This window comes from Zingiber officinale, chromosome 9A (genome assembly GCF_018446385.1).
Source record: "Zingiber officinale cultivar Zhangliang chromosome 9A, Zo_v1.1, whole genome shotgun sequence".
In the NCBI taxonomy this organism is placed as follows: domain Eukaryota; kingdom Viridiplantae; phylum Streptophyta; class Magnoliopsida; order Zingiberales; family Zingiberaceae; genus Zingiber; species Zingiber officinale.
Window position 1 is genome coordinate 132,726,179 of NC_056002.1, and position 144,179 is coordinate 132,870,357.

The window sequence follows — 144,179 nt, forward strand, 5'->3', positions numbered from 1 at the left end:
ATTCTACATTTGGTTTATTAGAAGGACCTTTATTATAATTCTTGAGTCCTTAGTGCCTTCATCTAACTCAATGAGTTTGTCTCACAATTCCTTGATACTCTTGAATTGACCAATTTTGTTTAGTTACTCTGAACTCAGTCCACATTAAATGGTTACGATAGTCTTAGCATTTGCTTGTGACTCTTACTTTTGTGAAGCATACCATTGAGAGGATTCTCGAATTTTTTTCCATCTTTCAAAGTTGGCACAATGAAGCCCTCGGTCACATAGAACTAGTTATCGATTCCAATCATAAGATAATTCTCCATGCAACTCTTCCAATATGCAAAGTTGTTTCTTTCATAGTAGGATGGTCAAGTAATACTATGGGCTCTTTCAAAGACATCTTTGTAGCTCTAGACTTTTGCTCCTTTCGATGTAAGTCCTCCAAAATAATTTTGCTCTAATAGTGTTTATTAGGACCAAAAAAAATTTAAGTATTTCTAATAATATGATATGATTCATATTAGATTTAAAGTCTCGTAGGTTTATTTTTAAGTTCTATAGAAAAAGATTTACTAGTAGGGGTATCTTTCGCTTTTAAATTCATAATTTTTTTAAATGAATTTCTGATATTAAATTTTGATTGTATTCCTACCCATACAATCTACTTTTATATAATATCGTCAAGAAAGTAAATAAATAAATAAAAATATATGAAATTATAAAATAATATTAAAGAGATGAAGTACGATAATAAGCTACGTGATGAGGACGTCGTTCGTTGGAGCCCAACGACGTTGTTAAGCTGTTTTAGTCGTATTTAAACCTATTCAAACATTAACTGCACAAATGATTATTAAATCGTATCGCTTAATTAATAGCCAAAATATTTGGAGAAAATCACTATAAAATCTGTACCATACAATACCATGCCCGTCTATATTTACACTGCAAAGTTCAAGAACCAAATCGAATCGGACCGATCCTTGGAGGAACTGTTGGTAGCCGAGGCCCGAGTTAGCCCGGCCGAGCAATCGAGGGAGAGCTCCTTCTGTTTGTCGATCTCTGCCCTCGGTCTCACCTTCTTTGAGAGAACCACCTCACCCTTGTTCTTGCGTAGCTTCTCTAGCTCCCCGATCAACATGTCGGTAAAGTTTGACATAATGGCTAGGCGAATAAGGAAGGAGGGAGATGAGAAAGGTAGGATGGGGGTGGTGTTTATATAGGAAAGGGGAGGAAGGAGGTGGACGATTCTAATGGCTCATGTGAAGTTGAAGTCAATGATTTTTTATAAGGGGTGTTAAAAATCCTAAATTTTAAATCCTAAATTTTAATTCATCCGATTTAAGTTTGGTCTAGTATAGATCGATTGAAGTTCAAGTCAATGCTAGGCACGAGGGCGAATCAAATCAGGTCGCGAATGATCTTAAGTAGAAAACGATCCTATCCAATTGTCACCTCTTAGTTGAAAGATTTTAAAAAGTTTTTTCGGGACAGTCTAGTACGCATATGAAATATCGTCATTATAAAATCGAAGATTCGAATTTTAATAAAACCGAGATAAATATTTTCTTTATGTGCTAATTAGATTAATAGTTATTCGTGATTTATTTTTTCTGTGTTAGTTGACCATTAATATTGAAGGTGAACATATTCATCTTTTGTCACGATGAAAGATTCCAAAAAATTTTAATATTTTTGACCTCCCTTAATTGGTGTTGACTAATAAAAATTCGTTATAGTACACGGTCAGCTAATCAAAGGAACGTGCCATTGTGGGAATTAGACGGTCAATTTCTAATTAAAGGTCTTAAGTTGAAGCTGTTGTTTGTTGAATTGTGTTAAATTTTGTTTGTCTTTCTGACAATTTCATGACAAAGTCAAAGTAAAAGCTTGACAATCGATCGAACACAAATAGTTAGTTTATGAAAGGAATTTCATGTAAAATCACATGAACTCAGCGTAGGTCGGGGTTCAAATCCACTCCAATTGAGTAAGCTCTAGGCACATGCTCGTCGGAGCCATGCATACTTAGTACGAATTAGCGATTGAAATTTTGATCATCTAGGGACGATTAGAAAGATGGTAAAGAAATTTTAGGATGAATATAATCATTGTTTTTACTATAATAATATTCATCTTGTCTGAAAGTCGAGGAGGTGGATGCTGGAGAAGTGGCGCTCTTACTGACCTCTGAGGGACTTTGCTCCCGCTTACAACACAAGCAGCGTCAGTGTCGAGTCAGGGAAAGGATCCCGGCGATAACCCTTTGACGCTCAAGTCAATCTCCGGCGAACCGAGAAGCAAGGGAAACTGTAGTGCAACTATAGAAATCGCGAGAAAAGTATACCTTCGTCGATGCCTGGACCCCCCTTTATATAGGACTCCTGTAACATGTGTGCACACTTCTTAAAGCGGGCACACAATCTCAAGCTTTCCCTGAAGAGACATGTCATTAAAGCATCCCTGCCAGAATAACTTAACGAGCCGAGCATATCTCTGAAATGACAGTGGAAGCTTCCGTTGTATGATCTTCTATCTGACCATGTCGCTCGTCGGTGACACTAACTCCCAAAAAGATGTCGAAGGATATACTTTTGTTTGTTTGCTTAGCCGAACGGAGTGGCCGCTCAGCTGAAAGTTCCCTGTCCCAATGTCACCTGTTGTGGGCCCGAGCGGGATGGTTGCTCAGCTGGAGTCTCCACTGTCTGGTTGATGGATTGACTACTTTGCTGAGCGAGGTAGTCGTTCGGCCGATACTTCCACTGTCTGATTGTTGTACATGTATTTTGATTGAGCGGAATAGGCGCTCGGCAGTAGTAGTGTTGTCCGCGTGTGGTTTGCTCGATCGTGACTATACTTCGCTAATCTAAGTATTAATGTAAGGTAGAGCGGGGTAGCCGCTCGGTCTGCTTCTGAAGACACTTTGATGTTCATTCCTGACTTGAGCATCTTAGCTCAGCCTTGACTTTGCCCCCCTTGTGGCGAAGACTTTTCCCAAGATGGATCCCTCTTTATCATCGCATCAAATATAATAAATGAATAATATAAAATAAATAAACTTAAACATTAGTAAATTTACTTGAGCCGCTCAAACTCCATCAGATTTTTAATGAACAAGTTCGAATAACCTCAATAAGTAAATAAACATAAACAAACAAAGCTAAACTCTAAAAATTCAACTCATAATCATCATCATCAATCTTTCTTTTTTTTTCATAAACTTAATAATTAATAAGATTTAGAAGTCTTGATTAATGCAATGGCAAATTGCTATGGCCTCCTCTTCTTGTCTTTCGTCTTGTCCACCGCCTTCTTCTTCTTCCCCGCCTTCTTCACCGCCTCATGAGGAGCCGCCACCGCCGCCAGCTCCTGCTTCTCCTTCCGATCGTTACGGTGCCGCTTGAAGATCAAGTCGCCGAGCTGCCACCGGTGCAGGAAGCCCATGGAGGGCCATTTCTTGTGCTGGCCGTGGACCAGCTTCTCTGACCTCGGAGGCCGAATGCAGTAGCTCTCCGGCGGAATCCCCTTGAAGCCCTGCCGCAGAGCTCCATCTGCCGCGACCGGACTGCCATTGACCTCTTCCTCGTTCGACGCCGCGTCGTCGTCTTCGTCGTCGTCGTCAAAGGAAGGGTAGAGCGGGCGGATGCGGCCCTGGAAGAAGATCTTGTCGGCGGGGATGAGCCGGCCGTCGCCCTCTAGATCGGTGAGCAGGAGGTCGAACTGGAAGTCCGCGTCGATGTACACCTCCTCCTCCTCCTCACCGTCGTCGTCGCCGCCGCAGCTGCCATTGCATGGGGACAGCGCCGGGAGAGGGCGAGGGGCGGCGGAGATGCTCTTGGGGGAATCGAAATGGGATCCGAAGGCGAAGTGATCTCCTTCAAGATCTCTGAAAGTGGCGTATTCCATGGAGCATCTTCTTCTCCCCTCTCCTCTTCTGCCTGTTTGCGTCGTCGTCTTCTTCTTCCATGTCTTCTTCTACTATTTTTTACGAGAGATGGAGCGAGAGGATCGGAGATCAGTTAGATTTCGATAAGGAGATTGAGAAAACTATCTATGGTGAGTTATCTTTGCTAAATGGGGATCTTGATACGGTTTTATTAGTTCCTCCACCGAGAATTGTGGGTCGGAGCATATGGGTTCTGCATCCGCGATGAACGCACGAACTTTGATTAATATTGTCTGACTTTGAAATTCCCGACTTATGTTATCGACATCTAGATTTAAAATGCATCATATATCTCCGTTAATATTTTTTGATTTATCCAGATCGATAGAAAATTTTTTTACCGGTCATCTACTGAATTAATCGGTTCAAAAGACTAGATACTTGAATTATCAAAAAAAAATACGTCATACATATCCTCGAGTTATGATATAGTGGTTAGACCTTTAAGTGGTTAATCAGACATCTAAGATTTGAATTCCAATTGTATTATCGTGCACTTAAGAAAGTTGACAGCTTGGATGAGATTTCGTGAGCGTGAGCGCTTTTCAATTTACCTAGTGATTAATGAAAAATTTTCATGAGGCTAGACCGAGTCGGTTATCTCTAGAACTAATTGATTCGAAGAGCTGAATACCTCGATTAAAAAACATCATAGATGCCCTTAGGAATGATGCGCTGGTAAGCAAAAAGCAAGTAACCCATGCAATGATGATTTGATTATCATGCAATGCATTCTCGAATGCTTGTGGTGCTTGAATTACTAGTGATGTTCGGTCGTTGGCATGTGGACATCTATATTTTTTAGATTTATTCTAGTGGTTGATAAGAGTTTTTATGGAGAAAAGTCGGTCATTTCTATAATTAGTGGAATTGTAAGATCTCGATATTTGGATTATTAATAAAACACACATATGATTCTTGGTTCAATTTTATTCATTCCTCGATTGTGAAATGTGGCTTGGAGCATATGAGTTCGGTTTCCACGATGAACCCACAATCCTTGAAGGTCTCATTTAGGAATTCCCAATTTAATGCTTTTGACATCTACAATTGGTATGACTTTATTGATTCTCTAATTGGGAATTGTGGCCTAGATACTGGCGGAGCCAGCCCGGATGATTTATCTGGGTTGTGGGCTATATCGACATGGACGCCCGGGCTACCTTCCACTATTGTTCTCTCTCTTTTCCTTTTTCCATAAGAAAACCGAGTTTTTTTCTTCTTTTGACTGTCGTTCGTCCCCGGGCTACAGCCCGAGTACCACATCACTTGGCTCCGCCATTGGGCTTAGGGCATATGAGTTTTGCATCCACGATGAACCCATAGCCCCTGAAGGTCTCACTTTGAAATTTTGGATCTAAAATGCATGATACATATAGTTCTTAGTACATTTTTATTTGTAAAAAGTGTCTAGGTGAATATAATCATCTTTTACTATAATTAATATATTTTTATTGTCTCTAGGGGTGACCAATTAGCTAGAAGATGATAGATTTACTATAATGAGATAGAGATCAATTTCTAACGGGTGCATGTCCTTGGAGAAAAAACTCCTACCACGTTCTAGCCACTTGACAGTCGGGTATAAATTAAATGTCTCACTTTGATATAGTCATTGATCCGGCGGTAAGAATGGGGGATCCACTTCCTGAAGGGTCTCAGCTTGAGGACAGATGGAGGGCTAAGCGGTTAATGGCCGCGCCGAGCAGCTGAGTAGGTCCGAGCGGAACCAAAGATAACCCAGTCATGGGCTGAGGTTTCCGACGCCAAGGCGGGAGAACCGAATGGCCGAGCGGGGCGTCTGCTCGGCTGGGACCGAAGGGCCGAGCGGGTGGTCCGTTCGGCCAGGACAAGGGCGAGGGTACGAAGGTTAGCCGAGCGGCCTATCCGTTCGGCTCAGAATATGGGATGTCAGCAAAGGCATGTCTGATAATTATGCCGTACACAAGAGTGCACGATGGAGGATCTCGCCGTCACATCATGGAGAGATTGATACAGTAGCGGTATGGCCTTATGGACGTCTTTCTGACAGACCCATATCTGGGCATAGTCCTTCTGACAGACCCATACCGGGGCATGGTCGAAAACAGAAGATTGCTTCGATTGGCGCGCCCAGGCTCCTTGGAGAGGTCTATATAAGGTCTCCGTTTCTTCACCGGAGGGAGAGAGGTCTTCTGTTTCTGAGACACCTCTTCATCTATTTCCTCGCCTGATTTGAGCGTCGGAGGGCCGTCGCCGGGACGCCCCTCCCGGCCCGGTTTTGTTGCAGGTTCGCCGGAGCACCTGAGGACCTAGCAGGGAGCGCCACATCCCCAGCATTCGTTGACCCCTGGTTCGGACAGGATCAATTTGGCGCCGTCTGTGGGAACGCTTCTGCATCCGATCGGGAACAATGGACGAGGCTGGACGACAACACGTGGTGACGCTTTCGAACGAGGAAATCAACGCTCTGATCGAGACAAGGGCCGCCACGCTTGTGGAGAAAAAACAGAAAGCAACAGCCGAGCGGCCGGAGAAGCAAGCAACGTCAGCGTCTAGTGGTCGAGCGGAGATACCACCGGCTGCCGTTCTATTCCGTCGGGCCCTATTCCGGACGCCTCCTGATGCTGTAGCAGTGAATCGTAATCGAGGATCTTCGTCAGATGAAATACCAATACGGCACAACAGAAAAGGCAAGGCCCTCCGAGCGGACGCTTCTCCCGAGCGGAAGCACCGACTGCCACAGTCCCATTTCCCTCAAAAGCAGATACTTCATCTCCCGAATTCAACTTATAGCAAGCCCCTCCTTCTGGAACCTCAAGAGCGGGAGTTTGGTGTCAGGCGATGAATCGACCGCATACGAGGGAGTGGGATGGACGAGCTGCCGAGCGGATGAAGATGGATTGACACTTGGATCCACCATGAAGCGCCAATTATCTCCAGCCTATCCGGGGCAGGGTGAAAGGTGCACCAATAGGATATGTGCTGTATATTTTCCGTTTGGTTGTATATTTGGAATGTAGAAGGCAAAATGTTATAATGTGCACAATGGGCACTATCGGCCGAGCAGCCTGTCTTCATGGTGTATAAGATCCGAGCCAGGCGCTTGATGAAGAAGGCCTCGAGCCGTTCGGCTGGAGGTAAAGTATCCGAGCCAAGCGCTCGATGACGAAGGCTCGTGGAACAACGGGAGCAGAAGGCTCAAGTAAAAGGATAACGCAGCGGGCCGCCTCCACCTCTGGGTGGGCCGAGTGACCATGAAGGACCGAGCGGGAAGTTTCGCCATCCTCCTGACCTTGATAAATTTCGACGAGTACATTGTATCCACCTCACTCTACGGGTATTCGGGAGTTGAGAAATTGAGTCAGATCTTATGCTGATCGGCAGACCCCGCGTCGTTCGGCCAGGAGTATAGTATCTGAGCCCAACGCTCAACAAAGAAGATCCCGAACCGTTCGGCCGGGAGTATGTTATCCGAGCCCAGCGCTCGACAAAGAAGACCCCGAGCCATTCGGCCGGGAGTATGTTATCTGAGCCCAGCGCTCCACAAAGAAGATCCCGAGCCGTTCGGCCGGGAGTATGTTATCTGAGCCCAGCGCTCAACAAAGAAGATCCCGAGCCGTTCGGCCGGGAGTATGTTATCCGAGCCCAGCGCTCAACAAAGAAGACCCCGAGCTGTTCGGCCGGGAGTATGTTATCCGAGCCCAGCGCTCGACAAAGAAGACCCCGAGCCATTCGGCCGGGAGTATGTTATCCGAGCCCAGCGCTCGACAAAGAAGACCCCGAGCCATTCGGCCGGGAGTATGTTATCCGAGCCAAGCACTCGACGAAGCAGACCCCGAGCCGTTCGGCCGGAAGTACGTTATCCGAACTGGGTGAAAGGTGCGCTAAATGTAAATTTATATACATTTCGGTTGCCTATGTACTTGCGATGCAGGAAGCAAAACACATTGAGCATTCTCCGCCGAACGGCTTACTGCGTGAAGACCCCTTGCCGTTCGGCCGGGGCATATAAATTATCTGAGCCAAGCGCTCGAATAACGAAGGCTCCCGGGCCGATCGGCCAGGAGGAGTATACATTTAGATTCGTACGCGAATGACCCGTGCTGTTCGGCCGGGCATAAATATTGTTCGAACACGGGATATGACACGAAGGCCAAGGTCGCTCGGCCTGGTAAGGAGTTAGCCTTAAAAAGCCGACGAGCCCCGTCGTTAAAAATCGAGAGCCGCACCGACCGGCTATAAATAACCGCGCCGTCGAGCACCGACGATAAATATCGAGAGACGAGCCGGCGTCTATAAACCCTCCGAGCGGAAGACCGTCTAGCCCAGACGTTAAACCGTAGAGCCGCGCCGACCGGCTATAAATATCCGAGCGGAAGACCGTCTAGCCCAGACGTTAAACCGTAGAGCCGCGCCGACCGGCTATAAATATCCGCGCCGAAGACCGTCTAGCCCAGACGTTAAACCGTAGAGCCGCGCCGATCGGCTATAAACATCCGCGCCGACGAGCTCCGTCGTTAAATATCGAGAGCCGCGCCGACCGGCTATAAATATCCGCGCAGAAGACCGACGAGCTCCGTCGTTAAATATCGAGAGCCGCGCCGACCGGCTATAAATATCCGCGCCGACGAGCACCGTCGTTAAATATCGAGAGCCGCGCCGACCGGCTATAAATAACCGCGCCGTCGAGCACCGACGTTAAATATCGAGAGACGAGCCGGCGTCTATAAACGTCCGAGCGGAAGGTCGACGAGTTCCGTCGTTAAAGATCGAGAGCCGCGCCGATCGGCTTCTAGCCCAGACGTTAAACCGTAGAGACGAGCCGACGGCTATAAACACCCGCGCGGAAGACCGACGAGCCCCGTCGTTAAATATCGAGAGCCGCGCCGACCGGCTATAAATATCCGCGCCGACTAGTACCGTCGTTAAATATCGAGAGCCGTCCGACCGGAATACCGTCGAGCACCGACGTTAAATATCGAGAGACGAGCCGGCGTCTATAAACCCTCCGAGCGGAAGACCGTCTAGCCCAGACGTTAAACCGTAGAGCCGCGCCGATCGGCTATAAACATCCGCGCCGACGAGCTCCGTAGTTAAAGATCGAGAGCCGCGCCGATCGGCTATAAACATCCGCGCCGACGAGCTCCGTCGTTAAAGATCGAGAGCCGCGCCGACCGGCTATAAATATCCGCGCCGACGAGCACCGTCGTTAAAGATCGAGCGCCGATCGGCTATAAACATCCGTGCCGACCGCCGTTAAATATCGAGAGCCGCGCCGACCGCTATAAATATCCGCGCCGACGAGCACGATCGAGAGCCGCGCCGACCGGCTATAAATAACCGCGCCGTCGAGCACCGGCGTTAAATATCGAGGCAGTGGCGCCTATAAACGCCCGGCGGAGGCGAGTTCGCGTTAAAGATCGAGAGCCGCGCCGATCGGCTATAAACATCCGCGCCGACGAGCTCCGTCGTTAAAGATCGAGAGCCGCGCCGACCGGCTATAAATAACCGCGCAGAAGACCGACGAGTTTCGTTGTTAAATATCGAGAGTCGCGCCGACCGGCTATAAATATCCGCGCCGACGAGCCCCGTCGTTAAAAATCGAGAGCCGCGCCGACCGGCTATAAATAACCGCGCCGTCGAGCACCGACGATAAATATCGAGAGACGAGCCGGCGTCTATAAACCCTCCGAGCGGAAGACCGTCTAGCCCAGAACTTAAACCGTATAGCCGCGCCGACCGGCTATAAATATCCGAGCGGAAGACCGTCTAGCCCAGACGTTAAACCGTAGAGCCGCGCCGACCGGCTATAAATATCCGCGCCGAAGACCGTCTAGCCCAGACGTTAAACCGTAGAGACGAGCCGGCGTCTATAAACCCTCCGAGCGGAAGACCGTCTAGCCCAGACGTTAAACCGTAGAGACGAGCCGGCGTTTATAAACCCTCCGAGCGGAAGACCGTCTAGCCCAGACGTTAAACCGGAGAGCCGCGCCGATCGGCTATAAACATCCGCGCCGACGAGCTCCGTCGTTAAAGATCGAGAGCCGCGCCGATCGGCTATAAACATCCGCGCCGACGAGCTCCGTCGTTAAAGATCGAGAGCCGCGCCGATCGGCTATAAACATCCGCGCCGACGAGCTCCGTCGTTAAAGATCGAAAGACGAGCCGGCGTCTATAAACTCTCCGAGCGGAAGACCGACGAGCCCCGTCGTTAAAAATCGAGAGTCGCGCCGACCGGCTATAAATATCCGCGCCGTCGAAACTAATGACGCTAAATAACGAGCGTTCTCAAGTACTAAATTGACTAAGTCCGATCGGCCATCAGTTTGCCAATACTTCGCACTCACTGAATGCGAACAGCATAGCCAAGCGCTAAACGATTTTGAGGAAAACAAGTCAACTGATTAACCCGATCGGTCGTCTAGTGGGGAACACGTGGAGCTTAACTGATTCTACAAATAAGCACCAAAACAAACAAAAATACAAGCAAAGGAGCACAACTAGGCCGAACGGCGCGTACAAAAATTTTACATCCGCCGAGCGGATGAAATACAGGAAGTACTTGGAAGAATTTGCCTCACTCCGGGTCCTCAAAATTGAAAAAGGCGTCCGGGATATCGTCAATCATGGCCGCCAGGTCGGAGGCTGGAATGTGCATTCCCGCAGGAAGGTGGCCACCCTTCTTCAAGTACGCCATGGTGACCTTGACCGACTCAACGAAAGTTGATGAGACGTTGCCGCCGAATTTTGCGCCGAACCGTTCCGAGCGGAGGTAGTCTTGGCGCGCTGCTGCTAGGCGACTCGGCTCCCCTTCCTTGTACTTTCTGAAAGCCGCTCGGGAAGCGATAAGTGAATCTTGGAGGACTTTCTGGTCCACCTCCGCTTTAGTGCGCTCAGCAGAGCGCCCATCCCGTTCAGCAGCTAGCTGGGCTTCCAGATTCTTAGATTGCTGATCTAGAGCTCGGACTTCAACTTTCATCTTGTCCAGATCAGCAATCGCCCGCTTCTTCCGGGCAGTAGCGCGTTTGGCATCCGCTTCGCGCTTCTTGACTTGGCCCTCTAGCCGAGCCACCTCTGTAGACAGGTCGGCGGACTTCTTCTGTTCGGCCTCGAGGGTTTGTTTCTCCCGCTCGGCCGATGGACCCCCTGACACTTGGAGTTTCTCCAGGAGATCCTCCAGCTCGGCTAGCCGATGGCTAGTGGCGATTTGCTCAGCCCAGCGCTGTAAGGGAAATAATAAAATGAGGAACCGGACAGTAGCATAGCACAGAAAGAAAAATGAATTTACCTGAGTGGCCTGCTGCATGTTGTTATCGCCGAGCTGCTTGGGCGTCATGAGGGCCACTTGAATCTGGGCGTCCTCGAAGAGCTTGGCGAGCGGGCCCGTCAGGGTTATTTCATGAACGGGGCTTGATGGCCGATCGGCAGACAATAAATATTCCTCCGATGGGAATCGAAGGGTAGTCTTGACGGTCGGGTGGCCGGACGGCACTTCCTCAGCCTCAGTCGCCTGACCCGAGGACTCCCCAATGGTTGAAGTTTCGCCCAACCGTCGTAAGCGACGACGAGTCGGAGGCAGAGGGCTGTGCGGTGGGCGAGGCCACCGAGGTCCCGATCTGCGACGGCGCGATCTGGCGAGCCGACCTCGATCGGCGCTTGTGGTTCGCCTTCTTGGGTCGGGCGAAGGGGTCTTCGGCCTTCACGAACTTCCTGCGGTGAATCCTCCGGGGGACTCCAGCTCGGGCAGGAGAAAGGATCCGCCTCGACCTCTGAGCGGATGGAGTAACTCTGTTTGTATGATCCCCCCTCTCCTAGGGCGGGCGGGATTAGACCCAGCGAAGTTCTTTTGTAGCCGCTCAATTTCCGGCCTTCAACTTCGGATGATCGTGGCCTTGAGCGCCACATGACTTCAGTAATGGAAGAAATTAAATCAGTTAGACAAAAAGGCGAGGAGAGTAAAAGTCCTTACTCATGCGGTAGGGGAGATTGGCCCCGGAGATAGTCCAAAATATACAACACCTTGAGAAGCAATCGGTCGATCTTGTATCTGACCGGACAACAGTCACGCATGAAGGTAAGCCGGTTGCTTGAATTTAGAGCTCATTGGTCAGACGGCGGTCCGCCATTTTGTTGAAATGGCCGCCGAAGTCGGATATAGAAGAAAAATTCCTTCCAATGCTTGTTGGAGGGCATATTATCAAAAATTTAAAGCCTATTCTACTGAATGAAAGTGCCCAACTCGGATTGTTTGGGGTAGAAGAAGTGGAATATTTTGGGGTCAAGTGGGATACTATGCAGCTTAAAGAGGACAACCACCCCGCCAAGAACCTAAAGGAGTTCGGCACAAGTTGGCCAAGCGGGATGCGGAAATAATTACAAACCTCCAAAATGAATGGATGGGTAGGAATCTAAGGCCGCCCTGGAATTGGTCTAGAAAAAAGCAAATGGTGCCGATCGGCGGGTTATGGGGCCGATCGGACGGGTCGGCTATAATTATTTCGTGGTCATCAGGGATCCCATACGTCCGAACAAGACGCCGAGCGCCCTCTTCATTAAACCGACTCTCCATGGTCATATACCAAGGGCCATGAACACCAACAGCGGGCTCAGAGGAGCTTGCCATCTCGGAGAAGCAATAAGATGGCAAGAAACCAGAGGAACGGGAACGAAAGAGGCAAAACGACTTGGGAGGACCTTGTAAACGAAGGGAGAAGACTCACTGAGAAGGAAACGGGCGGAAAAGATCACCGGTGGGATAGTAGCCGCCGCAAAACAGGAACTGGATCGTCGGAGGTCGCAGCAGAAGAAGAGGCGGAAGGACAACGCACAAGCAAGCATGCGGCGAAGGAAGTAGACAGAGGCTTTATACGGCCGAGGCTGGTCGGCCTCCACCGTCGGATGCAGGTCACGAGAGACGAGGTCATCATCTAACTGTCCATTTCAAAGTAATCGGCGTCCCATCGTACGGATCATCACCGCCACGCAAGAAGAGCCACGTGGCGCTGTCACCAGGCGCAATTAAGGCGCCCATACCACGCATGCTTCGGTTTAATGAAGAGGATTTGCATGATTTTCGAGAAGATTTAGACAAGCAAACATCCACGTGGAGCGACAAGACCACCAAAACGAAGAGCCGAGCGACTGAATTTGGCAGAAGGGCCGAACGGCCCCAGGGATATTATAAGCGACGGAAAGGCGGTGACCGCCCGCTCGGACACATAGTCCAGTCAGTCGGACTCACTGCCTCCTTCGACTAGACTTGAAGGGAAGGCAAGTGAGATCCACTTCCTGAAGGGTCTCAGCTTGAGGACAGATGGAGGGCTAAGCGGTTAATGGCCGCACCGAGCAGCTGAGTAGGTCCGAGCGGAACCAAAGATAACCCAGTCATGGGCTGGGGTTTCCGACGCCAAGGCGGGAGAACCGAATGGCCGAGCGGGGCGTCTGCTCGGCTGGGACCGAAGGGCCGAGCGGGTGGTCCGTTCGGCCAGGACAAGGGCGAGGGTACGAAGGTTAGCCGAGCGGCCTATCCGTTCGGCTCAGAATATGGGATGTCAGCAAAGGCATGTCTGATGATTATGCCGTACACAAGAGTGCACGATGGAGGATCTCGCCGTCACATCATGGAGAGGTTGATACAGTAGCGGTATGGCCTTATGGACGTCTTTCTGACAGACCCATATCTGGGCATAGTCCTTCTGACAGACCCATACCGGGGCATGGTCGAAAACAGAAGATTGCTTCGATTGGCGCGCCCAGGCTCCTTGGAGAGGTCTATATAAGGTCTCCGTTTCTTCACCGGAGGGAGAGAGGTCTTCTGTTTCTGAGACACCTCTTCATCTATTTCCTCGCCTGATTTGAGCGTCGGAGGGCCGTCGTCGGGACGCCCCTCCCGGCCCGGTTTTGTTGCAAGTTCGCCGGAGCACCTGAGGACCTAGCAGGGAGCGCCACATCCCCAGCGTTCGTTGACCCCTGGTTCGGACAGGATCAGTCATGATATAGTCGGGTGCCCAATTAGCTAGAAGATGATAGATTTACTATAATGGGACATAGATCAATTTCCAACGGATGCATATCCTTGGAAAAAAAAACTCCTCCCATGTTCTACAATTGGAATAACTTTATTGATTCCTATTGGGAATTGTGGCTTAGAGTATATGGGTTTTGCATCCACGATGAACCCACAACCCTTGAATGTCTCACTTTGAAATTTTCAACTTGATCTTTTTGACATCTAGATCTAAAATGCATGATACATATAGTTCTTGGTACGCTTTTATTTGTAAAAAGTATCTAGGTTAGTATAATCATCTTTTACTATATAATATATTTTTAATGTCTTTAGGGGTGCCCAATTAGCTAGAAGATGATAGATTTATTATAATGGGACAGAGATCAATTTCCAACGGACGCATGCCCTTGGAGAAAAACTCCTATCACGTTCTAGTCACTTAGTAGTCAGGTATAAACTGAATGCCTCACTTTGATATAGTTGAGTGCCCAATTAGCTAGAAGATGATAGATTTACTATAATAGGACATAGATCAATTTCCAACGGACGCATGTCCTTGAAAAAAACTCCTCCCATGTTCTACAATTTGTATGACTTTATTGATTCCTCTATTGGGAATTGTGGCTTAGAGCATATGGGTTTTGTATCTACGATGAACCCACAACCCTTGAATACACCACTTTGAAAATTTTCGACTTAATATTTTTGACATCTGGATCTAAAATGCATGATACATATAATTCTTAGTATATTTTTATTTATAAAAAGCGTCTAGGTGAGTATAATCATCGTTTACTATAATTAATATATTTTTATTGTCTCTAGGGGTGCCCAATTAGCTAGAAGATGATAGATTTACTATAATGGAATAGAGATTAATTTCTAACGGATGCATGCCCTTGAAAAAAAAATTCTACCACGTTCTAACCACTTGGCAGTCGAGTATAAACTGAAGGTCTCACTTTGATATAGTCGGGTGCCCAATTAGCTAAAAGATGATAGATTTATTATAATGAGACAGAGATCAATTTCCAACAGACGTATATCCTTGAGAAAAAAACTCCTCCCATATTCTACAATTGGTATGATTTTATTGATTTCTTTATTGGGAATTGTGGCTTAGAAGATATGAGTTTTGCATCCACGATGAACCCACATCCCTTAAATGTCTCATTTTGAAATTTTCAACTTGATATTTTTGACATCGGGATCTAAAATGCATGATACATATAGTTCTTAGTATGTTTTTATTTGTAAAAAGCGTTTAGGTGAGTATAATCATCTTTTACTATAATTAATATATTTTTTTTATTGTCTCTAAGGGTGCTCAATTAGCTAGAAGATGATATATTTACTATAATGGTACAAAGATCAATTTCTAATGGACACATGTCCATGGAGAAAAAACTCCTACCACGTTCTAGCCACTTGGCAGTCGAGTATAAACTGAAGGTCTCACTTTGATATAATCGGGTGCCCAATTAACTAGAAGATGATAGATTTACTACCCACTTGATAGTAGTTTTGCATCCACGATGAACCCACAACCCTTGAAGGTCTCACTTTGAAATTTTCAACTTGATCTTTTTGACATCTGGTATAAACTCCTTCCATGTTCTACCCACTTGATAGTAGGGTAAAAACTGACCCCGTAATTTATTTCTCTTCATATAACCTAGAGACAAGCTATGAATGGTGCCTAGGATGAGCGTAATCACCTTTTTAAACTATAATTGATATATTTTTGTTGAGTCTTCTTGATATAGTCGAGTTGATATTCGGTTGATAAAATTATTTTATCGGGCAATGGTCAATTCCCGCATGGTTCATTCCTATGAGGATTAAATATCCTCCTACCTAGGAAGTCACTCAATATGTGATTTACTTCCCTTCATATGAGACCGATAATGAGGAATGCTCGGGGTAAATGAAATCATCTTTTACTTCATTGATACATCTTTATTGGTTCCTTGACTATAATTATGAGTCGGAGCATACGAGTTATGTGGCCGTCGTAATAAATATAGATTTTATTTTTGGTAATTCAGATATTCAGTTCTTTGAACCGATTAATCTTGGAGCCCCACATAAGTTTCCCAACAACCACTAGGATAAATTGGGAAGCGCTCACAAAGACTAATCCAAATAGCCAATGTTCTTAGGGTTGTAATCCCACTAGAGGAAAATCATTGCAGTACACCATATTCTGATTTGAATATTAGATCCCCTAAACCCTGATTAACCACTTAGAATACCTAACTACTACACGGTAGCCCCAATGCCACAATGAATATAAATTGGGGCAAAATGTGAAAATACTCAACCAAGCGGCCTAGTATCGTTGGCCTTCTGATTAGATACATGTAGATAAATTACGGGGAATATTTTGTTCTAGCATAATAACTCTTTGTATGAGGGATGTTAGACATCCAATAAAATATTTTGTACCAGACCAGATCCTCTAGTCAATAATCCCTAGTCCCTTCTTGGTTCTTTCAACAATTTGCACGTCAGATCGTGATCGGAATTCGGCTAAAATTGACTACGATCTCTCTTGGGTTCACCTTTCTATCTAGGTTATACTTTTGAGTCGAGCCATACAATCGGAGGTCGACGACGATAAGTGGGTTGCTCCCTTCTCAACACCATACAATCCGCCCACAACCAGCTACCTTCGACCACCTGGCTAGACCCAAAATTATAACTTAGATGTGAAGGTAAACCCAGGGGACATCACAATCAATTTTGGCCGCATTTCAACTATGATTCGATATGTAAATTATGAAAGAGACCAGAAATTACAGACTAGAGAATCTGGATTCATTTTATACTCACTTAAAATTGATCCTAAAATCTATTGGAGTAACCATCCATGTAATTACCAATTATGCTAACTCATGTGGGCTGCAATGAATATGGATGATGCTACCATAAGTGCAAGTGGATGGAGCCCAAATCTCTTAGTCTACAAAAAAAAGTGGAACACAGAATGAACCACTTGTAATTGCAGCTGGATCATGGTCGTGATCTGATTATAATTAGTTGTGATCCTTTCCTGGATTCATTGTCCCTCGGGTTATAGTTTGAGTTAGGATGGGTGACCGAACAAAAGACCCCTCGATCGACGTCAAGCTACCTGATCACTTGCCCACTACACTCGTCCTGACCTAAATTATAATATGGAAGAATAGTGAATCAAAAAAGATCATAACTAATTATAATTTATATTACAATCAAATTATAGTTACAATCTAATCATAATTACAAGTAATTCATCCTGATTCATTTTCTCTGGACGAGAGGATTAGCCCCGGCAGTGGATGTGCTTCTATTTTCATTTAACAATCCATCGGCTTCGGCTTCCTTTTTCGAGTCAAGCCGGGCCTGCATTTGATGCGGTGAATCGGGTCATAACTCAGCTCAGGTTGGAGCATCTTTAGCGAAAAGTATTCCGCGGTCACAGATGACGCAATTCTAGGGTTTGCAGTTCGCTCGGTCTATATATACACACACAAAGCCTTTTCCTTTCTCGCTCCTTCGCACCCAAACTCCTGAGGCATCACCACGGTTGCGGCGGCGTCGGTAACCTCGAAGCAGAAATGAAGGTGGTGGCAGCTTATCTCCTCGCCGTCCTCGGCGGAAACTCCAATCCCTCCGCCGGTGATATCAGATCCATCCTCGACTCAGGTCCAACTTTATTTGGTCTCCTAATCGCTCTCTTATTTGTCTTGGTTTAGTTGATCTTGATCCGTGTTTCTGGTTTTCAGTCGGAGCGGAATCGGACGATAAGAGGATCAACCATTTCCTCTCGGAAGTCAAGGGCAAGGACATCACGGAGTTGATCGCCGCCGGGCGGGAGAAGTTCGCCTCTGTTCCTACCGGCGGCGCAGTGGCCGCCGTCGCGGTTGCCGCCTCTGGAGGTGGCGCGGGAGCTGCTCCTGCGGCGGAGGAACCTAAGAAGGAAGAGAAGGTGGAAGAGAAAGAGGAATCTGACGATGTGAGCCTCTCCTTCTTGATAATTTACATCACCAACATGAATTTGGGTTTTTTCTTGGTTTAATGCTGGGAAAAACCTTTTTTTTCAATCATTATGGTTATTGACTTCGTTTTGGTCATTTCATTGCAGGATATGGGCTTTAGCTTGTTCGATTAAACGACAAGGTTATAGTGTTCTATCCTTGTTCTATGTCAGTTATTTTGAGTTCATTTATGGTTTTGCTTTTGAGTTAGACAAAGAAAGTCAAACTATTTTGCTCTCAGTTCTGTTCTCTTTGAATCAACTGTTAATGGTTGTTTGGATTTGATTTCGTGTGATTGCTTTTTCTACTTTCTTCTTTTAGATGTCTGTTATACTTTTTTATGAGGAGTTTATGGTGAAATAACAGTGTTTAGTTTATCAATTGGATACATGATTCAATGAATGTTGCACGATATCTCAATATTAGGTTTATCAACTTGCTAGGATCAGAATAAGAAAGTGTATTTTGTTATAAAAAGTGAAAGCCATGTAGACAAATGGAAAAAAAACGATAGAGTTAGATATTTAAGCTGGGTTGCAACCTCATGTTTGGCTTGAGCATCAATGCGAGTAGTTTCTTCTATTGGGTAGAGATAATTTGCACTACAACAATTGGAAGACCAACTAGTATGGCATGGTTTAGATGTAGCCAACATCTAAATTAAGTGGATGGCTTTTTGAATGTAGATCGCGATTGAAGTATTTAAGTCTGATATTTGGTGATCTTATAGAATGATAGATATCAGTTCATTAAGGATGCCACGAATTATCTTTTGCAAGAACTTTCTCTTCTATCAGAGATTGGTCGGGTTGAGGGAAATGGATCTACTCTCTTGTTGTCTGTCGACAGCAAAACTGAGCAAACTCGACAGGTTTACTTGATCGCTTTCCCTCCCTTCTTCTCCGCAGTCTGTGGTGTTACACTGGACTATGGTTGACTCATCTTATTCAGGACTTCTAATGTCATATTTGCTTTTGTTGAGCATAATTTTCTATTACGAGTCAGGCTGTGATTGTATTAGGTCTTTTGATCTCTAATGCCAATCCTTCTCTTCTAAGGCTAATTGTGTCCACTTCTCTTCTAAGTAAAGTACTCGGAGGAGTAATAAGAGGATTTATATTTGAATCCTAAAGGAACGTGGAAAGCTTGGTGTTTCATGGGTAGGTGATAGTCAATGGCTTTTGTGAGCGAGGCAAGTGAGTAGCCCAATATTAGATAGGGTAGGTGAGTGAAGGAAGCAATGAGCTGTGGGGGGCCTCTTGGCCAAGGCGAGTGATGGAAGCGACTTAAGATAGATGTTTTAACAATCTTGTTGATTGTTTTTTAGGGTTTTTACCCAATGTCTTTAGTTATTAACATTCTTTGTACATTGTTGTTTAGCGATCTTAGAGCCTAGATTCCCCCCCTCATACTTGGTATTGCTTACATAATCAATCCTATTGCCAAAGCACTGAATCATATGTTTCCAAACACATCTTACATGTAGAGGTAATATCCCACAATGCGGACAGATAGATATCGCTTTGTCGATTGACTCCTATCGTAGTGAGTAGCAAATGAACATTTGGATTAATGCTTGATCAGATGTCACTAGACTCCTGAGCATGCATAACCCCTAGAAGTTCTTTATGTTGAACACAAAAGGCCTCTCCAAGTGAAGGAGATGCCCTGCCTTTTCGATAGCATTGCGATATGTATGCAAAAAGGGGGACGCAAAGTGTTTGTCCTAAAACATTCTCTTTCATGTCGTGGGCAAGTTTGAGGTGGAATATGTTGTCATTCTCCCCATACAACACGAGTCCACACTGCAACAAATCAAAAAAGTACTCGTGTATTAACAAAAGGAAAGGTATTAAGATTGTAAACCAATCAAATATAAAACGAATTTGATTATATTTGTTAATTATAAATAAGGTCAATTAAATGAATAACTTATTGAAGTAAATAAATACGTTTGAACACATTCTGTTTATTAGGTGAATTATAAATTAATGTGTGAATTATATTTATCAATAGGGTTTTTATCAAATTTATAAATAAATAAATAAACTATCAAAACAAATAAATAAACAAGCCCATTTTAAAATGTAAATATTTCAAACATTAAACAAGTGTGTTAGCTGGACTCGTCTAAAACCCTCCAATAAAATTTGTGGCTGGTTCGATTCTGAAATTTAGAGAGAGAAAAAATTGATAGTATATAGAGCCAACCTTAGGCAAAGAAGGAGGCTTATCATCCTCCCTTTGACTGACTACCATTGCTTCTAGCAATTCCACCTTTTTCTTTGAATTCTTGAACATTGCCTGAATCAAAATCCACGATAATTAATTCCTAATGATCATAATAATGTTTGTGCCTAGATTATATATATTTTTTTATATTTAAATAAGATTAGTGGATACAGCTTAGTGAAAGGCATCCTCATACAATCGTAAACTTATTTTTAAATTTTCTATGATATAAAATAAAATTATTCTAATTTAGTCAATAATAATAATTATTTTAAATAGTAACCATAAATAGCTGATCAATTCAACTAATTTTGATGAATTTAATAAAATAATAATATTTTATATATAATAATTTAGATTAAATTGTCTTGATTAGTAGTTATTGTTTTAATTTTTTTGAAGAAATAATTTTGGATGAAAATAAATAAATAAAAGTTGGCGAGTTTTTAGACGCTGACGTGGAGGAAGTCTCTGTAAAGGAAGCGAGGGAACCAGAGCTTCCTGTAAATTGAGATTGAGAGCATGGTCTCGAGCTCCTCCTCCGACGCTGGCAGGAGGATCTCTGGCCATGACGACACGCCCAGCCGCTGCTTCATCTCCGAGCTGATCGACTCCGTCATGACGAACACTGACGAGGACAACACTAGCGAGCCGACTAATCCCGGCCATCGCTCCGCCAGACTCGACGCCACCATGCCGCCGTAGCTGAACCCCACGGCGGTGCACCTCCGCACGTGGAGCCGGTCCAGGGTGGCCGCCAGGCAGTCGGCCTGGAATGCTGGTGTCCGCTCGGCGGCGTCCGTTGTGGACTCGCCGAAGAAGAGTAGGTCCGGCACGTAGAGGGAGTAGCGGTCGGCCAGCGCCAGGATCTGAAACGGCCACGTCATGGTTCCGTCGGCGGCGAAGCCGTGCACCAGCAGCGCCACCGGCTTGCCTTCCTCAGCCGATCAGGGCACCCAGAAGTCAATGGAGGTCGAGGGAGCGAGCTCGATGGTTTGCCGCCGGAGGCCGGCGCTCCTCACGAGCCAATACAGCAGAGGCTTCACTGCAGCGTTCACCCAGTTCACCATCTTTAATTTGATGTTTCTCTCCTCCCTTCCGTTATTTGAAAGCATTTGATTTTTTTTCCGAAGTCATGGTGTTGCGGTAAGACATCCAGGTTGTCATTCAGATATTTCCTTAGTTATATTTAAAGAATTTTGTTTTTTCAAATGAGGGGCATAATCAAAGGATTCTGGGTTGATATGAAAAACTTTGGTGATAATTAATAAGATTAACTGAAATTATTATTTTTAAAGTATTTGATTTTGTTTTTTTTCCCGAGTCGTGGTTAGACCTATAAACATAAATGGTCGGCTGTGGCAAATTATAATTTTTTTCCTCTCTCTAATGGGTAGCGAGCCGTCATGAGTATTTTTTATTTATTCGATAAAATTCTTTTTTATAACAGAATCAGTAATTAGTCGGAGGGAATTTTTTTTAATCCAATTAAGCAATTGGGTATGAAAATTTTTAAATTCGAATATGAAAATACATTTGATAGAATTCTACTCATATGCTGGAGTATCTAGCTATAAAATTTGAAAGTCAAAATCATTAATTTTAGAACAAATGGTTTCATAAATTTCATTACTTTCGTCTTTAACAGATAAGACATTATTATTATTACATAAGTTTGAAACCCCCTAACTCTAATTGCTAATCCTCCCTATCTTGTTATGGATCGGTCCCTGTGTGTAGTTCTGAATAACATATGAAATGATTGGGAGAGCGTTGGCTCAGTAGTGAGGCTTCAATGAGGTGGTTGCCAGGCATTTCATCAGCCACAACTTGTTCTCCGTCAGATCGGATCTACTGGCTCATCTCTGATTCTGAACGAACAGATATAATTTTTCAGACAATTGCTTTACATACCAAAGTCATCAGAATCTCCAGTGAAGTCCCCACTTTCCTGCAAATCAATTCAAAGAAAGTTTACTAAGTTCATGTTAGAATTGTGAATGAAAATTAAGAGGTGGATGGAAATAACTTCATATAGTATGGAGACTTTAGTATATATTGAAAGTTTTAAGACTAGTTGAATAGGCTATTTAACACTCTCAAAGGGGAGATGCTTCTATATAAGGAGACTAGATCTCCATCCACCAGTGTTTAGAGTCAATCACGACTGTTGTATCATTGCGCTCTGTTCTCGACTCAGCATCAACTCAGGACTGTCTCAGTACTCGGTGACTGGGTAGCATTTGGCAGAAATCAGCACCGATGGTGACTTCTTCCCGCCATGATCATTTCAAATCCAGCTCTCTTTTCGGAAGCTTTGTCATAGTGAGCAACCTTTTCTGTGAAACAAGGCAGACCTGCAGTTACATGAAGTATATTGCAGTTTCATGTAGTTCCTCATACATAGAGACAAAATAGTTGTAGCACAAACTTGAAAGATGTGGCCAGGATAGCCACATGAAAGAGCTTCAAGGCAGATACATCTCTTTAAAGAAATAAATTTTATAATAAAAACTTGACGAAACTTTATATCGATTCAAATGACCCGAACCAACATGACTCAGATTTTTGTTTTATTGTATCACCACTTATTCTTATTCAAACAAGGGATAAGTTCTTCCTTGAGAGCAATTCGTTAACGAAGAGCTTGTTGCCCCTTATTCTTCTTCTTCTTCTTATCATTTCCAACCTTTTCTTTTGCCAGGTTAGTAAGTTACAATAAGATTCATTGATCATTACTTCATTAGGATTTAGAAGTACATTTTAACTTATCCATTAGAATTTAGATGTTTAAGTTTAACACTAAGCTTGTATGTTGATTGTTGCTAGGTTCATAATCCTATAATTTATAATTTTCTTTGCACTTGAGTTTACCATTAGATGTTTAACTGATTCTTTGGACTTGAGTTACAAGTCATAGATTTAACATTTTGTATCTTGTATGTTATTGCTGGGCTTGAATTGAGAATTGTCATCTATGAGTTTTTAACTTTCTATTGAATGCTTGATATTTCATATTTGTCATTTGATAATCATTGCTTGTATGTTCTTCTTCATTAATGATTTTTTATTTTTTAAATGTTTGACTTTAGTAAAATGTCGAGTACAATGTCTTCTGAAGCATCTGATTCAATGTCGTCGAATGCTACCCCTTTGAAGTGTAATTCAAATGATGTTGGATGGGAATTTGCGGAGGTGGTGGATCTTAAAATTTAGATAAGTTGAAATGTAAGTTATGCTAAAAATTACTAGTGGTAGAATTTATAGGCTCAAACAACCCATATCAAGGGAAATGTTGCTCCATGTAAGAAGTCTTCGGATGAGGATAAATTGAAGTGTAAGAATGCAATTGAAGAAGCAAGAACAAAAAAAAAAAAAAAAGAATATCAATGAAATGGAAGTCAAAGAAGAAACTATTCTTGAAAAATATGAGGAAGATGAAGGGACTCTAGGGACAAGAAGGAATCCGCTTACTCTTAGCCCTATAGATAGATTTGGATCTATTATTGATCCCGAATCTTCATTGAGCAGAAGTAAGAAGACAAAATAATAACAAAATATTATTGATGCACTTTGTAAGCACATGACATAGTGTGCACCAATATTTGGCTCGATAGGTGTACGAGTCCGGTATTCCTTTTCATGCCATTGATAATCATAGCTTCAAGAGGTTTGTGAAAGCGGTTGATCAATTTAGCCCAGGTTAACCCCCTCCAACTCAATACTTATTAAGGGATCCATTATTGAAGGAAGAGGTAGATAGAACTAAAAGTTTATTAAAGAAGCAAGAAGAAGAATGACCTTTGAATGGTTGTTCAATTTTGACCGATGCTTGGACTGACCGGAAAAGAAGAAGTATTATGAATTTGTGTGTCAATTGTGAAGAAGGCACAACTTTCCTCTCTTCTAGGGAAGCATAAGATGAAGCACAAACCGGGAATTATATATTTGAGTATGTGGACAAGTGCATTGAAGAAGTTAAGCCTCAAAGTGTAGTTCAAGTGGTAACGGACAATGCGGCAAAAGATTTGTTGAAGGAGAAGGGACCACATATATTTTGGACTTCATGTGCAACTCACACTGTGAATCTTATGCTTCAAGGAATTGGGAACCAACCTAAATTCAAAGGAGTGATTGAGAAGGCAAAGAACTTGACAATCTTTATTTAATTTATGCACATCATAAGGCATTGTCAATGATGAGAAAGTTTACCAAAAAAAAGGACATAGTGAGACCGGTGTTGGGATATGCCTGACGCGGGTGCGTGCTAGAACATATTTCATAAACATATACAGTAAAAAAATAAAATAATAATAATTCCTAATTATTATATCACACACACCACACGCATACAAAGATACAACATGCCAAACATGATCACATAATTAAATATTTTACATAAAGTAAATTTACGCTAAGTATACCTTACGGATGACCTATAATGAGAAGGGCATCAATCGTAGCGACGTTGACGAACCTCGCCTCTATTCGTATCCATACCGAGCTCCTTAACACAACTCCTTGAGTACAAGTCTCTCCTCCGGAAGTTACTAGCCACGAGCGAAGAAGAGGGATTAAGAGGAAGAAGAAGAGAAACATACAAGGGAGAGTTTTTCTCCCTTGTGGTGGTCACGACAACAAGAGGGAGAGCCCTCTTGTTGGCGGTGGGGGAGAGAAGAGAGGGAGAGGAGGATTGAGTTTCCAAAAGTTAATCAACCAAATAATTAAACTTATATCTAATTCTCTCCCAATTACATCTATATATAATCCTCTTTAATGAGTTAGATTAGAAATCCCAAATTCAATTCATTATCCCTTAACTAAACATTTGCCCATTAACACCTTGGTTCGGTTCACAACTAAATCAAGTTGGTTCATGACCAATTCATGATTAAACCAAATATGGTTCAACTCTACCATAAGAGATGTAGCTCATCCGCACTTCCATTATGACAAATATTTTCATATTTATCTTATGTATGGTCTAACCAAACATTTATCTCTTGATCTAAGAATTCTATTCTTTAACTTATTTTATATCTTTTAGAGACTCGTTAGTGCGTATGACCTAATAGGTTCCCGGTTTATTTTGGTCATCTATAATTAACTACTTAATTATAGAACGATCATGAGTGACACCTAACAGTACATCATGATCCCCAATTAGCCGAAAAATCATAGTTAATCTTAGAACTAATTCCAAACCCTTCAACGGCTACAGTGAGTCATGCCTTATTCTTTCACTCGTCTTATACCCACTTAGTTCAGGGCATGGTCTATGTGTCTGTCCCCACTAGACTGACTACGTCACACCTAGCCCAAGTAATACTTTCTCGTTCTACAGATTCAAATTACTCGTACATGTGTCTAAGAGTCTCACACTCTTAACATGTGATGTTTTTGCTAAAGACTTTGAGTAATAATCCTAACGAGTGGCTATAGGATATACATTTCCTCGCAAGGAGAGGTGAATCCTCTGTGGACTATCCAAATATTTTTGGACATCTCAACTTATATCTAATCATCCCGGGTCCACACCTCAATGAGGTACTTGCTTAAGATGTCAAAGTATAAGTCTTCATAACCAAGATGACTTGTATATCTCAAGTTGAAGGAAACTTGTACACGGACATATCCATATATATAGATAACTATATGAAGTCTTACAGTCAGTCACTCCAATGAACTAGTTATCATAACTAGTATCTATGTTTAACTCTCGACATCCCAATGTCTCCAGCTAGTGAGAAAACAGCTGCTTGGAAAACCAAGGAGTATAACCCGTGCTAGTCTTAAAGAATTGATGATGTCCGAATGCATCAATTCGACGACTAGGAAAATTCTAATACATTCATAATTGCACATGTAGAAATAATCACTAGTTGTGATCCAATCACAATTTCTCTCGTGCTATGAATTGTATTGCGGATATTCAATAAGTGAGTTTAAGACAATCAAATATATAATATACACTCAAATAGTGAATCTATATTTAGTAAAAACTGCAAGGTGATTGCCTTAGGACATCCCTCAAAATTTAACAACCGAAAGTGACATGATTTGCAACCGCTTTTCTAACTTTTCAAAGATGGATGGAGAAGAAAAGTGAACTAAGATCTATGGTTGCTAGTGAATAATGTAATGCATGCAAACATTCAAAAAGTGTAAAGGGGAAGGTGACATGTAATACCGCTATGAGTGCCTTTTTTTAGAATGGAGTAAGTTTTTGCTTGAAGGTGTTTGCCCCTTTAGTTAAGTTGTTTCGTCTTGTTGATGGGAATAAGAAGTCATCTATGGGTTTTGTATATGGAGAAATTCTTAGAGTGAGAGAGGAGATTAAAGTGGCATTCAAAAATCAAGAGCTTCACTATTGTCCGATTATTGATATTATTAATGAGAAAGTTCGTAATCGACTTGACAGTCCACTATATTTAGCGGCCTACCTCTTAAAACCTTATTGCTCCTTCAATCGGAGCATAGGAAGTGAAGAAATGGTCACGGATGGATTATTCATTTGTGTTGAAGCATTCTTTCCCAATGATATTGATAGCCAAAGTGAGTTTGTAAATGTGGAGTTGTTAAAGTATATCAATAAAGCGGGAGGATTTGGAAGACCATTGGCTATAATTTGATGCTCAACAAATGATGAGAAATATGATCCAGGTAAGAACTAAGGGGGTGTTTGGTTGATGGGTTTGGGAATGAAGGAATGGAATGATAATAAAAGATAGTGTTTGGATTATGGATTTGAGAATGACAATTTGAGAATGATTTCTAGATTTATAGAAATCAACCAAACTCATATAACTAGGTGGATTTTATTTCTATTTTCATTCACATTCCACCTTACTACCAAATCCATACTCATAGTTATTCCCATCATTTAACCAAACGTCACCTAAGTACTAAATTACTTTATTTTGTAATTTTTATTGCTTGTTTGTTGTTTATTGATTTTGTTTATTATTATTGTTTGATTTATTTTTATTTAATTGGATGGTGGCATCTTTTTGGACATAGTGTACCTAAATTACAAAAGATAGCTAAAAGAATCCTTTTACCTACAAGTTTTTCCGATTGTGAGAGAAATTGGGGTACTTTTGAGGGGGTAAGTACTTAATTAGTAATTACTTATTGACTTAATATTTTTCTTTAATGTAGATCCATACGAAGAAAAGAAATAGACTAGATACTAGAAGGTTGAACAATTTAGTTTATGTTCAAATCAATGCCAATATCAAACAAAAAGAGAAGACAAGAAGAAAAATGAGTGGATGTTCTACTTGCTAGTGAATCAACTATGGCACAAGGATGAATTGTTGACGGTGGAGATAAAGATGTTGAGACAAATATTGAAGATGTTAGAGAACTTCACGAAGAAAAATTTATATCGGATGAAGAAGAGGAAGAAGCCATGAATTTTAAGTTGGAACCCGATACAGAGGAAGTGTTGGAGAAATATAGAGATGAACTAGAAGAAGACTTAGGGATATAGGAGATTATATGAGTTATTTCGTGACTTGTGAGAAAACTTTTGCTATTTTATTTTGTATGCCTTGTCAATTTGTACTTTGTAGTTTGTAATAGCTTTGTTATTTCCGTATTTCTATTTCCATTTATTAATTGCGATCAAATTATGTTTGTATAATAGTTTGTAATTTGTATACTTGTCTCAATTCTGATATTTTGCTGTCATGATTCAAGGAAAACCCTGTTGGATCAATCAACTGATCAATCTGACAAGATTTTGCGACAAACAAAACAATGCCAGAAAGGAATTTCATAAAAAAAACCGCCTAGGCGGCCACTAGGCAACTAGGTGCTAAGCGGCGGGCAACCGCCCGCCTAGCGCCTTTTTGAACACTGATTGTATGCAATCATGTCTTATATTGTAAGAGATTGTTGTCGCAATTCAAATATGTGACTATTAAGTCATACGATAACAACTTTATCATTATACTAAGGCTCCCCTTCTATACCTACCCTTGAGATATGTAGAAATATTCACTTATTTATACCCTAAACAAAATAGTTTGTACATGAAACATGTTACATAATGTGTTCACACCACTGTTTACAATGTACTCAGTGATGACTATGAATGGCCCCAAATTTAAGGGTCCAAAAAGCTAGTATGCGTAAAATAATTTTGCGTAACCAAATTCATGTACATCCCTAAACAATGGTCAATGAAATGTACTATTGACAATTGAGTAAAAGCTTTGTTGTGCCTTTCGCTAAACTTGGGCCTCGACATGCTGACACTTAGTTGTTGAAAAAGAACTCCTGATGTTTGACCTTTGAAATGCTGCCGCAGGGTGTTTGCTGGGTGGGCGTGGGTTTTGCACTATAACAAGCAAGGGATTGAAGGATTTTCGATTGTTGGAATAAGGACTCGAAGTTGGCTGCAGAATTAAAAGAGTTAAACTTCCATTACTTGTGGCCATTGACGAGATTATTAATCTAGAGGAATGGAATTGAGAAAGTAAATAAAAGAGTTGAGATGTTACAAAGAAGAAACTAAAGTTAGTAATCTGCATCACTCACCACACCGACGTGCCATTCTTGAGATACCAAATTGTTGAAATCAGAAGCATCCATTTCCTGCAATGTTTCAGTTAACGTAAGGAATAGCCTCGATGAATTCCAATATGTAGTGCACAGAGAACAAGAAATCACATGCTAAGAACAATGATTTTAACACTGGAAGAATCAGAGATAAGTTTCTGATCATTCTTTTCAAGTTGCACAACTTTTTGGATAGGGAACCATGTAATTATGAGGATTTCCCATAAGCCAGTTAACCTGGTACAAAGCTCGCTCGGGTACTCGGGACAAGAATTGGTACATGCATACTGCAGTGACACTAGATATCCTTATTATTTAGGCTATTGAATAAAACATCCTGTATATTGTTCTTATTTAGGCTATCGAACCTGGAGATCATCCTGTTCAATGTTTTTCGGTCAAGTATAGTAAACGTAACATATATATAGTTATGATCTCTAGTGCAGGATGTAATGCAAGTAGAAGATATCATTATTTTGTAAGCAAAGAAAACCATAAATAATTTAATCGAAAAGAGATTTGCGTAGCATGAAATATGCTTCCTTAGGAGTTGCAGAAGTGCAACTTACTATGCTATATACAGGGGGCACTCTCATCTCCCATTTGGACTTCGAGGTAGGCATCACAGAGAAGTGAGGCGATACTTCTTGCGTCCTAAAAGTCCACCTGCAAAGCGAGCAAAATCATATATAATTGTGATAGAGATAAATAGGCAACTCTCACTCCCAACTTGTCACTTAGAAATGTGAGAAAAAGATGAATCAGAATAGGTTTGGATTAGAAACAGGTTTCTTCTTGCAACCTACCCAATGTACAGGAAGATGCAAAACTGAGCCCATTCCCGTACCAGCAAACGGAACCAATAGTTATCCAAAGTCTCGTCAACATTCAAATAAATCTGAAGATGTATTGTTAGCCAAAAGTCCACAAAATGTGATACACAAATTTCACTATGACGTGCTTACCATAACTTCTACCAATGCTACAAACTGCATTGCAGTTTGAAATTTCCTGGTGGAGACAGGCGAAACGAATGAAACACAGTTTAAAAGAAAATAAAAAAATCACCTATATGCTCAGAGAATGTAATATGTACTTGAACATTGTGAACTTTGTATGCAACGCATTGTGCATTGTATCTTCATCCTCTATATAACTCAGTTGTTCTCGCAGAATTACCATATTCTGAGAGATATGATGGAAGATCATGTAGAACGACAAGGAATAATTCAGCAGAAGGAATACCTGCATTGTGTTAAAAAACACTCTTGAATACATATTTGAATTAATAGAAACTTAAGCTTTTTGTGGAAGATTTGAGAGGACCAAAGATGCTCAACTGTAAAATAGGGCACAGCAGCCTTGTAACCAACAAGGGTGAGGTAGAGTATGAAGCCCAAAGCAGCAGTTTTACGGCGTTCACGTACTGAAAGCCGCTCATATATGACACAATAACCGTGAGCGATGAGCATGAATGATACGAAAGAGGCTGTTTGAAAGAGTATTCCAGTTACATACACCCCAAAAGACATCCACAATGAGCATATCTGACGGTTTATGCAAGAATACCTGACAAAAAACACCCAAAGAGTGATACTTGCTATAATGATTACAGAATTCATAATCTGTCTTAACTCGTAGTTCTTGCACTATGTTTACAATATCAATACAGATACTACCACTTGGAAATAGGATTCCTACCAATCAAGCAGACGAAAACGAAGTACTGAAACATGGAAGGGTTCAAGATAAAATCTTGCCTTCGGAACTTACCAAAATGAAAATGAAAACCCCAGCTGTAAAGACTTTGTAACAGGGACAGAAGCCAACATCCACTGTAGGTGGTTTGTCTGCCCTAACAAATTACATACATGCCAGAATAAATCAGAACTACAAGGAAGCATCTATAATCGACGAAGAAAACCACCTAATCAGATGTTTACAGAATCGACGATTGCAAAACACTCAAACAGAAACACCAGATGAACACTATGAACATGAAGATGTCAAAAGGAAACGGTTCGCACAAGAAAGACTGGGATTCAAATGCCTGATAGAAAGACCTACTTCGTTCTACGCATAAAACAAACCTTTGGCTACTCTGCATCTTCCAGTGCACAGTAAATCGCAAGCAAAGAGGGGAAAAGGACATCAGAATCCGCACAGAGTTTCAAAGAAACTGTCGAAGAACTAAAATCCGAAGCTGTAGATGCCAGAAACGAGAGCGGACCTGGAAAAACCTGTTCCTCCAGGTGTTGACGGTCCAGGTGAAGGCGGCGACCGCCCAAATCGCCAGAAACGCGAGGTAGATCGAAGGGAGAGGCCTGTACGATTCGTCCAGCGACGGCGATCCGAACAGGAAGCGATCTGGAGGGGGAGGAGGAGGGAGCGAAGCATCTCCCATTTCAATTTCGGCTGGGGACGGCGACACAAACAAAGGCGTTATAAATAGGAAGGGGCCCTTCACGTAACGCCGAAACGATATATCCTCGAGCGTAACGTAACGGTCTTGCATCGTATGAGTCGAGTCACACCTGTTTGTAACAAATGCAGACATATTTCCTACCGGTAACACAGTTCGGGCATTAAGTTATTGTTATATCATAACGTGGTGAAAAAAACTGTCACGCCAAAATATATAACAAATATATTAGAGGTGAGAGAATTGTGACGTAATATATATCATGATAGTAAATTTCCAATTTCCACGTGGCGAGGAAGTAGATTTGCATGATCCAACGTACCCTTCTAATTATGGGGGCATGGGAGACGCTAGAAGTCTAGATGATTGGAAGGTTCGCTGCAGATGAATTTAAAGGGAAAAAAATTAAATGGACAATCAAATTAATATATTTTATCTTTAAATATAACAGTTATAACTAACTATTACTATGAGACGGATCCAGAAATTAAAAAAATATATTAAGTTGATCATGAATTAGCCTAGTCCATCATAGCAGTGAGTTCACTTTACGCCAACTTGCTATCTCTTCTTTAACTATTTCACTAAGTTTATTTTAGATTTTTAGATTTTTTTTATTATTTAAAATTGTTAAATTAATTCAGAGCTATGACAAAAAATAATCTGACAGCTGACACTTAGTATTAGAGAGCATGTCGTCGATCCATAAGCATGATATGATACACTACTCAAACATCTTATAGAGGACATCAATTGTAGTAAAGTTACGTCAACAACGTAAAAAGTATGTCAATTCGGTCACGACAGATGTGGCCGAGGGTGGCGTATAGTCGCCGCTGTCACTGTAGGCTCGCGTCATTGTCGCTGTTGTAGCCTTATGTCGTCGTGGACTTGCAATGCCGTTGTCGTCGTGGCCTCACGCCACTGCGCTCCATGCCATTTTGCACCCGTCTTCAACCTCACAACGCTATCGTCATATATCGTGGCTGCCGAATACTGTCATTGTGGCCTCACGATATAAGGCTATAAATGAACCAAGTATTCGTGAACAAGTTTGGTGTTCGGCTTGATAAGAGCTTGTTTATGTTCGTTCAAGATTAATTAAATAAACAAGTTTGAACAACTCGTTAAACTAAACAAATAAGCTTGAACACATATATGTTCAGCTCGTTAACATTCGTGAACAACATTCGTAAACAACGTCTGTGAACAATATTCACGAACCATATTCATTAATAAAACTTTTTTCAATATGCTAAATAAATAATAAAATAAAATAAATAAATAAGTTTAAATTATCAAGATCAATAACCAATCAAACAACTAAAATTTTCAAACAATCAAACAAGTTTGAATTGAGAGCTCGATAACATTTAAACAAACTACATGCTCAAGTCAAGCTCAAGCCAAGCTTGAATTAAGAGCTCGATAACATCTAAACAAGTCAAGTTCAAGTCAAGCTCAAGCCAAGTTTCAAACAAGTTCAAGCTCATAAAAAATAAATCAAGCCAAGGTTGAATAATTATTTCAAAATAAAGCAATTGGTTCATTTTAAAAGTTGCCTTATCAAACAAGCTTGAACAACCCAAAACTTAGCTCGGCTCGATTCGTTTACAACCCTATCAAGATATGCCGCACGAACTCACAACACCATATATCAATCCGCGGCAATGTTGTTCATATTACAAATGTGCATATTGTACAACGAAAATTAAAAAAGAAAAAATGAGAGAGAGACACAAATTAAATGAATTACATATTTGTATATGACTCAGTGATATAAAAGAAACTTTTATATTTCTATTTTCACAGCAACGGTTTGGCAGCAGCCAATAGTTAATCGAAGACTAATAGTATTTTGGACGGGCTTAGCTCCTTAAGATCTGTTAATTATTCAAGGATGTTTGGTTAAATGATGGGAATGACTATGAGTATGGGTTTGGTAGTAGAATGGAATGAGAATAGGAATGGAAATGAAACTCATCAAGTTATATGAGTTTGGTTGATTCACATAAATCTAGTAATCATTCCCAAAAACTCATTTCCAAATCCACAATCCAAACATTATCTTTTACTATCATTCCATTCCCTCATTCCCAAACTCATCAATCAAACATCCCCAATATTGTTCCTTACTTCAAACACTATTATAGCAATTATGATTATTTATCATAATGTGTAAAAGTTATTCTAGGTAACACCTAAGACAACATTGTTATAGTATTGATTTTAACCAATTTAAAACGATTTTATGAAGTTTAAACAAGATTGGCTAAGTTGATCAAAGATACTTTGATGTAATAATACTATATATATAATAATTTTGCTTAGGATAAAATGATCAATATTTCAGGTTATAATAATTACCCAGTAGCTATAAATACATTGTAACAATTACTCAGGAATTCTTAGAATAACATTTAAATAAAAAAATGTTCTCAAAATAAAATATATAGTGGGCGCCTTTTATTTTTTTTTTAAAAAAGAAATATCCTTTAAGATTCACATAATTTAAGACGTTCTTTGCTCAATTTAAAACTTATAACAGATATTTTTTTGCCTAATTCTTTTTCATCAAAATATTAGGCAGAACTAATTTGCTTCAACAAACACACCTCCTAAAGCAATCTCTAGTCCACCAATAGTCGGCACCAACATAGACGTACTATGAAAATGTTATGTTGCACATTTATCCATGAGTATCCTGTGAACTTGTATTAATTTTTTTTATAAAGATTTAGAATATTATATTAAAACTTAAAAAAAAAAAAATAACCTCACAGATAGAAATTGAACATATCATTACTCAAACGGGCTATTGAACGCCCTTTTTACGTTTAATCCTTTTCCCTCTGCTATAAACTCTTAAAATACGAGCAAGTTTAGATGATCGAAATATCCAAAAATCTCCATCTAATTCAAACTTTTAGGAATTTACAAAATAGTTGACTAATTCCACTAGTTGTAATAAATTCTTGAGAAAATATTAAAAATTATTTTTTAAAAAAAAAATATCTTTCCAGATTTCTTTTTCAAAAATTCAAGTCAAAGTCATGCCCTCTCCTTAAGTAATTAATTATTTGGGAATGGCCATTAATTAAGTTACCACCTGTCTCCAACCTAACTTGAGACTTTGAATGGAACAGCTGCTAGGGTTTGAGATTTAGGTTGGATAATAAGAATTAGGTGAACCAACCCACACCAGGTAATTCATTATAATTAGGAAACAATATATTAAATAATATTTACTAGGAATGGAGTGTTTATTTGCAATTAATTAAGCTCAAGGGTAATTGATATTTTATTTCTACAATTGAGCCTGATTCTCCCAAGATTGTTAGGGTTGAACTAACATACCGGTCTCGATTAATTCGAACACAAATTAGTCGCAAAACAAGCATCACTCTAAGAAAAGAATTGAAATGTAGAGCAGATAACAAACTACATCAGTGCACACTATTGTTGAAGTATAAAGAATCATTTTATGGTTCAGCATATCTAGTGACCTTTGTAGAGTAAATAGTTGAGCTATGCTTCAGCATTCTGGCTTTCCTCTAGCTCGGCACTTAGTATTCGATGGAGGAGGATATCAACTGTGCGGTTTCTCGAGCTTGCACTACAAGATGAGAAAATAATGTTTTAATCGGCATTCTATCAAGCAAGCATATATCATGCTACAGATACAAGCTGATATTTACCCAGTAAGTCGTCGTCTTCCCTTCCTTTCAGGCGCATCCTGTTTTAAAAGGAAAATGTATTAAGTTAAACAATTTAAAGGAAAGAAGTTAACGAATGCTAAGTAAATACTCCTAAAAATCTGGTAAGTATGCCCTGAACATGTCAAAGCAAACCTCCTCGAACAAATCCTAGATTGATACTTCTCTTCCTAAACTTGAGCAGAAATTTCCTTGCGTGTAGGACATGCAGTAACAATGATGAGGTGCTTCGTATAAGCAAAGCACCAATCATTTAGTTCAGATTTGCAAGACCATTGAAGATTTTCTGTGGTGGTTCCATTTATGTGGTGGTTCCATTTATGCAGTTTGAGGAAGAAGATACACAATAGTTTGAAAGAGCAGAACATTCATTTGAATATCTAAAGAGCTTCATATTTTGACAAATATAATGTCGCAATACCATTACCTCATTAGGTTCATTGGCTGATTCAAGATCCATTTCAGCAAAGAACGCCTCTAATATGAAAGCAACAACCTGAGGAAGCAAACAAAAATGTCAAATTATGACAGTTATCAACAACTTTGAAATACCAACAGGAAAGTGTTAGATTCCTTCTATTAAAAGTTTCTAGTCTGGGTTTAGAACCTTGAGGAAATCTTATAGATACTGCTTGTTCTTCATATATGGACATGTTATTCTAGTACTTATCCTGGGGGATATATCTACCACCAAAAATGTATTGGTTCAGAGAAAAGAGACTGAAAGGTGGATCAGAAAGAAAGAGAGGGAAAATAAAGTCAAAAGTTGTCTCCTTGCTAGTCACCAACACCTCATTTGTGCCATTCCCACCACAATCTTCTTTCACATAGAGATATTAGAGAAAGAAAATCTTCTGATCTAATACCACCATTACCGTCCAGCTCTGCAACTCTTTCCAAGACCAAGTACCGAATTTTGGGTACAAGTCCAAAGAATAATATCAACAATTACTAAAAAAACATAGTAGAAATTTTTTAGTATTCCTAACATAGCACACTACTTATCTGATCATGAGTGACTTTAACTGAAATATGGTAACGAGATTCTTACCAAATTAAGAAGCAGCAAGACTGTTATTAGGTAGAAACTGATGAAGTATATAAGTGTCCAATATGTTCCAGTCAATTCACTGTAGCTCTGTGAAAGAAGTAAATCATGAGGATTTATATGGTTTATTAATTACTCACAAAGTTATAGTACTTCAACATATACAAATGAAAAATAATGCATTTTAGATAGAATTAACACGAAGCACTGTAATAGAAGGCCAGTGGAAAAATATCAAAAAAGCTGACTAGAAGAACAATATTTCAATGTGTTGATTTCAGGATTTTCCTAATTACTTTTAATCATATTTTTAAAATTTTATATTGATTTTATTTATATATAATTTGGGATTGGGAACTTAAATTAAAATTAAATTCTAGAAGTATTGTACAGGGATAAAATACCACAAAAATATAGACGTGTAACACTCTAGTTTAGACTCACATGGTGAGTTATATACCAATGAAAGGGGTTCATAGGCTTAGAATAGTGAAACACTATTAACATGGGTGTAAAAGTTATTGACTGTTGAGGGGGGCCAAGAAGTTCATGGTCAACTCTCTTGTTTGAGTGGGTTCTAATTATCAACAGCGGATGCACTCATTGGCATGGTAAGGAGTTTGGAAGAGCTGCTTTTAGAGTAAGATGTCAGCTCGTTATGTGAGTATCCTTTCAGGAAGCCTTTTAAGAAAAATTCTACCAAGAAACCTTCACTGATGCTCAAAAAAGGAATTTTTGCATATAAAAAGTCCTACAGTGTGGCGAAATGTGTAACCGGGTTCAAGAGCTTAGAGGAGTTCTTCAAGAATTAATGGATGAAGTAATTACATTTAATACTACGCCTAAATGTTAATAGATGAAAAAACCATCCGTCTTCTACTTTTTCTGACCCCTCTCTACCTTATTCCTTTGCAAATCTCTCCAAAAACCATCTCCACCTCATCAACCTCTGCCACAACAGCCTCCCCCAAGCCCATCTGGCCTCCTCCTCATCCTTTATTGCCATACAACCTACATCCACCTCTCCAACAGGCAGTTGACTTTGGTCACAACTCCTTCACTAGCCAAGGATGCAAATTTAAGAGGGCAGCATACTAATCGAAGGCCACTGGTTCAGGGTCATGGCACCTGCTAGAGCCATAAGGTTGAAGGAGCTAAACTTTGGTGCCAACATAGCCTCTATTCCAAGAGTGGTGATTTCCTAATGGAGGAAGATAGATGGTCCAAGGTTCACAGATGTGGAGGGCCTGCACTAGAAGAGGGTGATTGTCGAGCAAGAGGAAATGTCTGTGGAATGCATACTCATGGAGAGGACAATATTTTGTAAATTTCATACCTAGCTCATTTTCTTCTTCTCCTTCCTGTTACCTAGAAAACAACACACTCCTCTCCTCTTTCCACCTTCTCGCCATGTTTCTCTTCTTCCCTTTCCTCCTTTCCTTCTCACTCCCTTCCAAGGTAAAATGAACCAAAAATATGTGGGAATATTTCTCCTCAAACTTGAATTCCGATTTAAATTCATGAGTAACATTGATGGATTCTTACAACCTTAACATCGTGCTAGAATTTCTCAAAAAATTAGGGTCTTCAACATTTAACTTTTCTTTGTTTGACATCCACTAGTGTGTTTTATGATCTCTCAAACCTAGGCCCAAGCCGTAATGTCTTGACTAGTTTGAGATCATTGTGGAAGGTCATCTAATAAATCATCCATTAATGCCTCTATGTCAGTTGAATTAAATGTGTGGGTGATCTGAATACTTGTTTCCAGTGACTCCATGATGATCCTCATGTTGTCATTTGTTCAACAGTACGGCAGCTAGGTATGGGCAATATTCTCGAACAAACAAAACAACAATCATAGTATAAATGGAAGCCCAAAGAATCTGTAATCAAAATAACAAACAATATGCCTAAGTTTGTAGGAAACATTACCTGCATCCATACTTGCCAATTTCCCATCACGAGCAAATTAAACAGTGTTACCATCCCATTTGGGTAATCATTGAAATTAAAAAGCAAATAGCTAAACAGTTAAAGAAGAATCAATAGCCAAAATGTTGACTAATATTAAATACTAAACCACATCTTGAGAAAATATTTATAGCAGTTGAAGAAAATACAAATATGAGATGGAATAAGTGTGTGTGCAGTATCTAGAACTGTGATACATATTAATTTAGTAAAATAGGAAAAATGAACAGAAGGATACTCGCTATCAGAAAGATCTGTAGACGCCAGTTCAGTGTTTCCAGCATTTACAATCCCGCCAAAAAGCTATGAAACAAAAAAAAAAATGCAATTATTGATAATTCAGTAAACAATAAAATTTGTGCAAGTGTGAAATCTTCATTAGTATCATAAGACAAGTGAACAATTTCGTTTCAGTAATTTTTTTAAAATAAAAAATTGAATGAAAGTTATATGTTGTCTGTGCACTAAAGCAAAAATGGTGATAAATTTCATCTCTTTCACAAATATAAAAATGGTGAGTAAACAAACACGGGTCATTGCCCCTCGTACATTACCTGCTTCTTGCATGCACTCTAGTGCTACCACTTTACCTTACTTGCACATGAAACACTCCTTGGTGCCTACTGTTAGTTGTTAATGCATGCTTCTTGCCTGTCATTGTTGTTGGTGCAATCGACTTCCAAGATTTTGATGTTTGTTTGACAATATGTTTAATGGAGTCTAGGTAATAAGAATTCTTGGAGGAGTGCACTCCAAGCAAGGGAAAACCTAGGGGGAGGTAATATTAGGTAATGAGAAGTCTTAGAGGAGTGAATTCTAAGTAAGAGAAAATCATAGGGGGAGATAAAAAAAAAAAAAGGGCAGCCCGGTGCACAAAGCTCCCGCCATGCGAGGTCCCGGGAAAGGATCCATTGTACGTAGTCTTTCCTTGCTTTTTGCAAGAGGGAAACATTAGAACCCGTGACCTCTTTGGTCACATGGCAACAACTTTACCGTTGCGCCAAGGCTCCCCTTCCAAAATCATAGGGGGAGATAACCCTAGGTAATCAGAAGTCTTAGAGGAATGAACTCTAAATAAGCGAAGACCCTAGGGGAGGTAACCTTAGATAATGTGAAGTCTTGGAGGAGTGAACTCTAAGAAAGGAAAACCCTGAAAGGAGGAAACCTAGATATGAGGAGTTGTGGAGGAGTGAACTCCAAGCAAGTGTGATTGAACAATTTCCGGTTGACATCACACCGATCGATGGATTTTGTAAACCTAAGTATAGTTTTATGTTATGGTCTCGAGTACAAAATTGAGTCACAGGTTGAGCTCCGGATATGGACTTGGTCATGCAACACGTAAGGAGGAAGGGAGGGGGAAAGACTCGTCCTAGACAGAATCTAATTATTCAATTTTTCTTCCTCTCTTTATTAATAATAATAATACTCCTTATATAAGAGTCAAACATGACACGATTCAAGAAAAATCAACCCATAAAGGAAACAAGGAATCAAAAATAGAAAAGCTAATTAGGTCATTATTTGTTTATACTATAGTAGTATTTAAAATAGGTCATAATTTGTTTCTACTAATTAGGGAATAGTTAATTTATTTCTACTATAGCAATAGCTAATTAAGTAGTAGCTAATTTGTTTTATTTTCTTCCGACTATAGCGGCATCCAACAAAGACGTCCACCTTGACATCCACATCATCACTCCCCCCTCGATGCTGAGCTTGTCCTCAAGCTCGAAAGCGGGGTATAATGCCACTAATAGAATGGAGGAAAATTTTCGAGTCCACTTCCCCCTCTTCCTCACCTTCCCTATCATCATCAGACACTTCAATCCAAAACAGGAACTTACACTTGTGACCCATGGAGTAGGACTCATCACAATTAAAACAGAGGCCCTTAGCTCTCCATTCTGCCATCTCAGCACGGGTCGGACACTTGAAGAATGAAGCAGGTGGAGTTTCCTTGCTGATGTCCCCCGTTGTCTTGGTCTTTGCCAAAGGAGGGCCTCCACTGCTCGTGTTGAGGTTGGTTGTGGTCCAGCCACAATTTGTGCACAGTGGCCCCCGCCTCGATGGAAGCACTGCCTCTTCTAATGCTCTGGCCATATTCATTGCAATGCCCAGGTTCCAGGCTTCTGCAGTTCGATGTCGATATGGAGATCTTCGACTAGCCCCATAGTGAACAAGTCAACCTTTTGTCATGGTCAGAAGTCCAAGATCCGAGCGAGGTGGGACTGGAACTAGGGTTGTCTGCTTCAAAGTTGCTAGCTCTCCTAGGGTTGTTGCTCATAGGCCGCCCAAAGTGGGCATGGCAATGGTCTTTAAATTGCTTCCAAGTCATATCTGGCTCTTCCATCAAACCAAAGTTGGGCTTCCCCTACCAAGTAGAAGGCAGCAAAGCCAACCTTGTTGGCATCTATGATCCATTAATTGGCAAAGAATTTTTCGCACCTTTTAACACAGCCAGATCCCCTTCTCCATAATAGGTGGGGAACTCCAACTTCGAGTACTACAGAACCATGGTGTCGTTGGTTCAGGTCTGACCTTTGCGGCTTTGGAAGGGCCACACTCAACGCTGGTAGGGCTATTTGGGGTAGGCATCGACCGTCGTCTTGTCTCTTGAATAGTACAGGATAATTTGGCCCTCTACTCCTCTAGTCCTCGCTAGCAGGAGGTGATCTGTTCCATGAAAACTTGCTATTCTGAGGTCAATATTTCCATGAAGGCATCGAGTTTGGAAGTGATAGGATTTGTGCCACCCATAATTGGCTTTGATATCAAGTTGTTATGGTCTCGGGTGCAGGATCGAATGACAGGTCAAGATCCGGATCTGGACTTAGTCATGCAACACGCAAAGGGGAAGGGTGGGAGAAAGATTCGTCCTAAACAGAGTCCAATTACTCAATTTTTCTTCCTCTCTTTATTAATAATAATACTCCTTATGTAAGGAGTCAAACATGACACGATTTAGGAAAGACAAACCTATAAAGGAAACAAGAAATCAAAAATAGAAAATCTAATTAGACCATTATTCGTTTCTATTATAGTAGTAGTTCAATTAGGTCATTATTTGTTTCTACGAATTAAGCAATAGCTAATTTACTCTACTATAGCAGTAGCTAATTTGTTTTATATGCTTCCGGCTATAGTAGCGTCCAACAAAGGCGTCCACCTCGACATCCACATCATTTTACCAACACTATTTTGCATTACTATTATTGTTATTGTGCTAATTTAGTATTACAGAAAAAGTTTTAGCGGATTATGTCGATCAGACATTGAGCAGATGTCTTATGGTTGGCGGGTAAGTTAAGATAAGCTCTTGGAGTGGAGTGGTGAGGGTCATGTCCCAGTCGGGACAAACCTTAAGCGATGATCCGACTGAAAAAAAAAAAACAATGGAGGTTTCTAAGTCAAGATCAAGATAGTCCTAACTGTCGATATGACTCATGCATACTATTATCTAAATCTGTTTTGCAGGACTACTATTATTATTCTACTTATGCTAACTTTGTTTTGCAGAAAAACAAAGATCCAGGTTGATCGAGGGAACATGGAGGCGATCCGAATAGCTTGGCACGGATAAGATCGAGATCTAGCAAATATGGAAAAAGAGGATCTGTCGACTGAATTAGATCAAACATGGTAATGACAAACGATCAGATCGGATCGTGCAGGAAAGGAAATCTAAGGTTCCATCGACGGATAAAGTTGTTTACCAAACAACGTGATTTACACGATCAGATCAGATCAGATCAAAGCAAACAAGGGAGCAGCGGTACACATAAAAGATTCAGCAAAACAGACTTTTAGTTGACCGAACGATACCTATAAAAGAAAGCCTCAAGGTTCGAGGCTCAAAATCAATTCCTCCATCGCTCCATCTCGCTACTACTGTTGTTGGTGGTGCAAGTGATGATACTATAATGCCGAGAGGCTCTCCGACAAATATGCCTAATCTTTCACTCTTGTTGTCAGTATATTTTTATTATACTTGCATTCATTTAAGTAGATAGTAGTATTGTTACTATCGTCCTCCATATTGTACGAGCTTACTTCTTCTCTAAAAGATTTTAGAGAGAACTTTAGTAGTTGCCCATCGAAAGCGATCAAGGATCGCGGGCCTTGAAGTAATAGTCGCTGGACTATGAACTAAGTAAAACCGATTGTGGCTTTACCTTTGCTTTTATTCTGCTGCTACCTCTACTTTGATTCGGTTTTACGAAACGAAAAGCTAATTTTTTAAACAAACGAGATTCACCCCCCCCCCCCCCCCCCCCTTCTTTCTCGACTCTTTCAATCCTATCGTTGCAACCACATCTCATCCTCTCTTAGTGACCTCATTTGAGCTTGCAAAAGATTTAACCAAGGAGTTTAGTGGTGTTGGTTGTTCCGAATGCCCGTTGATCGAGGGAACAAAAAGTTTTGCCTGTGTCAACCAACATGGGACAAAACCTTAAATTATGCTCAACAAGAAACAAGATAAAGATAAGCTGTTGCATCTAGACAACCTATTTTTCCACAAATGGCATACCCTAGAAGTTGCTTCATCACCACAAAGTATGATTGGGGTTCTCATTAGATAGGAATGGCAGAGCCTTTGGTATGGAACATCAAGGGAAGGAAAGGAGATTTAGAAGAGTATCATTCAAAGCTGATTTTGGGAGTTTACACGGACTATTGTGGCAATCAAACTTAGATATTGTTCCCAAAGTAGACATGGATACACCACCAAATTTGTGCAATGTCTATCACAACATGTATGATGCCCAAAGTAGAAACTAAAATGGAACTAGAATTACTTACCAAACACCAACATTATCACAACATCATTATAGGAGGCACAAATATGTTGAGCAGAGAAATTTTAATTTTTAAGTTGTGATATTCAATAGCTGTATAGCACAAGTTCACTTGACAATTTTACATTAATGGTATAATATCTTAATTCAAATTATTGATGGCGTTACACTGACAATTGGAGTTTGTTCAATAATACAATACCTGTACTCCAAGTGAGCAATAAATGCATAGCACACAAAATATAGTCCCAAGGTATGGCATCAAACTAGGAATAAGAGTCAGGAAAGTTGTCACATATGCTTTGTACTGCTTGACATGTTGCAGAAGCCTCAATAATCTTAGCATCCTAGCAATCAAAAGGTAGCGAATCCTGCATCCACATACAGATTATCATTATCTTCTGCTATGTATTAAAAAATTTAACACCAGCTACATTAACTGTAGGAAGCATTACTATGAAAAAAGGTTACATTTCAAAATTGTATCAAGATCTAAACATGGCAAGCAAGACAAACAAGTCTGGAATATTAGGGGCCATCTACCATGGATCTTAGTCTGCTTTAAACCCTATGTAAAGTTACCTCTAGCAATATACAAATCTTTGAACCATTTTAATTATCAACATATACTTGAGCAAAAATAACCGTTCCAAGTAAAATATCAAAACAGGAAATAATTAGGTTATTAGGGAAAACAAAGTGCTCAACTATTTCCAAAAGCAGCATTGAAGAGAAGATATCAAAACAAAGAGACAACAAATTAATAATTAGGTCATTGGAGAAAACAAAGTCTTGTCTGAATTTTTGAGCTCATTTCATAAAAATTACAGTTTTCTCTGCAGAGATACATATGTCTCCCTCTACCCCATACATATGTTTTCCCTCCAGCACTCACTATGTAAGGCTATATCACTAGTTAAGATGGCAAAACAACAAATAATTGTGTTGTTAGGGAGTACAAAGCGGTGAACTATTTTTCCAAAAGCAAGAAATAATTATGTTATTAAGGAATATAAAGTGCTGAAGTATTCTTCCAAAAGCAACATTGAAGAGAAGATGTCCAAGCAAAGAGAGACAACCAATGAATAATTAGGTTATTAGAGAAAACAAAGCCCTGTCCAATCTTTTAACCTCATTTCATAAAATTTCAGTTTTCTCTGCAGTAAATAAAAATGTCTCCCTCTACCTCATACATATGTTTTCAGGCAATTGATCTCTATGAAAGGCTATATCACTACTAAAATTCAAATGACTAAATCACTTGTTTATATGATTCTTCAGTCTCCCTCTACCCATATAGCTTTCACTCTAATCAATTCAACTCAAATAAGATTTCCTTGATCACGTGAAGGAACATCTCCATAGCATGTCAACCTTCTTTCATTCTATAATCTATTGGAGATGCACCTAATTGCTTCTAGATAATAATTTATTTTTCCAGTTACCATGTAACTATCTTAGCATTTTCATCTTTGTTATGTTAATTTTTGTATGTATTGTTTCATAATAAGGCAACACTCTAATCTATAAGTATGTTATGTTGTGCCATAATCTTGAGAACATATAATGATCACATGAAATTCAAGATTCTTGAATCTTCAGTCCATAACCACCCTTTATCATGTTAATGATATCTTGATGAGTAACTAATTATTATTATTGAATAATAGATCCACGATTCCAAAAATTTGATATTCATTAATCTTAATTTCTCCCTCGATTCAGTTTTTATTATTGGAACCAAGTTTTGTGTATTCAATTTCAGTAGTACCGCTCAAAAACTTCAGCTTCTAAGTTTCATCCATAATTCAAGGTTTAACTTTAATCTACTTCCATTTTCATAAATTAGAAAGAGAAGAGAGAGATAAATAAAAAAAAAATTTGAGAAATATTTTTTTTATTAAAAACAATGCTGATTGTCTTAGTTAATTTAATAGAATACATTGATCACTTACAAAAGTTCATGCAGGGTTTGAATCAAAAAAACGTCACCTTATATCAATGCAATATACCATATGGTTTGTGCATGACTAGAAGCTTATAAGTGAAATTGTATATTTTGGTTGAGATAGTTTACTAGCTCCCATAGAATTATAGCTAAATCACACATCGAATTATTCAAGTGTAATCTCATTTTTTTTCTTTCCAATTATTTTATAATTGCTGATAATTCTTTTTGTTACATTAAAATAAAGATCAACTAGAATTAATCATTTTTCATTATGATTAATCCTAAGACAATAAGTTGGACTGAACTAGTAATGTAAATTGCTATGCATGGACCAACTGAAAAATAAATCAATGTGCAGTCATTTGAGAATATGAGAGCAGAGCATGTGTGATAGATTGAAACAATACGCAGGTATATGAGCACAAGGAGCATTTTCTAAAGCAATGAACTTAATTATTCTTGTCCTCAAATAATAAATCTGAGACATCTAAACCTTTTGACTATATAGAATGCTTTTTTATCTATCTTAAATATTCTTAGTCCTTCATTATTATTCATAGTGTTCCATTTCACATATTTAATTATAGTTTTACTAACTTGGAATCTTTAATTTAAAAATCATATCTCCATAATTCAAAATTGGAATTTATTCTAAATTAATTCTCATTTATTATCACAATTATTATTGCGAAAACATAATAATAAAGGTGCATCTAGAATATAATTGGCAAGTTTTCCGTTTATGTAAAAGATGAGTTACAACTAACCTTGTAGTTATACTACCATTAGTTCTAGCTGTAATAACTGCTGATTCATGTCTTTTACAAGATTGCTATGGTTGTAGATAATTTTTTCCATTTTAAAACCCACAAAAATATCAATCACATCATGAAATTTATTTTAAAACTTTAGCCCCTTACCCTTTGGGAAAGGGACAAGTAATATTTAACTCCAGACTTTTAGAATCTTCAAAGTTAAAGCAAAGAAATGGAATACAATTTGAAATCACCCCAATGTGCAAAATTGTACTAGTAGATCTATACTATTTGTCCTTTACCATTCTCCATTCAAAAGAAAAGGAAACGTAGACGGGGAGGCAAAAGTCAAAGTCTCTCCTATAACTGCAGAAGAAATATGCATGTCAGATTAGTTACATACTCACAAATACATAAAAACAATTAGAAAAAGCTGTACTCTACGAATCTAGAGACAGTTCATGTTTTACAAAATCTCCATGGATTTTCAATTTGTATGATGTTCAACATAAGTAAATACCAATTGTAAAAATATAAAAGGGAAATTTTCATTTCGTACCCTAAAGTTCATCCACTTTAAAAATATCCCACAAAATATTGCCAAAATTTCAGTCTCATCAAATATCCCTTGAACTTTTCAAACTCTTGACATTTCACTCCCCAGCCACTAATACTATTGACCGAAAGTGGCATAGGCATGGCATTCTTGCCGCATCATTATTGTGTTAGAGAAATTAATTGTGTTAATGGTTAAGAGTGAGATGAATTTGACAATCTGAGAGGGTATTATGGTGATTCAAAAACTACATGGGAGCATTTTCAAAAAAATAGAAACTTTTAGGAGAGAAAATTTTCCAGAGATGAATAAAAAAAAATTATTGCATTACAATTGATGTGAGAATTTAGTCAAAATAGCAGCTTGCTTATTAATTTAGAGAGTTCAAACAAACACCTATGACAAAGAAACCAATCATTCACAACAAAGGCAGTCTGGTTCACGAAGCTCCCACCATACGGGGTCTTGAGGAAGGGTCTATATACGCAACCTTACCTGCTTTGCAAGAGGTTGTTTTCGAGGCTCGAACATGTGACCTCTAAGTCACACGGCAACAACTTTACCGTTGTGTCAAAGCTCCCCTAAACCAATCGTTCACGATATTTGAGGAAATCAATACAAAATGAGAAGAAAACAAACCTAAACAGGTAAAATACTAGATTTGATTCTTTTCTAATAGCATAGGCTTTTGGAGTAAGCATACATTTTATACTTTGTTTTTAATTGTAAATTAACCTAGACATAATATTAATTTTCTTAATTTAAGGTAAATTCAATTTGATTTGGAAAGTTTTTATAATTGAGTTCATCATGAAGTGAATTAGATCATGGTGTCATGGTTAAAGTGTCGTGCCGAGACAGGTGAAACAGGCGAAACAGACGAAACATCTCGTTCCGCTCGGCGACCAGCATCGGCACGACCCTGACACCAAACCTGCGACGTCCTGCGCAACCCCATGGTTACAGCGGAGGGATTCGCTCGACCCTGCAATAGCAGCGAAGGGGTCGCATAACCCTTCCGCTGCCGCTGTGGAGGCATCGTGCGACCCTGCGATCATTGTAGAGGGGTTGCACGACCAACGCGGTTATGCCGAAGGAGTCACGCAATCTCCGCGACCATGGCTAGTCACGCAACCCGCGACAACGCCGAAGTCGTGCGAGCTTGCGAGTGGTATCGGATTTCAGATTTTTTTAATTAAACTTAGGTTAATTAACTCCTAGCTATGATGGAGATAATCTAAAGAGATTTTATTAAACCCTAATAAAATTATCTAATTAATTTTATATTCCATTTATTTTAATTTTAAAATTATAATAAATTATTTATTTATCTATTTTCATATCTTTTCCTTTTTTTAAAGATTATTTTTTATATTGTTTATTTTTTTAAAATATTTATGTTAAGTATTTTAGTTTTTAATTAATATATTTTATATTTAAAAAATACCGAAACTATATCGGCACGGCACAATACGGTACTAAAACCGTATCGTTCTAATCCAGGACCGAAATTTCAGCACGGGTAGAAATTTTAAACCTTGCATGGTGTGATTAGTCATCACATCCTATCTCAGAAAGCTTATTCCCTTTGCCTGATTTGGAATGCTATAATCATATCTCTTGATTTAGGAAGATTGTGTGCATTCAGAAGCATAGTCATCAGGGACCATGATTCCGAGGAGACTGAAATCGCCATCATCCAAATTTTTTTTTCCCTCTATAATTATCTTCCCCAAGCTTAAAGATCATGCAAAATTCTTCCTCCTTTCAAGCCAAAAACATACACTGATCTCTCCCTTATGTTGTCGATGTCTTGTGAGTAACATCAGTCACTCACCGGCAGTGGTGCAGTGGTTTTGGCAGATAGAAGAGCAACCCTTTTTGCTTGTGTTCAGCAGCAAGTTGTGAATTAATTGTACTTTCCCTTCTCTGGCTAAGCTATCACTTGGTAAGTTGTCGAGGTAATGAAAGTTGGTGTTTTCTCCCTTGATTCATTGTAATTTCCCTAAGATTCCTTCCAATTTGTTTCAAGGTACCAACTTAGAGGGAGAGAAACAACATACTTGGATCAATCTTTCATCACAGACAAGCCTTCTTATCATGGTAGGATCTGCGCCCCTTTGTTAGGGGCAAGACTGCTGAGTTGGGAAGCAACAAGTTGCAGGAATGGGAACAGTTAAGAAAGGGTTGTTTGTGCGCTTTCTTTCCAAAATCAAGAGAAAGCTCCACCTCTGAGTTGTAACGCAGATGTGTTGTGCTGGTAATCCCAGCATTAGATGATCCACATCAAGACATCATGTAATTGTAATTTTTACAAGGTCTTATGATAACTTAGAAAACAAATATGAAGAGTGTAGATCAAGCACAATGGTAGAAAATACAAGGTTACAGTCTTTGCCACATATGAGCTTGTTTCGAACAAACAATTAATGACAAAGTCAGGTATTGGTCATTCTAATCTAATGAATCTACATTGTTGCAATGATCAAGTTGTCATGGACATTGTTTCAAATTGATTTTTTTATGAGAATAAAACATAGATAGTTTGTCATATTGCTAGGGAAAAGTTCAAACAAATAAATGCATATTTTGTTAATTCTAATTAGAGCTGCCAATTTGAGTTGGGTCCGTCAGATTGACCCGCCCTACCAAACAATTTAAGTGGGTTAGGTTGAAATTTTATCAACCCAGTGGGTCCAGGCGGGACCCGCGACCCGCGTGGGTTGGCCCGAGGGTTTGACCTGCCAATCCGTAACCCAAACTTAAAAATTTATAATCTTTTATATATATTATTTTTATTTTTATTATTTTTTGATGGGCTCGTGGATTGTCCCGCCTAGCTCGCTATCCGCCTTGGGTTGAGGATTTCCCAACCTGCCAAGATGGCGGATCAGCCCGCCCCACTCCGTCAAATGGCCGGAGTGGGACGCCCCCCGGCTACAAGTCGGTTCGTTTGACACTCTAATCCTAATGACTAGCTAGCAAGTCTAAAAGTGGTCAAATGTGAATTTATAACAAGCTAGGTTGTATAAGCTGAGGTGGAAAGGAGAGGACAGACTTGTAAATACATGGTGTATAAGAGCCAATGCATGCCTGTCGTCTAGTAAAATATAGAGGTAAAAAGGCCATCAAATTAATTGAGTTATCACTTTCACATTTAATATGATGAAACAATGTCATCTTATAATGTACATAGCCTGTGGGTATTGGGTATGAGGTGTTTGAATTTTCATCTACATTTCTTTGATCATGCACTTGTTAGGTATAATAGTTAGTGTTGTAGTGCATGTAATAATGATGTTAGATACAATGTGATTATTATAATAATTGGGCTTTTATCAGTTATGTGGCTGTATTAGTTGTGCAACCATGCATTTACACGTTGTTTGCATTCATATGATGTGTATGCTGCATTGTTGATAGGAACCACAACAAAGGCCCTTTTACCATGACTTGTTACCAATCATATACATTTGGTATATTGTAAGAAATGATAATTTGCAAATGCACCACAAGACAAATTTCATAATGTTATTATAATGGTGGCAAAAGGCGAATACGCTCGCCCCCGCCAACCCGTCCCAGGGCCAACACGGAGGAGGTAAATCACGAGCGGCTACTAGCCTTTGGAATAGTGACTAGCACATAAGGGAGACATTTACCTCGGCTTTGCCGAGATTCGAACCTCAGACCTCATGGTGGCAACACATCATGCGCTAGCCGCTAGAGCCATTCGAGGGGACTCCAAAATTATTTTTTAAAAAAAAGTTCAGGATATGAGGTGATTGAAATGAAGAACTTGCCATACTTTATAAGAAATAGGTGGTCAATCATTGTGTACCCATTAGGCTTAAACAAAATTTTATAAAATGTCATGGATTGATGTGTTCGACTATTAGGAAAGATGTACAAAAAAGTTGTGTAGGATAGATGAGAATCAATATTGGTCTTCAGCTGAAAAGAACAAAATTGTATTGATATCCTGCCAACTACTGATGATGGTGCAGGCCATCAGTGAAGAAGGAGAAGAAAGGAGGGGAGATAGGCTGCAGACCCTAGCAGCGTGAGGGCAGAATAGAAACCTACTTGAAATTTTGTTGTCAATAAAATCACTGCCTTAATCATATAAATTTAACTTGTTAACAGTGATAAGGGTGATCCCTATATTAAAAAATAAAAATATAAATTTAACTGAAATAGATGATAAAATGAGAGAAAATAAGTTGACAAAGTATAAACTTGTTAAAACCTAAAAAACATTTTATAGATTCTAGTTAGAAAATTAATACAAAAAGTGATTTAATAAATTCAAACATAAATAGTGATAGAGGCTTACATAAAGATGTATAAAGGGATAAGAATCCTAAGTTCATGGGAGTCTTGAGAAACATAGTTTGATGATGATTGATGTTGATGGAAATAAATACAAAGAGTCATGACAAGCAAGAAATTGATGTGATTGCCTCTGAAGAGTTTGATTACCCATAAGACATCCATATAGAAGCTGCATGGTTGGAAATGAGATACTTATAATCCAAAGTTTAACTAAGGAACAAATAGTAGAAATTATTGGTGCAGTTTGACATCTCCTTCCTCTCCTGCTTACATACTCATTTTCACATCATACAATATTTTCTTCCTTATCTTTCAACTTAAGATCTTTCCAGTCTCAAAAAATTTGCAAGCCTTGCCCCAAGGCAGCATGGTTAACTGCAGCATTGTCAGGGTTGTCTCAATCATAGGGTTGTCTCAATCATTTTTTAGGCCTAGGCAACAAAATATTTTTTAAAAAGTAATATTAATATTTTTAAAAAAATTATAAAATCCAATTTTCTAATTTTTTGAAATACAAAAAAATCTAATTAAATTTTTATATTCAAACTTTGATAATAAATCTTTTTTAACTAATAAAATTACTAAATTATTTAATCATTTTTGAAATATTATTGAACATAAATAAAACTTTATTAATTTTAATTTGCAAATTTTATTTCCGTTAAAACTATAGTAAAAAGTATTGTCAATAATATTTTATAAGTTATCTATGCATTGACAAAAAATTTAATTTTTTTTATAAAATTTAGTATATCAAGTATTGATTTTAATTCTGAATTTATTATTTCTTTTTTTCTAAAATATTATCTTCTAGTGAAAATTCAATTGGTTTTTTCATTTAAATTTTCAATTGATTTTTAATATTAATAACAAATCTATAAAATGTACCTTTTGAGATTGAATAAATTCTTCTGTTTTTCTTTGTTTTCATGCGTTTTTCATATCAAAATCAATTTAATGTTTAAAAAAACTAGCATACTACTTTGCATCGAATGAATGAACCCTTACTTTTTGTTCTTATATGGAAGACGAAAAAAGATCGAGGAAGAGAGATCATAAGAAAAAGGGTGGTTATCACCGGTGAGGGAGGAGATGGGCACAAGATACTAGAAGGAAAAGGGCACGATCACTGGGTGAGGGAGGAATAGGGTGCGAGAACACCAATGAGGAAAAGGGAACAAGATCATCGACGACTATGAGGGCGCACGTTTTTGAAAAATCAATACCAAAAAGAAAAAGTCGTTTAGGTTTTTAAAAATACAATATATAATTAAAAAATCAATAATAAATAAAATTAAAATGATCTAAAATTAAAATTGATGTTTTTTAAATTAATCTAAAATTAACAGTGAATATTTTTTAAATAGATTTAAAGAATATTAAAATATAAAAAATTAGGGGCCCCAATTTTATTGGGCCCTAGGCATAGGGCTTAAAGTCCTATGCTCCGGCACTGAGCATTGTCCTCTTGGGACAAAAATTGGCACTAGACAAAGACTACAAACCTTGGATTGGATTATCGTGATCCGTTGATCTTGATCACCCTGTCCTCGCACTAATAGGAGCAAAATGGCTAAATCATGATTGTCAAATTTCAAATAAAGTTCGTGCCTATATATACATAGGCATTTCAACAATGCGATATTTACTAAAAGTATCAAAAAAATTAAAAATATAATAATAGATTAACTTTCTTAATGAATACACTTACCAATTGTCCATGTAATCACAAAATCAAATTGATTTTGCCCATCCATCCAATAAGCGTCAAAGCCAAAGGAAAAGATTTTCAAAGCCATCTCCAATACGTAAATCCATCCTGTAAGATAGATTGTATTTAGTCAGAATCTAATAAATGAGACATGATTTTACTGATGTATGATACTGAAGTGCAAACCTGTAAATCAAAAAGTTAAAGAAGCATAGCATTGAAAGCGTAAATAGAACAAAGAGCACAGATTCAGATGTTCAAAGTGTGCCTGGAGTTGATATGCAATAACTCAGTCAAGTCAACACAAGTTCATATAGTCCATTTGTAAACCAAAAGCCCAGTAGAAGATCAGTACACGCCTACACGGTATAATCTAAATATTTTAATTATACCACAACTATGGTCAATGTCCGAGCATGGACCATTAGGCAGATTGTTCAGGCGGTCTGTTGTGATCAGTCTTTGTATGTTGGAACATATGTTATTCAGATTTTAGTATAAATATCTAACATAAGTGTGGTGTAAATCCAAATGTCAAATACGATTATTTTATATATATAGACACACATGGGATTGATAGGAATGTCGAGGGACCACTCATATTATTTAAATAATCAAAGATTGAACACAAGGTATGTTATGAATAATCAAAGAGGTATAATGTGAAAATAATAATTCCAATCAAAGAAGCACCTCTAGTGACTCAACTAGGGAACAAGAACTGAAGATTTTTTAATTGAATTGACCGAATTTGTACTCTAAACATTATAGATTCAGCAATCTGGGAACCATATCTCCTTTTGGTTCTGCAAGCTACAATTCCTAAGTAATTGTATGTTTAGACAGATGAGTCAGCTATTAGAGTAGATAAAATAATAATTGTCAACAGCACAATCCTCAAGACTTATGCTTGTACAAATCACATTCCAGTTCACAAATAAAGGATACTGAGCAATTAGTGATTTAGTTTGGTAAAAAAAAATCCAGGCATGTAAAGGATAGAAAAGAATCATAAAGATGGAGTATCAATGATCTTTAAAAAACCCTTAGCTCATGAGATGACCATTTGCTGGAGTAATATCAATAGGATGAGATGAGGTGTCAAGCTAGAAAGAGTGGATATCACCAGACATGTTCAGAAGCTCTAAAATCTTGAATTATTATTCAACCCCATGGGCATGCATCATACAGTAAATAGAAATTTCTTCAATTAAGGATGCATCATACTGCTAAACTGGTAGACAAATGGTAGAAGATCTATAGCCAAGAGGACTGTCATGAGACGGTTAGGAGAAGAGAATGACATTCTTGAAGCACTGGTATGAATTTGGAGATACTAGAAGATATATTGTTGCTGAAGGAGGATCTTATAGAGATTTATTGTTTAGATGATGCATCGTCTAAAATAGATAGCAGATCAAGTAAAAAGAGATGAGGTGCTGGATTTCTTGAAGCAAGGATCCAAAATGAATCAGTGGTGGAGGAAGAACAGTAGTATAGGATGGGAGACATGCTAGGCAATCCCGACACAGAAAGAAGTTCTCGAACTTCAAAGATAATGTTTATCCCAACATCACATGCAGAAGAAGAGAGGAAGCAGGATTTTAAACGAATTGCTCACAATCTGCTGCTTGAGGAATAACGTGGAAACTGCTAACAGGAGAATCACACTTCCTCTAATGACTGTTCTATTCTTTTAGACAATGGCTACTTATCTCAGAATAAGAGCATTTCAAATTTCACAATCTACGAATCTCCAATGCCTTGAAACTCCATTGGACTTCAGAAGAGATGAAAAAGCCTACGAAGAGAGAAATGTTTGAGTTGTTTGGATGATTAGAACTACAAGTCCTGTTATAGCGAAGGAAAAACACAATAAAGAGACACCCAGCAGATTGGTACATCGCTTAGATTAAAATTTTATAGAGAAATTTGGATGAGACACTACAAGCCCTCCAATTGATTCAATGCCGTTCCTTTATAGAGATGAAAAGAAAAAAAGACACATTGGTATGCCTCCTAGATAAAATTTTAGAGGGGAATTTAGATGAGATGCTACAACCCCTCCAAAAGGATTCAATAAGGTTCTTTTTATAGGAACAGAAGGGCACAACAAAGAGATGCCAAGGGATTTGTGTCACTTAAGATAAAAATTTTAGAAACAAATTTAGTTGAGGTACTAAAGCCCCTCCAAATAGATTCAAAACTGTGCTGCAATGAATGCAGTCAAATAATAAGATGCCTAAGAAAGAGGCTATGTCCTTTGAATTTGCCATACATGAGCCTCAAAGAGGTCCTTTGGTGCGCATACGCCCAAAATGTCTTGTGAACCAAGAGATCAAAGGACCAACTGACCAATACAGCTGCAAGAAGTCCACGTGGCATCCATGCAAGCAGCCAATACAGTTGGCCTACCATGCAGGCTACAATGTGGTAGTGCTTGACATGTAGCTTGCCATGTGATTTGCGTGTTACCTTCCAAACAAGATTGTAGCCTACTGCCTAGACATGTGAGCAACTACATAGTTCTGCATGCAATCTCTTGCTTTCTTCAATATCAAAATTTTACCATCCATATGTTCATGCTCCACAATGTGCACACCTATATGCCCATGGGTTTGCATCTTGCATATATTAGTTCATGGGCTTTTTTAATGTTTCACACTCATATTTGAGCTTGTGCGCTTGTCTAATTGCAAACCAACTAGACTAAAACTGACGGCCCATGCATAGTCTTCGCAAACACCCAAGAAATTACTGTCTACTCACGAAATAAATCATCTATGTCTAACTACTTTTCCATTATCGAATAATGGATTCTATTTGACTAATTGATTACGAAAATCATTTTCCAACAATATATATTGACATTAAGTTTTATATATAGATCCTATCTATTTTGTATACTTACAATTAGGGTTTAAATACTTACAGATCGATTAATGTTAAGAATAGTTTCATGAGGATACTTAGAAAATTAAATTTATATCCCTAGTACTTTATTGCCATACCAAGCATGCAAATGCATGATTTCAATAATTTGAGCAATAATTTTGTGCTTGCTAAATTCATCAATACAAAAGGGGAGCCTTGACGCAACGGTAAAATTGTCGTCATATGGCCTAGTGGTCACAGTCACGGAAACAACATCTTGCAATACAGGATAAGGCTGTATATAATAGACTATTTCTTGGAACCACATATTAGCAGGAGCTTCATGCACCAGGCTGCCCTTTTTTACCCTAAAATCACCAATACAAGATCTATTTAATCATAGTCTATATGCATTGTACCCCTAAATGCACCAAAGCCTCATAAAAACAACTTGTTATGTTCAATAAAAAGTAATGAATTCTTTCTTTCAAAATTGTTTACAAGCATTTACTACACTGATATTAAAAGGATTAACTTGATAAACAACATGAGTCTAGGAGGAAAAAGTTAGAATTGTATAAAATGAAGTAACAAAAGGCAGTATCATATAAAACTGAACTGTAAATCTAAGCCTTCTATGGAACTAAGTGTTAAAATCATAAGAAAATATTATTCAATATCATATGTTATTGATTTATTCCAGATAACAACTTCCTAGTGCCAAGAATAGAAATAATTATGAAAGTAGTTAATCACATAAATCTTTATTTATATATATATATAGCTCTTACCAAAGAAAAACTCAATTTCTTGCCAAAATTTTTGAGCAGAACTGTTCTGTATGTCAAGCTGCAGATAGCAAGCATAAATATCCATGAGATTATTATATTGATAGTTCCAACATAAAAGAAGACTTGCTCTTGCGATTGTAAGTAGTTCTTCCATTCTTTGGCTGTACAATTTTATCATCAATTGTTTTGTCAAAAGAGAGAGGAAAGAACATTACATAAGAAATATATGCTTTAAATATCATTCCATTCATGAAAGAACTCATGTTGTGCAGCCAGGAAAGGCCAACACCTACAGTTCGATGTAAATGCCAAGAGAACAGAATGGAAATGCATCAGTAAGCCAAAGATGGACAGGCATGATGTCATTGCTTAGTCCCAAAGGACAGTTGTGGGCTAATGGTAGTGGTTGTAGGTTTAGATGGGCATACTTCTATTAACTTTGGATTAAGAATTTTGTACCCATGATTGAGTATATCACAGTTAATGCATTAGGTGTCTCATCTAGGTGGGCCATTACAATTGATATTGTAGTGGACTATTGACTATTCTAGACAAAATGAGTTTTATGGAAAGTTATCTATTGATAATGGAGATAGTCTCGGGTTTCAAAATGTCACAAAATAAAGATGAGGAGATTTTGACATTGCAGTTAGTCGACATGAAGAGTTGTAGGCTAATGACAGGGTTTTATAGGCATAGATGAGGAAAAATGTTACTAACTCCATTTTAAGCAATTTAGACCAGATATTAGACTAAACACTAAATGGCCTAGTTCCCTCATATGAATGGATTGTTATAGAAAGCATGGTCTGGCTGCATCAGATGTGTCTCTAGCAAGGTTGAAAAAGAAGTTAGGATGATGAAATTGGCAAACCCTAGGGCATAGCCATGGATAAACCTTGATCGCTTCCTAGCAGCCTCCACAACAAGAATGTCATCTCCATTCTTCTATTCATCTCTCATGCCACCTCTCAGTCTCCTTATTCTTCCTCTTCCACCTCTTCTTCTTCAATTTCCTCCCACAGTGAGTGACAATCAGAATCACTCAGCCAACAACAAAACCATCTCACTTTAATCAGCCACCAGACTGCAAACCAAAATGAGATTTCAAGTCTCACTTTTCATGTGGAAGATAGAGTTTCTAAAAGTGTCGGCATAAAAAAATATTCTATTTCTTGATTATAACATTAGGTCATCAAGTGCTGCTTCAGAAGACATGATAATGAACAGCTTAAGTACATCTTAGAATCAGCAGATGCTTAATATTCTCTTCATACAGAACAAAGTTCCTACAAAGTTTCATGATAGAAGGGTAATTGCATGGACATTAATAAATCATGTAGGATCTTATTAAAGCCTGAATGTTCTGTTGGTGCAACGAGCCGGCAAGAGGGGAGGGGTGAATTGCCTGAAATGAAAAAAAAATACCCTCCTCGTTTTTTCAACTCTAAAAATGCAACAACAATAAAATAACAGAACTAAAGAAGACTCAGCAGTTGACTTGGTTACAACCTGGGTGGTTGTTAATCCAAGGCGATTGAACAGCTCACTAAGAATCTCCTTCTTTGAAGGCGAAGAAGCCTTTTACACACTGAAAGCTCTAAGAGTTGTTAGGAAGTTAGTACAAGAGTTGATGATTAATTTCCTAGCTCTAGGACCCTTTTTATAGGGTCTGGAAACTCTATCTTCGGCTTGAGGGCGCCTCCCATAAGCATGGAGGGCGCCTCCAGCGTGGCATTTAGATAAAGTTTTATCCAAATGCGAAACGGTCACTTTGACTGGTTTGAGGGTGCCCTCAATGGCATTGAGGGCGCCTCCAAGGCATGGAGGGCGCCCTCCCGCTTGAAGAAGGCGGAGGCGCCCTCAACACTGCATTGAGGGCGCCTTCAGCTTGCTTTTCCAGCTCCTTTAGACCTTTGGAAGCTCCGATCGCTTGGGTGATTGCTGCCAACCGAAATAGGGCTCACCCGAATCTAATTTCCGGTCTTCTCCTCGAGCAGGCTTCCGCTCCGACTTCTCGTCCCTCGAACGTTGCGTACGTTCTTCTTGTCCATCGGTGTACTCTTTCGCAGCTCTTTCGTCCCTCGGATGCACCAAGCCCGTCGGGTCCCTTCCCGTGCTGTCCTTTTCGCCAACTGCGTCTTCCGCTCGACTTCCTGCGTTCCTAAGCTCCTGCACACTTAGACATAAGGTTAAAACAAAACAGGACCCAACCTAACTTGGTTGATCACATCAAAACAACTATGAGGTCCAACAATCTCCCCCTTTTTGATGTGCATCAACCCAAGTTCAAGTTAGGATAAAACAAACAAGTAATAATTTAAAGAAATTACCATACTAACAATTTAAGCATAAAAATTGCAATAAAAGAAATTGCAACATTTAAAAAAAAATTCTAACCTAAAATAAAATTATTTTCCGAAGTTATAATAATTTTCTCCCCCTAAACTTGTACCTATTTCTCCCCCTTTGATCACATAAAAAAAACAAGGTACAAACAATTGAAACATTTAAATAGTTGACAAGAATTTAAAAGCATTATCTTAATTGATTATCAGTTTGTCAATTAAACATTTAATTTGATAATCGGCTTCCAGGCTGTGACGAGGCACTATGCCTTCTTGGTTATGGGATCATCAACCACTTCTAGACAAAGCCTTTTAAGGAATTTAAATATTTAACTCTTTTTGAAAGCCTTGATTAACAGAAGGTTTAATCTAGATATGATTTTGGAACTCAATAGAGGTTCCTTCCTACTGGGTTAGTTAGATATTTGGGGGTACATATCTTTTAAGTATTCTTCTAAGTTGTCCGTGATATTTTCTAATGTACCAGTTTAATTTTCCATAAATCTTAAGTTTTGACTTTTGAAAATTATTCAAGCATGAATGGTCATTTTTTAATTTTTCAATTTCTATTTTTAATTTTTCATTTTCTAATTTTAGATTATCATACAATTGTAGAGGACATGTTTTTGCTAAATTCAATTTTAATTCAGCATTTCCTTTTCTAGTTTAACTAGATCTTTAGCAAGACTTTTAATAAATTTAAAGACTGTTTGGGAGATAGAGCACGTACCTCACTTATCTCAATTTTTTATGCTCCCCCTTCATCGCTACTTTCTTCTTCTGATGATCCTCCCCCTTCATCTATGCTCATTTCTGAGCAGGTCTCATCTTCATCTTGGTGGGTTACTATTAGAGCAAGTTCGGCGTAGGCTTCGACTTCAAATTCGGAGGACGATGATTCATCCCATGTGGCCTTCAGACTCTTGCATTTAGAGTATGTCGGTCTTTGAGACTTTTCTTTCTCCTTGTCCCCTTTCTTTAATTTTGGGCAGTTATCTTGATGTGCCCCTTCGTTGCTGTAGCATCGGACCTTCCTTTTGTTTCGATAATCTCTCTTTGTCTGCGATTTAAACTTATTATACCAAACAAATTTATTGAGTTTACTTACCAGAAGAGCTGCTTCGTTTCCATCAACTGATTCGTCGAAGTCTGAATCGTTGGTCCTTGCCTTCAGGGCAACGTTCTGACTTGGTCTTTTTCTTTGTCATGCGCACCAAGATTTGTGTAATTCGAAAGTAGAAAAAAGACTTTCTAAAGTACTTACCTCGAGATCCTTGGATATATAGTAGGAATCTACTATAGTTGTCCATTCGTATGTTCTTGGGAACACATTTAACACATACCTTTGTGCGTCTCGATTCGTTACTGTTTCTCCGAGGTTTGTTAGTCCAGTGATCAGCTCCTTGATTCTTCCGTGTAGTTGTGCTACTGACTCTCCTTCTTCCAACCAGAGGTTCGTCAGTTAATTCCGGAGCACGTCCCGTCTCACAAGCTTTGTTTCGGAAGTCCCTTCGTGTAACTCCAAGAACTTTTCCCAAAGCTCCTTCGCGAAGTTGTAATTTCCAATCCGATTTACTTCCTGAGGTGGCAGCACACTAAGCAGGTGGAACTCGGCTCGTCCATTCGCTACGAAGTCTGCTTGCTCCTTCTTGGTCCAGTGATACTCTTCTTTTTCTTCCCCTTGGGGATTTTTGGGAGCTACAAAATCATATTTAATTATTAATAATATTTCAAAATCGGTTTTAAAAAATACCTCAATTTGTTTCTTCCACGATGCAAAATCTCCCTCAAATTTAGGTGGAAAAATTGTCGGTCCGACCATCGACTTGATCTTGTTGCTTCAGACGGCGGTTAGTCCTTCTGAGGCGGTTGGGCTCTGATACCACTTGTTGGTGCAACGGGCCGGCAAGAGGGGAGGAGTGAATTGCCTGAAATGAAAAAAAATACTCTCCTCTTTCTTTCAACTCTAAAAATGTAACAACAATAAAATAACATAACTAAAGAAGACTCAGCAGTTGACTTGATTACAACCTGGGTGGTTGTTAATCTAAGACGGTTGAACAGCTCACTAAGAATCTCCTTCTTTGAAGGCGGAGAAGTCTTTTACACATTGAAAGCTCTAAGAGTTGTTAGTTAGTTAGTACAAGAGTTGATGATTAATTCCCTAGCTCCATGGCCCTTTTATAGGGCCTGAAAACTCTATCTTCGGCTTGAGGCGACTCCAGCGTGCCATTTAGATAAAGTTTTATCCAAATGCGAAACGGTCACTTTAACTGGTTTGAGGGCACCCTCAATGGCATTGAGGGCGCCTCCAAGGCATGGAGGGTGCCCTCCCGCCTGAAGAAGGCGGAGGCGCCCTCAACACTGCATTGAGGGCACCTTCAGCTTGCTTTTCCAGCTCCTTTAGACCTTCGGAAGCTCCGATCGCTTGGGTGATTGCGGCCAACCGAAATAGGGGTCACTCGAACCCAATTTCCAACCTTCTCCTCGAGCAGGCTTCCGCTCCGGCTTCTCATCCCTCGAACGTCGTGTATGTTCTTCTCGTCCACCAGTGTACTCTTCCGCAGCTCTTTTGTCCCTCAGACACACCGAGCCCGTCGGCTCCCTTCCTGTGCCATCCTTCTCCCCATCTGCGTCTTCCGCTCGACTTCCTGCATTCCTAAGCTCCTGCACACTTAGACACAGGGATTAAAACAAAACAGGATCCAACCTAACTTGGTTGATCACATCAAAACAACTACGGGGTCCAACATGTTCATGCAACATATATTTGCCTGCTATAACTGATTCTTTTGCTTACTCATACTGGCTGTGTAAGATCACTTAGTGAGTTTGCAGTACTCATCCAAGATTCTCATCTAAGATTCCACACTTTTTTAGTACCAATCCAGATGGAACTACTACTGAAGAATGAATAGGAACCAAACATCCTAGTGCCAGCAGTCTCATGCATTGGTTTCATCTTCAGATGTAGTATAACTATTATAACCTAACAGCAAGGTTCCTAAAAGCGCATGCAAGGGGCATGCAGGTTAGCCATAGCAAAGTGTTTATGCATGTTTTTTTTTCAGCACATACAGTCATGCATATATGGTTATTATTAAAATAATAAATTTAATATTAAAATTTTTCACAAAAATATAATGATAAACAAAATGCATATAGTGCATAAGCAATATATTTTTTCCAAATCATCAAATAATATTTCCTTAATAATTCTTACATCAGCAAGGATTTCTTCGTTTATCATTTGTTTCATTCCATATATTTGGTCAGACTGTTCATGTTCTTCTCCAATGTACTCTATTCCTGAATATATAAACTAGCTCATTTGGTAACTAAATTGTGAAAGCAATATGTGCCATCATATGCATGTACAGGCATATATTATGTTGTGAAGCACTGCATACCTAAGTGCAGATGTATGGAACATTTCTATAAAAATACCCACAAGCATGGCCATAACACTTGCAGAGTAATTGTTTCATAGGAGCAGAAAATGATCAAAAATAGGTGAATGAACTACAAGGGGTAGAAGTGTGCATGTTATTCAGGAAAAACCTAATCTATCCTTTTGGATAGTTATTGTAACTTAGAATTTGGCATGGAACCTTTTCAGGTATAAAATTCAACAATAGAAAAAACTTTTAATGGAAGGTAATTTTCCACTTATAGGAGCTTATTTCCACACTTTACAAGCACAAGGGTGGGTGTAAATGCATGTCCTGATTTACTGTATATGAAGGATCTATCACATACATCTCTATAATTAGCAATCCATCAACATGAATACAAAGTATCCCTATTAATCTTACCGTTGTTTCAATTACAACAGCAACTAGGTTGATTATAAGCACAAACCCCACAATATTAGCAAATGTTGTGCTGCGAACAAATGCCTTTAACATTTCGCACGGACGTGATCGGTAAAATGTTGGATAGTTCTCAAACCATGATGGCTGCAAAGAGGCCAAAGGTATCAAAATATAGCATTTTCCAAATCCTGAAGGTAACTACCTCAGAACAAGTGGCAATTCATATATTTTAAATCTCTCTGAGCATGAATGGTAACAGAACTCAAAGACAGGAGGTAAAGATTGACTCACTACAGCTTCTCTTTGGAACCGTAATGCAATAGCATTGCAAAGATCAGTGAACTCTTCCAAATTAATCTGAGAAAATAACACAAAATCAGAATTTTGAGATGGCGGAATTGAAGAGCACCTAAATATGTAGTGCCCAAATTAAAAGTTCAACTAAAACTAACAATTAGTTATAGAAGAACTTGTATATATAAAATTATTCACCAAGCTCTGTCAAAAAATAAGGGGTCAAGTATCTCGTCCTAAGGCAGTCATACATCTTCAAACTACTCTAGGTCAATATTGTGTCCATTATTTAATTCATTTCTTATTTCTAGATGTTAGATTTTTTTAGTTTCAAACTTTAGAAATTAAAGAAATGTATATGTACTGAATTTGGAAATACAAATGAGATTATCAAATAAAGTGCATTGAGAAAAGTATTTAAGCTTTAGAGTTAATATGATTTTCAATGGATAATAACAAATTCTGGCTAGAGTGAATCTGCAGAAAAGTTACATGCAACAGAAGCCACAAAGGCATGAACGTGTCGAGTACTTGGCAAAAGAGAACGTGAGTTAGCTTGCCGCCTAGAAAAGTAAGAATAAATTTGCAAAAAATGATCCAGTCAAACCAGATAATGAATATAATGGATTGGTTAAGTTCTTACAAAAGAAAATAAAGACAGATAAAGCTGTATAAGATTCAAATCAGTAATTCTCTCATTAGCATTTAACCAAGAAAAGGACAATTTTGGTCCAGATTCTTTTAAGTATGGAATAGTCAATAAATGCCTAAAAATTGCACTCAGTTTATATTCTTCAAATGTTGCATTATTAAAGAGAAAAAAACAGATTATAATCATATTCTCTAATTCTCTGGTGTCAAGTAAACTGTGTCATCTACACCTTAAGCATTAATTTACAGGAAACCCAACTTCAATTAGAAAAAAAATCTTCCTGTGATGAAGTCTTTGACCCAACAAAAACTTCATCAGGAAAGAAAAAACGTAGGTTCAAGTGGGACTAATTCCACTGCACTAATAATCTTATCAGCCTAACACTTTTTACACTCCCTCAAGCTTGGGCGTAGAGATTTTCTAGTCCTATCTTGTTCATTAATTAGAAAAGTTCTAAAAAAAATATGAAAAAATCCCAACCAAGGCCATGACTAGAAAATGAATGCAGCATATTTGCACACAAGCAAAACAAAATTAATGAGTTAATAGAGTAGGGCACCGACGATTCCTTTGACCCTGATTGACACACAACCAATAATGTCTCTGATCCACAAAGAGAGAGGAAAGAATGAAAGACAGAGAAAACATAGAAAAAAAGGATGAAATTAAATGAGAGAAATCTCGAGAGCTAAAAGGGATAGCATAACAGTTCCTTTTGCTAAAAGTATCAAAATGAGATCATGATACATGGTTAAAAAAATCTCATCCCTTTGCTAGAACTACCAAAATGAGAACATAATAGCGGCTAAAAATTTGTTTCATGTCATTCAACATATGTGAAACATCCTAATCTGCCCACTGATAGGCATAAGAAACTGATGGAGACAATGAAACCCAAACGACAACAACGACAAACACAAAGACATTGACTTTTGTAAGGTCCATGACAACAATAATGACCACAAAGGAATCAAAGCCTTTGCACATGGCTTCTGCCAGTCCACAATGAAGGCAGTGGTCACAAAGACTTGGAGTTTCAATATAAGACTTCCATGAGTGATTTGAAGCGATCATAAGGACTAGGATTCAAGATATCCTGTTCTCTGTTTCCTCTCCTTTGGATCTTCTTCCTCTTCTCCTCCTTGATTCCTTCCTCCTCATTGGTGTCTCTATCACCACATGTCGGCATGCCTGACACGATATGGGCACATCTCATTTTGGCTAGGGACCAAAAATATAGCTCAGAACGAGATGTTTAAATCTTAACAGAATATTTTCTGTTTAGATCTTCATTGGTAGCAGAGAGAATAAATTTCATGTCTTCAGGTGGTGCACATACACATACAGCAAGCAAATGAAATAGAGGTTATTTTTAAAGAATGAAGAGAAATCAGAACATAAAGGCAGAAAGAAGGCAGGAAAATAAAAGGAAACAAAGAAAAAAAAAATAAGTAGCTCTATCGAAGCTGTGGATCTATAGAAGTCCATTAAGCTACCTCCATGCTCCGACCGAGAAGAAGAATAAGCAGAGATGGGCCAGATTAGGAGGAGACTTGAAGATGGATGAAGATGAGAAAAAAGAGCAGTCAAGGAGAGTAGACTGATGTTGGAAGATGATTTAGTGAGATCATAGCAGCTCTGGAGATGGAAAAGGAAAAGAGAGTAGAAAAAACTGGTGAAATAGGACTAAATCTGCAACAAAAGAAGGTCGAGCAAGTAGTTACTACTGTGAATAAAGCAAGAAGTTAGATCTCTGAAGAATATATCGGATTCCAAAGAGTTGGAGAAATTAGGGAGGAAAATGGAGAGAAATTAGAGAAAAGAAGAAAGAATGGATGATGGGAACTAGATATGAGGAATTCTTCCTGCTCAAGTAAGATTCAATTTTGTTCCAACTTCCAAGATCTCTAGTGAGTTGAACACACAGAGAGAGGAAAAAAGATAACCTTGGTATTACAATGCTTGATGGGGAAAAGCTCTGATATTTTGACTCTTCATCTACCCCTCCATACTTGAGTCAGACACAAGACACTTTAATACTTTGACTTTAAATTAAAACATATCAAAACTACTCAACGCCACAAAAAATTAACAACAACCAAGTTTTTACCCCACTAAGTGAGGTTGGGGTGCAAAAAAATTAACAACTAAAAATAATTACTTAAAAACTAATTCTCTTAAAGAGGAGATTATTCGAATACAATAATTAATCCTTACAAATCATAACTTAAAAATAAACCAAATTCCTATTTTGCATCGGATTAGGAGAATAGAACTGTCAATTTTCTCCTAGGACAAATCTTTATAAGCTTTTGGGTACATCTATCCTGAAAAAGTATATGTGATCATTATTAGCCAAAGATTCACCCTTATTTAAGGAAGCAAAGAGGCCATTAACCATCTGGTATCATAAGTCTAGTCATGGCATGAAAGAGAAAGGGAAGAGATGTTTATGCACAAAGAATTGACTGGTAATTACTTAGCTGAACATAGATAGACAAGAATTCTTTACCTTGAAATCACCACTGTCATCAAGCTCCTCGAATATCAATTCAAAATCTTCTTTTGAAATTTTTGGCAAAGACCTAATACAAACATAGAATTTTATAGCATACTAACGTCAACAAGTAAACAAATAGACTAGGCAACACCAAATCATATTATTATTTGGAAGCAAGGTAGCAAAAACATTACATAGGGTTCTGATCAAGCATGTGTTGGGTTCAGGTTCATATTCAATTAGCAAAATGTAAGAATGTTTAAGAAAACAGTTAGAGAAGGTTGTAATGTGGATATCGTGAATGCATGAAGCATTAAAGTTTACATCCAAAGAATAAACATGTTCACAAGGCTAGCTCAAAATGAGAGAGAGAACAGAAACACATGTCTAGCTCAACTGCTTTAGCCATGTTGTGTGCGCTGATCTGCATCTAGTCTACTTTTGCACTCACGGACATGCAGATATATCTTACAAACAAATTCCAGAAAACATGTGATTGTAATCTACATAGGCAGACATACAATATTACTGGGCTAGATGCATAAGTAAAGCTTCAACATTTAATTTGCTACCCCTAGACATTAAAGAAAATGAGAAATCCATGTTCACAAGTGTAAAAGAGAAAGAGATAATATATTTTCCAATCACTTAATCCGCTTACATGTAGAAAATACATAAGGAGTGAAAGAGGATCCTATAATTATGGTATGTCTATCAATCATTAATTACCATCCATCTTAATCCATATAATCAAGCTAATCTAAATCAAGCATAATCCCTACAATTAAGGGAATCTTTGTAAGTATTCAACATTCCCCCTCAAGCTAGAGCATATATGTCAATCAAATCCAGCTTGTCACAAAGTTCTGAGAATCGTTTTCCTCCTAATACTTTAGTGAAGATATCGGCAACTTGGTTGGATGATAATGTGAATGGAGTGGCAATTTTCTAACTCATTACACACTCACGAATAAAGTGATAGTCAACCTCAATATGCTTAGTCCTCTCATGAAAAACTAGGTTACTTGTAATGTGAATAGCTGCTTGATTATCACAATACATTGACAATGGTTCATTGTAGATGAACCCTAATTCTTCAAGCAAATTCTTCAGCCATAACATCTCGGTTATAATATGAGCCATGGCTCTATACTTGGCTTCACCAGTCGATCTAGCAACAACAGTTTGTTTCTTACTACGCCATGTTACTAGATTTCTCTCTACATAAGTACAATACCCAGAAGTAGATCATCTATCGATCTTAGATCTGGCATAGTCGGCATCAGAATAAGCTTCGATCTTTATATACCCATTTCTCTTATGACAATCCTTTTCTTGGAGATTTCTTAATGTACTTAAGAATCCTAATAACGGCATCCCAGTGAACTTGCTTCGGCTTATGCATAAAATGACTAACTATTCCAACTGCAAAGGAGATGTAAGGTCTTATTACTGTTAAGTAGATGAGTTTCCACAAGCCGTCTATATTTTACCTTATCCTCAAGGAACTCTCAAGTATCATTTCAAACACTTAAATTGATATCCAAAGGTGTATCAACCGGCTTCGTTCCAAGCAATCCAGTTTCTTTGAGTAAATCTGTAGCATACTTCCGTTGGCATAATGAAATTCCAAATTTGTTGTGAGCAATTTTAATTCCCAAGAAATACTTAGGACGTCCCATATCTCTCGTCACAAAGTGTTACTGCAAATACTTCTTAACTTCGTCTATCCTACATATATCACTGCCAGAAATTAGGATATCATCAACATAAACAATAAGAATGATAATCTCATTTGTGCTCTGTCATACAAACACAAAATGATCTGATTTGTACTGTTTAAAGCCAACAACACTGATTATATTACTGAATTTATCAAACTAGGCTCTAGGGCTTTGTTTAAGACCATAAATAGTTTTTTAAGTCTGCAAACCATAGTAGCATTCTCCCCCTAGCAACATACCCGAGAGGTTGCTCTATAAACATGGTCTCGTGCAAATCATCATAAAGAAAAGCATTCTTCACATCTAGCTGATACATTGGCCAAGATTGATTAACAACCAAGGAGAATAGAACTCTAATAGAATTAAGGCGAGCGGTAGGAGAGAGCGTTTCAAAGTAATCAACATCATAAGCCTGTGTAAATCTTTTGGCCACTAGACAAGCTTTGTATCGATCAATAGTACCGTCAGCTCTAAATTCCAGAGTAAATACCCAACGATAGGCAAAAATATCAACATAGGATGGTGCAGCCACCAGCTCCCAAGTACCACGAGAGATAAGGGTAGACATTTCCTCATTCATTATTGTTCGCCAAGCCGCTGAATGTTGATAAGCCTCAGGGTAAGAAGTTGGAACTTCTATTGATGATATAGAAATAGCAAAAGCACGAAATGTAGACCAAGGTAATAGATATGATTGGACAAAGTATGAGTAATGCAACACCGAATACCTTTACGAAGAGCAATAGGTAGATCAATATCGAAGTGGTGCGGAGCATCAGGAGCTGCAAGAAGAGGACATAAATCTGGTTCTGGCCGAGCACGCCTTGTGTACACCTACAATGGTTTAAGAGACAGAGCAACTGTAGTGGGGGACATGGATGGTGGGATAGATAGTGGTGCAGATGTTGAACTACATGGGGAAAAGTATGGTTGGGATAAAAAAAATGTAACATGAGCACAGGTGTAACAGCGTTTTGGGAGTGGGTCAAGACAACGATATCCTTTTTGTGTGTGAGAATATCCAAGTAGGATGTATTTAATAGAGCAAGGAGATATTTTATCCAAGCCAGGAGTAAAATTATGAACAAAACAAGCAAAACCAAATATGCGAAGAGGCATATAGAAAAGAGATTTATCAGGATGAAAACAACATAAGGTAATATCCCCATATAACACAGTAGACAACATCCTATTTATGAGAAAGCAAGCTGTGAGAATATGCATGTGACAAAGAAGAGTACTAGCTACGTCTAAAATATGACGATATTTACATTCAACGACTCCATTTTGTTAGAAAGTGTATAAATAAGAGGTTTGATGAATTGTGCCATGAGAATCACAGAATGTAGACATTGTCATCTGAGTGAACTCAAGTACATTATCGGTACGAAAAATGCGCAAAACAAGATAATATTGAGTTTTTATTTCATTATAAAATGATGTTAACACCTCCGGAACTTCACTCCTATTTTTGAATAAATATAACCAAGTCATGCGAGAATAATCATTTATAAAATACTGAAAACCTCTTTTCGACTCAACTGTCCCCAAACATCACAATGAATAAGTTCAAATACAAAAGAACGATGTTTACCAACTCTAGAAGTAAAAGAAGTACAATGATATTTGTCGAACTTATAGAACTCGCACTGGACCGTAACAGAACGGGAACTAAACTTTTGAGAGCAGAAGATGGGTGACCAAGACGACAATGCAACTAATAAGGAGACACAGTTACTAAGTGCCCGGGAACTTGTAGGTGTAACCGAATTCAAATAATATAAGTCATCACTCTCATGTCCTCCAACAATCATCCTCTTCGCATGTAGGTCTTGAAAAATACAATATGATGAATAAAAAGGAAATTTAGGTGCAAAGAGAACATTTTCAAGAGTGATATTTACAATGGGTCTGACAACACCTCTTCCCATAATCGGAGAATAGGTATCATTGGCTAGACGAACAGGGGATAAAGATGCGGAAACAAAAGAAAAAGAAAAAACAGACTTGTTACCAGTAATACAAGCAGATGTACAGGAATCTAGCATCCAAGACTTATCACAAGACACAGCAAACGCACCTGGAGAGGATGAGGCAGTAGTGGTAGAGGGAATGCTAGTAGAAGAGCGAAGCAATTTCTCATAATCGGTATGAGAAACAGAGACCATATCTTCATGATTGTAGTGTTTGGTGATGGAGTCGATAGTTCAGTAGATGCATTATTAGCTAGGTTTACCAAACTTCACCCAACACTTCTCGGAGGCATGGCTGGAACGACCACAGTGAACACAAGAACGACTACTGATGATGATATCAAATCCACCACCACGACCACTATTACGACCCTAAAAGAACCCATGACCACGAGTAGGCATAGCCGAAGTGTCGGAAGATGAGGAAAAATTGGTATCAGATAGCCTGTAGTCACACGAAGAACCCGAGATAGAGCATTCGATAACGTCGGAATGTTATCACTTGTCAACAGGTTATCCCGAACTGGTCGTAGAGTGGAATCCAAACCGGATAGGAACTTCACAACCAAGAATTCTTTCGAGTTTCAGCATCACAAGAGAGCAGAATTTCATCGGCCCCATTAAGAGTAGCAAAAGAGTTACTAACAGATTAACTATCCTGGCGAAGAGAGAAGCGTTTTTCATATAATTCGAACGCCCAAGAAACGTTCTTGTCATTCGAATACATGCCCCATAAGGCATCCCACCTCTTCTTGGCAATTTCCACAAACATAACATTAGTGCTCACGGACTTCTCCATGCTGTTGAGAAGCCAAGCCATAATAGAACAATCATCTGTAACCCAATTTAAATATTTCGGATCTTTAGGGTTAGGAGGGCCGGACAGAATATGGTCCTTCTTCTTGTGAGATCCCATGAATAATTCAAACGAACAAGACCACAAGAGATAATTGGTCTCATTTAATTTAATAGTGGTAGCCAAATTGGATCTAGAATATGAAGACTTCATCATAGGAGGAAATCATTGTAGTAGTAGCAGATTAGGATAGTGTTGGTTGATCCAGTAGCAGGCAGCAGCCACAATAAAAGGGGGTGGCAAGGGACGTAGGCACCGAAATCGACAGCAAAGTACGTCAACACCGAAATCGACAGCAAGGAACGTCGACGCTGAAATCGACAGCAAAGGACATTGGCATCAAAATCGACAGCAACGGATGTCGGCGCCGAAATCAGCGACAAAGTATGTCAGCACCAAAATCAGCAACAAGGGACGTCGGCGCCGAAATCGACAGCAAGGGGTGTTGATAGTAGTAGGAGGTGCAACAATAGTAGTAGTGGCAGAAAAAAGAGAGGTAAAGGAGAACTTACTTTGATACCATGTAAAAGAGAAAGAGATAATATATTTTCCAATCACCTAATCTGCTTACATACCTAATCTACTTACATGTAGGTATTTATATACATAAGAAAGGAAAAAGTATCATATAATTATGTAATGTCTTTCAATCATTAATTACAATCCATCTTAATCCCTATAATCAAGCTAATCTAAATCAATCATAATCCCTACAATTAAGGAAATATTTGGAACTATTCAAGAACAAGTATAGTAATACTTCTTACCGATATTCATTCAATTCTTCAAATAGATGACTACATTGTTGCTTGTTCAAATAGCCCTGAAATTGATGTTCAAGTAACATAAATCAAACACTTAAGCAATGCATCAGCACCTTTTTATAATTTATAAGTATACCATTGAATAACCAGAAGCAAATAGCATATAATAACAATACAAACGTGGCAAAAACTATTTGGACCAGGTAAGTATTGGCTCATAGATGAGAGGTTTACATGATTTATGAAGATTATCATAATTTAGGAATAAGGTTCATCACATTTAATTCCTTAAATAACTTGCTGAATGGCATATTTGATATTCTTTTGATTCAACACTGATGGCTTTTTTCAAATCAATATCCATTTCAAAAATTTACAGTACATGTATGAACACGATCATAATTATCAAGCCATTAAAGTATCATGTCTTTATCTTCATTATTACCAAGTGTCATAGTCAATATTATATGGACTTAATTATTATATTTTAATAGACAAGGACTTTTTTGTAACTTATAGTATAATTTATATATAAGTAGAGGAGCTATCTAGGACAAAGTTATCTTGTATCAAAGCCCTAGTTTCTCCAACCAAGCCTAGTCAAACGCTACAAAAATCTAAATTGATCTCACTAAAAGAAGTTTTCTCATTATCCATACTGCACGCACCCACAACCTAGCATCCTGGCCACCAAGCAATGCCCTGCCTCTACTCCAACACTACTAGCAACCCTAATCTTTAAGGAAGTGGTCATTCTGACACCCTTCCTATATGTCACAATAAGCAAGAGATCCAATATCTGATCTAGCCCATTGGCAAACGCACTTTGAACAAGGGTATTTGTCCTTCATCAAATTGTCAAGAGCCTAGCACCAAGAATCAAATGTACAATTGCTCAAGAACAGTGGAAATGAGCAAGGGTAGTTGGGGCTGGGAAGTCATTAAGGTAAGGGGAATAACACATGCATTTTTTGTAACTCCAATTGATGACAAAGATTCACCTAAATTCAAAAGATAGGTGGTAAACTCTTGCTTTGCTAGGGGCACCATCTTTTCCTTGTCATCTTTGGCCCGATGAAGAGGGAAGATGTTGAAGACTTCTCTCAGCATCCATTGCCCTTTAGGTCATCTTGAAAATTAGCTTTTGAACCAGAGATCTTAAGTACAACATGTATTATAATTATTGTTTATTATTTATTCATGAATGGATAGTGAATAGATCTATGGCCACATTGGGGATTTAGTTATAGGATAAAATGGTTGAATCTTATGCATACAATGTAATAGTTTTCTTTTAGAAACAACAGTATCAACTCCATGCCAACTTTATACTAAGGGGGCGCTTGGTATATATTTGGCAATGGAAATGATAATGGGTTTTGATTGAGAGGTTAATGGCAATGGGAATGATTACTGGATTGATGGTGCTTGGTATATATACTGGAATGGATATTATTCCCATTATTCTCAAAAGCGGCGATCGAGTTCCATAGTCCTAGAAAAATGACCACTGTTGTCACCAATAGAAATAAAGAGGCAATAGAAAATAAAGGATACTAATTCCGATTGACGAAAATTAGGTAAAAAAAAGACGCTGAAATGCGAAAAGCAAAAGAGAAAGAAAGACGAGTTAAGGCAACTGACTCCCCTTCGACAAACCAGACTGTGGCAAAGAGGCGAGTTGAGGCGCAGCGGCGAGTGAGGAAGAATAACGCAGAAATGCGAAAATCAAAAGAGAAGAAAAGGTTCTACTCGAGGGGTTGGGTCGTCAAAAAAAAAACACATGAATAGGGAGGAATGGGTTTAACGATAACCTAGGGGTGGGTGGGTTATGAAAGTAGGGGTATCAAATCCATATTTTGATTCCAATTTCCATCTACCAAGCATCAAGAATGGGAATGAAATAGATTTCATTCCCATTCCAACATCCGAAACCCACCTACCAAGCACCTCCTAAGTATTGGTTCTCTACTGCAAAGGAGAAATCAATATTTCTATCTTTCAAAAGATAAAGTAATTTCATTTTGCAACCTAAGTTTATCCCTTCTGGTAAAATGCTACTAGAGTTTCAGTATTGCGAAAAGCCATGAGAGGTTACCCTTCATTTGCAGATTACTCAATTGTTTCAATTATAATAAGATCCTTGGATTTACAAATCCTAATCAATTTATCCTCAAATAAGTTTGTAATGTTAGAAGAGCATTTTGATAATATCAAACCTTTAACGTATTTTGGAAACAAAAGGTAAACTCTAGAATCTAGAAGGAATTTTGACATAATGAAACTCTGATGAGCTTTTTGCAAATAAACAATTATTTAAAAAGGAAATTTTAACCAAAAAAAACTTCAATTGCATTTTTGTAAAAGTAGGTTAAACTATTGGATCAGTGCAAAATAAAATTTCTCCATAAAGATTACTAAATCAAAGTATGTTTCATCAAGTCCCATGAAACACTTGAAGACAATAAAGAGAAAGTTTCAAGTCTTGGTCTGTACAAGTATGGAATGAAGTTGGATTCCAAAAGACACTTATAAAGGATATAATTCAAATTATGTGATTAAAAATGCTCTGCCAACCCATATCTAGATTTTGCAAACTCACACAGGCCACAAAAAGAAAAAAAAATTAAGAAAACTTACACATGCAACCATTGATGCAAAATGGTCACCATATAGAATCAAGTTTAACAATGAAAGGAATTCAATAGGTGGATATCTGAATTATTAGTATATAGCAAACTAAGGAAGTTGTAACACAATGATAAGAATTTGAACTCAAGGAAAATTATTTCGTTGGACTTTCATGGAACTTAGCACACTTCCATTGTTATGTACCAATGTTTGATTACATCTATTAGGGGATTAGAGAGAGAATTGGAGTTAATTAGTTTTATTAGATGGTTCATTTGAGGATTATATTGCCTGAAATTTGGCTTGAGTGTGCTTTAGACTCGAACCATGCTCAATTCAAGTTCGATTGCATGGATTTTGGCTTGAGTATGCTTTGGATGTGTTGTATATTTTAGGAAATTTGGATGTTTTGTGTTAGTAGAATTGATGCTTATTTTGTTTGATCTTTAGCAAGTCCGAGTGAATGTGGATCATTTGTGACAGCAAGGAGACGCAATTCTTCCATCCACAGCGGTGCTTTTGGTGTTTGATTGACGAATTGCTCCGTAGGTTCCTCTTCCTTCTCCTTTGAGTCAAGTGGAACCATAAAAGGAAGAAATCATGACATGGTGGCAACAGGCGAATACGCTCGCCCCCAACGCCCCCGCCAACCCGTCCCAGGGCCAACACGAAGGAGGTAAATCGCGGACGGCTACTAGCCTTTGGAATAGTGACTAGCACATAAGGGAGGCATTTACCTCGACTTTGCCGAGATTCGAATCCCAGACCTCATGGTGGCAACACCTCATGCGCTAGCCACTAGACCGTCCCGAGGGGACGACATTGGTTCATAACATATTCCAATGGTTGGGGTGGTGGAATGGGTGAATGAGGCATCATGGGTTCTTCGTTTTATCTCTGGCAGGTAGCCGAATTGTGGGGGTATTTTTGTAGAACATTGGTTAGGAGGAGGATGTACCAAAGACGGATATTTAAGAGTGTGGTGTTTGGGCTAAAAAGAAGAAATTCAATTGGTAGTCTATGTAAAAAATCAAACTATCCTAATTTGGATGATGCTAATATTTTGCTATATATGTTAATATCCTGTATTTATAGCTATTCCCTATAATTAGTTATCAGTCACGCAAGTAATTTCCTATTAATTAGGATTTCTGTATTTAGCTTCTTATTTTAAGTAATACCTTGTGTATTTATACTATATCTATCTATGAATAAGACGTACTCTGTTTTTTCCACTCAAAACCACATGGTCTCAAAGCCTAGGTTAACCTAGGACCCACTGTTTCTGCCACCAACAACTACAGCTGCAACTTCTCCTCTGCAACGACATCACTGTCTTCTCCTCTACAGTGCTCGTGTTTTCTCCTCTGCAGCGATGTTGTCTTGTCCGCAGCAATGCCAATGTCTTCTCCTCTGTAGCGACATTGTCTTCTCCTCTGCAGCGACAGTGCCCCTTTCTCCTTGTAATCGTTCGCCTTAGTCTCCATGGCCTTTTCCAACCAAACCTCTCACGATTCATCAGTCACAAGCCCTCATGTTTCTTCCAATATACTAAGCAGTCCATAAACACCAGCTGATTCCTCCTTTGCCTTTAACATCGGTCACAAACTCGATAACCACAATTATCTTCCATGATCCCAGTCCATGATGATGTTTGCGACCGGCCGTGATCGTGATGATTATCTCACGGGAGCAGCCGTTGAACCTGTTGCTGGTGATCCAAATATAAGAAATTGGAAAACAGAAAATAATCTTGCCATGTCATGGCTCATCAGTTCCATGATCACCGAAATAGGAGAAAACTCTCTTCTCTATTCATCAACGAAAGAAATTTGGGATGTTGCTCGTGAAACATTCTCAACCAACGACAACACCATAGAGTTATTCCATGTCGAAAGCACTCTTCAAGACCTACACCAAGCTGATCAATCAGTCACTGCCTTCTTCTCTACATTGACAAGGCTTTAGCAAAAATTGGATCATTTTGAATCTCATGAGTGGAAGTGTACCGACGATGCTGCATACTTCAAGAAGATTATTAAGACTAAACGAGTATTCAGATTTCTTATGGGACTAGACAAGTTTCTCGATGAGGTGCATGCTGACTTCTCAGCATGAAACCTCTCCCTAATCTTTGAGAGGTATTTTCTAAAGTTCATCGTGAAGAAAGCCGAAAAAGGATCATGATGGGAACTCTAACCAAGACACTTTTGTCGGAGTCATTGCCTTATCCACTGCCACAGAAGAATTCACATCTCAAAAACAGCTTTAAAATCCTGCTCCACGAAGAGGACACCCATGGTGTGAACATTGCGAGAAACCAGGACACTATAAGGACAATTGCTGAGATTTGCATAGCAAACCAGCAAATTGGAAGCCTGCGCGAAAGTATGACCATCGAGGTAATACTACTACTGTTGATGCGCCAAAACCATCTCCCTTCACTAAGGAACAAATGGATGGTCTCAGGCAAATCTTCAAGTCTCAAGTCACTACCATTACAGTCCAAGTCGTTGCAGCAACCACTGAAGGTTCTCAAGGTATTGACCATTTTGCCTTTCATGTAACAAATCAGCACCCATCCTCCTCTTGGATAGTCGACTCTGGCGCCTTCGACTATATGACAGGTGTTAGAAGATTATTCACTATATTTATTCCATATTATGGTTCTCAAACTATACATATAATTAATAGGTCACAATCCAAAGTCTTTGGAAGAGAGACTGTACGCCTGACACCCACTATTACCCTTTAAGCTATGTTATATGTCCCAAAATTAGATTGTAACTTACTCTCTATAAGTAAACTTAATTCTAACCTTAATTATGAGATTAAATTTTTTGCTCAATCTTGTATTTTTCAGGCATTGGATTCGAGGAAGATGATTACCAGTGCTAAACTCTGTTCCGGATTATATCTCTTCAAAGCAAGCAATCCTCTCAATGGTACACAACTCAGTTCTCTCTTGTTAGTCAGTCAAGTATCTTAAGTCTTGTTTTCATTCCTATAAAGATAGTGGCATTATGTTATGGCACTATCAATTAGGTCATCCAAATTTATGTACCTAATGCATCTTCCCATCACTATTCATTAGTAAAAAATCACCCCCGGGGCTATGGTGCAGCGTTGTCACTCAAGCATCCGCGGTTCGAGCCCCAGCTATGGCGAATTTGCATGAATTTTTCCTCCACATGGGGCACGCAGCTAAAGGATGTTGAGCTCCTGGACTGCCCGCTGCGAGCGCTTCCCGATTTACCCTAATGGCAGGTGAAAAACTTCCATGGGGTCGGGCCGGTCACCCCAGGCTTGACGTTACCCAATCTGGTTAATCATTTTTTTTCAATAGTAAAAAACCAAATTCATTTACTATGATATTTGTCAACTCTCTACACATACTCGTTGCACATATTCCCCTATTCCATATAATCGTCTCATCAGTTTTCCCTTATTCATAGGGATACTTGGGGTCCCAATAAAATACCAATCTCACTGGGCCCGTTGGTTCTTACTATTAGTTGATGATCATACCCGAATAAGTTAGACATTCCTTATGAAAGATAAATCTGAAACTAGCAATATTTTTAAAAACTTTCATGCAATGATTAAGAATCAATTCCACACATATATCCAAGTTTTCAAGTCTGACTATGCCCGTGACTTCTTTAATTCCAATCTTGGTCTATATCTGAATGATCATAGCATTGTACATCAAAATTCTTGTATAGAAACTCCACAACAAAACGGGATTGCTAAATGCAAAAATCGTCATATATTAGCAAGCTAATGCCCCAAAAAGATTTTGGGTGAAACTGTTCTTATAGCAACCTATCTGATAAATAGGATGTCTTCTCATGTCATCAACATCCAAACACCACTCTAAGCCCTTGTCCGCCTATACCCAAACTCTCATCTTGTTTTGAAAATTCCGATAAAAATCTTTAGTTGCACTGTCTTTGTCCATGTCTACCCCCATAACAGAAGTAAACTTGATGAACGTGCAATTAAATGCATGTTCATTGGTTACTCCTCAAATAAAAAGGGGAGAGTCGTACACATGGATGCTTCTCACCTACAACCCAGAAATTCTACACTACCATGGATGTCACCTTTTTTGAAGACGTTCATTCTTCTCCAATTTCGAAATTTAAGGGGAGAGTCGTACACATGAATCTCAGAATTGGAACTTGTCCTCTCTCATTGACACTCTACCACTTTTGTCTCAGCCATCTACTGATAATCAACCACCTCCTTTGGTCGACCAATCTCCTTTGGTTGACCAACTTCAACCTCTGACAGTCCACCCAGTCATATCATCTTCCAGATAGGCCTATTAAAGTTTACACGAGAAGAAAAGGCCTGGAACAGACCAAGCACAACCAGGAATCAATCCTGAATTCAGTGACGAATGAAATAGCATAGGTTGAACCAGCAATTAGTCCACAGTCAGAGCCCGTGGATTTTAAATCACTAGATAATTCTATCTCCAATTTGGATCTACCAATTGCTCTTCGAAAAGGTACCAGATTCTGTACAATGCATCAAATTTAGAATTATCTGTTATATGTCAGTCTCTAACGGAAGTTTAGAGCTTTTGTGTCAACACTAGACAAAATCCAGACTCCTAGAGATGTATTTGAAGCCCAACAAAGTCCTGCATGGCATACTGCTGTCCTTGAAGAATATCGGGCCCTAATGGTCAATGAAACTTGGATATTTGCACCAATACCACCTGGGAAGAGAGTTGTTGGATGTAAGTGGATTTTTTTTCGTGAAACAGAAGGCAGAAGGAAGTGTTGATCAATTTAAGGCACGTCTAGTAGCAAAAGGATTCACACAGTCCTATGAGATTGACTATCATGGGACTTTTGCTCCAGTTGCCAAGTTCAATACCATAAGAGTTCTCTTATCTTGTGTCGTAAATCAAGGGTGACCAATATTTTAACTGGATGTGAAAAATGCATTCTTGAATGGAGATTTAGTTGAAGAAGTATATATGGAAATTCTACTAGGATTTGCGAATGGTCGGACAAGAAGGAAAGTGTGTAAACTCAAGAAATCTCTATATGGACTCAAGCAGTCACCACGGGCATGGTTCGAGAGATTTTCCAAGGTCCTAAAGCTGGAAGGCTACTATCAATCCCAAATCGATCACACATTATTTGTTAAGCACGCCCCCAATGGTAAGGTGGTCATTCTAATCATATACGTCGATGATATAGTACTCCCAGGAGACGATGAAGAGGAAATAAAACGACTTAAAAATATCCTATCCAAGGAATTTGAGATGAAGGACCTAGGACTTTTTAGATATTTTCTTGGTAAAGAAGTTGGTAGATCTCATCAAGGAATATCTGTCTCTCAGCGCAAATACATGTTACACTTGCTTCGTGAAACTGGTATGAGTGGTTGTCATCCATCAGAAACATCTATGAATCCTAATGTCAAATTGAAGGCTAGAATAGAAGAAGAAACTGTTGATAGGGAGTAGTATCAGCGCCTAGTAGGTAAATTGATTTACCTCACTCACTAATGGCCAAATATCAATTATGCAGTGAATCATGTTAGCCAATTCCTCACCAATCCTTCAGTTGATCACTTGAAGGTTGTTCATAGAATCTTAAGATACTTGAAGGGAGATCCTAGAAAAGGATTTCTCTTTTAAAAAAATAACAAATCGATCGGTGGAAATCTTTACAGATGCTGACTGGGCAGGATCTCAGAGTGATCGAAAGTCAACATCTGGTTATTGTTCATTCGTATGGGAAATTTGGTTACTTGGCGCAGCAAGAAACAGTCAGTAGTTGCTCGTAGTAGTGCTGAGGTGGAACTCTGAGCCTTAGTTCAAGGCGTTTGGGAAGGAATATAGTTAAAACGATTGTTAAAAGAGCTCATAATCAGTTTCCAAGGTCCTATACAGGTGATGTGTGACAATCAGTCAGCTATGACAATGGCTAAGAATCCTGTCCAACATAATCGATCAAAACATGTTGAAATTGATTGGCATTTTCTCAATGAGAAGATACAAGATAAGAGTGTGTTAATGAACTATGTCCCTTCTCATCAACAAGTTGCGGATATTCTCACCAAGGCTCTATTCAGAAGCTTAATGAGTATCTATCACATAGTTTGAGGGAGAGTGTGGAAAATCAAACTATCCTAATTTGGATTATTCTAATATTCTACTACAGATGTTAATATCTTGTATTTATAGTTATTCCCTATAATTAGTTATCAATCACGCAATTAGTTTTCTATTAATTAGGATTTCTATATTTAGCTTCTTATTTTAGGTAATACCTTGTGTATTTATACTACATCTATCCATGAATAAGATGTACTCTATTTTTTCCTCTCAAAATCACAGTCTATGCTGTATGTGAGGTTGTGTGATTTTCTAGTGTAGTGATTATATCTGAGATGTGAAATTCTAGGTTATATTGGGTTGATGAATGGTTAAGTGTAGATCTGATGAGTTTGGTGGATTGATCTTATGAGAAATATTGATATTATCTTGTTCCTTTTCCTTGTTTTGCTTGCATTATCCTATTGGCTTCTAGAAGCTTTTTTGTTCATACATCGTATTGATTGTTGTGCATGCTAATTATTTTTGTATATACATATATCCATTTATTTGAATGTTTTATATGTTGTTTGTATCATGTGGAGTTCATATCCAAATACATATAATAGCATGTTTATTTGTGTTGTATATCATGTTGTAGCTCTATATTACAATGTGTGGAAACACCTTAGATAGATCCTTTAGATCTTATGGATATAATGCATAACACAGCATAATGTTGAGGATGAAAACTGATACTATATATATATTTCTCTCATCAATTGTTCATTGACCATGGTAGTGAGGATGAGCTCAGGCTACCTTTGGTACTCACATTCTTGTACAGTGTGCATGTGGTGGCACTCTCATAGGGTGGAGGAATGTAGAGGATAACACCTAGAAGGGGTCTAAATGCCCTTCAGAAGATAGCAGTTGGTTTGCTTATGTAGTAGAATTTATATATGTTGATTTCCATGTAGTACAATACTACAATATTTATTTATATTATGAATTGCAATACATGTAGAGTTTATTATATTGTTGCATTACCTATTCATATTATACATTCCAATAATTTGATACATTAGCTTTTTTTATACATTTCATCATTTATGCTTGTCCTATTCAGTTTTCTTTATTGACCTCCTGTTGACACTCCAGGCCTCAAGAAGAGGATACCTAGTATTCAAGCTCTTCGGTGTGTTGACTGTGGATTGCAATAAGATTTGCTAGAACTATTCTGAAAGCACTTTGCATGCTTTTAGGCATTTTAGGATTTTGCTTGCAATTCTTTTTTATCTTATTTTGCTATGTCATTCAACTTTATGCTTAAATCTTGTTGGTGTTTGTTGTCATGTTTTGCTTATGTTTATAGGAACAAGAAAATGTATTTATGGATGATTTTGCAATCAAAGTTTACTTAACGATTTTTCTTATATTAAGACAGAGAAATTGTAATTGTGTTTATAAATGTGAATTTTGTAAACTATGTTTTAGTTGTATAGATGTTTCTAACTCAGCAGATACCAAAGAAATTATCACATAGCCTTCATTAGTTCCATGTCATGCCAATGAGTGACATCTATATTCCAACATTGCTTGTTAGATGGTTGGATATAATTTCATGATAAAATTAATGTAGTCTTTAAGAAGAAAAGAGCATAAAAGTGGGGGGGAAATCAATTGTAAAAGTAGGGGTTTAATCTTGGAAGAGAACTTACAGAAACATTTATAAGATTGAATGCCTTTTCCAAGATGTTTTTTCTCATTAGGTCCATCTGAAAAACTTGTTTTGCAAGCTACAAATAAAGTCTCTGTCACATTCATGAATCAATAGATTAAACTGATACTCAGAATCATTTAGTAGGGTTGAGAGTTACCTGGTTCTTGAAGCTATCATAAACAACAGCAAGAATAAGGTTTGTGAGGAAATAGACACCCAGCAGAATATAAAGAACAAAAAATATGCAAGACCAACGTGAACTCCTGTTCCATAATAAACATAACATCAAAATGATAATGCTCCAATTCTTCATGACGATGATAATCACAGAATGAATTTTAAACTTTCTTAACTTGGAAATCGTTGAAAAACAGGTTTCCAGTTGGACGTGAATTACAGTTTTTACTCTCAAGACGAGTTAAACTTACTGAATTGTAAATACAAATTGATAATGTCAAGAAACAGAAATAATCTTAACATATTGAAGACCGAATTGTAAATATACCAAACTTAAGGATATTTATATAAGATGACAATATTGTAATATAAAAAAGGTATAGGGAATACTGATGTGGTTCAAAACCAAAAAGTTGAACTTCCCATCTTTTTCGCCTATGGTTAAATTTAAGGTTTATATTAAAGTTTGAGTTTTAAAGTTTTATAAGCTTATTTGTTTTTTTAAGATTGTAAATTTTAAAGTGGCAATTTATAGCCATAAACAATTTTTAGACAATTGGGTCTTATTATGAGTTTATAGGGTCCTATCTAATGAATTGTTCTTTAATTTATTTTACAATATTATTTTTCTTTGTGAGGTTTGTGCATTTTGTGAGATCCACTTTTTCCGTGTGGAATTGTGTTCCGACATTTGTCTACTGCATCAACTACCTTAAGGACAAACGTTAATAACTTTTCCCCATTAACATGTAAGAAAAATTCCGGTTCCATATAAAATTCTCATTTTTTCCTATGCAAGTTTCAAAACTTGTTACCCTCCTTTCTATCCTTGTGCAGCTTGTACCCTCCATGTGTTCTCAATTTCCCTATTCAGAAGAAATTTCAGCAAGTAGCATGGAAGATAACTCACAGCCAGCTCTCTTCTCTGCACACAATCTGTTGTTCTTTGGGTCTTTGTACATCATTGGCACCAATCTACTGCTCTCAAAAGAATTACTCCAAATCTGGGCCCCAACAGAGATTTCTTAGGATATGCTGTTCCCTTTTCTCCAGATCATTTGGTTTCTTCTTTTCCATCAGCCTTCAGACTGCAGCGGAACCTGATTATTGGTTTCAGCTTTCAGATAACTGGTTTCTTGAATTACAGCTCCTGGTGTCAACAAATGAGCTTTTGAACCTTTTTCCTTATTACATTCTAATATTTGGTGTCAAAGTCAAGTTTACTCAACATTTCATTTAAGATACTTTGTTATTTTCATTCATTTATTCTTTCATTCATGATTACTCTAGAAAGGCATAGCTTTTCTTATTTAAAGGATGCTAAAAAAAACTTTCTACTTTCTATTCCTCTTGGGTTGACAGAAGTCAATTTGTAGTGTCTGCTGTAGCTTTGAGAAACAAAAATGCTAAGAAGTAGAAGTATTTTTTTTATACCTTTTAATCATTTCTCTCTATCCTATCCTTTATCAATCTTCTAAGTTGGCATACCTCCCAATAGAATGGTGTTGCTAAGAGGAAGCATCCAGACACCTCGTACACTAATATTTCATAAGGAAGTTCCTAACTTCTTATGTCATTGTCACTACATGCTACCAAATAAACTGCATGCTTCCTTTAGTTTTGTGTGTTTGGATCAAGGTTTAAAATCTCAATCCGTACCGAGGTTTCGGTCTTAGATCGGAACAATACGATTTTGGTATCATATCGTGCCATGTCAATATAATTTCAGTATTTTTTAAATATATAATATAGTAATTAAAAAATAAAATATTTAACATAAATATTTAAAATATAAAAAATATAAATAATCTTTTAAAAAAGGAAATAAATATGAAAATAGATAAATAAATAAATTATTATATATTTTTAGAATTAAAATAAATAAATAAATATATAATTAATTAGATAATTTTATTAGGGTTAATAAAGTCTCTTTATATTATCCCAATCTTAGTTAGAAGTTAATTAAAGTAATCTAACCTACGTTTTAATTAAAAAACACCAGACCCACTCGTGACACGAGAAAAGTCATGCGCAACATCACGTGACGCCTCCGCTGCTACCGCAGGGTCGCATGACGCCTCTATGCTCCGCAGGGCCTGGTTCCGGAGTCATGCCGGTGCTGGTCAGCGGGCGGAACAAGATGTTTTGCCTGTTTCGACTGGTTCAACACGGTATTTTAATCAATGGTTTGGATCCCCTTCACAATTATTTTCTCTCATAATACCACCATGTATATTTGGGTGTACTTATTTTTCACATTTTTCTTGGCTATTCTCGCATGTAAAATACGAAACATTGCTACTCTCCTGAGTTACCTTTGTAGATCAACAATTTTATAGTCTACTCCTATTTCTTTTACCACGCCATTTTTTGAATCAATCATAGAGATTCTTTCTACTCTTACATCAAGCTATTGTGTTCTTTGAAGGCCAATTTGATATCTCTGAAGAGCAATAGAAATAAATTTAGTTTGAACATGTTAACTTTTAGTTTGTTTAATATTTAACTTAATTAATTATCATCATTTTTTTATAGATTTGTGCAGTTATGTTTAAATTTATTCACGAATATTTGATAACTTTAAGTATTAAATATCACTTTATTTCTTGGATGCGTAGAAGTAATTGAAAAAAAAAATCTCCGACTTAATTTTAATAATGGTTTTGTTTCTGTCATAAAAGGAGAGTCTTGACACAACGGTAAAGTTGTTGTCATGTGACCTAGAGGTCACGAGTTGAAGTCTTGAAAATAGTTGCTTTCATAGCAGGAAAGACTGCATATAATAGACCCTTCCTTGGAATCCCACATTGGAGGGAGCTTCGTACACCGAGCTACCCTTTTCTTTTTTCCTTTTTTTATTTCTTCCATGTAGCTATGTAAAATTATATTTCAAAATATTTTTAGAAAATCAAATTTGAGAATTTAAAAGAAACAAAATCTAAAACTCAACCTAATCAAATTTGAGAATTTAAAAGAAACAAAATCTAAAATTCAACCTAATCAAATTTGAGAATTTTAGATTCAAGATTTTTCAAAAAAATCAAAGCTGAATTTGAAAATCTTTTATATCTTCAAATCCAACATATGGATGTTGAATATCGATCTTATCCTATTTAAATTTTTTACATTTTAATTTTTTTAAATTTTAAATGACTAATTAGTTAAATCAAACTAATATTTTAGGCTTTTTCGGTCGAGTGGTATCAATTTAGGGTTGGGTGGAGCGCATTTAGTTTAAGGCTGATTGAAGGTTTAAGGCTGATTTAAGGTCATATAGGTTCAATCCCAACATGATTCAAAGTTATTTTAACCAATTAAGGCTGAACAAAATTTATATTTAGGATAATTTGGTTTGGTCATGTTTGGTTGGGCTAGTAAAATTTTTAAAAGATGAATTTAATTATACTCTCCTCCCTCTCTCTTTCCATGTACTCTCCTGACTCTCTCTCTCTCTCTCGTAGTTCCTCTCTTTCTCTACTTTGTGATGTCATCCGACCTGCGCATACAACGTTCTCCTTCAACCAAAGTCGACAGCAAGCTTCAGTTTCTTTCTCCCTTCTCTTCCACTAGTTATTCTCTCTCCCTCAATCTATCTTCCAATTTCTATCCCTCTTGTTTTTTTGTTTTTTATGTGTTGTTGCTTCTTAGGGCCAGGCACTAGTTGTTGCAGCTGAGAGCCAACATTGCAGACTTCTCTTGTGACCTTACTAACACCACAGAAACCCTCAACGACCTTCACTGTTCTGCATGTCAGCTGGCAAGCAAAACAGTGAATTATGAGTCAGGATTTAAAACCTTGCTCCTGACCAACATGGAGTCAGGAAGGAGAATGATTAGCATGGGAACTAGGTGCCTGAACTACCGAGACAAGGAAGACAGCCTACTTGATGTGCTGAGGGGCTGCAATATTGTAAGCAACTTATGGGCAAGCTTAGATAGAAACTTGGACGAATTCTACAGGTAACAAATAGAGTAGGTGGATGGATTGGGAGCTATGTTCAAGGACATGGGGGACGAGGAAGCAATGGAGATTGGTGTTTTTATTAAGCTGTTGCAAGTCCTAGAGCTAAAGAAGAAGAGGTTGTTAGGCCAATCTTTCCAGATGCCAGTTAAACCAGAGCTTCAAAAGTGGGTCTAGTAAGAGAAGTGGAAGATATAAGCAACATCTACCAGCTGAGTAATGGAGGTGGTCTGGCTCCGGAAGGGCGCCACATGAGCTGTCTTAGGAGAGAGGAAGCAGAGTACATGATCTTCTTGGATGCATCTATGAATTCAACCATGGGGTATACCAGTTTAGGAGGTAACGGAGGTGATATTTTTCATCCATGAGAAGAGGGTTCACTTTGGGCATAACAAAATCTTTGGATAGAAAATTTGCAAAATGCCAACAAAACCCAAACTGCTTAGCCTAGTTGTTCAATTATAAATGAATGGATTGCAGCAGCAGAGAATTAGTACTCTCACTAAAGTTGAGTCTATGGATAAATATTGTCAACATGGCCTAGAATGCTTAGGTCATCATAAATATTGTCACTAAAGCCAAAGTTGAATCATAAATGACAGTACTCAACTTATGCCAACAAAACCCAAACTGCTTAAGCCAACAAAGATTCTATCCAAAGTTGAAAGTTTGGATAGAAAAAGTGCAAAATGCCAACAAACCAAACTGCTTAGCCTAGTTTTTCAATTATAAATGAATGGATTGCAGCAGAGAATTAGTACTCTCACTAAAGTTGAGTCTATGGATAAATATTGTCAACATGGCCTAAAATGCTTAGGCCATCGTAATATTGTCACTAAAGCCAAAGTTGAATCATAAATGACAGTACTCAACTTATGATCAAACCATAAGTATCTGATATGCCAAAATATTAAAGTGGCATTTTTTTTTCCATTACTAATTGTGCATTTTGATTGATTAGATTTTTAATATGTTTTCAAATACATGAATGGAGTAAATTTGTAAGCATGCAAATTTGAGTAAAAATTTTTTCTTATTATTCACTCAAATCTTAAATATAAAGGTTATGTAACCAACAGAACAAATAGGGCATGATGACGACGATGATGACAACGACGACAATGTTAATATACGTTATATTGTAAAAGAATTGGATTCTATGAACTACTTACTTGTAGGCAGGAACCCATACATCTGGATTGTTTGATGTGGTGAACAATACAAACATCTGATATAATGTGGTCCCATAGGAAGTAAACATGGATTCCCCCTGTTCTGTGTCCTCAAATATTACATAAGCTAACCAGCTGGAAAACAAGAGGAACAACGTGGAAAGAGCCTGCAGATATCAACAAATTAAGGATGCACTTTATAGGGAAAACATAAGTTCCAAATTTATATAAATGCTTGTCCTAATCAAACTCAAAATATAGCTTTCACAGACCTATGGACGCAACTCGTTCATTCTATGAAAATGTAAATAGCATGGTTAATTGCAGCAACAGAAAAAGTAAAATCACCAGTATTTTAGTGCACGACGGATTGAGTTAAACCTTACCAAGATATTAAGGTATGTGCCAGCCATTCCAGCTAGTGTTAGCATACATCCATACAAGTGCCTGTTTTGCAATATTCTTCATAATTAACAAATTCCACAAAATATATTTGTTGCAATATCTACTCGATGGATATTGGGCATGACATTATGATAAACTAACCTTTACCTGACTGATAAAATAACAAAGATTATGCGAACATAGGGCGCAACTCTCAAAGGCAATAAAAAAATGAGCACATTCGAGAGACAGAGAGAATATACCAGCATATCACAAACTAAAACTAACAAAAGCACCACCTGCAAATAACATTGTAGATCTCGCATTTAGTAGGAATTGGAAAAAAAGGCTTTCAGTAAATTAGATATTAATTGATGATGAATGGTACGAATAGAAACATTAAAAGAAAAAGAAGGTTATGCCTCATCAATTATTGACTGGTGTACCAGATGGCATATATGTGCATGTGTGTGTGTATAACAGAAATTTGTAGTCCACGTGGTACCCCACCATTTACTGGTTTCATCAGACTGGTTAGTTATAATCAGTTTTGTTTAGGTTTCAAATTCATGCAACAGAATAATTACTAGAATAAGAGGTTGAACTCTTTTATGGCAGTTTGCAATCTATTTCCCAAGAATGATCTAAATCACCTGTGAACTTGTACTCATCAGATTATACTCTCTTTGTGGTTTTTCCTCTGATTCACTTTCAATCCCTGTTTACCTGGATAAAGGGCAAAAAGAAGAGGGACAAAGTGAGGGAAGAATTGAATGCCATCCATACCCTCCTATTTCTCCCTTGCCTCATTGCCCTGCATACCTCACCCATCGCTTCCCATCCCTTAACCTCGATCTTGTGGCCTCCCTCCCTAGTCCACATCTCGAGCCCGTTGCTCAAATGGAGGCTTAACGCACTCAGCCTTGTCTCTGTTGACCTCCTTCCCCCACCACCCATTGAGCCTCACTTACAACCCACACACATGAGCCTCACTTGTCAGCTTCACTCAAACTCAAGGCAACATAGCAAAAAAGGAATTTACTCTCAATTCTATGGATGATACTCATGTCCACCCAGTCTTGGGTAGGCTCAAAATTGTATACAAGCGAGGGTACATGAATTCTTTCCTCCTCTATTCTCTTGGTATGGGTAAGCATGATCTTAAGGGTTGGCTACATGGATATTATCCCTCCATTCAATCTACTTATATCACTAGTAATATTTAAATAGATTAAATTATTTTTTAATTAAATTAATTATGATTTTCTTTCATCTTTAACTATGACTTAAACCTAATCCACTTTCAATTTTCTCTATAATATAATTATCGAGGTTCCCCTCCCATTTACTACCATTACAACTCCCATGATCATGAAATGAATTATAGGCCTTGGCTCTTTCTCAAAAAAAAAAAAGGCATTTATTTCCAACTGTTGCATGAAGCTAATGTTTATTCAAAATGAAGATTTGAAACCAAAGTACAATGATAGAGATATATGGATTACTATACCAAAAGTAGAAATCAGCCTGATTCAAAACATTAATAAAAAATTCATTTCAGATTTAAGTTTGCCTCAAAGGCTAACAATATAGTGCAAAAATTAGCAACTACAGTTAAATGCCCCATTTTATCTTAGCTTGCTAATTTATTTTGGTTTATCTCAGCCTACAAATCCTAGCCAATCACTGAGAATCTTTGTTTATATACTCAAGTCAATACACAAATGATACCATCATCACTACGGCGCACCTTTAACTTGTTCAAATTGTTCTCCCAGTAACGATGAAGACCCTCATAAGCAAGTGGAAACAAGTTATAAATTGTGAGAATGAGAAGTGTTATCCCCTGTCAGAAAGAGAAAAACTATCTTCATCTGATTACTAAATATTCCAATGATCATAAGAGAAATATTAAAAAAAAAAACATTACACAGGAGAATTGCCAGCATGGATACATATTAGACATGACATAGTTTGCTCTTTGCCACTCTAGATATCCAGTGGTGGCATGGAATGTATAATGACACTCTTCATCTGATGAATGACTTATAAGCTCAGAAACCCAAAACATTCTTTACATCACAAAACAAACCAACATGGAAACTGAATGCAATCCAATAACAAATTGCAACAATAGAGGACAGTTTCTCAGGGCAAGATTTAATATTTCATACTATCTCTGGCAATACAAATGGTATTTACTAGTCCAAGCAAAAGTAACTCATGGACAAGATAAAACTTCAAGCATTCTAAATGAGTATCAAGTAGCCTACCTATCATGGGGCCAAAATTGCTGGATGGACCTTGTCCGTAAAGGCTAATATTTTTGTCCCTATTTACTTGGTTTGTGCTCTCAACCCTATTTGTTCATTCTTCATCCTTCTCAAACTCACATGTCGAGATTTCTGGAAACTCTCTCATTTTGTAGTTGACACAAAAGGTGGAACAAGAAAATTTCTGAATTCTTCGCTTCTCGAGAGGAATATACATGTATGAACAATAATGAATATGAATTCACGCTCAGATAACTAAAACCACAGCCAAATATCAAGCCAAAAGGTTCAGCTTACTCAGTGAAGTTGTAGCACTGATAAACAAATCGTGTCCAATTTGCTAGTTACATGAGAAAATGTGTAACAATGTGGTTTAGTGGAGATGTTATGAGCTGGTCTTGAAAGTGGACAAATACATTGAGTTTCTTGCATGTCTTTACAATTCAAAGAAACATGGCAATGTACCTATATATTTTTAGAGCTCATGGAAAACAAGATTATTAGCAGCCACTTGATTGCAGACTATGCAGAGTTTACAAACATTTGTTTGGTACAGGTGATTAAACTCCAAAAGAGTGTCAATGCTCTTAATAGTGTCCAATTGCAAAATCAGGTCAAAAATATCTTGGAGAACCAGACATTTGATAAAGCCATTATTTCTAATTCATTATTTCTCTCAAGTAAGCAATTAAGCTATGTCAGTAGCAACTAGAGTAATCATGAAACAGAATACATAATGATTTTATCTGTCAACCAATTGGTATCCATGTTTAATTTCTAACCATTTATAATCATGAAAACTTCAGCTTCAACCGAAAAAACCTACCTCATAAGTAAGGGACTGCCTTTCATTTAGATAAGGCAGCTGTCCAAGGAAATAATACTTCCTTTCAACACAAACATCGCTGCCATTCTTTTGACACCATAGCGGTTTCTGAAAATTCATAGTATTTACAAGAAAAAACAAAAAGGCATGTGAACAAATAACCAACTAAGAAAAAATAAGCAAGCAAATAGCAACACTATTTAAACAGTTGTAGGGGAGTAGTTACAAAATGCTTCTATTTTCTGCCCATGCTGTAGCATTGTACCAGAAGAAAACAGGGGAAGATGTTTGATTTTAAAATAGAAAGTAAACAATAACAAACCTCAAGAAAGTTGAGTACAACTATGGCAAAAAGATTAAGTGACCATAGCAAATCCAAGCGAATGTAAATGAAGTAGAACTTTGCAGCTTTTTCAAATCTTTTGTCATTTAAAATTTCCTCTGGAAGACCAACACCGTCATCTGCCTATATGAAGAAAAAAGGAACATTAAAGAGAAGGCACCAGCCAACACCAAATTTAAGATCCTATAGAATTATAACTTTCTTTGACAGAAATAAAGTTGAACTTAACAGCATTATCCATTATAGCTGTTTACAACCAAAGTTGTTGGCAGTTAAAAGTAAATTACATTCCTTTTTGAAAATGTGACTAAGTTAAGTAGTTGTATTTTTAATATAGCCATAGATTCATCTTTTGCTCAACATTTCCTCTTAGCTATAGTAAAAAAAAAAAAAAATTAAAAACTAGAACCAACTAAAACGATGTTAGCAAGCATAGCAAGTGTTATCAACAATTTACAGAATTTCAAGCCATAAAAAAAGGGTAAGTTGGTGCAATCAAGTTCTAAGTGATGGAGCTCAAGGTTCAAGGCTCAAGGCTCAAGGCTCAATCATGAGTTTTGATGTTTGGGAAAAGGGTTTTAGTTAGGCTTGCATATGCATTTGATATGTGCGTTAAGTTGTACAAAACTTAACAGGAAGCATAAAAAGTTCATGGAGCTAATGACTCAGCGAGGTTAAGTGTCGATTTTGACTTAGCGTGACTACGGAAACGCACCTGATGGCTTAGAGATCCAATAGAAATTGAAGAAGGTTGCATGAGGCATTTGAGGACTGCGAGATGAGAAGCATTGAGGTAGAATTGGAGTAACTCATGCAGCTTGACTTAGTGCCAAGTTAACTGGCTCGATGACTTGAGCTCTGCTGGAGATTACAGAAAGATGGAATGGGGCATTCGAGGAACTACAAGACAAGCATCAAGGTGCAGCATTGATAGTAACTGGAAAAAGACAAACTGCATAGATAAGGAATGAAGGATGGTATTGGAGTGAGTCATAGGCTTAATGTATCCACGAGACTTAAGACCTAGCAGGAGGACAGTCTTGGTAACAAAGTCAGATTATAGAAGGTAAGTTTGTGAGTGAGTTGTGAGAGTTGAGAGACTTGTAACCTTGGGAGAGAGGGTAGTTCTTATAGTTGAGGTTACAAACGACTGGAAGTCAATCTCGTCAACTATCAAACTGAGTTGACCAAGTAGTCGACTCAAGCTTGGTGGCTCACAAAGAGAATATTTTTGAAGTCAAATCAACTAGACAGTGGACTAAATGAGATCAGTCTAAACTTCGAATCCAAACAACGGATGACTTAGTAGAAAAGTTGAAGGTAGTTGTTGAACACATAAAGTTGAGCAGCAACGGTCAAATGATTTAAGGGCTACAAGAAAATGGTCAAGTAATGGTGAATCAAATTGACTAAGATAGCATAGGCAAACTGAAGCCTTAAGCAATCAAGAAGATAGTCAACTGATAGCGGATTCAATCAACCAATCGATGATAGAATAATAGCAAAATGCAAAGTTAAAGATGGCCGAAGGAGGAGCACAGGGGCATTTAAAGATTGGTGGTAATGCTTATTAAGTTATTATTATAATCTCTTAAGTTATTCCTAGTTGTAATCTTAATGCTTGTTATTCGCCTAAATCTTCCAAGCTTCAATTTTCTCTCATCTTGTAAAGCCATTTTTAATGTAATCCGTCCACAACATTCCCCTGTTAAGGGATTTTACCAATTGTATCCATCTTAGTCATTGTTAATGTAATCTGTCCACAACATTCCCGTGTTAAGGGATTTTACCAATAAATTAAAAATGAATCTTCGAGACAGTTTATTTTTAAGATAATCTCCTTGAGTTTTTCCTTTTCCTTCAAATCTAACTAAAAGAAGAGACAAGAGTGTTATTTATAGTCACTGCAAGTAGCATATGTAAGACTGAATTGTAGCATTAAGGCTCAAACTGGTTTACTCTGCTCGAAGCTAGTATAGCACCGTACTATACAGAGTCAGTCTATCTCAACAAAATCTATTAGGAAAACAGAAGACATGAGACTGATTCTGCTCCAACCATATCAAGTGTCCATACAGTATGATACATACCATACGAGTTCATCATTTTCTATTGGTACTGCCCCAAAGGCTACTGAGACATCTAGCAACGAATAAGTTGTGCAAAACAATACAAATGAAGGAATAGAAAATGCTAGATAATCTACATCATTGAATCTCCTAAGAAACATGGTTGATCACGTAATGATTAGGAAGAATAAGAAAAAAGTGAAGTAGCACTAACCAGATCCACAAGAGCCGCGGCCTTCTGGTAGTTATCTCCCAAGGTTAAGGCATCGTCCCTCGAGAAGAACGACCTGCGCCTCTGGTGGACGCCGCTCTGCTGCCGTCTTCGACTAGAGAAGGCAGCCGTGAGGCCAGACGCGAATCCCCTCCCTTCTTCCGCGATCAACGGCGTCTCCATCTTCGCGCTCGTCGCGGACTCGCTCGTGCAACGGATTACGGAACGCCGATCGATTTCCTGCCGCCAACAGTGAAATAACGGGACTTCCCTGACGCCTTCAACAATTGCCTCCCTACTTGCTACTTAATTACGAATAAGCCCCCGACCGGATCTTCCATCTTCACTGTCCATCATTTGCCGTCCGAGTTGTAGACAAAATGGACGGCTGAGATTTTAATCAACTCGATGTTAACTGGATAAGGAGAAGGCGCAGGCACGACGATAACGAAGGCGACTTGATTTAACGCGTTCGGATGGAGAGGGCCCATTCTTTAAATAATTGTTGAAATTAGTTAAGTTTATGTCGGCAAAGCCATTAAGTTTAAAATTGGGCATGTTCTTAAAGAGGTATTTAATTTTGGAAAATCCAGAGCACGCACTATATTTTTTGATATTTATCAAAAAAAAAATATTATTAAATAAACAAATAAATAATCACTCCTGCATGCGGTTAAAGTAATGATATCAAAAATAAATCTGATTTACCAATTCCACTTTTTTTTTGGCAAAAAAAAAAAAAAAAGTGGAATTGGTAAATCAGATTTATTTACAGCCAAGTACAACTCGGCTTGAGTTTATCGTGCTTGGTATAGATCGGGCTGATCTGGCTCTTACGGGATCATGCTGGTGCCAGGTCGATAAGCCCCATTTAAATAGAAAAAACGTGTAAACTTCTCATTTGTCTGTTAAAAAAAATTTGTTAAATATATTTTTTCATTGAGAGTGTCCTTTTCCATCCTTCTCTTTTGGCTTGTTTTTCAATTCTCTCTTTTAAGTTCTTTCCCCATGCGTTCATTTTTGTATGGCTATCTTTTTTTAATTCTAATGGAATTTGACAAATTGAAGGCTTTACTGAAATACATCTCGTTCATAATTATACTCCTGAAATTCTTGGGTATGCTCCTTTCAATAATTAATGAGATTTCCTTTTAATTTTCTAATTTTCTGTCCGTAATATATTCTTAGCAATTTATCGAATTGAATAAATCAAAATTAAATAAAATAATTTGTTTTTACAAATCGGATATAAAATCTATTAATTTAGTAGATTACCAAACTAATTAAAAATTTTTTATCAATGTTATACATTAAATCATGATTTTTAAAAAAATTCACGCATACTCTTGAGTAAAAAAAATAATTATAGTCTGCTATAAGTTGATCATATAATTTATCAAAAATTTCAAGGATAAACATATAAATTTAAAACTCATCATTTTTACTTTTGTGAACTATCATTTTATATATCTATTCTTAATTTTTCCTTAAAATTTTTCCCTCTACAAATTATTTTTCTTTACTATAATAAAAAAATTAAACATCAATTCAGTATATCAATGGACCATCTTACTATAACAATCAATGATTTAATCGATTTAATTAGTTTTTAAATTTTAAAATTAAGATCAAATCCAATAAATTAAAATAATAATTAAAAAATCTGAATTAACTGAATGAATATTTTACTCACCCCTCATTATCAAATGTAATTGTGCGTTTATAATATGGTGAAAAGTGACGGATTCTTTTTGAAATTGTAAGCCAAGTGGAGAGTCAAATTTTAGCATGTGTAGTTGGTCAGAACTGTAAAATTTTAATACTTAGATCTTCCATAAGAACCGGTTTGTTTTATTAATGAACAAATCATGCTGGAGGTCAATGCTCGATCTGGCTCACTCCAAAATATTTAGTTACTAAATCGGGTTAGGGACTATTTTAGCACCGTTGTTAAAATACGTCGTCTCAAATCATGCGAGTATAATAAAATAAATAGATAAATTTATTATCCACACTGTGTACTAGAGGACAATCTAAATCGTGGATGTCTAATTGGTGAGAAAATAACAGATTTACTGTAATAAGAATATGGATCAATTCTGTCTATTAAGAGAAAAAAAATTCTTTTCAACCGTACCAGATCCACAAGAGTTGCGGCCTTCTGGTAGTTGTCTTCGAAGAGCATTATATTAGTCTAGAAAGTATCAGACAATTTAATTTGAATTTTGATTATGATAAAGAATTAAAAGTTAAGATTTTTTAAAATCTAATAATGTTGATTGAGTTTATAGGAAAGTATTAAATGATCTTAGTTAAAAAAAAATCTTAGTTGATATTAGATAGGTGAAAAGTCTTAATTGTGGTTAGATAAGTGAAGTCTTGGCGAGTCAAGAATCTTGGGCGAAATCCTAGAGTCGAGTACTCTAGGTGAAAATCCTAAGGGTCACGGATATCAAGTAGAAGTCTGGATGGGTCATAGATTAGACATTCAGCATGAATTCCTGAAGTCTTAGACGCTGAACAAAAGTCCAGACGGTCTGGAGAATAGGTCTGCCAAAGGGTAATTTCTTCTAAGAGGAGTAGGTGAGGACGCGTTCCCCAAAGAGAGAACAGTAGGTGGCGGTCCGGCCTAGAGTTTCAGCGAAACTCAAAATCAGAATCGGATAGCCCAGAGGTCGTCAAAAGTTAATTTTAGTATACTGTTTGCATATTATTCTAACTCTATTTTGCAGGAAGACTAACATTTTGCATGGTCGAAATTTGCCTTATCTGATCGACCGAACGTCGGGATCAGTCGATCAAACCTCAGAGATCAGATCGGCTCACGGCCAAGCTTCGACCAAGGGATCAGTCGATTAAATATCAGGTTCAGTCAACAGAACAGTGGATAAGTAGTAGGTTGATCGAACCGAGTCGAACTGATCAGATAAGTCGGGGATCATCAATAGATCGGTTAATCGAATAGTGAAATTAGTCGACCGAACGAAGACTCTTATCTGAGCAGCAATATCTAGATTAAAGGCTAAGCGAATTCAGGTAGTATCAATTGGCTGATCAGGGGGATCGGTCAACCAATCAACATCAAATCAAACAGTGATCTTGATATCAGTGGATCTGGATCTGGTTTAACTCGGCTATAAAAAGAGGTTCGACCAGTAGCTTCAAGCTCAATATTCAGAACAACTTCTACTCTTGCATGCTGCTCCAGAACGATTCAACAACACTCAACCGCTGCTCCGACAATCGACGAACATCTTCTTATTCTTTTATTGTCTGTAACTATTTTTTTATATAGTAATTGTACTTCAAATTGTAATATTATTCAAACTATTAGTGATTGCACAATGAAAGTGATCAACGATCGCGGGTCTTGGAGTAGAAGTTGTTAAAGGCTCCAAACCATGTAAAACATGTGTTTGCGATTGTGTTTCTTTATTTCAGATGTTATTTCTGTGTTTTTTGAAAAGTGTGAAAAAAATTATGAGTGTTATTCACCCCTCTCTCTAGCACGTCTCAATCCTATAATTGATATCAGAGCGAGACCACTCTGAATTGGTGAAACCACCAATCGGTGAAATAACTCTTTTGACAAAATTTTTCATAATATTTTTTTTATTTTAATTTTTTCGAAATTGGTGCAAACACCACTCAAGAGTTATACTATCTCTTTTCATATCGCACTATTAATCCAAGACTAAGTCTTGGGGCAAGTTTTCTTATTTTATTGTGTGTAAGATTTGTTTCTTAAATGACTTACCAAGAAGATTACAACACTACACGTCACCACTCTTTTTCGGAGAAGACTTCAGATACTGGAAGGGTTGAATGGAGTACTATCTGAAGACTGAGGTAGAAATATGGATCATCATCCAAATGGGATTCTTCTTACCAATTGACGGCATCGGAGCACTTGTGTCATGCGAAAATTGGGACACACACTTGATAAAAAAAGATCGAGGCTAATGCTAAGGCGACTCGAGCCCTACAATGTGGACTAACCAAAGATGAATTGAATTGAGTTGGACCATTCAACATCGCAAAGGATCTCTGGCAAAAGTTGATTAAACTTTATTAAGGAACCTCCGACGCTAAGGTATGTAAAAAGATTTGTTGTTGAATAAAGTATATAACATCAAATTGCATAATGGAGAATTAGCAAGTCAATTATACGCTCGGATCCAAGACCTACTTAACAGACTACACGCGATCGGCCAGAATGTAGAGAATTGTGATATTATAAGGTATACACTACAAGCCTTTCCTAGGAATACCTTATAGGAATCTATGGTAGATATCTACAAGGTTTCCAAGGATCTTTTAATTATTAGCTTAGATGAATTATTTTCTGATTTTGAGTTACACGAATAGACTAATGCATGCTCGGTCATGAAAGGTATTGCTTTGGCTGCAGGCACAAGCAAGACTAAAAAATTAATGCTCAAATTCTGACTCAAACCCAAATTTGAATTAGAAGACAACAATGAAATCACCTCCTAACTAGTCAGCCGAGTTCAAAAATTGTTAAAGAAGCAAAGGACAAGGAAGACGTTGAAAGCAATGTGGTCCAAATCCTCGGAAGACTTCGACGAAGAACATGAACAAGCGAGCTTCCTTGCTCTATCGGTACAAGCTTACGTTGTCGAACCCGAGTTTGAGTTTGAAACTTGAGCTAAATTAGAAAGTGAGTTCGAAAGAAGCCACGGATCCGTAACCGTTTTCGAAAGGCCAAATAATATTATAAATTCTATGGTTGTTGGTGCTCAATTAGATAATCTACAAAATTTAGTTTCATATTTATTAAGGAAGTTGGCCAAATCTAATATCTAAGTCAAGTCACTCCAAAAGAAGGTAACAATCCTTACGGAAGTGATTAACCCGAGTTCTTTGACTGAGCATGCTCAAGATGGAACCTCAACTCAAGTCCGATAACTTGAGGAAGAAAATTCCAATTAAAAAACTCAAGTCAGAAAACTCAAGGACATGTTGAAATGGTTCACCTTGTGTTCTAAGAATCTTGATCTGATTATTGAAAAATAAGGGTCATATACAACCGAACCGGACTTAGGTACAAGGCTAAATATCGATTCAAATCTTATTTGGCGTCAATGAATCGATCAACTAAGAATATTGTCCAAGCAGGGGTCCCCAAGTCTAACCTGACTAATTAAGTTGAACTTGATTAATATTGGATCCCCAATGATCAAATCTACTACTTTGATAGACCTTATCGAGACTATGATCCAGAGGAGCCAATAGAAAGACCATTTTCATTAGATAAACCCGATTGATACTTGATTTACTCCTTTTTCCTTATGCATGTTTAGATTAGGATAGATAAGGACTTAGCCTTGATCAACACTCGCTTAGTTACACCAAGGATTCTCAGAAAGAAATTAAATATTTAATTTCTTTAAAAGTATTTGTCTAGAAGTGGCTATTATTCCAATATTCAAGAAGGTCTAGTGTCTTGTCATGACCTAGAAGCTAATTATTGAAAAGAATATTTAATTGAGTAACTATTAAATCTTAATCTAACTCAAATGTAAATCAATGTTTATATTTGAATTTAAATTGAAGATTAAATTAACCATCTCACAGAACTCATAAAATTCCTTGATTGAAAATCTAGAAATGGTTAAATGGATTTAGGTTTAAATTGAGAATTAGTCTAATCTAACACAAACCAATCAAATTCTTAATTAATTTTAATTAATTTTCAAATTTTAAACTTCAAAATTTGAATTATTTTCACATGTTAATGAATTTTTAAATCATAATTAATTTTTAAATTTTAAACTTTAAAATCTTAATCAATTTCATATGTAATTTTTAAATAAAAATTAATTTAAAATCATAATTAATTTTAAAACATTCAAATAAATAGGGAGATTTAATTATATTCCTGAAATTCTCCGGACCCTTCAATAATTAATGAGATAGTGAGACCCTTTTAATCTTCTGCCCATAATTATTAGCACATTATTAGGACTGAGTTACTTTTCTGCGATTTTTTTCTTATTGTTACTATAGTTTAGCAATCGATACAAAATTAAATTAATATAGATCGAAACAAAATAAAATAAAATAAAATATTTTATTTTTTACAAATCGGATATAAAATTTATTAATTTAGTAGATTATCAAATTAATTAAAATTTTCTTATCATTACTATACATTAATCAATTGATATGAACAGGTATATTTACCAATCATCAATCACGAGTCAAATCATGATTTTAAAAAATATAAAAAATTAATTTCTCACGGACCAATAAAAAAAACATTCTACCCCTATTCATTTGGTGGTAAAAAAATTTCTACTCATACTCATTCGATGGTTGTCTATAAATTAAGTATATCAATGGACCACTCACCATCCTCACAATATAACAATCAATTATTTAGTCGATTTAATTAATTTTTAAATTTTAAAATTAAGATCAAATCCAATAAACTAAAATAATCATTTAAAAAAAAGTCTGAATTAACCGAATGAATATTTTACTCACCCTTCGTTATCAAATATAATTGCATTAATTTGGCGTTTATAATATGGTGAAAAGTGACGGATTCTTTTTGAAATTCTAAGCCTCGTGGAGAGTTAATTTTTAGTATGTGCAGTTGGTCTGAACTGTGAAATTTTGTTACTTGGATCTTCCATATGAACCGGTTTGTTTTATTAATGAACAAGTCGTGCTGTAGGTCAACACTTGATTTGGTTCACTTCAAAATATTTAGGTATCTTTTATTTAAATGATGGAAATGATTATAAATATAGATTTGATAATAAAATCGAATAAAAGAATAAAAATAAAACTCATCTAATTATATGAATTTAATTGATTTCAATAAATTTAAAATATTTTTAAATTATCATTCTGAAACCCACAATTCAAACATTATCTTTTATTATTATTCCTAAACCTATCAATTAAACATCTCCTGTTACTAAAATCGAGATAAGGACTATTTTAGCACCATTATTAAAATACGTCACCTAAATCATGCTATGTCAGAAGTATAATAAAATAAATAAATAAATTTATAGTCCACCCACTAATACTGCCGAATTAGCTAGAAGATAGCAGCTTTACTTACATATTTGGAGCATAGACATAGACATTTGAAAAAAAAATTCCTCACACTCGTAATGATTTGATATCTATTATAAGTTAACTTTTTAATTATCTTCCTTTATATAATTTTACAAATAAACTATAAATGACGCCTAGAAAGAACGTAATTATATTTTTTTGTAAGAAAATAAAGACTATAAAAAAAAAAATTCTCCCCGAACTGCTACTAAGTCAACGAATCATCACCCAAAAGAAGAGAATATTTTCTCATATTCCAGATAATATTTTAAGAGAAGTCTTAAAACAACAACGACAAAATTATAATACACAGTAGGACTATATATAATAATCCTTCCTAAAAATCTCATATTGACATCAACTTATTACACCGAATTACCTTTTATTCAAGACAACATCACTATTACTACCTCACACTAGATAGCATTCCAATTGCATACTTCTGAACTAGAAGACAGCAAATTTACAAAACGTAGCTCCATTAAAAAAAATAAAAATAGGATGATCTAACGTGGCTCCATGAAGCACCATATGATGGTAATGCATGGTACAAAATTTATTTCCATATACAAAAGTCCATATATTATTTGATATCATTTTGTTTTCGAGTTCTGACCTGTTACTTCGATGCAAGTTCGTTCTCGACATAAACCTTTTTCGGTGGCTCTCTTGGAGTTTTTATTCCTTCGATGTACTCAGCGCTCAGAAAGCTTGGTTGATTGGTGGAGGATAGAAGCCTTGCCCACATTCTGTCAGTGATGACCACCTTGTTTCGCTTTTGGGTAACCCTCTGGAGTTGTATTTGTAAAAGAAAGAAAGATCAGCATGTTAGAGAACTACAACAGCCGGAAACAGTTTTCGTTGCTCCATGATTTGTGATTGTGAAGCAATTCTTTCGACTATAGGCTTATGTCGCTTAAATAGTGAACTACTTTTATGTTGTGAATGTATAACGAAAAATAAAATAAAATTCTTACATGGAATGGTATGTACGTGTGCCTGCCATTAACTAGGCCAGTTGTAAAACCAGTGTATCCTGCCATTGCCCCATGAACAGCACTTTGTGCCAAAAGAGTGCAGTAGACATTGTCAGAGGCAATACTGGGAATAGCTCGGATCATGTAGGTCGGATCTGGTTATCTAGCTGCATGTTAGATTCAATTTTCTACAAGGACAAAAGGTTAAGCAGTCACTTTACCTATGTACTTGAGATTAATCGCCATCTTTTGGTTGCTTGTGAAATAACCCTACACGACACCGACGAAAAACACCAGTCAATATATAGCATTTATTATTCAAGGTTATATGGATGCTTCATCTTATGTCATGCAAAGCGCCATAACCTTTTTTAAAGCAAGCGAGAGAGTTTTTAAGTCATGTGGCAAAGCATAATGTAAATCAAGAATATTCGTGGTGATTTTGTTGTGAACTTTTACCTTAATCTTTTGAGATAACCATAATCCTATATCAAGAAGCAATTTGTTTCCAGAAGCATCTTCGTGACCTGTGGGTTGAATGCTTTCGGCGACAAGTTCTTGTCCAGCACCCTCGGCAACAACAATAACCATGTGCCCATTGTCTTTCAACCTTTTTTCTATATATTCAAAAAGACCACCTTTCCCTTCCAAATAAAATGGTGATTCTGGGATTAAGCAGCAATCCTGAGAAAACACAGAGGGGGAAGGGCATTTGAAGACATTGGCAAAGAGGCAAATGAATACGAAGTAATCATTTATTGAGATTGTATATCTATAAAACAGGATAACCGATAACATATTAGAGGCATACCACATCCCTACTGGCAAGAGTAGCATACATCGCAATGAATCCTGCATCATGGAATCTCATTAAATACAACATATGACAGTATCAAGAAGTTGCTAGATCCATCTAAGAAAGTCTCTTGATACTGGAGAAAGGAGCTTCTTGACGTTTTTTAAAAAAAAGTCTCCCAATTCCTTGGCACGAATAGTAGAGACAAGAATATAAATTGCAATTCGTTACTGTAATTTTCTGTTTTCATTTTCTACTTTTTGAGAATTTATTTTTAACATTGGTTGCAAGTAGATGGCATTACCGCTTTAATTAGGACATACAAACAAAAGTAGAGAATGAATCGTACCACTGTGGCGACCCATAAGTTTGACAACTCCTATGCCATTCTCAACACTTTCAGCTTCTACATGTGCAGCATTGATGGCACGCTGGGCCTCTTCGACAGCAGTATCGAAACCAAAAGATTTGTCTATGACCTGAGGAAAAAAAGAGTAACCGTTGAGTAATGCTCTTATGCAATTTAAACAAATAGAAATAATAAAACTAATGAAGTACCATAATATCATTATCTATTGTCTTTGGAATCCCAGCAACAGCAACTTGAAGGTTACGTTTTCGTATTTCCTAAAAGGCAGAACGGGAAGGTTATACTTGCTTGGATTATCTCATAAATTCAAGGGCTTAGCAAGAAAAGGAATTCATAAGAGACACAGGACAAGCATTTGTCGACAAAAAACGAAAAGAGGGAAAGTTGCAGAAATCTTGTCATCAAGGACCAAATGACCCATGAGCTATGCTACTGAGACAAATTACAATAACACACATGACAAATTATGAGGATGCAAATGAGGGTCTCTTACTTCAGAAATGCTTCAATTAGAAGGCATGGTAGAGTATTTTATGTTTTATTTTTATTACCTCAAAAATCAGGGAAGCTCCCTTTTGTGTTCCATCTCCACCTATAATATAAACCTGAAGAAATGACAATAATCCGTGAATCCTTCCAAAAAAAAAATATAATATTTTTATTAAAAAAAAACATGTATGTTTACCTGATTAATACCACGATCTTGAATGTTGTCAACTATTTTCATAGCATCATGCCCACCTCTTGATGTTCCAAGGACTGTACCACCACGCTTGTGAATATCATTGACAATCTTTGGTGTCAAAGGCATAGTGTTGCGAGCATAGAATCCCCTATAACCACCCTGTATATGTGAACTACTCATAGGTATGTGACAAAAATAATTTGACAAGAAGACAGAATGGATGAGATGAAAAAGATACTTCTAGGTATAACTTGTTTGAAAATGGAGCACATGTTATGTTTGAGAGGTGTCTTAAGACAATCACGGTTTGCACTATTTATTTTGATAAATATAGATTCACCATTTGAGTGCACTTTACTTATATGTTTGAATGGTCTTAAACTCATTTACTCAATGCCTGCAATATAATTCATAGTATGAGAGAACTTGTGATTCGATCACAACTAGTGAGAATCCCTACATGTGTAAATTATGAAAGTATTGAATGAGACTAGCACGGGTTATACTCCTTGGTCTAACCAAACAACTGTTACTCATTAGCCGGAGATATTAAGATGTCGAGAGTTAAATGGATACTAATTATGATAACTAGTTCATTAGAGCGACATGCTATAAGACTTTATATAGTTCTCTACATATATGAATAGTACTTACTGCAGCTCGAGTGCAAGTTTCCTCAACTTGAGGTATTCAAGTCACCTTGGTCACGAAGGCTTATACTTTGACATCTTAAGCAAAGCATCTTCTTGAAGGTGTGAACCCAAGATGATTGGGAATAAGTCGAAGTGTCCGAACGTGTTTGGAGAGCCCACAGAGGATTCACCACTCCTTGCGAGGAGACGTATACTCTATGACCACTTGTCAGGATTATTCCTCAAAATCTTTGCAAACATCACATATTAAGAGTATGAGACTCTTAGACACTTGTAGGAGTAATTTGAATTCACATACGAGAAAATATTACTTGGGCTAGGTGTGACGTAGTCAGTCTAATGGGAAAGACACATAGACTATGTCCTAAACCAAATGGGTATAAGATAAGTGAAAGGAATAAGGCACGACTCACTGTAGTTGCTAAAGGGTTTAAAACTAGTTCTGGAATCAATTGTGATTTTCTAGTTAATTAGGAATCATGATGTACTACTTGATCTCATTCATGATCAATCCATAATTAAATAGTTAATTATGGACGACTAAGATAAACCGAGAATCTATTGGGTCGCATGCACTACAAGTAACTAAAAGACATAAAGCAAGTTTGAGAATTCGATTTTCAGATCAAGAGATGAGATGCTTGGTTGGACCAAACAAAGAACAAATATGGAAGATATTTTGTCAGAATGGAAGCGCGGATGGGCCACATCTCTTATGGAAGAGTTAGACCATATTTGGTTTAGTAATGAACCAAATTGGTTTGATTTAAACCAAGTTGGTTTGTTTGTGAACCAAACTAAGAGGTTATTGGGCCAAATTTTGGTTAAGAAATTTGGACCGAGTTTCGACTTTTTAATCCAACCCATTAAGAGAACCTATATATTGATATAATAGGGAGAAATTTGTATGAGATTTTGATTATTCATTGGTTTAGATTTTTATGAAAAACCTAGCCTCCCTCTCTCTCTCCTCTCCTCTCTTTGCCGCCGCCCATCTCAAGCCAAGAGGAAGAAATTCTTCTTCCTTAAGCTTGTGCTTCTTTTTCCTTCTCTTGGATCACTTGCCTCTACACTTGGCTAGTATCAATCGGAGACAAACCTTGTTATTCACTGGAGTTGTCTTGAAGAACTCGACGTGGATATGAATAGAAGCGAGGTTCGTAAACCTCCCTAAAGTTGATGCCCTTTTCCCTACGCATCACCCGTAAGGTACGCTTAGAATAATTGTTATTCTTAAATTTTTATTTTATGATTTGGCTGCATGATTATATCCTACATGCATGTGATATGTGTTGTAATAAAACAGTTTTATTATCTTATTTTTGCTTTCGTTGCATGTTTTGCAAAACGCGTTAAACACACATCACATCAGACATACTCAACAGTGATATCAGAGTCTGATCGTGCTTCGACGTGATCGTAAAATTGTTTTACGAATCATACTGTCATAGATTGACTTCTGAAATTTTTTCTATTTCTTTTTTTAAATTATATATTTAGAAAGTTTCCTAATTTGTTAGGAAATTCAAATTTTAGAAAGATTATGAAATAATTTAGAAAACTTCGTTTTGAAACTATTCTAGAAATAATTTAGAAATTTTCAAGTTTAATGATTCTGAATTTTTAAGAATTCTTATTTTTGAAAAGTTTCCTAATTTGTTAGGAAAATTCAATTTTATAAAATTTTGAAATAATTTAGGAAATATCATTTTAGAAATATTCTGTAAATTAATTGCTGAAATTTTTCCTATTTTTATTATGAATTTCCATTTTGGAAAGTTTCTTAATTTGTTAGGAAATTTCAATTTTGAAAATTTTTGAAATAATTTAGAAATTTTCATTTTGAAAATATTCTATAAATTAATTTATGAAAAATTTCCTTTTTTATTATGATTTTTTATTTTTTTGAAAATTTTTCTAATTTATTAAGAAATTCTGAAATAATTGGAAAATTTTCAATTTGAAAATATTCAGTAATAATTTAGAAAATTTTAATTTGAAAAGATTTTGAATTAATTAAAAAATTTTATTTTTGGAAAGTTTCCTAATTTGTTAGGAAATTCTAATTTTGGAAAGTTTCTAAAATAATTTAGAAAAGATCCAAATATAAAAGATTATGAATTAATTAAGAAATTCTAATAATAAATTTCTTAATTTATTTGGTAATTTAAAATTAGAAAATTGTTTTCTAATTTATTAGATCTTCTTGATTGAGAATAATTTTCTAAATATATATGTAATTAAAATTTAAAAATTTATTTTCTAATTTAATTATAAGAATCTTGATTTATTAAAATTAGATTCTTAATCATATTTTATTTACGAATAATATTATGACAACTATGACATAATTTATGTTAGGTCATGCCATATATCATTTGTTATATAGATACATTAATTAAATTTAATTCTATGCCATGATTAGATGTAATTATGTCATGTGTATGTGTGTGTGTGATGCCATCATATTTGTCATGCGTGTGATGTCATATCGATAGATTATGTGCACGATGACAATGAGATCTAAATCTCTTACAAAATATTAAAACCTAGAGTCTAATCACTTGTTTGAGTTGTGCGAAAGCCAAGCTCAACTTGAAATTAAACATGTTCGAACTAAAGTTTAAAATCTCGACATGTGCCGAGGTTTCGGTCCCACACCGGAACAATACGGTTTCGATATCGTATCGTATCGTGTCGATACGATTTCAGTATTTTTTATTTATATATAGTAATTATTAGATAAATATATTTATCGTGTATAATTTAAAAATAAGTTATATATTGATTTTATAGAAGCTCTTCATGATTAAACAACTTAATATTGTTCTTAAAAAAAAAATGATCTATCAATAATTCAAATTAAAATTGATACATCATAATATATTACATTACTAATATTAAAAGGAGTGACGTGAATCAAATTGAAGGGTTCTTATAATATTTTGCTTAAATAACCTTTATAATTTTCCAATGTCCAGATTAAATAATTATAATTATATAAATTAATACAAAATACTATTTTATATATAATAATCATATAAATTAACTATTTATTTATTTATTTATTTATTTAATAATGTAAATAATATATATTTTAAATAGAAAAAAATTAGAACATCAATTAAATATTAAAATAATAAAAAATACAAAATAATTAAAAATATATAAATTTGATTTATTATAATTTTTATAAATTTATATAATTTTTTTTTAAATTTTAGAATTTTTAAATAAAATTTAAAATAGTAAAAATAATTTCAGAATATTATTTAATAAAATTTATTAATTTTTAAAAAAATTTAAATATATATTTTATATTTTATTAGGATAATTTAATTAGGGTTTATGAAAGTCTCTTTAAAATATCATAATTAAGTGGGAATTGCTTAATTTAATTGGGGTTAATTTTGCACAGTAACGCCATGCCCCGCGACACTCGCGATCGCAACCGCAACGTGTCCGCCACTGTGACGCGCATGCAACCCACGGATGCCTCCGACTGCACTGGAGGCGTCCGAGGCGTTTGGCGACACCGGAGGCGTCCGGTGACGCTTCCGGCGTCGCCAGAAACGTCGCGTCGGGACACCTGCGACGCTACAGGAGTCCCGCGACGCTTCTGGTGACGCCAGAAGTGTCTGGCGATGCTACCCACGTTGTCGCGCACGTGCGCGATTCTTCCTAGCGCACGGAATGACGCGACAAAATTGTCGTTGGCCTGGTGCCAATTTCGGTGCGCAGACGGAACAGTAAGTTTCGCCCATTCCGCCAGCTCGGAATGAAATTTTGAGCCGTGGTTCGAACCATTAAGATCTCATGATTAACAAATTGATTTTAACTTGAAGCATTGATTTGTTGTGCCAAAGTCAAGGTCAATGTGGATAGAGGTCAAGTTGAATTATATGCATATGTTGTATACTTGTTAATGAGTATGTTTATGCAAAGATCAATTGGTTGATAGCATAATATGATTGTTGCATATACACAATATATAATCGGTAAATTTGATACCTACCATTGCAGCTAAGAATGACTTATTGTGTCGAGCCAAGGTTGTTCTTATTTGAAGGGGATATCAACCCATTTGGAGAAAAATTTATCATCTCCTGTTTTTATAAGGGTTCTTAAAAAAAGGAATAGCCCAATGCACGAAGCTCCCACCATGTGGGGTCCCGGGGAAGGATCCATTGTACGCAGTTTTACCCTGCTTTTTGCAAGAGGTTGTTTCTAACATTCGAACCCGTGACTTTTAGGTCATAAAGTAAGAGCTCTTGAATTCGAAAAATAAACAGAAATTTTATTATATGTAAATTATTTACATAGAAAAATTATCTCTCTCATGTATTCTCATTTTTATATTTCTAGGTTTATCATTTAATAATGACGTCTTTGAATATGCATTCATTAATGGACTCGAATAAACTGACTGGACCGAACTTCTTGGACTGGTTTCGAAACATAAGAATTGTTCTCAAGACCGAGAAACTAGTATATATCCTTTAAAAGATATTTCCCACAAATATAGCAGATGATACAACACCAAACCAGACTTTAGCCTTTGAAAAGCAAATAGCCGATTCTGAGCTTGCGAGTTGCATCATGCTGGCCACGATGTCTTACTACAAAAACAACATGAGTGTATGAATGCTTATACAATTGTTTTTCATCTACTTGAGCTATTTGATAAGCAAGCTAGATCCGAACGGTTCGAGGTCACCAAACTACTCTTTTGCTCCAAGATATAGGAGGATTCATTTGCGGTACAATTTGTGTTGAAAATGAATGGCTACATTGAGCGTATGGGATCACTTGGATTTGCATTGGACATGAATTAAGCATTGACTTAATTTTGTATAGTTTACTCGCTAGCTATTCACATTCTGTGATGAACTACCGGATGAACCGTATTGAATTGACAATTCCAGAGTTGATCAACATAGAACCTTCTGTAACGAAAGAACAGGCGACATTGATGTTAGTAGACTCCTTAAAGAAAGGTTCTAAGATGAAGTCAAAGCATCAAGCCACTGGAAAGAAGAAACAAGCCAAGACAGTAGAACCGGCAACAAAAGGCCCATGCCATCATTGTGGCAAGATGGGACACTAGTAAAGAAATGGTAAGATTTATCTCGAGTCCGTGAAGAATAAAAAGACATCTGATGCCCCATCTGCTTCAGGTATTTTCGTTATTAATTGTCATATTATTTCCTCCGACACTTGAATATTGAATACCAGGTCTGACTCACATATATATATAATGAATACAAGGGCTAAGGAATAGCAGAAGACTCGTCAAGGAAAAATAAATCCGCGAGTTGGCAATAGAGCAAAGGTTGCAGCTATCGTCATCGGAACATATTTGTTGAAGCTTCCTAGTGGACTTGTCTTAGAACTGAATAATTGTTATTTCATTCATGCACTAATAAAGAACATTGTATTCAATATCGAAACGAGCAATAAACGTACTCGAAAAGATGATTGATTAACTCCTACTCGTGACATTATAGCCTTGGCCATATAAACAAGAAACAAATGTCCGAATTGTAAAGACTTAGCAATTCTAGAATCATTTGAATTAGATTCATTTGATACATGTGATTCATGTTTAAAAGGCAAGATGACAAAGTTACATACCGATGTATGTGGGTCAATGCCAACTCAAGCATTAGGAGGATATAGCTACTTCATTACCTTTATCGATGATCATTTACGATTTAGTTATATGTATCTTATGAAACACAAGTCTGAAGCTTTTAAAGTAGAGAAACAATTTGGTAAAAGTATTAAGATATTTCGATCCGATCAAGGTGGTGAATATTTAAGCCAAGAGTTTTAAGATTATCTAAGGGACAATGAAATATTGTCTCAATAGACTCCACCTTATACGCCACAACATAATGATATATCTGAAAGGCGAAACCGAACTTTGTTAGACATGGCTATATCAATGATAAATATTGCAAGTCTTTCCAAATCCTTTTGGAGTTATGCACTTGAGACAGCTATTTACTTGTTAAATAGAGTCCCGACTAAGATAATCTCTACTACTCCATATGAAATATGGACTAGTAAGAAGCCTCATTTATAAGCTAGATGCTAAATCTGATAAGTGTCTATTTATTGGTTACCCTAAGAAAGCAAAGGGTACCAATTCTATAATCCCTTGGAACAAAAATTATTTGTTTCAAGGCATGCAACATTACTAGAGAAAGAGTTTCCCTTACAAGGAACAAGTGGGAGTATGGCTGAACTTGATGAAGTTCAATAAATTTTAATAGACACTAAAGAGATGCCTAGTCAAAAACCACAGTCGATTACTCATAGTGATGAACCATCGGTTGAACCTATGATAACACAACTTCCTCGTAGATCTCGTAGGACACACAATATTCCTGATAGATATGAATCTTTCATAAGCGAATCGTATAACGTGTTACTTATTGAGGATGAGGAACCTACTAATTATGAAGTTCTGAAAAGTTCAGAAAGGGACAATGCTTACAATCACGAAGTCAGAAATGGATTCCATGTATGAAAACCAAGTTTGGAACTTGGTGGATTCACCTGAAGGCATTACGCCTATTGGGTGCAAGTGGATTTTTAAAAAGAAAACTGAGATAGTAATGTAATTACCTACAAAACAAAATTGGTGGCAAAGGGCTATCGCCAAAGGCAAGGAATTGATTATAATGAAATCTTCTCACAGTAGCTATGCTTAAATCCATTCAGATACTCCTGATCATATCAGCTCATTATGATTATGAGATATGGCAAATAGATGTGAAAATAAATTTCCTTAATAGAAACTTGCTCGAGTACGTATATATGATACAATTCAAGTGTTTCACATCTATTGATAAAAATAAAGTATGCAAGCTTCAACGATCTATTTATGGATTGAAGCAAATATCCCGGAGTTGAAATATCCATTTTGATGAGGTAATCAAAGAGTTTGATTTCTCACAAAATCCTTACGAACTTTATGTATACCAAAAGGTTTGTGGGAGTGTAGTCGTAGTTCTAGTATTATACGTTGATGACATATTACTCATAGAAAACAACTTGTCAGTTCTACAGTTAGTTAAAGTTTGATTGTTTAAGACATTCTCCATGAAAGATATAGGAGAAGCAACTTACATCCTCAGAATGTTTGGTTGGTCTAGAGATAGATCAAAAAGGTTGCTTGGTCTTTCACAATCTATATATAGACCGAGTGCTAAAATAGTCTAGTATGTCTGAATCCAAGAAAGGTTTTATACCCATGAGGCATGGAATACACCTTTCAAAATCTATGTGCCCATGCAGAGAAGATGAGAGGAATTGCATGAATAAGATACACTATGCATCGACGATAGGATTTATCATGTATGTTATGTACAAGACCTGGTGTATCATATGCTTTGAGTGATACCAATCAAATCCAGAAATAGATCATTGGGCAGCTGTCAAGACAATCCTTAAGTACTTAACAAGAACTAAGGATATGTTCTTGGTAAATGAAAATGGTGATATGGTTATACGCGGGTATACGAATGTCAGCTTACAGACAAACAAGGATGACTCCAAGTCCCATTCTGGATACATATTCACGTTGAACGAATGCACAATTAGCTGGAAAAGTTCCGAACAAGACATCGTAACATATTCTACCTGTGAGGCGAAATACATTGCAGTTTCGGAAGCAACAAAGGAAACGGTTTGTAGGGATGTAAATGAACCAAACGATTCGCGAGTTATTCGGAGCTCAGTTCGATAAAAAGCTCGTTCGAGTTCGTTCGTTTATCTTATCGAGCCGAGCTCGAGCTCGATTTCGAGCTCAACAATTTTATCAAGCCGTGCTCAAGCCTAAGGATATTCGGCTCGTGAGCTCGCGAACATGTTCGTTTGTAAGCTCACAAGCCAAAAAATGAGCTCTAAAATGAGCCAAAAAAACGAGTTCTAAAACGAATCAAAAAAACGAGCTCTAAAATGAGCCCGAAAACGAGCCCGAGCTCGCTTCGTTAACTATGATAATCGAGCTAATAACGAGCCGAGCTCGAACTGTTCGCGAGCTTGATAATTCCAAAACGAGCCGAGCTCGAGCCTTGTAATAAAAGTTCGATTTGAGCTCGAGCCGAGCTCGAGCCCGAATATAACTTAAACAAGCCGAGCTCTAGCCTAATACTGTTCGGCTCGGTTCAGCTCGTTTACATCCCTAGCGGTTTGGATAAGAAGTTCATCACTAAACTAGGAGCGATTCCGACCATTGTTGAAGCATTACCCACTTACTGCGACAACACGAGCCATTGTACAAGCAAAGGAACCCAGGTCTCACCAGCAATCCAAATATGTGCTTCGCCGCCATCATCTGATCAGGTAGATCATCAGTAGGAAAGAAATACAACTCGAGAAAATTCCCACGGAAAAGAACCTAGTGGATCCTTTGACAAAGGCTCTACCACAAAGCAAGCTTGAAAGTCACGTCCTGGGTTACGGTTTAGGACACCGTGGCGATTGACATTAGTCCAATTGGGAGTATGTTATGCTTGAAAGGTGTCCTAAGGCATTCGCCTTATTGTTTGTACTATTTATTTCGATAAATATAAATTCATTATTTGAGTGCACTTTACTTATGTGTTTGAATGATCTTAAACTCATTTACTGAATGTCTGCAATATGATTCATAGTATGAAAGAACTTGTGATTGGATCACAACTAGTGAAAATCTCTACATGTGTAAATTATGAAAGTATTGAAACATTCTCTAGTCAATAAATTGATGTATTCGAACATTATCAATTTTGTAAGACTAACACGGTTATACTCCTTAGTTTAACCAATTAGTTGTTACTCACTAGCGGGAGGCATTGAGATGTCGAGAATTAAACATAGATGGTAGTTATGGTAACTAGTTCATTGGAATGACCTGTTGTAGATTTCATATGGTTCTCTACATATATGAATATGTATGTGAAGTACTTACTGTTCGAGTGTAAGTTTCCTTTGACTTGAAGTATTCAAGTCACTTTGGCATGGAGGCTTATACTTTGACATCTTAAGCAAAGCATCTTCTTAGAGATGTGAACCCGAGATGATTGGGAATAAGTCGAAGTGTCCAAAGGTATTTGAATAGCCCATAGAGGATTCATCGCTTCTTTCGAGGAGACGTATACCCTATGACTACTTGTCAGGATTATTACTCAAAATCTTTACAAAACATCACATGTTAAGAGTATGAGACTCTTAGACACTTGTAGGAGTAATTTGAATCCACAAGATGCGGAAATATTACTTGGACTAGATGTGACGTAATCAGTCTGGTGGGGACAGACACATAGGCCATGTCATAAATCAAATGGGTATAAGATGAATGAAAAGAACAAAGGCACAACTCACGGTAGCTGCTAAAGGGTTTAAAACTAGTTCTGGAATCAATTGTGATTTTCTAGTTAATTAGGAATCATGATGTACTACTTGATATCATTCATGATCAATCCATAATTAAATAGTTAAATTATGAACGACTAAGATAAATTGGGAATCTATTGGGCCACACACACTACAAGTATCTAAAAAACATAAACAAGTTTGAGAATTCAATTTTCAGATCAAGAGATGAGATATTTGGTTGGACCAAACAAAGGACAAATATGGAAGATATTTTGTCAGAATGGAAGCGCAGATGAGCCACATCTCTTATGGAAGAGTTAAACCCTAATTGGTTTAGTAATGAACCAAATTGGTTTGGCTTAAACCAAGTTGGTTTGTTTGTGAACCAAACTAAGAGGTTATTGGGCCAAATTTTAGTTAAGAAATTTGGATAGGGTTGGACTTCAAGAGAACCTATATATTGATATAGTAGGAAGAAATTTGTAAGAGATTTTCATTATTCATTGGTTTAGGTTTTTTTGGAAAAACCTAGTCTCCCTCTCTCTCTCCTCTCCTCTCTCTATCGACACCCACCTCAAGCCAAGAGGAAGAAATTCTTCTTCATCAAGCTTTTGCTTCTTCCTTCTCTTGGATTACATCATCTCCACACTTGGCTAGTACCAATTGGAGGCAAATCTTGTTGCTCACCGGAGTTGTCTTGAAAAACTCGACATGGATACGAATAGAGGTGAGGTTCGTGAATGTCGCTAAAGTTGATGTCCTTTTCCCTACGCATCATCCGTAAGATATGTCTAGAATAATCGTTATTCTTAAATTTTTATTTTACAATAATGTCTATGTGATTGTATCCTGCATGCGTATGGTGTGTATTGTAATAAAATAATTTTATTATCGTATTTTTCCTTCCGCTGCATGTTTTGCGAAACATGTTAAGCACACATCGCATCGGACATATCCAATATCACATACATGCTGTCACATGTATACATGTGACAACACTTCCTGTAGTTAACAATACTATGCGAACTCAGGATATGAGATAAGAAATCATACTACCACATCAAGTTTCTAGCCCATATTAAAGTTTACAAAACAAGCAATCCATGGAAAGAAATAATTTGGCTTCCAATTCTCAAGCATTTGTTAGTTCAATTCACATAATATTTATCCCTTCTCTGAGTAATTCTATGAATAAGGTTATATTACCAGTAATACTTAATTAAATTATTAACATTGACTAATCTTGGGTTTGATCTTCCTTACACCTACCACTCTTAATAGTACAAATCTAGCATAATCTTTCACTTTTTCTCAAATCTGGCATATCCTTTTATTTATTTTTTTCAAATCTAACATAATATTAAAAAATAATGTTAAAATCTACAACCTGTTACCGTTAAAAAGATGACATATTATCCACAACATTTTGTCAAGTCAATGAAGTTCACACATGAATATTGACATGGATAAATCAGGTGTTGCCTCTTACAACATGGATGTCAATGTCAATTACCAAAAATGTTACAAGAAGCAAACATCTAATTTATCCATAACTGCATGCATGTGCATTTTTACTGAATTGGAAAAATATTATCCATGAGTCATATCACCTTTTGAATGGAAAATAGGTTGAATTTTATCGGGTTCTAGATTGCTAGTCTCAAGATTTCAACCGTAGATAAGGATGCTAAGTGAACATGTAATTAAGAAGTCATAAGTAGGATAACCCAGGTTTGGTTATCTAGATAGGAAATTTCCAGTTCTTATTCAATATCAATATGCTACTCGAAGCAGTCATCCATTATGTGTTTGATACCAAAAATCTGGAACTCAAAAATGTAAACACATGCATAACTGATCTCTCTTATTTTCACAGGGACATCTGCATGCAAATATTGGAGCTTGGTATAGGGTATCAAAGGTAGATCCAAGTAGGACCATTACAAAGAAATCAAATCTTTTCAATACCAAATAGAAATATCATAGTCAAAACAAGTAAAACTAATGGTCATTGGAGATGAACATCTTGATCATGTGAAGTTATGTAAAGGTGCCACATGTTCTGTGTTTACACTTCACACAGAGATAACACAACGATTAGTGTACTACCGAAATAATGTTTAGGTAGGGAACAAACCACATGCACAAGTACCAAAGAAACTAATTCAACCTTTCAGCTACACTTGCAGGGATACATTAAAGCTTCAAATTATATTTGTGGAGACTGAAGCCATGCCACATAAAAATGACTAACATATAAAATTAACATGACCAGGCCATTTTTTTGTTATTTACATTATATAAGACAAGAGTTCTAGATGGTATCTGATCCCAGTCCAATTTATTTAGTACCACCCTCTAATTTACTTCCACACAAGAACAGAAAGAGGATTAGACACAGAGGGGGTGGGGTGCAGGAAGGAAAAAATTGTTGATAGAGAATATGGGGAAAAGGAAAGATAGTAGTTTGAGAGAAAAGTAAGACTCTTGAATGCCTCTAGATTACCCATATGCTTGAGAGTTCAAATAGATCCCCATACAAATTTTTATAGTTCTTATGCAATCTAGAGTTCCAATAAGTCTCCATAAAATTGGAGTTAACATTATGATCCCGAAGTTTCCCATGGACACAAATGTTCAAAGCCTTTATCTGCTTATTTTTTACATTTAAAATAGGTTCTTTTGAAGAACTTAGAAATGGTTCTCCATCACTGAATTAGCCTAAATATAATTGGTAGGTAATTGAAAACTACACCCTTTGTGGAAAATTCTCAAAGTAGATCTTAGGCAAAAAAAAAGGCATTACACATGCTTACCCATTCCATCTTGAACATAGGCATGACCATAAATACAAGGATCATAGACATAAATTTCCAAATTAGGGTTCTGGATAGACTATTTTAAGGCAGTTTAGTTCAAGTAATCCTCACCTGTATGCCAACAATTTTTTTGACGCCATACATGTAGGATAATCCACATACTAATTCCCTGATCACAGTATTAAGCCCAGGACAAAGGCCTCCACAAGTTACGATGCATGCATAAACATCTTCTGATTCAAAGTATACCTAGAATTAGGTTCAAAGCATACATTCATTAATATCTTCCGTGACACTTAACCGTTCAGCAGTGCATGCAACAGAGTACCATACCCTTTGACGAGGACCAGCTCGTCGAAAATGGATGCCTCTTGGGCTGCTTTTCTGAGCCACAACCTAAAGATGTAACAAATACAAATTTAAATAAAACTTCCCTTTTAAGGGCAAGATGAAAATGATAGCAGAGGTTTTACCTCACCATTTCATGTTAAAAGAAAAATACCCATTTCCAATATTTATGAAGAAAGTGTACTTACCTTCTCTGGAACAGTGTCATCCGCGTTAACAAAATACTGACTGGAAAATGGATATTTTACTTAGTTATTGCTGACAAAATTGTAATCAATAAAGAATAATACTAGAACACATACTTTACAACGGAATAAGCTGGATTATCTTGGAGAGGATTTGAATATGTCTGCAAGACAAGACATAATTTTGCTTCAAAAAAAAAACAGAAAACACAGATGCATACATGTACTAATAAAAAATACTTGACAATCATCAGAGGATAATATTCATACCATAATCATGAACGGCATGCAATGTTTGTCCATGTTGATTCATTTCTTTCCAGTTTTCACTTATTGTGACCTACTTATCTTCACTCTTGATAAGCAATCAAACAATTAACTGATTTAGGCTGCATAGGCATGTCCTAAATTGGATCAGGATTCCTTTTCTCATAATTACTCAACCTATGTCAATGTCATTTTGGCCATTATTTAAGTTGGACATCGTCTAATCATCTCTAATCCAGACCAGACCTGACAGTCCACAGCATGATGTCTTTTAGATTTTTGGGGAATCGTAAATATTTCAAGTAACAGGATAGCATATCTTGCATAACCGATATGCTAAGATCAATTCATGGCCCTCAAACTAACAAAATTACATAGCATACACTACCAACAGAAACAGACTCCAACGCCACGCCTATGAGCCAAGAGAAGAAGAGGAGACCAAGTCTCCTTAAGAGTTCACACCAACAGCACCATTTCAAGGACTAGGTCATGTCAACAAGTTAAATATTCACAATAATTCCAATTTTTAAACAAAAAATGAATAATCTTAAAACCTAATCGAAGCAGCATAAAGGCACCAAAGGCAAAGAACACGATCTCACAAAATTCAACGGATCAAGCAAGACTCACGGGCAAATCGGGAAGGTAGTCTGTGAAATGCGGTACATCCTCGAGAACGTAGCCGAACTCGCCTTCCACGATCTTCTTCTCGGATGGCGCGAGGGTCGCCATATCCCCCACCGACCTAGGCCTCAGATTGGCGTAGCTGGCGGGCGACGGGAATCCTTTTCCACCGACCGTGGCGCTGAAGTCGCTAAGCTGCCGCCAAGTTGGGGAATCCTGTTCCGCTTCGACGGCAGCTCGTTGGGGATCACCGGATCCGGTGCCGGTGGAGAGTGGCGGAAGAGGAGGAGGGTGCATGGTGGCGGAGTGGTCGGAAGAGAGGAGCAGAGCGACTGAGACTATTTCTAGGCGGCGGGGAGAGGTTGGCTGAGGAATTTTGTCGAACAGACGGTAGCGTCTGGAATGGCGGCCCGCGTGGACGCGAAGCTACTTCCAGTAGTTTGTAGAAATCCGCCACCGCGATCCGATTAACGGGTGAAAAGACTATTTTGACCTCTTCTATTTGAAAATTTTCATTTTACCTTAATATTTGGATTATATATTTAAAATAAAAAAAATGTCATATATATTTTCTGTAAAAATTAAAATAATAATTTTTTATTTTCATTGTCATTAAAAACAAATGCACCTCATTTTTTGTTAAAAAATATCAAATAAATATTTTATCATATTTTTTATTTTAAAAAACTTCTTATTTGAAATGTTTTAACTAAAATTACTCCAACACAGAACAAATTTAATTGAAATTATTCTAAATAATTTTATTCAATTGTTTTACATTATAATAATTTTAATCAAAATTATTCTATATTATATCAATGTTATCCAAAATTACTTTTAGGTTTTGTTAAATATATCAAATTAAAATAATTTTAATCAATATTTAAATATTTTTATTAATACTTTAAAAAGGAAAAAAAATAAAAAGAGGTAAATTATAGTTACGCTGATGGGCTAACGATAGCTCAAACTTCTTTTCATTGTTGATCATAAGGCTGTTAAGCTTAGGGGTAAAATAATATAAATTTGCAAAGTTTAAGGGCAAAATGGGACTCACGGAATCTAGAGGGCGGGAATCAAAACTGTGGTCGGGGCCGCCACCCAGCAATCCGCCTTTCTATTCCTTTTTGCACTAGATATCCCGTGGAACACCATCGATTCATCCTGTTTGAGAGCGTGAGTGAGTCATCGAAGAGCTATGACCAAATCACCATAATCACAAGGAAGGTGGGGCTGCCAAAGAAGCCTACGAAGCGGTAAAGGGAGTCGTCGAGCATTATCGAGAGGATTGAATCGCTTGGATAGCTTGCGAGGAATAAAAGAGCAACAGAAAGGCTTAGAATGGAGGTTGAGTATATCCCAGCTCATTCACTACGACTCTCAAGTTAGTCTACGATGAGAGAGAAATGGAGAAAAATAATAGTAAGCTAATGGAAATGGATGTGTGTGAGTATATACGCGTATCTCCATCTACAAGAATAGACACCTTTTATAACATAAAAGAGTGGGATATCATATCATGGTAAGAAGGATATCCTATCGTTGTATCAAAAGGTTGATAGAAATAAAGAAAAATAGGGAATAATTATTTCTGGATGATTTAATTAATAAAGCTAAAAAAAATTATTTATATAAATTGTCTAACTAATAATGGAAATATTCAATATGACATATAATCATAAAAATAATAATAATTATAGTAGTGAATATAATAAATTTCAAAATATTATTTTTTACTATCAATATTTAATTACGATATGAAATATAATAAATCTCGATTTGATTGGACTTTGACACACCCTATATGCATGCGTCGAAAACTTGCACCCCCACGTGATACCAGAGGCTTGCGATAACGTAATCGGTGGTACTTAGATCCTGCACACACCCAAACAAGCACATGGAGTGTTAGGGACCAAAAATCAGGGAAGGGGTCCATAACGCCAGCCCTCCGACGCTCAAATCAAGTCATTTTTCTTACGAAGTAGTGTACGAAGGAAGGAAGAAAAAGGAACTACTGAAGATGTGTGTGGATGTGTGCATACCTAGCCAATGAAGAGGATCTCTCTTTTTATATGATTTTGCTTGCCTTGTGAACCTGTATGCTGTCAAAGAATGTCGGGTGTCAAGACGTATCGGGTGAGGGAGGATGTCTGACATTCTCCTATTGGTAGGAGGAAGATTCCACTCTTAGTGTATGGCAGAATACTGGAATATTCCCTAACTTACGACAGTTATTCGCCGGTAGGAGGTTACGATTCTCTGACACTGTTGTCGCTTAGTGTTATCCGTCCTGCCCAAGTTCATCTGTAGGCAGCTTGAGATGATTACCCAAATGCGATGCAAGGACTAAGCCTTGATGCCCTGATCCATATACAGCCGACGAGGAGCTATCAACGGACTACGCCTAATCGAGATGAAGAGAATGAGTTGTGCGGAACCGGCCAGGAATCAATTGAGACTATGACTGAGGACTCAACCTACATGACTCGACCGGGGTGGATTCGGTTGGGGATTGTCTGACATATGTGCCAAGGTCATATGTAGAGACTGAGCTTGGATAACCTTAGCAGTAAGTATCCAGCCGGGAACTAATTAAAACCCTAGTCCAGGGCTCAACCCTTAGGACCCGACCTGTCTATGACCAATCGAGCATTATACCGAGGGTGAAACAGGGAAGTTAAACTGTCACCTTCCCTTGACTGTTGACTACCACACCCTCATGACCATTAGCTTTATGGCATTATCGGCCCCCCCCCCCCCATTTACTCACCATATCATAAGTCTCCCCTCCAAATTTAGTCGAAGGAGGTGTAGCCGACTGACTAAACTCAAACTCTAGTCTCATTTACTTCTCCTCTCGAATCGAATGCATGTTGTGTTGAAGAATGCGGCATGTGTACAAAATGATGATTGAGGAGGGCATCGTATCAGAGAAAACACCCAACTTCTTAATAAGTAGTCACGAGAGTCATGCTTGCTTATAACTCACACTGTGACGAGAGTCGTGCATACTAACCGAGAGGTAGTTGGTCGCGAGAGTCATGCTCGCTTACAGCTCGCACTAGGACGAGAGTCTGGAACCCAACCGAGAAGTCATTGGTCGCGAGAGCCCTGCTTGCTTATAACTCGCACTGAGGCGAGAGTCTGGAATCTGACCAAGAGATCGTTGGTCGCGAGAGCCTTGCTCGCTTATAACTCGCATTGGGGCGAGAGTCTGGAACCCAACCAAGAGGTCGTTGGTCGCGAGAGTTCTGCTCACTTATAACTCACATTAAGGCTAGAGTTTGGAACCTGATCGAGAGGTCATTAGTCGCGAGAACCTTACTCGCTTATAACTCGCACTGAAGCGAGAGTCTAGAACCTGATTGAGAGATCGTTGGTCGCGAGAGCCTTGCTCACTTATAACTCGCACTAGGACGAGAATCTGGAACTCGATCGAGAGGTCGTTGGTCGCGAGAGCCCTGCTCACTTATAGCTCGCACTGGGGCGAGAGTTAGGAATTTGACCAAAAGGTCGTTGGTCGCGAGAGACTTGCTCGCTTATAACTCGCACTGGGATGAGAGTCTAGAACCCGACTGAGAGGTCGTTGGTTGCGAGAGCCCTGCTCGCTTATAACTTGCACTGAGGCAAGAGTCTGGAACCTGACCAAGAGGTCATTAGTCACAAGAGTCTTGCTCGCTTATAACTCACGTTGGGGCGAGAGTCTGGAACCTGACCAAGAGGTCGTTGGTCGCGAGAGCCTTGCACGATTATAACTCATACTAGGACAAGACTCTGGAACTTGGTCGTGAGAGTCGTGCTCACTTATAACTCGCACTAGGGCAAGAGTCTAGAACCTGATCGAGAGGTCATTGGTCGCAAGAGTCATGCTCGCTTATAACTTACATTGGATTGAGAGTCTGGAACCTGATCGAGAGGTTGATGGTCGCGAGGGTCCTGCTCACTTATAACTCGTACTGGGGCGAGAGTCATGCTCGCTTATAACACGCACTAGGGCGAGAGTCTGGAACCTAATCGAGAGGTCGTTGGTCGCAAGAGTCATGCTCGCTTATAACTCACACTGGGGTGAGAGTCTAGAACCTGACCGAGAGGTTGATGGTCATGAGAGTCTTGCTCGCTTATAACTCGTACTGGGCCGAGAGTCTAGAACCCGATTGAAAAGCTGTTGGTCACGAGAGTCATGCTCGCTTATAACTCGCACTGAGGCGAGAGACTAGAACCCGACTGAGAGATTGTTGGTTGAGAGAGTCATGCTCACTTATAACTCGCACTAAGATGAGAGTCTAGAACCTGACCGAGAGGTCGTTGGTCGCGAGAACCCTGCTTGCTTATAAATTGTATTGGAGCGAGAGTCTGGAACCTGACCAAAAGGTCTATGGTCGCGTGATCCCTGCTCGCTTACAGGGATGTAATCGAACCGAGCCAAGCAGAACTCTTGAATGTTTGAGCTATGTTTGTTTATAATCGAGTCGAGCTCGAGCTTTATTATCGAATATATTCATGGCTCACGAGCTTATATCGAGTCTAAAAGAATTTAATAAATATAAATTATAAATTTAAATATGCATTAAAAACTAAATTATATATTTAAAGAAAATTATAATATTCTTATTAAAATTTATAATTTTATTCTAATAAATAAATTTAATATATTTATCTATATTTTTCATAAATAGAGTGTAAAATCTATAAATTCAATATCAAAACTATTATTTTTTTTATTTAAAAGTTAATTTATGAGTTTAGCGAATGTGTTCACGAGCTAACGAGCTAAGTATTATGAAGCTTGAGCTTGATTTGTTTATCTTAACGAGCCTCATTAAACGAGCTCAAACGAGCTTTTATCGAATCGATGTTCGAATAGCTCACGAGCGGCTTGATTCATTTACAACCCTACTCACTTATAACTCGCACTGGGATGAGAGTTTGGAACCAGACCGAGAGGTCGTTGGTCGCGAGAGACATGCTTGCTTATAACTTGCACTGGGGTGAGAGTCTAGAACCTAACTAAGAGGTCGTTGGTCGCGGAGTCATATTCGCTTATAACTCGCACTAATGTGAGAGTATGGAACCTGACCAAGAGGTCGTTGGTTGCAAGAGTCATGCTCACTTATAACTCACATTAGGGTGAGAGTATGGAACCTGATCGAGAGGTCGTTAGTCACGAGATCCTTGCTCGCTTATAACTTGCACTAAGGCAAGAGTCTGGTACCTGACCGGGAGGTCGATGGTCACGAGACCCCTGCTTGCTTATAACTCGCATTGAGGTGAGAGTCTGGAACCCGACCGAGAGGTCGTTGGTCGCGAGAGCCAAGCTCACTTATAACTCGCACTGGGGAAAGAGTCTGTAACCTGACCAAGAGGTCGTTAGTCTCGAGAGTCTTGCTCGCTTATAACTCGCATTGGGGCGAGAGTCTGGAACCCGACCGAGAGGTTGTTGGTCGCAAGAGTCCTGCTCGCTTATAACTCGCACTAGGGCAAAAGTCTGAAACCTGACCGAGAGGTTGTTGGTTGCGAAAGTCTTTCTCGCTTATAACTCGCACTGGGGCGAGAGTCTAGAACTTGCCCGGGAGGTCGATGGTCGCGAGAGCCCTGCTCGCTTATAACTTATACTGGGGTGAGAGTTTGGAACCCGATTGAGAGGTCATTGATCGCGAGAGTCATGCTCGCTTATAACTCACACTAGGACGAGAGTTTGGAACCCGACCGAGAGGTCATTAGTCACGAGAGTCATGCTCGCTTATAACTCGCACTGGAGAGAGAATCTGTAACCTGACCGAAAGGTCGTTGGCTGTGAGAATCTTGCTTGCTTATAACTCGCACTAGGGCGAGAGTTTGGAACCTGACCGGGAGGTCGATGGTCACGAGAGCCCTACTCACTTATAATTCGCACTAAGGTGAGAGTCTGGAACCTGACCGGGAGGTCGATGGTCGCGAGAGCCCTGCTTGCTTATAACTCGCATTGGAGTGAGAGTCTGGAACCCGACGAAGAGGTCATTGGTCGCGAGAGCTATGCTCGCTTATAACTCACACTGGGGAGAGAGTTTGTAACCTGACCGAGACGTTGTTGGTAGCGAGAGTCTTGCTCGCTTATAACTCGCACTAGGGAGAGAGTCTGGAACTTGATCGAGAGGTCGTTGGTTGCGAGAGTCCTGCTCGCTTATAACTCTCACTGGGTAAGAGTCCGAAACTTGACCGGGAGGTTGATGGTCATGAGTGCCCTACTCGCTTATAACTCACACTAAGGTGAGAGTTTGGAACCCAATCAAGAGGTCGTTAGTCATGAGAGCCTTGCTCGCTTATAACTCACACTGGGCGAGAGTCTAGAACCTAACCGAGAGGACGATGGTTATGAGAGTCCTGCTCGCTTATAACTCGCACTCGGGGGAGAGTCTGGAACTCGACTGAGAGGTTGTTGGTCGTGAGAGTCATGCTCACTTATAACTCGCACTGGGAAGAGAGTCTGTAACTTGACTGAGAGGTCATTGGTCGCGAGAGCCTTGCTCGCTTATAACTCGCACTAGGGTGAGAATTTGGAACCTGACCGGGAGGTCGATGGTCACGCAAGCCCTACTCACTTATAACTCGCACTAGGGTGACAGTCTGGAACCTGACCTGGAGGTCGATGGTTGCGAGAGTACTGCTTGCTTATAACTTACACTAGGGAGAGAGTCTGGAACCCGACTGAGAGGTCGTTAGTCGCGAGAGCCATGATCGCTTATAACTTGCACCGGGGCGAGAGGATAGAACCTAACCGAGAGGTCGTTGGTGAGACTCTGGTCTAAGACCAGTGACGATACTCTAGTCCATGACTGGTGGCGATAATCTAGTCCGAGATCAATGGTGATACTTTTAGTCCGAGATCGGTAGCGATACTCTAGTCTGAGACTAGTGGCTATACTCCGGTCCGAGGCCGGTGGCGATACTCTAGTCCGAGACCAGGGAAAATACTCTAGTCTGAGATCGATGGTGATATTCTGGTCCAAGCTCGGTGGTGATACTCTAGTCCGAGAACAGTGATGATACTCTGGTCCAAAACTAGTGGTGATACTCTGATCCAAGACCGGTGGCGACAGTTCAACCCCGAACGGGGGAGATTGAACCGTAATATCAATGAATACAGAGACCGTAACAATGATTGAGTAGAACTCATGGCACACATGATCAAGGAGTTGAGCACCTAGTCTCTGATCAGAGAGTGACGCCCTAACCCATAATCGAAGAGCGAGGCCCCTAGATCATGATCAGGAAGATGTACCATTAGTCTTTGATCGGGGAGTTGTGCCCCTAGTGTCTGATTGGGGAGTTGTATCCCTAACCTAGGAGCTATGTCGTCTGGCTGAGGATCTATCTCGGTCCCTTAACTCCCGAATACCCGTAGAGTTGGGGAAAAAAATATAATGGAACAACTAACTTGTGTACCTGCTGAAGCTCCAAGTCAATCCCTCGACTCTCAAATACCCTTGGAGTGAAGGGAGAAGATAATATGTTCGTTAGAATCCTCCGGCATTGCGATAATGGCAGAGAACTTTCTGAAAAAGCCCATGAGCCAGGTGGACATGAAGCCCATGAGCCTAGCAGAGAGTGGGATGAGTGTGAGTCCTGGGCAGAGGAGCAAACCCAACCAACTAGTTGTTGTGCTTGATCGAGGGGTCATTGGTCGCGAGAGACAAGCTCGCTTATAACTCGCACAGGGGCGAGAGTCTGGAAAACCTATCGGGCGGTCATTTTGACCTAAGAAAACATGCCCACAAACTTGACCCCTGTTACCGTTGGAGAATTATGTGAACATCACTTCTACTGCATAATTAGATGTTGGCTAAATTTGAGCCTCAATCCTGTTCTGATGATGGGATGAGGCACCAGATCCTGACCAACTTTTCTCGCCGCCACCTGCTCTTTTTCCCAATGCAGACGCATGGAATTGTTGATCGTCGAGGTATGGTGCCAATGGCCCCGTATCAGTCTCATGATTTCCTTGTCTCTTCTATCATAAATGTCATTTCACAGGAAGTTGACACGTGTCTAACTGACTCATTTTGATACGACGACTGACGCACACTTTCTGCACGAGACTTGATAGTGCTCCTTTTCTTCTGATCCAACGACTATCTTTTGCAACCCCATTTCGATAGCCTGGCTCACTTCCCCAAATATCTTAAAAGTTTTAGTTTAAAAACCCTAAAGACAATGGGCAGTTGTTCACTTTCTTTGCTCCTCTTCAGACTTCTCCTTCTTTGCTCACTTATGTTAGCCTTTATGTGCTTCCTCCGTAAGTGTTCACTTTGCCTTATCGCTTGCTCCTGCATTTTTCGATTATGGCATGAGAAACTCCAGTCCCCTCGTACGCCTTCTTTAATTCCGATTTCGATAAGAGTGACCTTAAGTTAGTGCAATCTAGCTTAAAGCTCTTGAACGCCTACAGCCTTCGCATCCTTGGGCCCGACGACCATCCTTGTCATCCACCTTAAGGTTTTGTTACTTTCTTTAAGGACCAACTTTTTGGTGGTCTGTGATTCCCCATCCCTCTTTTTTTCTCTGAGCTGAGTCGATATTTCTGTATCCCCTTGTTTCAGTTTGCTCCTAATGCCTTCCGTGCTATCTGCGGATAGTAGTTCTATATCGCCTGTATGACATTCCCCTAACCTCTCGACTTTTTCATCATTACTATTCCCTCAAATGATCAGAGCCCAGTGTTTTTATAGTGCAATCTCGGTCGGGTGTATGTTTTTTAAGGGCATGCCTTCCTCCAACAAGGGCTGGAAGTCCCGCTTCTTCTATGTTCGACTACCCGAGTTTGTATCTTGGCCCACTGAGTGCCATTCGGGTCTTTCCTCCCCCTTTGAGCTAAGCGACCATCAACATGTGCCAGATTACTTTACTGCTTCTAGGAAGTTGGACGGGGTGCATCTCTTTCTTTCTTCCTTGCTACGGGAGAGTATGTTATATACCTTCAGGTTGAGTCCTATCCGGACGCCCTTGGCTGCTCCTTTTGGTAAGATCAAACAACTCTTCTTTTATATCTTCACTAACTAAGGTATCTTCTTTTACTTGTAAAGGTCGTCATGTTTAGAGCTTTCACCTTCGACTCTTCCACTATGCCCAGTGACATTTTACGAAAACGTGGATAGGAGATTGTGCCTAGCCAAGAGGTCCTTCAGGTTGGTTCCTTGGCTGGAGCCTCCTCCCATCAGATGGGAGAGCCCGAGGCTCTTGAAGACGAATTTTAAAAAATTGGTACTTAATTTTTTTTTGGAACAAGATAATATTAAAAAAAATTATTAGGAACAAGATAATATTTTTTTTGTTTACTTAGTGTTGCAAATTCTATTATTGCAATCCTTATGCTTAAAATGTTAGTTTAGTAATTTCTTTAAATTACTACTTGTCTGTTTTTTTTACCCTAACTTGAACTTGGGTTGATGCACATCAAAAAGGGAGAGATTGTTGGACCCCGTGTTTGTTTTGATGTGATCAACCAAGTTAGGTTAGGTCTTGTTTGATTTTGATCCCTGTGTCTAAGTGTGTAGGAGCTTAGGAGCGTAGGAAGTCGAGCGGAAGACGCAGCTAACGAGAAGGACGGCACGGGAAGGGAGCCGACGAGCTCGATGCATCCGAAGGACGAAAGAGATGTGGAAGAGTACACCGGTGGACGAGAAGAATGTACGCGACGTTCGACGGACGAGAAGCCGGGGCAGAAGCCTGCTTGAGGAGAAGGTCGGAAATTGGGTTCGGGTAAGCCCTATTTCGGTTGGCCGCAATCACCCAAGCTATCGGGACTTCGAAATTTAAAGTGAAGACGAAGAAGTGCTGGAAAAACAGTTGGAGGCGCTCTCAACAACTTTTGAGGCACCTCCGCCCTCACCGGAGTGAGGGTGCCCTCAACTACATTGAGGGCACCCTCAACAACATTGAGGGCGCCCTTAACTGGGTCAACATGGCCATTTGCACAGGGATAAAGTTATATCCGCTTATCCACTTAGAGGCGCCCTCAAGACTCGAGATAGGATTTCCAGGAGCTATATATATAAAGGTCACTAGAGCTAGGAAATTATTCAATCAACTCTGCATTCAATTTCTAGCAACATCTGAGCTTTCTTAGTATGTAAAAAGGCTTCTCAGCCTACAGTGAAGGAGACGTTTTTAGTAGAGTTGTTCAACCGCCTTGGATTAACAACCACCTAGGTTGTAACCAAGTCAAATCCCTGAGTCTTCTTTCTTTCCTTTCTGTTAGTTTGTTTTTATTTTATTGTTGCTATTTTAGAGTTGAAAGCACGAGGAGGGTATTTCTTATTTTACAGGCAATTCACCCCTCCCCTCTTGTCGGTCCCGCTGCACCAACATGGAGAAGAGGTGGAAGAGGCATGAATCTCCATTGTGAATGACACTTTAGTCCTACATTAGGAGCTTTAAGGCATATTAGTTGATTTATATTGATTCACATGCATTGATGATGTGAACAAATGCGTGAGGAGAGACTCTCTCTCACGCATGTATGCACAGGGGGGGGGTGAAAATTCAGGACCCAGATTGCAATGAATCAACTTGACTCGTGTGCGAGCACGACCTGCGCGCGCTGAATGCCGAACCGGTCAGGGCAAATTTGTCTAAGTGGAACAACCAACATTTTATCGCATAAATCTTTTTGTTGCTTATTTAAGTGTGTAACAGATGCATTAAATTAAGGATTAATGCAGAATGAAAATGGCCGAGTAACGTGGGTGTTTCACTGCTCGGCGAATAATGATTATTAATCGATCATTAATGTTGTCCATTGGTCTGAGCTCCTATATAAAGAGACTACGATCACAGACAACATACACACAAAAGCAGTAGCTCTCCACCTCTCTTCTCCTCCTCCTCTGTCTTGCATATCTTGTTCGGCAGATTACTTGTGGTAGCAATTGGGTACCTCTCTGTTGGGACCAAATTCAAAATTCGGTGATCGTGTTTCTATACTCCTATGCACAGTAGAAATTTAAAATTTTATTTGTGATTTAACAATTAAATCAAAGGAGTGTTCGTATGATTTTTAAAATAAATATAAGCATGATCTTTATCTAAGCATGCATTACAATATAACCGTATAAGTAAGATTCTAAAAGCATAACAAAGATATACTATCATGTGATTGATTCATATAATACTAATTTAATCATTTTATTTATACATGTTAAACTATCTAAAATAAACATATTAGATCATTTAAGTATACCATAAATAAAACTATTAACATGTATTAACATAAATATGAATCATAGTACAAACATAAATATACCTTCCAAACAGGCTATGTTTGGGATGACTCCAACTATTCCGGTTGTAGTGAAATAACTCGTTGTTGTTGTCACGAGCTCGTACTTTGTCTAATCCGGTCTACGATCGGAGTCCTCTTTCCAATATTTGATCACACTAGAGATCAAGTACCGTTTTTCGTCGAGACGGTCAAAACGATTTTCTCAAAGATGAGGAAGGGGCTGCCAACTTATCCTTTCACAAGGGGTTGTCTAATAGTCCTCAACAAGGGACTACGTCTTCCAAAATTCTACAAGAAGGTGGGGCGCCGGTAATACTTCTCGCATAGAAGTAACAAAGAAGGAGATCGAATTTTTCGATGAAAGAGAGGGAGAAAACTTCTATCTTCTACTCTTGAAAGTGACTACCAAAATTCTCCAAGTAGATGAAGAACCTTGCTGTCCGAATTTTGCAAGCACTCAAAAATTGGCTTCTGTATCTTTTCTCTCCATCGAAGACACTCCACGAAAGAAGCAACTCATTCTCTCTTCACACAAATTGTTACGGCCGGAGCAATCTGTTGGAGTGTATACTGAAAGCCTAAGCTTTGTAAACATTCATTATGAATAAAGAATCACATTTGGTCAATTTATCTACATTTGTTTGTAGTTGTTCAATTAATTTATATTGTAGATAACATAGCATGTGGTGTCATATGCAGAAGATAATGTTATCAGTACCTTATAAATTATAAACAGTAGCTCACGACCAAAATGGAAAGGAACAAACCATTAGAAGGTCGTAGTGTAATTAGGTATCAGTTTATCTTGACTGTATAATTACACTAGTACACTTAGAGTGTATTGAGTAGGACCATTTGAGGTCGTTTCTTTTATACTGATTTTATAAAGAAACAAAGACCTCGGTTATTATGGAAGTGTGTGTTCTTAATCCTGATATAATAACAAGCACATATATTTGATATTTATTTCTTTAATTTATCAATGGGTGAGATTTAGTTCGATGAATCAATAAGCCCGATAAGTTGGGAAATGATATCACTTATAGTGTGTGTTGTTGATTATAGAAGAAAACTGTGTCCTAGAGATACTAGGTTGAGAATGTCCTCAAGAGGAGCTCATAAAGATTGTCATGTTAAACCCTGCAGGTGGACTTAGTCCGACATGATAATAAGGTTGAGTGGTACTACTCTTGGACTTAGATATTAATTAAATGAGTTGTCAGTAACTCACTTAATTAGTGGACATTCGATATCTTAAACACAGGGAGACTAACACACTCATAATAAGAAGGAGCCCAAAAATGTAATTTGGGATTGGTGCGGTAGTTCAATGATAGTTCTCTAGTGGAATGAATTATCATTGATAAAATTAAGTTGTGTGTTCGGGGCGAACACGAGATGCTTAATTTTATCGGGAGACCAAAACCAATTCCTCCTCTCGGTCCCTATCGTAGCCTCTTATTTATAGAGTTCTATACCCACCTATACCCACCTTCATACCCACCAGTAGGGGTCGGCCAAGCTAGCTTGAGGAACAAGCTAAGGCTGGGGTGGTCGGCCCTAGCTTGAACCCAAGCTAGTGGGGGCCGGCCAAATTAAATTAAAAAGGGATTTTAATTTTAATTTTTATTATTATGTGGAAGATATAATTTAAAGAGAATTAAAATTAAAATATCTCTCTTGTAAAAGATCTATAAAAGATTAAAGAAAGAGATTAGATCTCTTTCCTTATTTGTAGATTGGAGAGATGTTTTATTTTCTCTTTAAAAATTATTCACATGTTGATAAAATTAAAATTATAGAAATTTCCTTTTATCAACCATGAAGAGATTTTAAAGAGAAATTTTATTTTTTAAAATTTCCGGAAACAAATTAGGAAGTTTTAATTGTTGATTAAAACTTGTCCAATTTGTTCTCCAATGATGTGGCCGGCCATTGAAGTTTGATTTGGAAAATTTATTTTATTTTTCTAAATTAAATCATGTCAAGGAAATTGAGGAAATTTTATTGCAATTAAATTTCCTAATTTGCCTAAAGGAATATAAAAGAAGGGTGAGGGTGCCTTCATGAAAAAAACCTCTATTATTTTCTCTCCTCTTTTGTTCCTTGGTGTGGCGGCCATCCTCTCCTCTCTTCCTCTTGTGGTGGCCGAACCTCTCTCCCTTCCTTGGAGCTCTTGTGGTGGCCGGATACTACTTGGAGAAGAAGAAGAAGAAGGAGAGAAAGCTAGGATCTCTTGGAGCTTGGTTAGTATTTTGGTTTTTCTCCTTGGTGAAGTTTTCCTTTTGTGGCCGAACCTTGCTTGAAGGAGAAGAAGGTGGTTGGTGGTTTCTCATCTCGGTAGATCGTTGCCCGCACAACGTCCGAGGTTAGAAGAGGAATACGGTAGAAGATCAAGAGGTTTTTTCTACAAGGTATAACTAGTAATTTTTATTTCCGCATCATGCTAGTTATTTATGGAAATAATACCAAATACAATAGGCTTACGTTCTAGAATTTCGAATATGTTTTTTCGAAGTTGTGTTCTTTTGTTTCTTTCTTTTCCTTGTGATTTGATTGTTCTCTTTGGTTAACCTAAAGTTATTTTAGGAAATTAAATATTAGCTTTCTATAAAAGGTTTTGTCTAGTCGGTGGTGGTTGCTCCCATATCCAAGAAGGTCATGTGCCTCGCCACGTCAGTACTGGGAACCAATTATGGAAATTAATATTTAATGGAATTAATAACTTAAGGATACTTGGATCGAACGTGTTAAGTTCCGCAGGAGATCCAAGTCAAAACCTAAAAGAACAAATAGATTAAGTTTTGGATCAAACGTGTTAAGTTCCGCAGGCGATCCAAAATTTAATTTAAAAGAACACATGGTAGCTAGGAAAAGGTTCAGACCTTTGTATAAAATTTTTTTACAATAAATCCTATAGATTTTCTGAGTAGCAACCAACACAATCATCTAGTACCACACAAGAGAGCTTCTTGTCTCTTATAGTTTCAAAGAACAAGACCAATAAAACGTGGAGAAGTGGGACAATGGTCACCGTGCATGAGTGGAGTGGAGAAAGTGGTGAACGTAGGTGGGAAAGTAGAGGATAAGGAAAAAAGAAAAATTAATTTATTTATTTTTTCTTTAGTCTCATCACGTTGAAAATAAATTAAAATCACGTTGAAAATAAATTAAAATCCCTTTTTTTTTTATGAAGCAATATTTAATATATTGTATTTTCTTTTTGCTTAAACTTTTAAAGTCCAATGTCTCTTCCATCTTCACCTATTAGATTTTTAGAATTTTTCTAGAACCCAATAATACAAGTCCATTATAATCATATCAACAATCCAATATTGTTGACACAGCAATTTACTTGCTATTACAATAATATAAATCTAATTTATATACTTTGTGTGGAACTCTTCTACTCTCATTGTTTTCATTGATTGGAAATCAATTTAACATTTGATCATATCAAACTTTATTTGTCAATTCACTGTTTGATCATATCAAACTTTATTCGCCAAATTCAACTACTTGAATTTGACTTTCTCAACAGGAAATAAGAAAATCAATACTTGTGTGACCCTTAATGGTTCAGAGATACAGCTAGCCGTAGGTTCACAACTCTTTGTGATTCAAGACTATACTTGTCCTTTATTCGGGCATACCCTTAATAGCCCCATCCTATGATTAACTCCTTAATTATAGGATGTCAGCACTAATTCTGATTAACACCCAACGAATCATGGTAAGAGCGTCTAGCAGCACCGTCCCATGATTCCCTAGGTATCACTGAATAGTGTCTACAAGAACCAGTCGATTATGGTTAACGTACAGTCCAGTCCCTTCATCTCATATATCCCGATCGAATCTACAATCATTGGTACATCGAGGATTGTATATTGATTCGACAACCATGTGATATATCTTATAGTGATATCGCATGTGTAATTAGGAAACTCCTTTCCTAAAGTACATCTTATAGCCCTGATCAGAGACTACATTCACTATAAAATAATATATTACATACGATATCCACACCTGTAGGTGTGCGGTGAATCCTCGACTACAACACACTGACTCCTATATGTTTCGTTACTACACTCAATCTCACCACCTGATGACCCTAATAGAGTCGGTAAATGAGTCAAAGTGCAGCCCCAGCATATAGAGTCTCAGAGTTGTCCCGGGTCATAAGGACTACTAGTGTACAACCACTATCAAAGACTTATCCACTCGATAAATGATAACCACTTGGAAAGTCTGTGTGAGGGATGTTCGATGAACTCATCATATAATCACCCGTTTGTATGTTTGAACATCTCTATGTCCTTATCAATGAAACATGGTACACTACATCACAGATACTTGTCTCTAGCTCAAGCAGCCTTTTATCCTTATTTATTAGGCGACCCAATTGACTAGGAACAAATTTAGAATATACAGTACATATTGATGTATTTCATGATGATCATCATATGTACCACCACATCTCACTATAGTATATTCAAGGACTTTATCTATGCATATAGCATGGGTATAAAGATAAAGTAATGTCAAACTGAATTGAATTATATTAAAATAAAGGTTATTTATTTACAAGAGTTCATAAAACCCTAGCCAACAGTTGGCTTTATAGGGCACCTACTCTAACACTCTCAGTTCGTCGTGAGCACTTGTGCTTGGTGCGCATCACGGTTAACCATTGTATCCTGGGAAACATATGAAGCGAGAAAACCTCGAAGTACAGTCGGAGGTGGGGTGAATCTGTTTCAAGGAAACTATATCCATCGCAAGTCTCGACCTCTTCATCTGCTCGCCTGCATGCTTGCTTGGCGCTGCTCACCCACTCGGCCTCTTCGTTTGCTCGGTCGTTCACTCAGTTGGCCTCTCTACCCGCTTGGTTGATCTGCCTGCTCGACCGCACTACCTGGTCGGCTATTCTACTAGTTGACCACTTAGCCTGATCGACCTGTTTTGCTATGCTGCTCGCTTAGCCGCACTGTTCGATCGGTCGCTTCGCCTGTTTGGCCTTCTCCACTGCTCGGTCGATCTGCCAGCTCTGTCACGTGTCAGCTCTGCCTCACAACCCGCTCAGCCGATCTACCCACTCTGTTAATTTGCGGTTTGCGTTCAACACTTAGCAGAAAATCAGTTCTCGTTGATAGCCTGAGATTATCAGTTAAGATTATTTTGACATATAAGTAAATTTAATTCGATGTATATAAATTCAACTAATTTTTAAAATCTCTTACATATTATTTCTCGAACAAAACTAAGATTTGAGAGAATAGTTATATAGTCTCAAAAATATATTGATCCTCTTTTAAATTAAACTTGACAAACCTAAATTCGTCCAGTTTTTGTCAAAATTTATTGATAGTTGTATAAGTTCTAGAAAACTCTAGCAAGTTAAATAGAACGTCAAATTAAAATTAGATGGCTTAATACATTTATAAGGAATCGATTTTGATTCAAATTAATTTAGTTATGTCTAATATCACGTAGTTCTTATAAATTAAAATTTATTATATTTTTTATATTTAGTTGGCATCATATATTTAATTTAATTAATTTTGAAAATGATCAACCTAATCCGATGAAAATTTTTAACAAATCATCTACACAAGATATAAAAATTAATCAATGAAACTCACTAATAACCAATAACTAAATGGTCGGCAACCAGCTCAAGGCGAAACCACCATGAGCATGTGACTTAACCGTTGCGAGCTTGTGTAAATGCCGACCGAAGTCCTTCTTCCTTTCTTTTCTTTAATTTCTTTTTCTTCCGTTGATTTATTTTGCACTTTAGATCCCTTTCCTAATGTTTCTCAAAGCTCCTTTTACTTGTATATATATTTTTTATTTTTTTAATTGATATCATATCTTACTTACACAGATTAATCATGTGAGTCATCAGTTTAATCTTATAAAAAATTTCCACTAGTTATCGAATAAATCAGGAAGTATCTATGAGCACTCCAACATTCTTAGGTCAATTGTTTATTAAAAATAATTAATCCGTTAATTCATTGAAAATGGGACTTAATTCTGATATGTTAAGAAAATTAAGAAGACATTTTACCATTGCACTATTACCCGAGATCCTTTTACCGGTATAATAATATTATATGAGGAGGATCAATTTAAGATTTAATTAAAAAGTCCTCCGATTGAATTTTAGAGTTGAAATTTATAGTGTCATTATCTGTAAATAGTTAGAGTCTCCACATCATGTCAAAAAGTTAGTTAGAGGATGATAAATTTATTCAATGAGACAAAGATTAATTCCTAACGAGCATAAGTTTTCGGAGAAATTTTTTTCCCATCTTCTAATCATTTAACTATGGCTATAAGTTGACTTGATATTTACGTTAACGACGGACGGTAAAAGTAAGGATGTAGGATGAGCATAATCATTTTTTTTTCTACAGTGCAAACAGCCAGACAACCTGGATAGAAAAATAGAGAAATTAATGCTAAGGATAAATTTTGAGCAACTCGCCAAGAAGGAATTAATAAACAGTAACAAAAGAAGTGGTCTTCGATGATTCTTTTTCTTTGGGATATTAGTGGTAAAAGGTAATTATGTTCATCCTCAGTGTCCCGCCAATTCGTCTCAGGGTCAACACGGAGGAAGTAAATTATGGACAGTTACTAGTCTTTGGAATAGTGACTAGCACATAAGGGAGACATTTACCTCGATTTTATCGAGATTCGAACCCCAAACTTCATTAGGATATTCTCCATATGTTGATTGAGAATTCATCATCGACAATAAATTGTTAACTAATATTCATATTTACTAGTCCGGAGGACGGATGACAATAGAACGATGAGAATTCATGGCGGAAGAAAAAAAAAAAAAAACTAAAGACTTAGTTTAATAACTGAAAAAAAAAATGATAGTTTGTGCATAGATTATGTTACAGATTTAATAGGCGAATTAGAGAAGAAAGTTGTCTATCTTCAAAATTAATTAAGCGAAAATTTGGATAAAAATCAAATAATAGAGGATGATTTCAAAACACTTGGAGATCTGTTTGGTCTGATGAAGTCAAGAATGTTCTAGATGGTTGTAGCAAACATTATAAATAAATTTTAAAAAAACAACAGTTTGATTCTTTTCTTTTTCAAACGTGTTTTTTTTTCTTCATTTAATCGTCGTAGTGTGATGGAGTTGGATCCATCAGCCAGTTTTTCAGTCTTGGAGTATCGCGCGAGTTGCCGTGGTAGAGGCGTCTGGCAACGTCAAAATCAGCGAATTAATTGCGAAGGCTCCGTGTAGGACTGGACGGTTCAAATAACTCCTCCGCTCTGTGAACGCGTTCATGAATTAATTAACGAACGGCCGTGACCACTTTGACTAGCTCCTATCCATCTATCATTTATCTATATATATAATATATCTATCGCTCTCCTTGTTTTGTTCCTCATGTATTGCGTGGGATCATCCTAATTAAGACGATTACTTCGTTTTTCGCCATTAGCTTTGTAGAGCATATGCAATAATTAAAGTTCTAAATGAGTGTTTTTTTATAATTTTTAATATGCCATATATTGTTGACGAATAATCATCATGATGAAATAATTCTATTAAAGTTTTTTTTAACAAAATTCTATTAAGATTTTTTCATAACAAAATTCTGTTACGATTTTTTCATAATAAAATTCTGTTATAATTTTTCAAATTTATTTTAGTATATTAGGGTTTGGGCATTATTTATAGGGATTATTATAAACTTATTAGTAGTATCATCATTATCATGAGGATTCTTTTGTGTAGAGAGAATTCTAATAAAGCTTCGACCTTTACATGTAAAGTAGGCACGCCGTCCAATCATGATAACTCTTCTCCTTCTCCTTCTCCTTCTCATTCTTCCTCATTGATATGGGTTGTAACGAGTGGACCTAGAAGATGATGTCGTAATCATAATCAAGGTGATGTGATGGTTAAAGTCAATGGAACAGAATGTTCCCTACCCGACTTGGGTAGTCACTAAGTGCTAAGGTTCTTGGGTCCAGCATAACTAGATTATAAATCGCTCGAGATAAGACCGACCGACCCTCAAGCTGGTTGAACCTAAGGGGTTAGATCGATTGGCCCTCAAGTCGGTTGAATTTAAGGGGTTTAATACTTTACTCTTGAATTTAGAAGTCAGCACGTACGACATTCAATAGCGAGGATAGATCAGCTGGAATGTCTGACCCATCTCATAATCAGCTAGTCACAGGATTGGGTGAGGGAGGGGTCAAACTCCTTATTCCGTGCAAGCCTCTCTATACATGCCCGGTCGAGCATATTACTGGTTGTCTCTATTGGTTTCCACACGACAATATGCCTATGTATCTAGTCAATAATAGAACTGGATGGGTGTATAGGATTCTATGCCCGCCTCTTATATGAATGAAGGTAAGATAGTTTCCTTTGCAAATCTGGCCAAAATTCCAAGTGCATTTTTACCTCCAAGTTTTTATACGTCCGATCGAGCAAATTAAAGACCGACTGAGCTTAAGACACTTAACTTCATATTACTGCCCAAACAGATGTCCAACCATCACAGGTTATCATATGGATTTCCAGAGCGCTCAGGACATAACTAAGCAGCTTAACTTGAGGACATGCAAAAAAACGACCGACTTTATATAGGTCGACCGAGATATACTCAATCAATAACATAAATAGAGAATCCTAACAACTTGTTAGAGAATATTCTGTTGGAACCTTCTTCAATGATTATTGTGTCTCCTATCAGCCGACCACTTATGACAGCATATTCCTTCAACAACCTTAGCAAAGATATAAGCTATAAATGGAAAAAGAGGTATACATATAGGTGAATGGAAGATTTCTCGGACAATTATTGCATATTGTCTAGGTTGTATATTTTTCTTTACCTAATAACCTCTGATACATTTCTCCATCTCATGATTGTGGAGGTTATGAGAGGTTGTAAAATACTGGAAAAATGACGAATATTAATAAGGGAATTTTCCAGAATTTTTGGATATTTTTCGGGAATTTTTCGGAGCTCGTATGGATGAGTTAACGGGGACCGGAACGGGGCCCAGAAAAGCATGTTTGGGCTACCCGATTTAAGTGAGGAATTGTTCCTTTAATAAATTCTTTTTATTAAATATTTCTTATTTCTTTATTCTCTCTTATATCGCCGAATCCCTCAGCCCCGATCCGCACCTCATCTCTTCCCCGACGCCGCCGACTACTCCAAGCCCTAACCGCTGTCCTCTCCGCCGCCGAAGCCTTCACCCCTCGGTGCCCTAGCCACCCGTGCGTACCCGACGCTGCCGCCGGCCGAGTTCTTCCTTCCCGCACGAAACAGTGCAGCGACAGCCGCTCCTCCCCGCTGCGTACGGTGATCCCGACTCCTCTGTGCCGGCACCCGAGCCCTAGAGCCGACGGCCACCTTGTGCCCTAGCCGACTCCTTCCCGACGCCACTGCCCTAGGTTTGGGTCACAGCTTTGCATTTCCTTTCCTCTGCCCTTTGCTGTGGAGTTTACAGCCGCCGACCACAAATTTGCATTTCCTCTGCCCTTGATTCATTCAGCACCGTCGGCCACAGTTTTTCCTCAGCCTTCTCCACTGCACAGTGCTGACTACGACCTCACCTTGTGCCCTAGTGCTCTTTGCCATTAATCAAGTCCACGGTGAGGTTTTGTTTGGTTGGAAATTTAGTAGGTGCAAGGATTTTTATTTTTGATTTGGTTTGCTTGTGGTGTGCTTTGGTCCAACGATTCACCTGGTTGCCAGTAGCAACGATCTTGGCAGAGGATCATCAGAAGAGGGGCTGTGAGGAAGAGGTAAGGTTAGATTGTTGTTTGGATTTGTGATCTTTAATTTTGATCCTACCTTGGATCAATTGAGTTGTTGGGCAGTGGCTGAAAGGTTGTTGTTTGTGGTGTTCTTGATCAAGCAACTCATCCTTGTTTCCAGTAGCTGGTTTTATTTCGACATCTGCAACAGTTGATTGAGGTAAGGTGTAGTAATTATGTTCATGAGTACTTGGATTTAGGTTTTTGGATTTCTATCTAATGGTTTGTTTAGAGGTAAGGTGTATAAATTTGTTCTGGTATCAGGTTCGTATTTGGAAGAGTTTAAGTTGATTTAGGTTTAGACCTAAATCAAATTTTATAGTGGAACGAATTAGGGTTCTGGTAAATAAGGAATTTTCTTTAGCTATGTGATATGTATGTAGCTAAATTAAATGTGGTTATTACAGGACTGGTCGCGAGACGAGTATCTCGATATCGGATTGGACCTTTCTATTTTTGGAGGCGGGTACTTTTGACTTATGTCATTTGATATGCTTAGTAATTAAATTAACATGTTGCATTAATTGTGTTTCTTATCTGTTTTCGGTTAATCACTACCCAAATCTTACATGCTTGATTGATTGATTGGTTTTGCATCTCAGGTATATTTTACCTGTTTGTACATGCTTATAGGGGTAGTGATATGCCATGCTTGACCATGTTCAGGACCTAGGTTTTTATACCTTCTGTGTACCTTTGATTCGATATGATTCGTTGACCTAGGGTGCACTTTTCTATATATATGGATTAGGTCAGGATGTTTATATGGTTATTGCCATGCATCATTTGCATGATTGCATGCTGTGCGATAGTCCGCTCCATTATTGTTGAGCACATCGCCAGTTACATGGATCTGCACACACCACCACTCATGGGTTAGTGGTCGATTCAGGATGAGTGTGTTGCAGCAGGGACTCTGTTAGGCACCGTTGGTCCGCTCATGGGTAGTGTGACACAACGTGTTATCCGGCAGGGATTCCTCCCCGTCTTTGAGTACCGGGAGTTGAGAGCATTGCGCTCCCCCATCTATGATTTGGGGTAGGAGGATAGGTGTACTCCGACAGCATCCCGTCCACTCGGTCACTCATCAGGAGTAGTGACGACAGAGTACACGGTTGTCACAGTCCTACCCACTCGGCCTCACTTTGGTATGAGATGATCGACTGGCGTCAGGGGTGACCAGGACGCATCATTGGCATCATGTGCATGATGCATTTATTGCTTGTGTTTGTGTTTGCTGCATTTATATGTTGCATATTGTTTGGATACCTATGTTTGACATGCATACAGGATTCCTTATCCCTCGGACTGTTTGACCTTATACTCGGGACTTGGTACAGTATTCTCCTGCTTATTTCGGATGCATTCTTATCTTTCTTATCAGATACTCATGATTAGTGCTAGGTGTTGTTTCTTTACTTTGCATATCAACTGTACTGAGTGTTGGACTCACCCGCCTCCATTGTTGTTATTTTCGGGTTGATCTGTCGGAGGGAGTTCAATCGCTAGTCCCCACTGCACGTAGTGCTACTCCGCTGCTGGTTTTCTTAGTTGTTTCATTTTAGCTTTTCGCTATCAGACTTTATTTTAGTTTTGTTTTGGACTTACATATGGATATTGTATGGAATCTTTCCGTTGGATGAACTTTTCGTATGATTTGGATTTACTCTACTACATGCCTGCCTGAACGGCAGAAGAGGTAAGAAAAATCGGATTTGGGCTTTACGAGTGTAGTTGAGTAGGGTGGATTTCGAGTCAGAGTATTATTACTGCGTGGTTGTGTCAGCCAGAGGCTGAATATATATATATATAAACTGCGTGGTGATTGATTTTATTTACTGTTATTATTCCAGCCGCCTGTGACTGAGGTATTTAGTGCTTGTAGAAAGTTTCAGATTGTCCGTCGTACAGGGGAGATGCTGTCGAAATTTCTTCGGACAGGGACTTCTCTGGGGCGTGACAATTTAGTGGTATCAGAGCAAAGTTTTACGATCTTTTGTTTCGTATTTTGGATTTTCGGAATTTATCTGATACCAATTTATTTGGTATCAGAGCGGGTTATGATACCTGCTTTTGGGTGTTCTGGAAATTTATCGGATACCTGTTGTTGGTATTCGGGATATTTCGGTTAGCCAGGTTTGCGAGACAAACTGGGCATTATCGGATTTTCGATATGGTTATGTTTCGGATTTCCGTTTCGGATATGTACGTTCGAATTTTGAGGTCAAATTGGGACCGGACAATGACGGAACATCTCCAGACGGCAAATAGGTATGTTGTTATTTTATGTTGGTTATATTGGTATTGATATATGTAATTTAATTTAACAGATATGAGGCGATCTACTCGTATTGCTGCGAGGTGCTGGGCGACCACGTGCGAGGACCACGGATCTCTGGATATGCCGGAGATGCCCACTGTTAGTGAGCCCGTCGATCGGGACAGACTCAGGAGCGGCGGGAGCATCGGGCTCTCAAATCCGATAGCTCTACCTACTTTGGCACACAAGCGGTATCCACGCCTACCACATTTACAGTACCATCGGGTACCATTGGTGTGCACCACATCCGCTCAAGACCTCAGGCGTATTCGATTGCCACCACCACTTGGATCTGGTGTATCCTATACGGTGCTTTGTACCGATGTCTCTGATGGTGCTCCACATCCCAGTACCTTTTCCTACTGTACCTCCAGTTGCCACCACTTTTGTTCCCCAGGCAGTACCACCAACGGCTTACAGCAGCACCGGGAGTTCTTCCTCCGGTTTATTTCGCGGTACCACCGGAGTATCGGCTCCAGTGTTTCCCTAGTTCCTGCAGCCGTCCCGACACACATCGATATTGTCGCTGCACGAGCTAGGATTCCAGACTGGCCAAGTCGATGAAGACTCGTTTCACTCTTTTCCGCGGAGATCTCGATCCGAGTATGGCTCTGCCATGGATAGAGACTATGGAGCGACTTTCTTCTATATGGCTTGCTCCGAGTGGGAGAAAGCAGAGCTGGCGCTTACCATTTACGGGATGAAGCTAATGCCCAGTGGGTTACTCGGCGTTCTATTATTGGTGAGCGCAACGTCACATGGACCGAGTTGAGAGGCTTTTGAGAGCCGTTTCTTTCCTTGTCCTATCGGATGTCTCGCCGAGATTTTATGAGTCGAGGCGAATAATCGCCGATGATCGAGTATAATCTGAAATTCCTCGGTTGGCTCGGTTTTGTCGAGTTAGTTGAGGACGAACTCGCATCACGATGCGCTTTATACGAGTTGGACGGTTATCGCATATGCTTGCGGATTAGGGATTACATCTTACTCGATGCGTTGAATCGAGCTTTGATGATAGAGTTAGCTCGGCGAGCGACATATCCGGACAGAAGAAAGCATATGAGTCGACATCGAGGCGAGTCCAGCGAAGCGGCAGGACAGCCTCAGGCGATCGCGAGCGGTCGGTCGAGGTATGGGCGTCTCGTAAGCCTCAATCGTGACGGTCTTCTTGAGGCGTTCCCGGTTTTCTCAAGAACCCAACCACCTTCCGGTGATACTCATTGTTTGAGATGTGGATCGAGATCACCTCACTGCTTGCTCTGGGACGATCGGTTTGCTTTTATTGCCGCCAGGCCTGAGCCGAGATTGTCGGTGAAGGCTCGGCCTGCAGGGTCGGTCGGAGGGGCAGTCTAGTCGATGGTATATCGAGGAGGGCGAAGCCCAATCTTGGCGTCGGCGGCCCTCCGCGGCATTTGGCATGCTTGGGCAGGAGTACTCCAGTGCTTCATAGCACCCAGAGTTGCTCCAGGACCTTATTATCCGACTCGCGTATCGGACTCGGGCCCAGCCAGGTGCCCAGATCAGTCACCATCCTCTCGGTCTTATCGCACATAGTCAGTGGCGCCTCGATGGCGAGCAGCCCATCGGGCGATTACCACCTCCTCCTCCGAGACCGGTCGTGTTCATGCTATTACCAGAGAGGACGCCGACGGATCCGTTTTCCGAGGTACGATTTCCATTTATGCATTCTCCGCTGATTTTGATTGATATCGGTAGTTCGCACTCTTTTATATCCGTACCTTTATGCGGGAGATTGGTAGATTACCTCTTTTAGATTGCGGCGTGATCTCCCTACCGTCCGGTGATACTTTAGACGTCACCCGGAGATCAGAGGTTGCCGTTAGACTTTGGCAACATGATACTTACGGTAGATCTTCTAGTATTGGAGATGGTCGAGTTTGATATCATTCTTGGTATGGATTGGCTATCGGTATATCATGCTACCGTTGATTGCCGACGGGTGGTCACCTTCCGGCCTCGAACCAACCCTCGTGGAGTTTCACGGCATTAGAGCAACGACATCTCGATTATTTGATTCAGCAGGTCACTGCATCTCCACGGTGTCATGGTTTCTGTTGTCGTTGATCGATCGAGCGATGAGTAGTTCGCAGACTCTCAGCGTTCTGTTGTCGAGAATACGGATGTATTTCGGAGCGGGTTTGCCTCCTAGAAGGCCGGTGGAGTTCGCTATTGAGCTGATTCGAGAACCGCACCACATCGAAAGCTCCGTGTCGTATGGCACCAAAAGAGTTGAAGTGAAGGTTCAACTCCGGGAGCTTTTAGACAGTATTCGCCTAGTGTTTCACCATGGGGTTCTCCAGTTATTTGTCAAGAAGAAAGACGGCACCATGAGATTATGTATTGACTACAGACAGCTGAATGTCAGAAATAAATATCCATTACCACGGATTGAGGATTTGTTTGATCACTCGGAGGTACTCGATGTATTCTAAGATTGATCTGCGATCCGGATATCATCGATTGAGAGTCGAGATTCCGATATCCGGAAGATGACTTTCCGTACGGATCGGTCATTATGAGTTTTGGTAATGCCATTTGGGCTTACCAATGCTCCAGCGGTGTTTATGGACTTGATGAACAGATCTTCCGGTATCCGGATCAGTTTGTTATCGCTTTCATTGATGACATATTGGTCACTCTCGTTCAGGAGGAGCATGCGGCATCTTCTACGATCTTAGAGATTCTTCGGCGACATCAGGTTTGCGAAGTTCGGCAAGTGTGCATTCGGCTATCCTCGGTTGGGTTTCGGGACACGTGGTTTCTAGCGAGGTATTTCAGTTGATCCTCGGAAGATCGAGGTCATCACGGTTGGGGCGGCGAAGTCGATCAGAGATCCGCAGGATTGGCGGATATTATCGACGTTTTGTCGAGGGCTTCTCGCGTATTGCTATGCCGCGACACGCCTTACACGGGAAGGCGTGAAGTTCATATGGTCCGAGGATTGCTTCCAGGAGCTGAGCGGAGATTAGTGTCGGCTCCAGTTTTGGTTTTACCTTCTGGAGAGGATGGATTTGTACTTTACACCGACGCGTCTCTACAGGGTTTGGGCGCTGTTCTGATGCAGCACGGCAGGGTAGTCTCTTATGCTTCTCGTCAGCTGAAGGAGCATGAGAAGAACTACCCAGTTCATGACTTGGAGTTAGCTGCCATCATCTTTGCTCTGAAGCTTTGGCGTCATCATTTATACGGTATCACATTTGAGATTCTCACTGATCATAAGAGTCTCAAATACATTTTCACTCAGAAGGAGCTTAATCTCCGACAGAGGAGATGGATGGAGTTCCTGAAGGACTACGATTGTACCATTAGCTACCACCCTGGGAAAGCTAATGTGGTTGCAGATGCACTCAGTAGGAAGTCCAGAGGGACTTTGGCTTGTCACCGTACTTCAGTCACGGACTTGATTCAGGCTTTCTCAGAGTTAGATCTTGAGGAGCAGGGACCGACAGAGCAGGGTATTCTGGTTACCATGGTTGCTCAGTCGTCGATCAGGACGAGGATCCGAGAGGCACAGGCCAGTGATCAGCATTTGCAGTTTATTAGCAGTCAGATAGCTTCCGGACAGCAGACCGAGTTTACACGAGACGAGGAGGGTATTATATTCTTCCGAGGCAGATTATGCGTACCTCAGTCTCATCCGGTCTTACAGGAGCTACTACAGGAGGCACATCGTTCTCGATTTGCGATCCATCCAGGCGGGACCCGCATGTATCGAGACTTGAGGCGTTCCTACTGGTGGAACGGCATGAAGAAAGATATCGCGGATTTCGTAGCTAGATGTCTTGTCTGTCAGCAGGTGAAGGCTGAACACCAGAACCGCAGGATTACTTCACGGATTCCTATTCCCGAGTGGAAGTGGGATCACATTACCATGGACTTTGTGGTAGGTTTGCCGAGGACACGACGACGCGATTTGGGTAATCGTTGATCGATTAACCAAATCGCACTTCTTAGCGATTCGGAGGACCGATCCCTGGATCGATTAGCAGATTTATAGAGATTATCGGACTACATGGCGTTCCATTGAGTATCATTTGGATAGAGATCCATGGTTCACGCGTCTCGTTTGGCGTAGTCTGCAGCAGCCTTGGGCACACTCCGTTTGATCTGACTTTCCATCCACGCAGATGGATG

At 38.3% G+C, this 144,179-nt stretch overlaps 5 protein-coding genes across 5 annotated transcripts; 1 reads left to right on the plus strand and 4 right to left on the minus strand.

The window, feature by feature from the left end:
* Positions 1-17,445: 17,445 nt before the first annotated feature.
* LOC122021700 (60S acidic ribosomal protein P2B-like) lies at positions 17,446-18,229 on the plus strand. Its single transcript, XM_042579855.1, has 3 exons — positions 17,446-17,609; positions 17,690-17,919; positions 18,049-18,229. The coding sequence occupies exons 1-3, from the start codon at positions 17,522-17,524 to the stop codon at positions 18,073-18,075; spliced, it is 345 nt and encodes a 114-aa protein (XP_042435789.1). The 5' UTR covers positions 17,446-17,521; the 3' UTR covers positions 18,076-18,229.
* Positions 18,230-19,521: 1,292 nt separating this feature from the next.
* On the minus strand, positions 19,522-21,060 carry LOC122019603 (lipase 1-like). Its single transcript, XM_042577056.1, has 3 exons — positions 20,632-21,060; positions 20,153-20,245; positions 19,522-19,746 (listed from the first exon to the last, which is right to left on the minus strand). The coding sequence occupies exons 1-3, from the start codon at positions 21,058-21,060 to the stop codon at positions 19,522-19,524; spliced, it is 747 nt and encodes a 248-aa protein (XP_042432990.1).
* Positions 21,061-28,172: 7,112 nt separating this feature from the next.
* On the minus strand, positions 28,173-31,153 carry LOC122021577. The gene is made up of 9 exons (XM_042579700.1): positions 30,972-31,153; positions 30,515-30,591; positions 30,082-30,310; positions 29,838-29,986; positions 29,707-29,752; positions 29,548-29,639; positions 29,311-29,407; positions 28,721-28,777; positions 28,173-28,578 (listed from the first exon to the last, which is right to left on the minus strand). The coding sequence occupies exons 1-9, from the start codon at positions 31,143-31,145 to the stop codon at positions 28,411-28,413; spliced, it is 1,089 nt and encodes a 362-aa protein (XP_042435634.1). The 5' UTR covers positions 31,146-31,153; the 3' UTR covers positions 28,173-28,410.
* Positions 31,154-34,440: 3,287 nt separating this feature from the next.
* On the minus strand, positions 34,441-92,720 carry LOC122019819 (two pore calcium channel protein 1). Its single transcript, XM_042577362.1, has 23 exons — positions 92,437-92,720; positions 90,133-90,276; positions 89,811-89,918; positions 88,462-88,557; positions 86,880-87,010; positions 86,714-86,774; positions 86,328-86,494; positions 81,172-81,277; positions 81,013-81,090; positions 70,603-70,658; positions 65,295-65,367; positions 62,128-62,193; positions 61,837-61,980; positions 55,674-55,731; positions 52,009-52,116; positions 45,709-45,772; positions 42,903-43,071; positions 38,140-38,204; positions 37,863-37,953; positions 35,931-36,017; positions 35,307-35,375; positions 34,862-34,899; positions 34,441-34,779 (listed from the first exon to the last, which is right to left on the minus strand). Exons 1-23 carry the CDS (start codon positions 92,614-92,616, stop codon positions 34,692-34,694), a joined length of 2,247 nt encoding a protein of 748 aa, XP_042433296.1. The 5' UTR covers positions 92,617-92,720; the 3' UTR covers positions 34,441-34,691.
* Positions 92,721-99,828: 7,108 nt separating this feature from the next.
* LOC122019661 (ATP-dependent 6-phosphofructokinase 6-like) lies at positions 99,829-117,064 on the minus strand. The gene is made up of 14 exons (XM_042577117.1): positions 116,631-117,064; positions 115,848-115,894; positions 115,734-115,773; positions 115,531-115,593; positions 115,309-115,446; positions 102,357-102,515; positions 102,223-102,276; positions 101,860-101,928; positions 101,651-101,780; positions 101,317-101,357; positions 100,965-101,189; positions 100,727-100,775; positions 100,506-100,660; positions 99,829-100,318 (listed from the first exon to the last, which is right to left on the minus strand). Exons 1-14 carry the CDS (start codon positions 116,919-116,921, stop codon positions 100,148-100,150), a joined length of 1,632 nt encoding a protein of 543 aa, XP_042433051.1. The 5' UTR covers positions 116,922-117,064; the 3' UTR covers positions 99,829-100,147.
* Positions 117,065-144,179: the final 27,115 nt, after the last annotated feature.

Bases quoted from the DNA above. Each gene is read 5' to 3' on its own strand.
- LOC122021700 (XM_042579855.1), top strand. From the start codon at position 17,522: ATGAAGGTGGTGGCAGCTTATCTCCTCGCCGTCCTCGGCGGAAACTCC. The intron at 17,610-17,689 runs GTCCAACTTTAT...TCTGGTTTTCAG, and splicing joins CAGATCCATCCTCGACTCAG to TCGGAGCGGAATCGGACGAT. The intron at 17,920-18,048 runs GTGAGCCTCTCC...ATTTCATTGCAG, and splicing joins AGAAAGAGGAATCTGACGAT to GATATGGGCTTTAGCTTGTT.
- LOC122019603 (XM_042577056.1), bottom strand. From the start codon at position 21,060: ATGACGTGGCCGTTTCAGATCCTGGCGCTGGCCGACCGCTACTCCCTC. The intron at 20,246-20,631 runs GTCAGCGTCTAA...ATTTTGATTCAG, and splicing joins TTTACAGAGACTTCCTCCAC to GCAATGTTCAAGAATTCAAA. The intron at 19,747-20,152 runs GTTGGCTCTATA...GATTTGTTGCAG, and splicing joins AGCCTCCTTCTTTGCCTAAG to TGTGGACTCGTGTTGTATGG.
- LOC122021577 (XM_042579700.1), bottom strand. From the start codon at position 31,145: ATGGGAGATGCTTCGCTCCCTCCTCCTCCCCCTCCAGATCGCTTCCTG. The intron at 30,592-30,971 runs GTCCGCTCTCGT...TTGTTAGGGCAG, and splicing joins GGAGGAACAGGTTTTTCCAG to ACAAACCACCTACAGTGGAT. The intron at 28,778-29,310 runs GTAAGTTGCACT...GAAACATTGCAG, and splicing joins TGCCCCCTGTATATAGCATA to GAAATGGATGCTTCTGATTT.
- LOC122019819 (XM_042577362.1), bottom strand. From the start codon at position 92,616: ATGGAGACGCCGTTGATCGCGGAAGAAGGGAGGGGATTCGCGTCTGGC. The intron at 90,277-92,436 runs GTTAGTGCTACT...TTCTTCATATAG, and splicing joins CCGCGGCTCTTGTGGATCTG to GCAGATGACGGTGTTGGTCT. The intron at 61,981-62,127 runs GTGAGTCAATCT...GCCTCTTTGCAG, and splicing joins GGTTCCAAAGAGAAGCTGTA to CCATCATGGTTTGAGAACTA.
- LOC122019661 (XM_042577117.1), bottom strand. From the start codon at position 116,921: ATGCACCCTCCTCCTCTTCCGCCACTCTCCACCGGCACCGGATCCGGT. The intron at 115,774-115,847 runs GTATGTGTTCTA...TCCATTTTCCAG, and splicing joins CCAGCTTATTCCGTTGTAAA to TCAGTATTTTGTTAACGCGG. The intron at 101,781-101,859 runs GTACTTCATTAG...TTTTTTCCTCAG, and splicing joins CAATAGATAATGATATTATG to GTCATAGACAAATCTTTTGG.